The sequence below is a fragment of the Agelaius tricolor genome, unplaced genomic scaffold (genome assembly GCF_023055355.1).
Source record: "Agelaius tricolor isolate 1412-34295 unplaced genomic scaffold, bAgeTri1.0.p SCAF_6, whole genome shotgun sequence".
Lineage (NCBI taxonomy): Eukaryota > Metazoa > Chordata > Aves > Passeriformes > Icteridae > Agelaius > Agelaius tricolor.
This window is the reverse complement of record NW_027269266.1, coordinates 45133579-45277757: the sequence shown is the minus strand read 5'-3', so window position 1 is coordinate 45277757 and position 144179 is coordinate 45133579. Positions and strand designations below refer to the sequence as shown.

The 144179-nt window shown below is 41.7% G+C and overlaps 1 protein-coding gene across 1 annotated transcript; it reads left to right on the top strand.

Moving 5' to 3' along the window:
* The first annotated feature begins 91575 nt into the window (after window positions 1-91575).
* Window positions 91576-126196, top strand: TBX20 (T-box transcription factor 20). Its single transcript, XM_071429958.1, has 8 exons — window positions 91576-91702; window positions 93797-94031; window positions 95293-95457; window positions 100735-100843; window positions 106357-106515; window positions 109976-110052; window positions 121070-121179; window positions 125502-126196. Exons 1-8 carry the CDS (start codon window positions 91576-91578, stop codon window positions 125840-125842), a joined length of 1323 nt encoding a protein of 440 aa, XP_071286059.1. The 3' UTR covers window positions 125843-126196.
* Window positions 126197-144179: the final 17983 nt, after the last annotated feature.

Genomic DNA, 144179 nt, shown 5'->3' with positions numbered 1-144179 from the left:
GACTATTGAGTACAAAGCTGAGAACAACTTAAGTTTCATGAGGATGAATTTATACATTTTAATTTTTCTCTCTTAAAAATGCTTCAAACTTATTTTTGAAGAAAGTAGTCACTTTTTTTTTCTTTTTCCTTTTCTTTTTCAGTAAGAAAAAAAATGAAATCTCATGTCAATGTTATTTTTTATCTCAGAGTAGTTATTAGAATGGTCACTGTCACCAGAAGGGATGTGGGCATGCAGAGCAGTTGCCCCAGCTGCAGGGCTAGGATGTGCTTAGGGAAAGTTTTCTCTGATTGGGTCCCTGTTCCGCTGTGTACAAAGCACCTGGACTTTTTGGGAACTGGCACTCACCTACATGTGGGATAGTTTTATTTTGTACCTCTCTCATACACACTATAACTCTTTCATACGGAGTGGAAAGCAAATGTAGAAACTACTGAAACACAATCTCCTACATTGACCCACAATGTGGCGGTTTGGATTTAAATCCGTTAAATGTGCCCAAGTAACTTGATGAGTACCAACGAGCACTTTCTGTAAGACCCCTCTTGGACCCTGGGGGGATAAAGTCCTTGCCCACATTGCCTGGCTCTAGGTGGTTGGGGGATGGCCAGCCCTGACTCATTTGTTCACCTCTTGGTGTGTGTGTGTTCTTTGATATGTTCCCAGGGCACCACATCTGGGTTTCATTTGCTGTTTGCTTGGCCTGGTACTTTTATGTAATATCTGCCAGCCTTGTGCCAATGTCCCAGGTGTCATGGGACATGTCTGTTGGTTACCTGCACAGGGGCAATTGAGCTGGGCCACATCTGTCTCCTGAGTTTTGAAGATGACTGTCTTTAAATGTTGATGATTAGGGCTTGATTACCTCTTTTTCTTTCTCATCCTACTTCGTCTTGAGCAATGCAACAAAAAAATCGTTGTCTAAGTTATTTTCACTAGGATGTATGCATGCATAATATAAGCAAAGGGATGACACTTCATCTTTGTGGAAAAGTTTCTGTGGGCAGAATTGCAAATAAGTAAGAAAACAGCAAACTGGAAAGCATTTGTTATGCCATTTGTCCCAATTTGATTTAGAGTTGTAAATATGTAGGTTTTCTATATTAACTGCTGAAATTTTTTGTGTAAACATAGATGGGTGTGGGGGGAAAAACACAATCAAGATACTCATCTTGGTAACAGTTTCAACAGAAACTGTCTTAGAAGAACTGCTGAGACAGGATTCACGCTCATATCTGGGTTGAATCACCAGGATGTGAATATGTACACCTGGATGGGTGATACACTTGGATATGCTGTTAAGATCAGAGAGAACAGAAACCAAAGGAGAAGAAGGTTATTTGTTTATCACAGAAAAAGAAGCAAACATTTATGGGATGTCAGGTCAAATGCTGAACTAGCTTGATGATATGGTGGTAAGACTTCAGGGCAGAGATGGAGTTCCTCCAATTTTGTGCCTGCCGCGCCAACCCACATCTTGGTTCTCAGGTGATCTCAGTTTTAAAGGCTATGTCCACTTTAAGAATATTGCAGAGTGAGATATCTGTATTTGTTCTTTTGCTGCTCTACACTGAAGATCAAACCATCATAAGAGTCTGGTTTCCAGAATTGAGTTACTTTTGATAAAATTCTGGTATCCATAAGCAGGATCTTTTCCACTGTGCTCAGTGTGGAGAAGGTCAGATCTCCCTGTAGTACCTCTCTCTACATTTTCCTCAATGATAAGTCAGCTTGAGGGTTGACTCATAAATACCTGGCAGGGAGGAATGAAGAAGACAGAGACAGGCTCTTTCCACTGGTAGCCAGTGACAGGACCAGAGGCAATGGGCATCCATTGAAACACAGGAGGCTATGTCTGAACATCAGGAAACACTTTTTCACTATGAGGGTGACCAAGCACTGGCATGAATTGACCAGGGAGGTGGTAGAGTCTCCATCCTTGGATATAGTCAAAACCCAACCAGATACAATCTTAGCTTGCTCAAGGTAACCCTGCTTCAGCTGCAGGGGTAGACCTGAGTGATTCTGATTTTGAAAGAGCTCTATTATCACAGATTCTGGATATATTTGTCTCAAAAGTTTGGGAACATCCAGAAATCTCCAGAAATTCTTGAAAAAGAAGGTTCATTGTACCTTCTGAACTTGAGAGTGTTTTTGTAACATAAAAAGCTTTGCTGTGAAGCACTTATTTAGCCCTTTACTATGCACACACTTGTGGTCTGCAACTCTGAACCATGAAGAATGGTCATATGTTTCTGGGTCCTTATACAATAGCCGCAAACACCGATAGTTATTAATGGTCTAGAATGGCATACAGTAAAAACATGAAAAGTGAACCCAGAGGCAAGTCAACCATTAACTTCAGAAGCAGAAAAGCTTTTGAAGTTAGAAATTTGCTAGCTGTGGAAGCTTCATCAACTCCTTATTATTTACAGTTTGCTCTCCAAATGTAATGCTGCTAAAAGGACAGAACAGCTGGAAAGGGAGTGATTTTCTTGCCAGGTCCATGGACCTCTGATTACAAACACATGACTACATGACATACAAAAGTGACAGGGTTAGCAAGCATGTTATGCTGAAGGTATATTGCCAGTTGTATAGTTCTGTGGGATGAAAACACTTGCGAATATCTAGCACTACAGCAGAATTTAAAAAGTCAGTCTTTGAAGCTTATTTTGCACAGAAGGAAATAGCACATCACATTCTTCCTTGGTTTCCTAAATTTTTCTAATAGTGCAAATTAAAATAAATGCATGGGAGTCAGTGTGCATATGCACTCTGCGTGTGTGTAGACAAATACAGATATATATATGCGCACACCTGCACGTATATCTATTGAACCAGTACATGCAGGAGGCTAGTCATGCTCTCTCAACAGTGTACAGGGCTTGGCCCAAACTGTCCTGCCTGTACAAAAGAAATAGTTTAGAATATATCAAAGGAATAAAGAAATTAGACAAGCTGCCCATTAAGTGAAATCCCAGCAACTGTGGCAAGATTCATGCACTTCATTGCTAGGTAAGCTGCATTGCTTTTCAGAATGTTCAAAGTTAATATTCATGACTTAGTCATAATTTTTAACATATAAAATCAAAAGCCATATGACTTTGACTACATGGTTTTCCTGCATATCTTTCAAAACCAAGCAAATAATAACAACAAAACAGTAATTTGCTGTGTGATGCAGTAAGAAATACTGTGTTAGTGGTTTGTGTTGCATCAAGGTGTGCAGTGAGGTACACAGTGTCTGCTGTCCAGTTCCCACACTGCCATACCAGCAAAAACCACACAGAAGTGTGTGGTTATAAAGGCTGCACTGCAATATTTTTGCAACTGCTCTGCTGGACAGAATGATATGTATTTTTCAGTAATTTTATACGTCTCAAAGAATAACAGCCACTACAGATTTACACACACTCCATTAATTATAAATTTTGGATTTTGAAGGTAGATACGTTACTGCTTGGTTTTCACTCCAAATATTTTGCCATTCAGATACACTTCTCTTAAACATCATTATGTCATTTTCACTTTTATGTTACAGATTGATATTTGTAAGTTCAACTTTACTGGAGTTAAAGTTGGTGTTGAATTATAGACTAAATTGGAATCACATATGCCCAAAGTTATCTCCAATGCATAACACAGTTAATAAAACTATGTTAATGAATTTGGTGCTTAATTAAACAGTAATTTTAACAGCAGCATGAAGTTCCTTTTTAGGTGCAGTTTGGTCAAAGAACAAATGGCATCAGAGAAATTGCCTCTTCAGAGCATAAATAAATGTAGCAGAATCACAAGCCAATGGGAAAGAAAAAAGCCATCAAGAGTCTGTGAAATCAGATATGGAAAATCCTACTTTTATCTCCCCCCATTATTAGTCACTGCTCTCCATCTTTCTACCTTCCCTGCACATTCAGCAAGTGTCAGCTCAACATTAGCTGAAGGATTTTTCCACTTACATCTATTCTAGCAGACAGGGATGACGACAGCCTGTTATCTGTTCCCGCAGCTCCAAGGAGCCTCAGCCAGGGATCCTGTGGCGCTTGGGTTGATAGGAAATGCAGAGACAGTCTCTTGGTCTGCCTCAGAGCAGCTGCAGCCTAAATACATGTCACGTATCTCACTCCCCAGGCAGCTGCAGCAAATGGATCATGCCAGTGCTCACCCACCATCGGCACCAAGTAGTGCCCTCGGCAGTGGGGTGCCATGGGATGCAATGGGACACCTGCCCCAACAGACACTGATATCTCAGTCCTAAAGCAGCGCTGGTGGTACTCTGCTGCTGGTGCTACCTTTTAGCTAATGTTTGAGTTGAACTACCAAATAAGTTAGTCGGCTGATTTTAGCATCAGACGGGCCTGAGAAGAATCAAGGAAAAATTACCCATCCCATCTGTTATATCTAAACCTAGATGCATGTTGCTAATGGATACCTGTATTTCCTTACTGGTATCCATATTGGTATTTCAAGGAAAATAACCATCACCACAAGTTCTGCTGTTTGTTTGAGAGTTTTTTGAGTTCTAGTGGTGCTTTCTGAGTTATTCCCATTTTTGACTTCATGGTTTATATTGCCACATCCTCAAAAAATGTATACAATAAGCAAAACACCCTCCCCTTGGAAGCCATTTATTTTCCTTCCATATGCACATCCCCATGCTTACTTATATTAAATGTAAATAGAGTAGGTTGGGAGATAGACATGAGGGAGAATGTTGTGTTTTAAAGTCACTGGAGACAGAAAAGTTATGCTCCCTCTCTTTAGTAATAACAAAACAGTGCTTATAACTCTTATCGAGCCGTCTGTGCAACGTCTACATCCTTTCACTAATTTCAACAAACTGTCCCAAGGAGTGGGAAGATTAGCTGTAGGGTTGTTTACTCTTGGTGGAGTTATGGACATGTTCTCCATGAGTGAGAAAGAGAGGAGGAAAATAAAATCTTGTTTGGAGCTATCTATCTGATCTGTCCCAAGTTCTTTCAGTGGGAGAGCATAATGCCGAGGGATTTAGGGTTCAAGCAGATGCAGTGCTCTTCCTGATGGCATGTTCATATTCAGGGGCTTCACAGCCCTTCATTTCCTGCAGCCAGAAAAATGGCAGGATAAGGAATGTTATGGCAACTGAACAACCCCTTCTTTAAACATCCTACAAAAGCCCACAGTGTCCTGTATCAGGTGTGTGACAATTAGCGCCTGTAGTTAATGCATGGATATTAATTACATAATCTGCATTAACAGAAGAAATGGTCTGTTACTATCCTTTTCTTTTTTGCTTTTAGGCTCAAAAATTTACAATTTCCTGTCATTCATAAATACTGATTTAGACTTCAGAGCCTAGATGCCCTATGTGGGGTTTTCACCATGGGAGGAATAAAGGATATTGTATGTAAGCATTAGGAGTTAGTAGTTGATCTCTGTATATTTTGTTTGATATCTGAACCAAGAAACAGGAACGGAACATTTTTCAGGATTATCTTTAACTTAAATTAATGGGAGATAATATTCTTTGTGGGTTCTAATTTTCTCTGTGTCTCCCTCTGCTTTTATGTGTGTGTGAGCATGTGTACACATGCACAGATACAGCTTCTTTGGGTGATCTTTGCATGATTTGGGGGGGGCATTCTTTTACAATTGAAAGGGAGACTTTGAAACAAAATTGTATTTTGAATTGAAACAATTTAAAATAATTTTTATAAAATACATAATTCAGAAAATGTTTCAATATTTGGATCCATTTTTTTTCTGATCTTATTTGCTAAATTCTACAGGGTTTTATGGATAATTTTGGTCAATGTATGATTGCAAGTTTCAGTAATTCCATTCGTGTGAAAACTTTGCTAAGACTCACCATGGTTAAGGATGGTAGGGAATTAACAGCTGTCTTTTCCATGACCGATCTATAGACTAGGTAGTGAAGGTTAACTGAATTCAGCTTTCAGGTCACAGAGGAGATCACAGCAAAAAGATACTGTAGACTATGTACTGAGGGGGCAATGTTAAGAGTCAATCTCCAATTAGAAGCTACTAACAAAAAAATAAGAAAATGGCTCTTTTGCTGCTAAACCTGCTTGCATAGATTTTCCCCTACACACAGCTTAGTTTTCCAGTTCTACATTAGGTGCACTTCTGAGAAAATAAAACTCAGTGCAAACATAGCTACAGCCCCACCAACTGAGTTATGCCTGATTTTTGCCAATGAGCCTGACCCCATGGAAATTCCACCCATGCATGTGCACTTGTATAAGTGAGAGTAACTTTGGTATTCATGTCTGGAAGTTATAGCAGAAACCTCTGCATTTCTTAGTCTTTTCCCTCTCTGCATTTTGCCAGCAAACAGCAGTAGGGTAGAGGCCGGTGAGATAGGCTCCACATGGGATCCCATGGCTAGCAGATCTCACCAGGAATGAGGGCCCGAGGCAGGAGCTTCAGAAAGGTTAGGAGTTATTTTAATATTTTTTTTTCTTGTATTGCTGAGGGAGTTTGTCCCAGCCGTGTTTATCTGGTGTGGAAGAGGAAGCTTGCAGGCAGCATGATGCATGGGCGGCGAGTGCCGGCATGAGGTCATGGCGAAAGGGAACAGAGCCTGGCTGTGTCGCAGGAGCTGGGGAGGGAGCTGCCGTGCCGTGGGACGGCCACTTTATCAATTAGGTAATGTCTGGGGGAGATTGGGGGGGAATTTCATTACATTGTGTTGGGCCGCGCCGCTGATGTGTTACCAAACATCTGCAAGGGACCCTGCAGCTTCTTGGGCAGCACGGGCTCAAACTGAATCCTGCTGAGCTGAATCAGCCATGACTGAGAAGAGGGAAGGGGTGGGGAAGGGGAAGAGTGATAACTTAGCTCCAAAACAAACTCCAGGAAGGCTTTGCCCTTGATGGACTTCCCATTGAGGTCTGGGGGAGATGCTGATCTGTGCATTGTGTGATGGAGATGGTGGGATTAAATGTTCATGTGTGCTCAGCTATCCCAGCCTGTTGCACATAGCCTTGTTGAGCAGGCTTTGGAAAGCCTTTGTAAAATCTTGGGGATTTTTCCCCCCACTTTTACCCTTTGAGAAAGACCAAAAAGCCAAGAGAAACAACATGGAAACAGTGGTGCCAACCTTTCCTTTTATAATGAAAAGCTAGGGATTTGAAAGCAAACTTACTGCTAAGAGCCAGCTCAACATTCTGATATCTCAGAGCCACCATAAATAAATGACTAGTTCTCCAGGTACTCCCATCAGGAAGGTCTGTAAGCAGTCCTCCACTCACTCACAAGACATGCATCCCTCAGAGATGGTGCAGTCACGATGAGCTGCCCCACTGACAGAAAGTGTCAGGTGTCCACTCACTGAAGAGGGTGCCCTGTAGATATTTCTAGCTTTGAAATCACAGCTGATTTTTCTAACCCAGCCTCAGAGAAGCAGCAGAGGAGCAGAGCTTACCCCCCTGGTTCCCAATCCTGCTGAGCACTGCTAAACAGTGTTAAAAAATGCTTCACAAACATGTTCAAATCAATGTGTCGCTGCCCAAGAAGCTAGAAAATTGTTTAAGTTACATATTTTGTTTCTGCCAGCACAAGGAGGACACGTTTTCCCTCCTCCTGTGTGCCAGTGGGCGCCCAGGCAGCGCCTGGAGGCTATGAAGGGGCTGGTCCTGCACCTCTGAAATTCAGCATAAATCAGGATTAGTGCTGGGGAGCTGCGCCAGCAGAGAGCTGACACGAGAGGGAAATCAGGCCTCATGGAGCAGGCTCCCCAAGTGACATGTTTATTCCTGCCAAGCTCCCATCTTTTATCCCCTAAACAGAGCAGCCTGGTAAGCCCCTCTAAGTCTCTGGTATGCTAAACTGATATGGAAGCCTGCTCTCACTCTGCTGGAAGGCAATGTGGTGGAAAGGGACAAGGACTACATGTTTTGGCATTGCCAGCCAAGGCTTTCACTGCCCATTCAAGCACCCAGAAGTGCCCTGCCATGGGGTCAGCTTTTTTTCAGACCCCAGATGCTATCTGCAACCTGCTGATAGAGACAATGAAGGAGGGAAGGGCAATGGAAAACTGCTGATCAGGGGAAATGTGGCCCTCCTTGTCCCCCCCCCTCCCCTTCTCGCCTGGGAGCAATTGATTTAGGAGCTTTTCTTAAGTAAAAATTTCATCACGAAAGAGCTTTCTTCAGAGAGCAGCTGAGAAATTGTCTCTCCCCTCTCTCTCTTATTTATGTACATATATGTGTATGTTTCTGTTTAGGAAGAAGCACCTATCCTGACCCAGGTGGCAGGAACTCAAACTAAGGGGTTTATTTGCTATCCTTCCCCGGAAAACAATACACAGTTTTCAGGCTTAAGGTGTCACAGAAAATTACTAAAGTGCCTCTGTTGATATCTGAAAATTTCTCGTGATGGATTATAAGGAATAATAACCTTGACCTTTCCTCTGAGCCTAGAAGGAGTGTTTAGGAGACAGGGAGTAGGATTCCTAATGTTTTCAGTATTAGAATTTCAATAAAAATCAAGTAAATCCACAGGATAACAGCTACCTTTAAAATTCATGGTATTACTGAGAGAAGTTTTGCATTGCTTCTGAATCCATGCTCATCCTTCTAGACTTTAAACACAGGATAAAAGAGCTGTGTCCTGATTCTTGCTCTTGCGAGTGTACACCTGGGCAGGGCCATTCTGAAGGGCACAGATGTTCCACCAAGATATTGAGAGAGTCTACATCCTCTCCTATGGAGTGTTTCACATGGTCAAGGCCTCAATGCTCTGTGTTGCACCATGATAATTAAAATTATTTATGAAAATTCCTTAGGAAAAAAGTGACTCCTCTTTGAAAAAAAATCAGGTCAAACCTATAAGTGAGTCCAGGTCTGCAGAATGTGAAGGCATTCAAATTTTCTTCAGTAATTAGGGAGGTCTTGCCACACATAGAAAACTACCCACTGGGTCACTTCTGGAGACTTTCAATATTCAACATGGTAATAATGAGATACAGAGACCCCACCCTGAACTAGACATAGTAGAGCTTACAGGAGTTTTCATTAGAAAAATCCCCGTTTAGAAGATCTGCTGTTTTTTCTCTTCATCCCCACAGTAAAATGAAGAAAATTTAGACTGTGGTAAGATCTTCCTTCCCTTACTTTCTTGTGGATTTCCAGCGCTAGTTTAGGATGGAAGAGTAAAAAAAGCATGAAAACATTTTTCCCCATTTCATTTTATTTGTTCTTCTTCTTTTTTTTTCTTTGAAAGAAGTCTCAGGGTATTAATTCTGATTCACTGAAGAGAAAATGTTTTAACTGTTCAAAGAAGATGTTAAAAGTGGAAATGTTAGTTTCTTTGTTGAAACGTTGTGTGAGAACTTTATGTAATTATCTGCTTTTCTAGATTAAAAATAATAATAAAAGCAAAGACCTGCAGAAAGGCAAGAGCTTCTTTAATTAATACCATGGAACAACCATCTTTCAAAATACCAAGTAATTTCAGAGCTTTTGGAAGATGAACAGTTTAACTGAACAAAGAATGTTTCCTGAAAGAATTCATTGTTACTTAAAGCCAGATTTGTAAGGAAAGCATGCTACTGAGAATGGCTTAACTCCAAGATTTGTGTACAAAACACAGACAAAAAATGCACCACTTTGTCAGTAACTGCTGTTGTAAGAAAAAAACAGTAGTACCTAATTTATACAAATCATTCTGCCTTTGTAGATCATATAAATGTATTCTACTTTTTATGAGAGTTTAAAGGAAGATGAGAATTAAATATCTAACCTGTAGGTTTTCTAGAAATGAACTATTTAACAGCTCTTTACTAATGCCTGGAACTTAATACCAGAAGATATCTGGAACTATTGCAGAGCACCCCCAAATAACAGTCTGGGCTTTCCAAAAGCTTGGAGCCCTCATTTCCCTTGTGTAGCACAGAAATAGTGACAGTGGCTGTAGGGACACCCCTGCACAGCCCTTTTGCTGTAGCCTGCTGGGGTGAGCACATGCAGGTTTGGAGTGCACTTAGTCACTACTTACTTACTGTGTATTTATTTAAAATGATATTCTTTTGTAAACTTTCCTGGCAGTAAATTCATTATTTGAACTAATTGAGGAGATTAAACATAGAAGGACCATGATACAGCAGTTCACTAATGAAGAATCATGTTAGGGGAAGAGTCTGATCTTCTTTCATGATGAAGTATCAACTCTGTGGGATATCAGCTCCCAGAAAAAAAAAACCAAAAGGGACTGCAGGGCTGCTTACCCAACCAGATATTGACTGAGACCCCAGGGACCAAGAGGACCAAAAAGACACGTGTTAGAAGGAAGTAATAGCATTTGGGAATGGCAGTTCAGGAGATATCTCAGAAGAGATGGATGATGGTCTAAAAGTCTGCCTGAACACCATCCAGTAGTAGATGCATATATCTCTGGCATGGCCGCATGGGCAGGGAAAGGAATTTGTCAAGGTGAAAACTACTGATTGTTTTTTAAAAAAATTGTTCTCTTTCTTATCAAATTACAAATCAATATTAATATCTGGATTCAAATACCACATTCAAAATTTGAAATTAATGGGGGTTTGTAAAGTTGTAGAGAGAAAAGAAATCATAAAGCAGAGAAATTTGAGGATTTGTACATTTTTTCAAGAGATGGGCCAAGAATCCTGTGCTTCACAATAAATTTGGTTCTATTTTATACTTTCTTCTCTATAAACTTTGTCAGTAGACCAGAATTCTGTCCTCCTGGAACCTAGGTTTCCTGAAGAACATCTTTCAGTTGCAATACTCCCACTGCAAACTCTTATATTTGATCTTTCCTTGAAGACTAAAGGAACCATGTAGACTTCAGAAATACTGTTCACAATTATGAAGCTGAGTCACAGAAAGGTTTCCAGAACCTGGATCACAATTAGCTGTGCTCTGGGCCTAAGAACAGTTAATACAGACATCTCAGAAGAAATATTTCTTCATCTTATGGCACAATGCAATAATTCAGTACACAATTTGCATACACAGAAAGAAAGCAAGCAATACAGAAGCAGTTGATAAGCAATTACAAGGGAAGAGCTTAAACAAGCCCAAATTGCTCATCAAAAAACCCATCCCATCATTGCTTTCTTGACATGAGTGCTTCTTTGCCCAACCTGGTGCCGCTTATTAGGAAGCAAATAGAGATTCCTCTGTGTCTGAGGACAACAGCTGTGGGCTATAATATACCAAAATGCCACGTCAAACCTGTGTCCCACCTGACCCAGGAGAGGGAATATCTTCTCCAGGTGTTTGCATCAACAGCCATCACCTGTAGGAAACCTCCCATCCAAAGAGATGGAGAAGGCCTCCTCTGCACAAGTGTTGACCTGGAACAAAGCAAGGCTATGAGAAGCTTATGGTGAGTAGCCTTTGTCTTGGCCTTTGCTGAGAATAACTTTTGGTATTCTGTAGAGCTGGGTAGTGAGGTGTCCGTGATTTGCCGTGCACAAGGAATGGTTGTGGTGGGTTTATTTGCCCCTTTTGGGTATGAGCACCATGAGTGACAGCAGTATGTTTGTTTGCTGGGCTCCTGCTTGCCCAGGACACTGGTATATTGTGTACGTGCCTGGTGTGTGTTATCCTCCTGTGCTGTTACCAAAGCTGAATAGAAATGGTAACAACAGGGTGTTATTGTCCTTGGCCCAAACTTGGTGCAAGTGCTAATGGCCACCTAAAGTGTAGAAAAGTAATAAATGGTCCTTGAAATGTCACTTGCCTGCTACCCTCAGAGATGGGAAGTTCTCTTGTCTACAGCCCTTTCATTAGTGTGCTATTGAATACTTAGGTTAAGTTGGGCCTTTGTCAACCTTACTTCAGTCAAATTAAGTCTTCTTAATTTAAGTTATATTTTATACAGTGGAGGCCTGAAACTTCTGCTTGCAATCTGTGTGAAGCTTGCTGGTGGTAGGTAGGACAGCTGTGAAGTTAGTTATTTTCTCTGGTGGGGTTTTGATTTTTTAACCCTTAAATAAAGATAAATTTCAAGAAGAAGATAATATATTTCCCTTTTTCCAGAATTTCATTAAGTCCTTTGCCTTACTGACCATATCTGCCCCATGCCTTGAAATGCTTTTGCCTATTGGCTTGTGCGTGTGCGTGCACATATGCCTGCTGCAAATTTTTGTGTGTGCATATTTATATCTTGGTGGCTGTGTTGCCAAGGAGCTCTGAAAGAAAGCAGAGCTGAGATAACTTCTAATCCACCTTTCTGTGATAATGTGGCGCAAGTGAAAAAAGCCAGGGGTCTTTCTCTTCTCTAGGTTTGGTAGACTGGGGCCTTTAACAGGCACTTGGGACTTGGCTCTTTCTGTCTCAGGGTTAGTGCTTGGCAGGGGAGAAAGCAAATATCTGGGCAAATGGAAACTGTAGGCCTTTGCTCAAGGAAGACATAAAAACAGAATGGATGTTTCTGATTGGGCCTGGGCAGATGGCAACACTGTCCTGTTATCTGTGCCTTCTATCAGAGTGCTCTGTTTAGTTTTCCTTGTCCCTTTTGGAAAAGGGGTCACAGAGTTGGAGGTGTGTGAGTCCTGCCTGGGATGCTGTTGCTTTCCTGGTTAAGAAGAGGGATGGACATGAAATGATTGTACCATCCCTCAGCAGTTTTTCAGATGTGGAAATCCCTGTCCGTGTTTCCTGTTGCCCTGGAGGGTCTCTGGACTGTTTGCAGAGGCAGCAGGAATCCAAAACAGGCAATGACCTCCTGGTCCTTTCTTTCAGCACAGAATTTTGTTGCTTTTACTCAAAGCAGAGCCCCAACTTTCCCTATCTGGCAGAATGTCCAGGCTGTTGGACCATCCTATAGTTTTGTGATGATCATTTCTGCCTCTCAGAAAGTCTTCTTTCGAGTTGAGGCAGCTGTGCTCCAACTGCAATGCCTGGTGCTTATCCAATACCCTGCTAAAAACAGGTTTGATTTTGGAGTACACACTGTCTGAAGAAAGTGTTCTTCATAGCAGAATTCCTGACTTGACTCCTGCCTTTGTTACTTTTACATAATATAATATAATATGCTTCTTGGTAGCAGGGACTTGCAGAGCTGTTTTGCTGATATTACCCTTGTGCAGCAAATAGAAAGAGACAGTTTGACAGAGAATCTTTGGGGGATAGTTAATTTTTCATTTTGACAAGGGTTTCAATTAAGTGTGATACTCTTCTTCATCTTCTGGATATTAAAAATAATGGTCCAAATGTTCCCATGGTGTAACTGCATTAATGACCTCAAATAAGATGTAAACATATGCACCATCATTTGAAGTTTTGTCATCCATAGGCTTTTTAGGATGTTCAGTGCTTTTGCCTTTTTCATCTCCATTTGTTATCTGGCTTGGCTTTTCAGAGTCTTATTAGACTATAAAGATAGATCTATAATATGGAATGCACACTTGGCATCTAACTTGTAGTGTTGCTTATAGGAAGATATGTTCTGTAATTTAATGCTTTTGAATGGAGGGATGACAATAAAAAGGCAAGGCATCCATACTGGTCACTTTATTCTCAATAAAAATGTAACAAAAATAGCAAGCACAGGTGACAGTTTTGTCATACAAGCTTAGATTAAAAGGCATCAGTGACCCATTCTGCCACTTTCTGACATTAGGGTATTTCATTTTGCAGCCTTTCCTTTCCACTGCTATGACATTTGGGTTGTAATTTCCTACTCATGTAACATTTGCAATGTATTGAGAATAGTAAAATGGGATCATAGTTCTTGCAATAACTAAGTTCAAGATGTAACTTATAAGAGGTGAGAGCTCTGTTTTTGCTATTAGACTGCAAAGGGCATCCTCTGTGCGGACTCCAGGCTCCAGAAGGCCAGTGTGTCTTTCTTTTCACCTCCTGCTCCAAATTTGCTCTTCCCAGCTGCTGCTCTTCCTGCTGATGTGAACACATCTGCTTTTGTATCTCCTTTCCTATGTGCTTTCCTCATTCATCCGAGCTTCACCTTCTCATCTCCTTCCTCTTCTCTGTTTATTCACCCCTTTGCAGCTTTGTCAGGCTGCTCTCATTCTTCTCTGCCAGAACATTATCAAGGGAAGCAGAGGGCACAACACAGGCGGCTGCTGTCAGTTCTCCTGTCTGGCTCCACGGAGACCCCAGATAGACAGGAGAAAAGAATAATTGCAACAAGCATTTCACTTGGCCCTTTAGCCCTGGGATGTTCAGTGGAGACAGCCTAATCCAGTTGAATGCAAGAACTGAGGGAGGTTAAAGTAAGGGACCATCAGGGATCTTTGCAGACAAGCTAATATGTTCCAGCTGAATGTTTGTGAGCATTAATTTATTTTTGCAGAGGCTTTGAACATGGGCAGAGGCAGAAAGCACATTCTTGATGAGATGACAAGCTACTTCCCAAATGCTAAGTCTCCACTCTCAAGCACAGGAGACCACAGAGCTCTGCACATGGCAGAGAGATACCCCTTCACCAATTCTCCATCACAAATTATGGCTAGAGGAAGCCTTACCTGAGGCAAGTGAACTGAAATGTTTCAGGATGGCAAGTGAGTCAAGATTGCTAGCAAAGTTAGATTCCTGCTAAAAGGCAGCCTCTCCTGTTATTGCAACTCCTGTTATTGCTTATGGCAGAATAGGAGGAGATTTATTACCATTTTTGTTTTGATTCTCTCTGCTTCTTTGTGGTTTTGACAATAGCCCCTTCACTATCATATACACTCCTTGATTCTGCTGTTCTCCTTTTGAGATATCCCAAAACCAGTCCCATGTTTCACACCTTCAGACACTAAGGAAATGATGCAAGTGTTTTGTGCCCCTTCCCAAGACTATGGTGCTGCTTGCCTGAGCAATGTTGGGTTCCCTTTCTCCTGTGACTGATGCTGGGGACACCAGCAGCTCCTGCCCAGTTATCTCTGAGACCGTGCCTGTCCTGCTACTCTCAGCTGAGAGTGGTGGTGGTGACTTGATTCCCACCTTGCTGGTACTTCAGTCTGATACCCAAAATTGTCTCTTCATGATGCTCTGCCAGTTGATATGCTCATGGGATGAATGAATTTTTGTGGTGGATATTACAGGGTGATGAGAAAAGGTGGTGGTATGTGTCACTTGAGCTGAGTTTTTAGCTAACATTTCTGTTGCCTTGGAGGTAAAATAAGGGGCTAGAAGAATACTATCTTTCCACTCCAGAAGCCTCTCTCTGAAAAAATGTATCTTTCTGAGGGATTCCCATGGATAGCTAAAGTCATCATGATCTTTGTAGGGCTGTGAAACATATTGGTGCCACTCTACTATTCAAGTCAAGGATGCTGTGATGCTGCAGGGTCAGATCTGGAATCAGAGTTCTCCCTTAGCATCTTTTTCCAAATATGCTTGCTTTGCTCATGGTTTATGGGATGGATTCTAGACCACAAAAGCTTTCTAAATGGAAATCCCGAGTGTATGAATATCTCTTGCATTGCATTATGGGCCTTTTGTGCTGGTATCTTTTGTACTGGTGTTTTTGATTGGTGTCTAAGTCTGTTCTGTACCTGTTCATCAGATAATGCTTTTTCTTTAAATAATTTTCCTCAGGTTCTGACTTGAGTAGAAATAAATGTGTGCCAAGTCAGTAGGTGTTGTGAGAAGAAGAGCAGAGCCTGCAGAATTGCCATAGGTCCCTTGGCTTACTTCAGGCTCATGTTCTGGTGATACAAAAAATAAAGATTCACTTTGTGGGCAAGGTGTTCAAACCTTAGGAAAACCATAGTGAGAAAGTGGTCTGGGATTGTCATAACTGTATTATGAACCGAATCAAGAAAAACTGCATGCTTGAGGAGAGGGCTTTAATGTGAAGTGATACATGCCTTTACAAGAGTGATTATCAAGTCCATTCAAGAAGACAAAATGCTCAGATGTGGAAGAATGAAAAATGTAGTGTGCATGTGGCTATAGAAAATGTTTTTGTTGCAGCTGAGTAATTGTAACAGAGTATCATAAAGTAGAAAACAGAGAAAGTATTACATACTTTAGACCCAGAGGGGAGAACAGTGCAATATTTATTAGAGGCTTGACACTGGATCTATTTAGAGAAAAAAGAAAAGCTCTCCTTGGAATTTGACATCTGCCTGGTAGCTGGATCCATTCCTGCTTTAACAGCCCACACAGAGTGACACTCTGCAAACACAACATTGTCACCTGAACAATTCACTCAACAGCTCGCTATGCTGTCAATCACAGCAGACTCATTTCTCATTTAAAAAAAAAATTATACCCCCTCATTTTTTTTCTTTTGTCTCCAAGTCTTTGTTGATGTTGACAGCTCATCCTTTGGCCATCATTCATCCTGGCTACTGCAAACTTTGGAGAAAATAAAAACCCTGCTCCCCTAATCAGATTAGAGGGCCTGCAAATTGAATTCCACCCCTCTCAGTGTCCCCTCAGCTGGCTGTCATTAGGAGCAAAGGCTGGCCCTTGGCAGAGGTCCAAACACCAGCTAACTGAATTTGAGATGCTGGAGTCTTGACAGGCCAACGAAGGTAATTGAAGAGCTGTGGGGATCTTGTAAAATTTCAGCCAGTAGGGATTACACTGGGGGGATCTTTGGGACCCATCAGTAAAGAGGGACAGAGCACTGAAAAGCTGCTCTCTTCATTGTTAGACTGACACAGATAAATAGAGGAAAAATATTGAAATGCAAAAATGAAGTTTTCGACTTACTGACTTCTTTGCCCCCCTTCTCTGCCTCTGTCTTGACTGAATGCCCAAATCCAAGCACCATTGATTGGTTGTAGCTCAGAAATGTCCAGAGGCTTTAGCTGTTCTGTAAGCATGCTGAATTAGTAAATGCTGTGTTTGAATAATATTAGTTCTTTAAACATTAAGAACAGAAAAGCAAGACTACAAACTCATGCTTAGATTTATTTGCTGAAGCATCTTATCCTGTAGCCTATTAAGTCTTTGCTCCATATAACTTTGCCTTCCAGTTCAAGCTGTCTTGCTTCAGCTGAGACCAGCTATTTCACAGCATAACACCATGTCTTGGTCACTGATGTCTCGCCTACCATTAGAATTTGCTAAATGTCCCAAGGCAAGGGGAAGCTCTTTTTAGCCAGTGTTCCAGCACTTGTAAGTACTTATCTTGGCAAAAATGTTTTGGATTTTATCCACATGAAGAAAGGTTCTGATGGGGAAAACATTAATGTTCTGGTCTGTCAATACTTGTGGATTTGGGATGACTTTAGCACATTGTTGCACCAGAGGATAGGCACCACAGATCCCATATATACCAGAGACTGAAGTTAAGACTAATTTCAAAAGAGAATAGCTGCACCTAACTGGGCTCCTTGAAGTGCAGCATGCAGACCACGGAAGAGAAGAATTCCACTGTAAAAATGTCACGTCTTTTAAAAAAATCTGAACTCCTGCTGAAGCGTATAGGTGAATCTGTCCTAGGCACAAGTAGCACAAAATGTACAGATACCCTCCCTATCTATGCTCCTTCCCCTTTCAGAGAGGAGTAAGCTGATTCCAATGTTCTGTTGCCTTGATTTGTTTGGTATTACAGTTATTGGTATATTGATTGAATCCTTGATTAGAAACCCTCATGGTTTTTGAAAGTCACACTCTTCCCTCTGCACCATCCCTCAAGAGAAAGAAGTTTTGCAAAGGAAAACCACATTTCAAGGACTCCAGGGCTGACACACTCTCAGGACACTTCATCTGTTTCTCAACCCAAGCCCAGCTCTATGCCAGCTACACAATTTTAGCTGAGCTACTGGTGCATATTTGGTCTCTCACCATTTAGCATTGTTATCAGCTGCCTCAGCTTCCCATCCATCATTCAATGCACAGTTTAGGAAACCAGAATAACACAACATACATTACAGGCAGTCTTCAGCTTCTGTAGACTTTCATAGCCCTGGGGAAGCCAAAGGAACTATGCTCATTTAAAAACAAAAAATAAAATAGATTTCTAAGGTCTTGTTCTATTCATGCAATGTTATAAGTAGGACCAGAAGTGTAACCTGCTGCTGAAATTGTTGACCAAGGTCCAGCTGCCCCTAACTTCACCAGGATGTATCTCCTTCCAGTATTAAATGTTTGCTTTGGACTGGCTTAATATGATAATGAGGGATTTAAGAATTTTAGCTCTTCTGATCATTTATGTGGAGGACCACATGATGCCACATGATATTCCCAGTGTGTGTTTCCTTGGGTCTTCCTGTGATTTATAAGAATTTTTCATTGGTCTTCTGCTGCTGGCTTCTGCACAGCTGGGGCAAGTTCCTTGTGTACTGAATGGGATCTGCGCAAGGTAACAGGGTTAAACACACTGTAACATGTTCACCACCTGTGGGCTGATTTAGGGGTCACAGGGCAGCCATGGTTTTGGCTCTTCCCAACTTGTGAGTGCTTGACTCCATGACCTGCTTTTTATGTCTGTTCCTTTCTATTTTTCACTTTGGGATGTGGGGTAATCTTCTGTAGAGAGGAGATGAAAGGAGGAAAGAAAGATGCAGGCTTATCAGTTGGAGAAGGTAACTCTAAAAACAATTAGAAGTGTGAAGCGTGCTCTCTTTCAATAGGGAAAATGGCTGGAACATCTCCATCTATTGTAGGACATGTAGACTTTCTAGGGAAAAGAAAAGTTTTCTTGTTGAATTTTTATTTTATTTTAAATTTTGAATTCATTTTCTGTCCAAGTAATTAAAAACAAACTTCAGCTTGCTTTTTTGTTGTTTGGTTTTGGGAGTTTTTTTGGAGGGGGTGGGGGGAGTGGGAAGGGCAGGAATGGTGTGTATAACTGACTCTTTGCCATGGGTTTTGGGAGGAACATATTTAACATGGTAGGTGCAGAAGATATATGACCTTCTCAGTTACTAGAAACCAACAAGGTACATTTTGGGCAGCTTTTAGTGGCCAGAAGGGGCAGAGAAGTCTTCATAGCTTAATCATCTGCCACCAAGAATTGCCGGGTTACATGAAAGCTGAATTCTGCTGAAGATTTACAATACAGGTATAGAGGCTTCTAGATAGTCCCAGGAGCTCATTGATTCCTCTTCATTCTGATAGATCTGAAATCACTTCATGATGCTCACAAAGGCCTCAAAGTAAGTTCAGGTAATCTCTTCTGTGGAATAAGAGCCATGCCCTTAAATTTACTAAGTTTGAAAGCCTGAGATAAAGCATTACACTGAGTGCTTTTCAGTACTTAAATAAGAGTATTTGCTCCCAAAGAGCAACATGGAATAATATCCCAGAGCTTATCGCTGGACTTGAATGCATTGTATTCCAAAAACCAAAACACAGTTTTAAATCCTCCAGTACTCAGACTCCAGTGAGAGACTCCTGATAAACTAAATATGGGTAGAGGACCCTTTTGTCTTGTCCAGGCCAGACTGTGTGACTTCAGACTATCAAACTGATGACCTCCATGCTCCTGATAACACTGCCTTCTGTAGGTCATACTCTCCATCTAGATGAGCACATGTAAATTCATATTCCTTAGAATAAAATATTTCAGTGACTACTATGTTTTATGTAATAGGCTGCTATATAACTGTAAGGTGTTACTTGGGAAGATCAGCACTCACAGGATAGTGCAAAAGAGCACTTTTTCTTTTCCTAAATATCAATCTTTTTCTCTTCCAGCCTTCTCCATCTACCTACATTTCAGTCTGCAAAGAGCAAAAGCCCTTTGTATGATAGGAAACTCTATCCACCCAATCCATTACTACTAAAAAACCTTTGGAAACTCTTGGTCAGCAGTGGCCAAAGTTGAAAGGGGTGCACTCTATGTAAAGGAACTCAGAGGGTTATGGCTTGAGTGGAGTTGCAGTGCCCCTATGGAGCAGGGCTTCAGCTAAGCAGAATGGAAATGTGGTACCCAGCAGCTCCCTCTTCCTCCTGGACAATTGGCATTATGTACACACCAGCTGGTGTATATTCAGCTTGCTTCTTATCCTTGGCCTGGTTGTGATGTGTGAGATCTCTAGCTCAGGTGAGGTGCGTGCAGAGGGTGTGGGGATTTTTGTGCTTCTGACTCTGCTTGTGAAGTTTGTTATTGTCCTGCAGTGCTTCTTATTCTATAAGATGTACTTCAAAAGGAGACGTGGCAGAAATCTGCCATGAAGCCACTTCAGCGAAAGCCACCTTAAAGAAGAAAACAAAAGTCACTTCAAGGGCTGTCCTTGTTTTCTAACCTCTCTTTAAGTTTGCATCTTCTGCCTGCGTTTTTCATCTTCTAAAACTTGATGGGTATCTCCTCTTTACTACATTTCTAATAGGCAACCTCTCCAAAGTGGCCTTGTGTGTGTTGGCTGTACAGCTGAGAGTGAGGCCTCACTTTGTGTAATGGTTTAATTATAATGTCAATGTGGATTCATTAGCATGACAGCTGTCACTGTAAATGGGTGAGCAGGGGGGCTTTTGGACCCCCTGGGGTCGGGGTAATTGATGTAGTGAACAGAATACTGTATTCACTGAACAATGGGATGGGTTTCCATTCTGACCCGGGAAGGGCAATCAGTGTAAGCAGGGAATCGATAGCAGCTGAATTTTCATCCATGATCAGATTGATTCAAGCATGTTAACCTCCATGTGCAGATTATATTCTGCTGGAGCCTGGGTGACTCTAGCACACCCTGAAGCAGGACCAGCAAATGCTGATGCTTTCATTTTTAATATAAATCTTGAACAGACACAAGAGCAGCTGCAGTTTTGCTCCACCACTGATCAGAGGAAAAGGGGATCTGCCTGAACATCTGGAGGCAGTTCTTTATGTTTGTTTTGCCATTGCTTCCCCCATTCTTACTCTTCTTGACATTTATTCTGCAGTTTGTCTTCCTTTGCCAAGTATGCCTTTGGAAAATGAGCAATACTGTTCTATTAGCTAACAGTGCATCATTGCTCATTTTCCTTAAAGGAATTTGCCCCATGGAGTAGCACCATATTTGTGCTTCCTTTATGGGAGTCTTGGTGAAGGTTTATGATATTTGATATCTACTACAGGTTTATTTCTCTGCAGGTCCACCATAGATCTTCTGTTGTTATTTCTCCAAATGGAGTTTATCTCCTGCTGACAATTGCTTCCTGTAGTATTTTCTAATTTAATTTTTTTGTCTTTTCAATGTTACTTGTACATTTGACCAAACATGGAGACAAAATAAATATAGCTGGAAAGTGCAAAGGGTAAGAAAAATAAGGTGTTACGGTACAATTTGTAGGTGTCTTCTGTAATATTTGTAAGGTGACCTGACTGCTAAATTCATTCCTCTAAGCATTGAGCTAGGTAAAAATAAGTTGAAGCAAAGAAACAGAGTAAATTATACTTAAAGGTGGCAGTGATACCACTGTTCTGAGTCATCTTTTATTTCTTCCTTGACAAGGAAAAAAAGTGCTCATTATTTCTTTCATTGATGACAGAGAGAGGTGTAGAGAGACTTCCTTCTGTCTTACAAAATAAAAAAATCCATAATTCCCCATGAAAATAGAATATCCTTGTTTGAAATCATACTGAGTAATAAAAGTTAGCAGATGTGTGGCAAGACTTTTAAACTGCTGACAGCCTCTTTTGTCCTCTGCAGCCATGGTTCTTTCTGCAGCAGAGAAGCTGCATGCATTTTGGGGAAAAGCACACTTTAGTATGAGTGATTCATCACCATAGCTCTCTGCCTGCTCTGCTTATAGTCAAACTTGATTTTTGGTCTCCTAAGGCTGACCTTTCCACATAAAGCTGATGTTAGGAGAAGCCCGGCCTTTGCTGGACCCTGCCTCCTCCAGTGCGCTGGAGCTCAGGAGACTCAGATGTGTTTCAAGGCAGCTCAGGGGATGTGTCTGGAAATACAGAACACAGATGATGGGTGTAGGAGAACTGTCTGCAGGGAGAGAGGAAGTTTAGATACTTGGGGATTCAAATGGACAATTAACACCAGTACTGGGGAGATCTGGCTGAAGTAGAAACTCTGAGGCCAGCAAAGCAGAGTACAACGGGACTTTCTAACACTTAATGGACATGAAAATGCCCAATGAGATGGTCAGGAGAGTGTGTAGGCTGGGATGTGCTGAGTGACCACTGTGTCACAGGCTCTTCTCTAACTCTTAAGGTTACTGCAACTACCAAAATGCCCAAGGTCCTTGCTTTTGGAGAAACATCACTCAGCTCCCTTGGTGAGGATCACAGACTCCAGGAAATGCAAGGCTACAAAGCAGGAGGGAGAGATTTTGTTTCAGGGGCTTCTACAGAGCTCTTCCAGCAACTTGCTTCTGAACACATCTCAGAACAGGAATCACATGAGGAGTCAGTATACTTAAATAAACATTTTTTCCTCTCTAACACCCCAACATAATCCTAATTTTGTATCTCTGGCATTTTCGGGCTATCTTTTTTAGTTTCTGAGTTTGAAGAAGCTCAAATATTGCTGGATACTAAGACATATTGCCAGCCCTTTCTTTGCCATCGTTGTCACCATGGGTAGAGCTCTTTCTGCTCTGCAGGGAGTGATGGAGTTACGATTAGGAGATGTTGACATTTGGAGAGAGGACAGCACAATTCTTCCTCCCCATAGCCAACCAAATGAAGGTGGGATTGTTGAATACCAAACTTTCCCTTTCCACCTGTCACACTATTCCTGTTTAGCTGTACATCCAAGTGCAACTCTTTAAAACAGAAGAAAGGCCGAACAAATAATTTCTGTCCCAAAAAGGGATTCTTTGTTGCTCAACAAAAATCATCAAGAAAGGTCAAAAAACCCCAAAGCCTCACCTGCCTTGGGCTACTTAACCTTTGAGGGGAGGAGAGTGAAAATGGACTGTCTGAGATAACCAAGTATTGAAATGGGAATACTGCATCCGGAATGACTGTCTCAGTCCAGACCATCTGATAGGCTGCCCTGGTTCTGTGTTTTGGGGGTGTTTCACTGTGTGTCAACATTGTCTTTAGCTGCTTATTATGCTGGCTTTTAGGCATATGTAATGAGGGTAAATGCTATTTTTTTAGTTGGAAGTGTATCATTGGAAGCAGATTTCAGAAGAATGAAATTAATGGCCAATAAAATAGATACTTTCAGTAGCAAGCAAATAATGTGAGGGATTCAAAAGTTGAACCAAAACCTGGCAAACATGTTTTCCAAACACTGGGAAAAAGTGACACTGCAGTTAGTTTGCTTTAGAGTATGGGAAAGCACTGCAATAAATCCCTAAGCATGCAGAGGGGCTGGAGGTGGTTAGAATTAACCTACTGGTCAGGGGACAATTGTTTAAATTCTCTGTTAAAAGGAAGCGACTTCCATGATTAAAGTGGACTTGTATAATTCATCAAAAGGGCATTCTCTGTGCCTTTTCCACCAAAGGTAGCAACTTACTTGGATTTAACACTGTACATTGGAAGCTTGTGTTTAAGATAGATACAGTGGATATCAACTGTACCTGGTTCAAATTTTTTAAAAAAAATTATTAATATTGATAAAGGCTAGAGAAAGGAGAAAGTAGGGAGAGGGCACAATCATATTGACTCTGAGGAGGCTTGTGTATGCACACACACATGGTGTTGCCTCTGTTGGTTGCATAAGTGCTTTTAAAATAATGAAATTACTTCCATCAGAAGGAGGAGAGAGATTCTTGCATGATATGGCTTTTGGGGAGGAGGGAGGGGGGAGTAAGAAGGCTTGCTTTTGCGATTTAAAAATATCTATGGCTGTATTTATACCAGCCAGGGAAGTTGTGTTGCCAAGTCTTTTAAAGCTTACAGAGGAAACGCAACACAAAGCAAGAAAAATATCTGTTGAAGTACTTTAGAATGAGCTCCAGAGGGGAAAAAAAAAGAAAGAAAATTCCAAATGCTGCGTACTGTGTGGTCTTTAGAGGACTACTTTGAGGGAAGGGAGAAGAAAGGCTGTATAAAATACAAATGTACATACGTACGCCTCCTGGCAAACTGGCCTGACGGTTGTGACCAAAAACAAGAGGCTTTTGAACTTTTCATTTTATTTGTTTCTGAAAAGGAGGAAGAGGACTTACTGCAATAACCATCTTCCTAAGTTTCTATTCTGAATAGAGTCAGAATTAAAGAGAGTGTGTATAGCAGGAGGAGATGTTTCGTTTGGAGGAGGAAGGGAGAACCCTCCTGTGAAGAATTTCTGATTTGATTAGTGTTGGCTGAGGTAGGTACTAAGAAATCAGGGGACACGTGCAGTGGGTTTGGTGTGAAATGGCTCCGCCAGAGCCATCATATACGTAGAGGTCATAGAAGCAGCACAGACTTGCACTGGGGAGGGCATCAGCCTGGGAAATGGAGGGGTCCACACAGCCAGGTAAGGACCCATATGCTCTGTGTGACAGGGACTGTACACCATGACAGGGTACAGTCCTTCCAACAGCCCTTCTGCCTTTTCCTTCTCCACCAAACCATGATTCATAACCACTTTCATCTGCTATTTTTGGTACCAATCCAGGGAATAGTCTGGCTATGGCTGAGAAGTATTGTATTTCTCTGGGTACCCCTGACAGTAGTTGAACATTTTTGAGAACAACCACCCTCTCAACCAGGCAAGAACAACTGGGCAAGTGAAACTTCTGTGCTTCCTTACTAAAATATTTTTTCCTCCATGACAGAATAAGGCAGCATTTCTATATGACTAGATGTGGGTGCAAAGTATTTTGTAGTCCCCTGAGAAAGTGCAACAGAAAAATTATTTCTTTAATGACACATGCTTGTCTATGAATTTACACTTCAGAAAAGAAATAATATCATGGGAGTTTTTCCCTAGCTTATAACTGTTTATGGACTAGCACCTTTCCTCTCCTCCTCCCTAGCTGGCCATAAGAAATAGAGCCTGCCACAGCTGACAGCAAAAGCAGCTGCTGCATGTCTGCTCACATTTGGCTCTTGGTATCCAGAGTTCTGCCACGCTGCCAGTGTGTTAAAGAGTTTAATGTGAGCCTCAGAAGCGTGCCTAGGAAATCAGTCTCATCGACTGACCACCTCATTTCAACTGCTTCCCTGTTTGAGCACTAAGTGGAATGTATAGCTGTGATCCATTGTTTTCTTGACAGGAGCTGTAAATTCAATGTAGTACATGATTTTTTTACACATGAAGTATCTAGGAAAATTTGTTTCCATTGGTAATATGGCCCATTTATTTGCCTGTGAGAAACAGGCATATTAGGCAGAAATTCGAATTTAAAAAAAAGGATGTTATTCTTTGCACTACTGAACAGTGCAAAGAATAAACTGAATTTATTTTTTATTCAGATCTCTTCTGACAATGAGACTCTTATGTAAGGGCTTGATGCAACAACAAAATCTATGTAACATCACTATGTTGCAATCTCCCTGCTCAAGGATGATGGCATACACAAACACATGTAACCTCAGAGCTGACGCAGACTCTGTTAAAAATAAAGCTAAGACCTTCTTTCCTAAAGCCCTTCATTCTTCCTTAAGAGTGCTGTTTTCATTTCCCTCTTTCTCCTGTGACTGTTAGGCATTCTCCCTGAGATCCTGGGGACTGTCAAGAGAAACGATGACATGTCTTCTCTTGCAAGTAGACCAGAAGTCTGCAGTTGCAGAGTCAGAGCTAATTGCCTATCTTATCTCAAGTCGCTGCTCTCTAATTCAGGCTTTGGCAAACAACTACGAGTCCTGTTTTTTTCTGGAGCTACAGGTTAGTATTTAATGTATTACTTTTCTGGGACTTTGCCTATCAAGAATGAGAAAAAAACCTTTTGCCTGTTTTGATACCATCTGGGAAGGGACTCAAATCAAAATTTCATGTCCAGAGAGCCCAGAAGGTGAGAGGGTGAAGGACAGGGGACATTGTCTGTCACTGAGGTCCTATTTTTCCTGTAGCCGCCCCTGAAGGATGACAGGCCACGATTTATCAAATAGTAGATAAACTTCAAATCAAACAGAATTATGTCAAATTGACTTGAGAGGTTCACTTTGTCCTTGACCAGTGGTGATCATTTTAAAATGTGTTTATTGAAGCGAGATCCTTGCCAAGAAGGAGCCATAATACAAAGGAAAGTATTCCTTTGTCATTAACCAAATTTCCTTCATCACTATGTTATGAAAGAGGTTTCAGAGCAGTCCAGTATCAATACCTACCTATCCTCTATGACCCACAGGCCATCCCCCAAGGGTGACAGACAAATAGTATCTGTCTGCAGGGCAAAATACCACCTTATCTGAGACATTCAGGCAGTTTAGTTCAGTATTGCATTGTTTATACGCCACTGGATGAGCAAGTGTCTTTTAAACTTGCAAGAGAATTAAGTGTATCTTGCAAGGTCTCATTTTCAGGAATTCATGGCTATAAATTTAGATTTCTTGGTGTGGCCTCAGTCTGGCTGTTTAGGAAAAATGGTGTGATCATACACCTTTTTTGATAGCATCTACCTGAACCATAGAAGTTGGTATGAAACAATGGTTATTGGTAGATGCAATGGTTATCTACAAACCATTGCATGGGTTTGTAGATGACCATAACCAAGCTCATGGGCTGCAAGGCTAAATTTGACTCAATGCATCTTGTATCTGCATCTTACTCAGAAGAAACAATCTGTCTTCAGAAAAAGATGGAGAGAGGAACTGTTGGTGGAGGGTAGAAAAACTGCATACTAGGAGGTGATCACAGATATTTCCTGCTGCTGGTCCTAGATTATTTCCTTATGTAGTAGTTCAAAGATGCCATGGAAATGGTAAACTAGCATGAGCAGTCTGGTTAGTGTGATGAGCAAAATTTGCTTTGCACATTGGTAGAAAGAATCCTCTAACATTTCTGGGTGCTGAATCTCAGACATGTGCATCCATGCTGCTCTATTCAGCACGGTGTTACAGCAGCCTGCCCTGTCCTGCCTTGCAGGAGTCCAGTCCGTGCACCAGTCCATCTCTCATACATGCTGAAGTCAAATGATTCACTGAAGGATTTTACTGAGAGAGACATGTTGATATGAATCTGCTGTCTCCACATTATTACAGTCAGGCATGGTCATGAAGACTAGGAAATATTTTCTGTTGAAAGTGATCTTCATTGATCCCTAGGTGTAATATAACAGCCTGGTCCTTCAGGACTGACTAAAAGTTAAAGTACATGGCATGATATTTAACATCATGCTAATCTTTTTTTTGGGTTTGTTTTTTTTTGGTTTTTTGGTTTTTTTTTTTGTTTTTTTTTTGTTTGTTTGTTTGTTTTTTTTGTTTGTTTTTTTATTTTGGTCTTTTTTGTGGTAGTAGTTGCTGGATAATACTGCAATCAATACACTCCCTAAAAGAAACTCCACCACAGAATTACAGAATTAAAAATATCATGTTACAGAATTTGAATAGAGAATTTCTGCAATGCAGGTATACTTTTACATAAGCAGGGCTCCACCATTTGTTAGTGTATCACTGTAGGGCAAGAATGTTTCTGAAGTCTGTCTCCCACATGTCCCCAGTTAAACATGCTTTGGTTTGTGTTGTGAGGCAGTCCTGGAGGTCACAAACCTCATTCCTTCTGTGTGGAATGGAAGGGGAGGATGTGTGATCAATGTGCTCCAGCTAACGGGTTCTAAGCCTGGGGTAGCTGAGGGACCCCTTCAGCTGAGTGCAGTGTGAAGCTGCACTCTCTCCACCATTTTCTTAGCTCGGCAAAGCTCTACCCTCATACTGCAGCAGAACTGCTTGTGAGTGCATAACTTCCCTTCATTTTTCCTAAGATATTAACTTGTGGCACATGTTGCTTTCACTTGCTTCCTTTTTATTGCTTCAGTAGTTTCATGGATTATTGAAACTTGACTACCTCAATCTATGGGTTGTTTTTGGTTGGTTGGTTTAAGCTTTCAGTGGCTTCTGAGGTTTGGCTGTTTTGTCTCTACCGTACTTTTACCAGAAACTGGACATCATCTACAGCTTATTTTGGAAGCTGATCAATCTGCTGCTTCTGCCATATTCCAAATACCTCAATAGTTGCTTCTATATTGTAGTATGTGTTAATCAGTCAAGTCTGATCTCCCTGTCTAGCATGACACTTTTGTCTTTAGGTCTATCACGTGCCCCACTGTACGAAATTGCTCAAGGCAAAATCTCTGGTGAGACAAAGCCACAAAGTAACTTAATGGTACATAATCTGCTGATTTTTTTTTTTTTTTAATTAGTCCATATAGAAAAAGCAAGGCCTGGTGGCTCTTATGAAGAGCCTGGTTTTATAACACTAATACTACCCATTTTGTGGCTTCTGAACAATTCTGTACTGTGGTCTCAATTAAAAACTTCTTCTGTTTATAATGATGTGTAACACCAGATTTATTGCTGTCTTTGCACCATTATTTGAATGATTTGGATTCTGCCATGTTGCTGTCTAATTCAGCACTGGTATATGTATAATGGGTGGGATTTTCAGTAGGGACTGCTATTACTCTAAGCCTTTTCCTGTTGAAGCTTGTGCAGTCTTAAATCTGCTCTTAATAAAGTGGATGAGTCTCACTTCTGATGACGAGGAAAGAGTTTTACCAACAGTCATCACTTCCTCAAAATCTTTCTTGCTATAAGTATAGAGTCATCCTATTCTCAGCCCCAAATAAAATAGCCTTCTATGAAGTACTGACCTACTTCATAGCTACCACCTGTACGTGCTGTTGTGGTACAAATTATTAATACTTCATGTGTATGTAGTCCTAGTTGTTTTATTTCAAGCCAACAAGCCAAAATCTGTAATATTTGGCTTGAATGCTCTTTTACCAGTGCTGGAGTATGTGCAATATTTTACAAGCATGCTACTAATCAACTTGCCCTCTGATTTATATTTCATTATTGAGAGAGCTGCAACTGTTTAGATAATTCACAGGCAAGATACTGATGCTTTCTGTTAGTGAAATAAAAAAAACCAAAAACCAAAAAGTAAGATCTATCAGCATGTAATATGACCATAAAATTAAGCACAGCCACAGCATCCCAAACCAGGCCAGTTGAATCATTGCAAAAATGCATTTGAAACCAGGCTTTCGCTTCCAATTCTTGCAGTACATCAGGGAAACTTTCAACTGCTCCCTGGTAACAATAGCCTTGGCTCCTGACAAACTGGTGGGAGGGAGAAGAGGAAGCCTTTGCATTTTTAGTGTTGAGACAAAAGAAACATGACTTCTTGTAAATGGAATTAGCCTTGAACATCTTGAGGTGGATTTTGCCTGGACTCTCTTGCTGATATAGCCCACGATCCATACCACATGCTGCCATGTGACTGCTGTGCAAGGCACTTTCCACCATGACACCTCATTTTGTGTTTTATGATAGCACCTTACTAAGCTCAGAGAGGCAGCAACTTGTGCTGCCTGAAGCACAGCAGCAAATTTCTTGGCCTTCACAGTGAACCTAAGCTAATGGGTGCAATGGATGAGCCTGTCCCTGGTGCAGGAGGATTAGCACTTGTGGCTGCTCTGCTCAACCACTGATGACAGACGCCTGTCACTCAAATGCATGGCAGATAATGTGCCGGGGATGACATGTCTGTCTCTCTTCTGTCCCAGTAGCACCCTGGAGGCCAGATGTATGGTGTCTCCCAGCCCTCTCCAGTCTGGCATGGCTATGAGGAGAGGCTGCCACTGTGGGAAGCCCCACTGTGGGATCAGAGAACGGGGACATTTCCCTTCTCCTTCCAGGCCAAATTGTTTGGTCAGATAAAAACTGTTGCTCTTACTGTTAGGATCCTCAATTGATCTTGTTATCTTTACAATGACCTTGTTGGTCAGAAAACGCACTGTGCTTACAAAAGGACCTAAGCTAGTTCATATTTTGGAATACTAGTCTTGATCCAGCCCCTCACAGTTAAAGGAGTATTGATATTTTCAGGCCAAGACCTTGAGAAGTAAGATTTTAGTAGCAGAGTGATGCTAGCCATCCTCATTGCACTTTCCTTCTTCAAAAAAGCTCCAAACTCTCCAATTTTCTCTGGTTTTTTTATCAGACTATCTGAATGGTTCTTCATGGTCTCAAGCGTCATCTTACATATGCTAATACAGTAGTTATTCAAAGAATTTCACTGGTTGATTCATTAAAAATAAGGATTTTTTTGGATGGAGTATAGAAATGTACAAAAGGATGCTGAATGTGACTGAAAGTTGGCTGATGTTTGTTATGCTACATTAAACCTTTAAATAAGCTTCCATTGGAGAACATGGTACATGGGCCATGCATGGAATGAAGACCCTTCTTTTTGCAGCATGATGTCAAGGTGAGTGCACCATTTTAATGGCTTGTGTCAATCTTGACAACCACTTTTCAAATTCCTGCAAGTTAAATAATCAAGAATAGCTCCAAATGCACAATGATCTGAGGACAAATTATCTTAGAAATTGTGATCAAGAAATCTCAGAAAATATAATACAGTCAAGAGATGAGGAAAAGCTAATGCCCACCATATGCCACCTAAGCTGCCTGATGTAGTTTGAAGTGGAGATCCAGAAAAGTGCTTGACTTTGAATCTGAGTGTGGAGGGGCACCTGGGATCTAGCACTTTGTTATCCAGCTTGGCTGTGGGAGACAAAAACACAGGTTGAAGGTGGGTGCAAGGGTCATCAGGTCACAGCCTGCTGCTTCTCATGGTGGAGTCAGCTACTGTGCTGTGGGTGAGGTGCACTCCTCATGCAGCACAAGAAAAATTCAGGCAGCTCTAGCAACACAGGTCATAGTTCCAGGTACTGCACTTGCAACTAGCTGAGGTCTGCAGATTTTTAGCCCAAAACACATAGCTCCTTCCAGTGCTTGGCCCATTATGATCCTTCTGATTTTACCAGTCTCTGCAGTCCCTTAAGTGAATGTGCTTGTATTTTCTTTCCCTTTTCTCTCAGCTAAAAATTACTTCAAAATATTTTGGCACTTTCTCCTCTATGGTGAGAATTTGGCCGGGGTCTCTCTGGGAATAACTATCAGCCACTTGCAAAAGAGCCCAACCTCTCTGAGCCTGCCTGTGAGCCAAAGCTTTTATCAGGGAAAGTTTAATTCTCTGTAGCTCTGCCATGACTCTTTTTCTCTCTTGTTGCCTCTGCTGGGTTAGATGGTGTGATTTAGGACTGACACCTGGGAAGGTCAGGGTGAAGGCATCTTCCCTGAGGGAGGTGGGCAAGGGACAGCCTGGGTTTTCTTCCTCTTCACACGCTGAGAGAATGTGCTGGAGAAATACAGCTAGGAGTTTGAAAGGGGAGAGGGGTACCTTCACCTCTGTGCTCCCAGCTATTGAGGAGGATGTCTGCCACTCTGTTGGGGCTGTGTGGGCACCTGCCCCTTTTCCCCAGACTTCAGCTCCCCCCTCCCCAAAACTCATCTTCAAAGTCCTTTGTCCAGTTACACCGAGAAAGCCGTAAATCTGTACCCTAGTTTAGTGTGGCATGTACTCTGCCTCTAATCCAATTTCCCTTCTGTTTGTTCTCTGTACAGCCTCATTTGGCCTGACAGCTATTTAATAAACCTATTTGCTTTTCTTTGACATGAGGCAGAAGTGGTGGGTGTTGAAGAGCCATAAGGCCCTAGCGGACAATGAAACCCTTTCCCACTCAACACTCTTCCAGCTCAGCACAGATAAATTGTGTAGAACTGGGGAATTAACTCATCCTATCTTTAAAAAAAAATTAAAAAAATAAAAGGAAAGAAAAAGAAGAAGGCATTCACAGGCTGGTCCACAATCAATTCGAGTTCCTTTCTTACTCGTAAATGAGAATTCCTCTCTGTCAGTGCAGATCCACAAGGCTGTAAGATGTTTGAAGATGATTATTTATGCACCTTTGTCACCTATAAGAAAGCAAAAAATTCAGAAACGCTGGCATGTATTTAAAAAAATCCTGCCTAAGATATGAAGGAACAATATTAATCTGAGAAGTTGAGACAAACTAGCTTGGTAATTTACACACCACAGAGATGTTTTACAAAATGTCCAGCTTAGACATTTCCATTTGGTTTTCATGTATTGTTTCTGTGCTCAGCTTTCTCTATACACTCTCCCCTCAAACTAATGTTGACTTGCGAATATCTCTCAGGCAGACTCCTCAAAAAGGATTCACATCCTTTTATGGCTCAGGTGGAAGACACAAACTCTGCAGTGGTGAAGAGGGTAAAAGTCAATATTTAGATATATAGCTGCAGAAAGGAATGAGGAAGATTTTTCTTTTGATGAAATTAAAATAGAAAATAAACTTTACAAAAGTTTTAGCTTCCTAGTACTCTGCAAATTAAGAAAGAGGCTTTCTTGGTCTTTATCTCTTTTAATGATCTGGCATACATAAATATATGTGTAAAATTCAAATGCCAACTACCTACATTCCAGGGTAGTGGAAAAAAAACAAATGTGAACTTTGAGTCTGCTTTTCTTTTGAATCTGGACTATTGTGTAGACTTAACTGAACAACAGATTAAGCAAGTAGAATATTTCCTGCCAATTATTCCAGCTATTTAATACTGGGTAATTGTTTCTTAAGTGAGCTTCTGTATTGCTGCCTGTAGACTTTCCTTTTGGAGCAGAGCCTTACTGAATTAGATGGTGTATAGAGAAACAGTGAAAAGAGGTCTTTCCCAAAGAAGCAATACAGAACATCCAAAAGGAGCCAATCATTTGACAACCCAGCCTGAACCTGATCTGTGTTGTAGTCCCAAGCTTATTAGAAACATCAGGAAAGGATGGACTCAGTTATCCTCCTCCTAGTTTTGTTTCTTATATATTTCTGATAGAGGATAAGCAAATTAAATATCACTTCCCCATATCTCTTTCAACTAACAGAGTAGGTATTTTGATATTTTTTGATCTTTCCTTCAGAGCCACATTTTCTATGATACCATAGATATGTGTTCAAAGCAGCACCATTCTTCTTTGATAGCACTGGCCCCAAATCTTACTTTTAAAAACTATTCTCAGTCATAAGGATTTGAAAAGATATGTGAGAAGTATTCACTTACAAATACACAAATACAACTCCTCCAGTATAGCATTTTTCTTTGAAGTTCCTGTCTTGCTTCATTTTTGCTGCAAAGGAGGAAGGTCAGCACCAGCAGGAAGAGGTAGCTGCTGCTCCCTGATGTCATGTGGGAGCTATATCAGCTGTGGCAGCACCTATCCGCAGTGAAAGGCCAAGTGGCAAGCTGAAATATGTTAGAGAAAAGACTTGCTGGCAGATTGATGGAGAACGCTGACATATTTCTGTAAACCACAATACAAAGGGAGTTAATCAGGATCAGAAGGAGTGTCCGTCTTCTTGAGAAGTCATTTCCCACCTCAATTAGCTGGCAGTTTAGGCAAACACAGGCACTGGTTAGCCCCCATCAGTCTGAGTGATGCTTTCTTGAGCAGCTCTTGCACTCCTGCCTTCACTGAGTCTCTGTGACAATGCTGCTGGCCACTGGCAGACTTTGTCAGCAAGCCAATAAATCTTTATTGACAGCCTCAGTGTCACGTTTCGCTCAACTAATGCCCCCTCTTAAAACAGAGAGGAAGAGGAGGAAATATCTAGGCTCAGCATGCACAATGTCTATCAGAGGTCTGGCAGGGATTTAATTTCTTTGTTATAGCAATTGTCACGTTTTACAAGCCTGTGTATGTCTCTGGTGCTGGACTGCTCTCTTCTGGGATGTGTTTTTTCTCTCCCCCTGTTTGTATGCTTGTTTGGTGTTTCCTCTTCTGGAGTGACCAATGTCCTAATTCTGCAGTGTAGTCTATGTGAGCTCTTTGAAGAAAAGCAACTTCTTGTACAAAATGATGACAAAAAAATCCCCAAGTCTTGTGATCAAGAGAGAAAATGGAGCCTTCAGGCTTGTAAGTCTAAACAAAGGCAAGCAATAAACATGTGGTAGAAAGGGATGATTTCTTTTAACCTTTTTTACTGTAGTCTCTGATATTATCCAGAATAGGTTATAGCCCTTTTGTTTTTCACTCTCTGGATTTGGCAGACCTCTGCTCCCAAGCTGCAGTAATACGTTTTTTCCACTGTCTTTTGTCCAGTTTTTGGTGTCCATGGGCATAATGAAATTCTGTGAATTTTCCTTTCTGCCTGACGAACACCCTGTTATTGTTTTGGACCACACTGGAGGCTCTTTACAGTGAAAGCTCTCAGGAGTAGTATGTGATACACTGGCAAATTAAGTAGTCTCCAGGTCTAGTTTCCTAGTGTCCTACCTTGCAAAGAGTAAATTGAACTTTTTTTTTTCTTACTTTGGGTCACCCTTTGACATTCCAGATTTTAGAGAAAAATAATACTTTTCCTTTCTTGTCCATTCACAATGAGAATTCCTCTAACTGTGCTTGGTAAATATTCTGTGTGAATGCTGCTGGTGCATATAAAGATTGAACTGGGTGCAAGCAGCAGGCACTGAGACTCATCCACTGACTCATCCATGTAGAAAGGTTGTCTGAATGGCTCTCATCACCCAAGGTAAACAGAGCCCCAGGTCTAATTCAGGCAGCTATGGCAAGTAATTTATGCAACTACTTTTTTAAGTGATTCAGTCATCTAATTAGGAACTATAGAATGCGGTATGAACTCAGTCAAAAGCTTCCTTTTTCCTACACCCTGTATTTGGAGCTATTTTATTATCAGGAATAAGTCAGGACTTAGTAAAATCTCCCTAGTAGAAAATTAGTTTGTATGAAAATAAAAGTTTATTCTGGGGAAGGGGTTTACAGACCTGTTGCAGGAGAAGCAGGTGCTGATCTCTTATCTCTATGTCATTGGGAAATGCTGCACAAGGATAAATCCAGGTATTGCAAGGAACAAGTGTTTTGCTAATGGGGGTGTAGGAAAACCACTGCTATGGCATTAACAGTACATTTGTCTGTGTGACTTGGATGGCTCTGCAAGGGACGTCCTCGTGAATGTGTGTGGCTCCATTGAGTATCTGGAAATAAAGGGGCAAAAAAAAAAAAAAGAAAAAAATTTCTTCTCTCCTGCACATGGTGCTTCTTAGTTGCAGACCATAAAACAGGAATGCTGTCTTCTGGTGCTGGACCCTTCTGAATGATGGATTTATACTTCAGTGCTGAGCCTTCTTGGTAGCACCAAGGATGTTTTGTCCAGTGCTCCTGTGGCTGCTGACAGACAAAGGGGTCATGGAGGTGGTCTTGCAGTGAACAACTCAGCCATAGTGGTGCCTCATTAATTGCTGCTGCTAAATAGGATTGGGGGCCCAGTTTTCATGCTTGGCTCTTCTGTTCTTTGCACCAGAGTGGTCAGGAGCCACTGCATTGCAATTACTGGTGTCACCAAAATAAAAGTTTCCCTGAGGGAGAACCAAGCCTTGAGTTTATTTTTTGAGTGAATTCTTGATTGTTAGATCAGGGAATATTCTTCACCCCCAGTGCTGGGGTGGTACTTAGCAGATGGAGCATGTCCCTTCATCTGATCCTCCACCTGAAGGAAGACACCAAAACAACCCCAAACTATTTCTGCCTGCCTGGAAAAGCAGCTCCCTGCCAATGAGATTAAAATATCACTGGCACTAGACATTAGTCTAAAGCATATTTATTTTCTGACAGCAAAATATTCCCCTCTTGCCCTTTCTTATCTCTCAGCTTCTCCTTGTTCCAGCCTCAGTACCTTGTTACTCCTAGGAGCATGGCTGCCCCGACTGAGCCACCTCTGTGTCATCTCATCCTGCCTCTCCCCTCTTTTTGGCAGGCCTTGGCACTAATTAGGAGCGTTATAGCTTTGTGAAGGAGCAGTGAGGGACTGTGAGCCATCTGGCAAGGGTGCAGCTGCCAGGGCCCTGGTGAGTGCTCCCTGACACACCTGTGTGCATGAGAGAAGTCCTAGTTGAGTCTGGAGGCTGTGTGGAAATCACATGAAATTCCAAATAAGCCCCTTTTCTTCTCCTTTTGTGGGCTAGAGGGAGGTGATGAACTGTGGTTACCTCGTGCCTGGTGCTGCATGGACCAGAAGTGAACACATTTTGGGGACAGCCTCTGCACACGAACAGGACATAATTGTCACAATAGCTTGCAGGAGAATTTTGTCTGTGAGGTTTTTGATTTGTGCTAGCAAGAGATTGGAGATGTCGGTGCCTTCATGAAACAGAAAAGATGGCAGCACACAGACATCTTCACAATGCAGGCCTCAGACTCCAGAGAGAATTTGAGCTGGGAATGAAGCTTTTGAAATCCTTTTTTCCCCTTCAGCCATTTCCACTTTAACATGTTGACCCCAAAACACTGGCAGTGCTCGAAAGGGTTGGCACATCAGCGCTCAAACACAAGACTCTCTATTATTTCAAATTTATGCCTTAGAGGAGAAAAGATTCAGCTAAGCCTTTGAAGCATCACGTAGCGTTTTTCTCAAATCTCTTTCTTTTGTTGGGAGTGTCTTTGGAGGGAGGCAATAACAAAAAAGATTCACTTGGGTGTCTAGAGGGGCTGATGCAATGTTGCAGTTGTCAGATCTCCTCTATGCTGTAAAACTGCCCACTCAATGCATCACCCCAGTCCTTCAGAACCCCAGATTTACAGTGATTGTGCATGCTATGTCCTAACAGTGTTGTCCCAAGGGGAGTGTTTAACAAAAATTCATTCAATAACTTGAGATGGCTCTTGACATCATCAGAAGTTGAGGGTAAAATATTTTAACCTGCAAGTGTAAGTCTGCAATCCTGGAAAGCAGTGACCAGCGTAATACTTGGGTAAGCTTCTAACAATTGCAAGGAGGGGGTCAAACATTGAGAGCAAGTTTGAAAGATGAAGATACAACAATCTCAGACATCAGTTAAGCCCCCCCCCATGGAGCATCCTACTGTTATCTACCCCAAATGCTAACCTCCAACACCGCATATTTGCATTTCCCACTGTATCTGGAGAAGCATCCTGGAGAGCAAGGGATGAGGCTGCTCTGTCCTGGAGCTGCTTCCCAGTGAAGTGATGCCATCCTGCTCCGTCTGACCCTTATTTTGGTGTCTGACCCAAAAAGAGTCACTTGAAATGTGGCAAAAGGTGAATTCTGCAAGAGCCCCTTTCCTCCGAGAGGGTTGAAAAAGTTTTATCGCTTGGTTTAACCAAGGCTTTTGCTATCAGCTGGCAGAACTTGCAGCCTTTTCCTGCCTGGCAGTTGTAGACAGGGAATTGCTGATAGACTGTCTGAAATCTGTCTCTTGCTCTGAGTTGACTCCAGAGCTACCTTGTCTGGCACAGTTATAAGCTCTGGGAGATTTATATATTTAAAAAGGGGTGGGGGTGGGAAGAAAAAAGTCTGACCTAACCTCAGAGTCCTATGGGGCTGCAAGAGGAAGCAAACTGGAACCCATTTTCCTATTTCTTTCTTGGCCTTATCCAAGAACAGCCAGCCTATCTGTAAGTGGCAACTGTGGAAAATGTGCTCTGGCCACTTGGTGTGAAAGATAGGCAAGACTCCTAAAAAATCTTCTCCGCAGCTTATCACCTTTCTGCTGGCTCCACAGCAAACTAGTGGCCTGGTGCAGAAGGAAACTGGCTGTCTGTAAGGCTGGACAGGGCCTCATCAACAACTGATAAGCTCCCCTGTGAACATTCAGGCTCTTCAGGGTTTACTGTCTTTTCAAATACCACAGAAGCTCTAGCTGGGCAGATTCATACACATATACATGTACATCACTGCAGCTGGTATTTAACTTCATGCATCTGGTCTTCCCTTCACTCTTTTTGCTGTTTTGAGGATGCTGCTCCTGTATCATTTGGATGTAAGTGTAATAGGCCCATGCAGCAGGTTTTATAAAGTTGGGTAGAGGTATTTAAAGATAATTCTCCTACCAGTTCCCTGGTTGCAGGAAAAAGTGCAATTTTTCTCAGTGCAAAACTGTGAAAATTCATCTTACCACTAAAATAGTAGTAGGAATTGAAGAATTGAGGGAGTTCCCATTGTGTTTTTGGGAAAGAAAATGTCCACAAAAAATTTACATCTGAAAGTTGTTCAGGTGTGTGTTATTTTAAACTGGGCCAGGGAAAGTGTGACAAGCCATTGTTCATGTTTCATTTTCTGCTATGATTTCAGTAAAAACAGAGAAGTAGCAGTACAAAACACTCCCCTTCCATGGAACAAACCAGTTTGGAAAAAGCAGTTATACAGCCAGTTGACTAAAAGCAATTAAAATATGCTGCTACATGAAAGGAGCAGAGGGATGCAAGGAGACAATATAAAGGGATCCCACATGCTGAAATTCTGCTTTATATTTTGATGAGTAATTTTGTAAGAAAAGGCTTGATTTTGTCATGCAGAAGCTTGAAGTGAGGTAAAAAGCAGCTCTGTTGCTTGACAACACTTTAAATTCCCAGTCTTAGGAGTTATCACATTCAAACCAAGGTTCTCTTCACACAAAAGGCTGGCACAGACAGGGACACTTAGTGGACAAGTTTAAGTTGTGGTTGATATACATGAACCACAGCTCCTGTAGAAAACTGCAGCAAACTGGAGCAAGGTGGGCAAGATGGATGGATGTCTCTGGGGGAGTCTGCTGAAAGCACTTTGATTTGATTGCTTTAAAAGAGTTAATACACAATGGATCTAATATCACCAAAACCCAGAGCCTCAGGGTTTCTCTCTGCTGCTTGGCTAGGGAATTGTTTAGATGAATATAATTTATAAATCTGAATAGCTAACAATTAAACCAACTCAGTTCAATAAACAAGTAAACAAAGCCACAGTACAACACATCCGTTCCCCATAGGGCATTTTCAATGTTAGATTGCCATTGCAACTGCAAAGCGTCAGACCTCAGAAGCCTGATGCATTCGGATCCAGAAAATCCTAGCTGGGATAATCAGGTACATGACTTTGTACCAAAATAGGAGTATTTCTGTGCTTGAGAGACTATAAACACGATGTACGATTAGTTGTTTATGAGCAGAACAAAAACATGGAAAAGGGGAAGAGAAGATCATTAGGTGAGATGGAAACTCTCTTGGGCAAAGTTTAGTCTCAAAAACAACAGTGTTTGCATACAAGAATAACACTGTAAAGGAAAAGAACAAGGAATTGCTGGTTAAGTAAAGCATGTATTGATCCTCTCCTGGATTTTGGTTTTTGTTTAAGATCCACCAGCAAACGAGATTAAAATATAAATGGCAATGTATTTATTCAATAGGACATGTACTAAAGAAGCTGGAGGAAACACTGTAATCACTGGATAAAATGGGTCTGAATTCAATTTGCATTTTAGAGCAAAACTGCTGTTACTGCCCCCCAGAAACTCTTGCTATTAGAAAGGGTTTCCAGGTTTCCACTGTAACAGAATCTAACATGTTTATATATATATATGTATGTATATATGTATGGAATACATTCATGAGAAACTAGGAGATTTGAGAAGGAATAGGAAGCTTAAACTGAAGGGAATGGATGTGTCCATCTGTATTATGCACAAAAGGAATATAATGAATTTATATTACAAATTGGGTTAGTTGGTCTTAACAGGCGATCTTTTCAGACTTCTAGAAAGAGGTGGACTGTTTTGGCTGTATAAAGAAGTAGAATAACAGCTGTAGCTGTGTGAGCATATTGTGTTTTATAAATGTTGGGGTCTTTTTTACTTAACACAAGATCTCTAACTCTCTGGGTCTACAGGTATTCCTGTACTACATAAATGTAAAATATTGTCATACTGAAAATCTTTATTTTACCTGGGGCTTTATAGGTTTAATTCAGAAAAAGGCATAACTTCCTAGCATGCATTCATTCCTTCAGAAGACAAAATTATCATACAGTGACATCAGTGATGGGAAAAATACAAATTGAATGAGGGTAGAACAAGAAATGCCTTTTAATCCCATGTTAAATAATCACCACACATACATTTTCTAGCTGCCAGAGAATCAAAAATTGGTCCTTGTCTCCATGATTTCAATGGTGTATTTGTTTTCCTTGGTCACCACAAAAACTACCTGTTGTAATTACCTGGTGGTGGGAGCTTGGGTTCAGCCCCTTCACACTTACATTTAATCAGAGTCTCACCAGAAACCTCTGGGAAAACACTGGGAGAAAGACACAGTCTGTGTCTGAGGGTTGTAAAATTGGCTTGCTGTTGGAGTGCTCTGTAATGCAGAGTCTTGGATACTCACTGGCAAGCACCATTTCCTAAAAATGTGTGGTCCCTCCATCCTCTTGGGACATGGGAAAATCCCTCCTGACAAACCTGCCATGGTCTCAGTGCCTGCTGAGTGAGGGAGCTGCTCACCCTGCAATGCACACTATGCACACCATACACACCACATGGGTACATGGTCATGCTGTGGGGCACCACAGGAGGAAAAGGGGCTTGGATTTTCACTGCCATAGCTGTATGTCCCTCCCTCCAAGACTTACTCTGCTAGTTATTTTATGTGCATGGTCATGGGCAATTCTTCAGCAAGTGTTCTGCTGGTTTTAATGCTAGAGGAATTATCTGCTGTTTTTCAGGTCATCTTTTTCTCCCTGCTGTGAAAAGCTCCAGCTTTGCATCTCTTCTCATTTTTCTCCCATGCATTCCCTACCTGGTATCTCTGTGGCCTACTTCATATAGAACAATAAGGTAGGGAAGGCAATTTAGGCTGCCAGGCAGCTTTGAGATTGCTTGCTAATGCATCTGTTTAGAGCTTCTTCAGATGTAGGGAAGCATATTGCTATTCAATATAAGTACCAAGAGACACATCCGACTCACTCTCAGAGACAGTCCCATCAAATCAATTCCTGTGAAGATTTTTAGGGACAGTGAATTTTAAGAGCCAAGGCCCTTGGCTATGAATGTTTTGGATGAGCCTGGAAAGAAACATGAACTGTTGTGTTTGGTCCAGCTGCTGGGAGGAAAGCTGTCCCTCTAGTGATCCACTGCCCACAATGAGAGCAGGTCTCTCTAAACTAAAGAAGAAAGGAAGAAAAAGAAAAGTTCAGCATTGCAAGTTTCCCCTTCCATATTAATTTCCCCCCTAGTTGAGTAACAGCAAGGGGAGAAGCTGTGAATTTATCCTCAGGCTACCAAACTACTCCACTTCTCCCTTTGGACCAGTTACAACATTTATGAAGACTGGAGTTTTATAGAAGAAAACTGTCCTGCTTCCTTAATGACAGTGATCACTATGTCTGCTGCTTTTTAAGAAGACAATAACTTATTATGTTAAGCCTGTGGGATGTTTTTTTGGCTAGGAAGAGGTTGTACACCGCTGACATCTGACTGGTTTCTGCGGTGTCCTGCCTGGTGTCAGGAATGATGGGGATCTGCTGTTTCAGGGAGAAAAAGCACTGCTGAAAGCAGACAGATCTGTCAGCATAGAAACCCTCTAAAGCAGGGCTTTAACCAGAGTTAAAGAGTCCACTGAGAGTCCCACTGGTTTTAATCACACTCAGAAGACTTTATCTAATGTCCTTTGAAGCAGATGACTCTTCCTACTTAAATGAATTCATGCATAGTTATATTTGTGTGAGACTAACACAGGCCTACAGGATATAAAGTGAAGCAAAAGGTCACAGAGATCTCCATTACCCCTCAAATGCAGATGTACTAATAGGAATAAGTAACTGTAATATCTAAACTGGATTAGGAGCAGGGTCTATCCTTTCCTCTGTGACTGCACAGCCCCTTCCATGACGACTGCTGGCCTCAATGGACAGGTGTATGTGACAGTGCTCTGCTGGGGTGTCAGGACTGTAAGTAACAAGAACCAAGGGTCTGTTCTCCACTCTTCTTCCAGTGCCTCTCTGTTTTCCCACCAACCATGTCAGGAGAAATTCAAGGGCTTTGATTGCTGGGTGAAAAATCCATTTTCATTGTCAAGGGAATGTGGGATTATATGTGGGAGTCTTTAAGGTTTGATGCCACTGCTTCATTTCTCCAGACAAAATGTGGAATCCTTGAAGGAGCAGGACAAAATGTTGGAGGGATTCAGAGAAGCCAGGTGACCCTCAGCTTGCTGCCTCTTGGCAGATTTTTTCCCTGGGGTGCAGCAGGTCATTGCAGTATTTTGCTGTTGCTTGGCCCTGCTTTAGCATACTGTGTATGATTTTCTTATGTAGAATAATGCCAGTGAAAGATAATGGTTCATTTTTTAGTGTTTTACCATAGACAGCATCTGGCCGAAACCAGCCTGATAATGAGGGACAGTAGTTGGTTTTTTGGTATCATTGCTTTCAAGAATTTTGTGTGTTCACAGAGCTGGAGGGCATTATCTTAGGAGTACTACATCACAATCCTGGCTGAGCATGGGCAGATGACCCCCACTTTCTGGCCCAGCCCACCCCTTCATGGGGTGAAGGTATCTATTCTTCAAAGGGGGGGGTTGGGCTACCTGCAGCCAACCTGCACTGTAGTCATATACGGTGACTTGCTCCTCCCTTAAGTACCTATGGCTCCTGGAAAGAAGGTGCAGGGTAGGAATAGAACATCTGTGGAGATGCAGAGCAAGTCAGTGACCTCATGCACAGGGCAAGTGACCAAATGTACAGCATCCTTAGAGATTTACGAAAGTTCCACATTTTATTCCAGCTGCTGCCATTCTTCTGCTAGAGTCCTGTGAGAAGCTCAGCTGCTTCCTCCCTCTTCCCATCCTTCCTCTTTTTTTTTTTTTTGTTTTGCTCATTCAGAGCAAAAGGCAGGGACCAGAATAAACAAATCTTGACCTTACCAGTGCAAATGATAATAACAGAAATGATAGGTCAGGCCAGCTGACACCATAGGTGATTTAAAGTAAGTGTGAAGTTTTTGTATGTAGGAGTTGGACTGGGAGAGGCATCTGCCTTTGAGGACATGTCTTTTTAAAATACCTGATGCTAGAAGGAATGTGGTGTGCTCTGAAGGCAAATGCTTTGGCTGCTCTGAAACATTTTTATGAGGCCTGGGATAAATCAGCTCTGGAAAGTATGAGTTAGCAGTAATCAGAAGAGAGAGGGAGTTTTATCCAGGATGTGGGATTCACAGACTGCAGTCTTACTCATGCAGCAATAATGTGCCAAAGGAGATGTCTGTGGGTCCTACAGCAGTGGTGCTTTGCTCCCTCTGCAGAAGAAAGGCAGCATGTGGCCCTGGCATCATCAGGGTTTTGTGCTGGAGCTCCCTGTCCCTGGCAGCTGCCTGATTGAGGAGGAGGGCTCCTCTGGCTTTGGTTGAAGACTGTGAGGCTGATGCACTGGACTCACTTGGTTCATTCCTGGAAGAGTCAATGGGGGCAGTAGCAAAGGTCAGACTGTGAGGAGGAGTGAGGAGGAAGGAGGGACAGCAGGAGGAAAGGGGTGGTGGCAGTTGTCCAAATTCCAATTCTAAAATCAGCTGCATTCACAAATTGTTTTGTTCTTAGTATATTGTACAAATATTCAAAATTTAATGATGCTGTCTTGGCTCTGTTGGAATATTGAGTGCCAGGGCTGAAACGTTTGGGGTATACAAGGCACCTTGATTTATGTTTTTGAAGATGTATGGGTGCTGTCCAGCCAAGAAGAAACCACAGCCTCTTTGGGGCACCTTGTCCCTCCTGTGTCATGGAATACACATTGTTTGCACTGTTAGGAGGGCATGGCTGATGATGAGGGTGCTTTCTGCAGAGGGGAGAGACCTGTCTGGTGGTGTCTGCCTTGGCATCTATTATGCCTGATGTGCTAGATTTTACTGAGAGAGCAAAAGCTGCCTTTCTGGAGTAATGCAGGCCTTGATGCCTGGGACTGCAGTCTAGCTTACTGCCCATGCCACTCTCCCACTGCCCATGGAGGGTCCAGCAGGGACTGCTGGTCCTTGACCTTCCACTTCCTTGGGCTTCCTCCTTCTCCAAACTTCTCACAGAAGTTTGCTCTCCAAACTGGCAGTTCCTGGTGCCTGAAGTTTTAGTGGTCTGGGTTGTCTTGCCCTACAAAGCCCTGAAAGTTAGTGGGTTCAGAAATGTATGCACCTAGGAAATGTAAAAGAGCTCCAGCTGCATCCCTGGTACCCAGCTGAAGGCCCCCGCATGCATTTGTAGCCAGCCATGCTGAAATGCAGCCTGGACCTCTGAGAAACAGGGTGATCACGTACTTGGGGAGCTATCAGGGAAAGCAAGCTGTGACAATCATGTTTGGAAAACACTCCAGGATGAAAGACATGCTGCAGATTAGGTATCTAATCAATCTATGTTTCTACACTGAGTCCATCATCTCAGGGCCCATTTTTTACAAGCTAAAAGATCAATGCATGTTTCAGGTAAATCTCCAGCCTTTGCTATAACCCTATGGACTTTAATTTTATTTCCTTACTTGTTAGTGGCAAGCAAAGCCACATTAATTCTATGTACATGATGCTGAACCAGATTCCTGGTGAGATAAACCCCTGTGATTTCAGTGATCCTGGCCAGCTGAGGATTTGGTCTGCCATTTAGCAAGTTTTTATGTGAAAGTATTATTTGGAAACATCCTTTGATATTTCCCCTGGTGCTGAGCATATTACAAAGCAGGCGTTATCTGAAGATTACAATTGAAGTCAGGATTTTTGTGCAATGCTTACAGCTGTCTTGTTTCTTACACAGTATAAAATGCATATGTATCATTTTAGGTTTGGAGCAAATGTAGGCTTTATTGGAAAACATTGTCCATGCTGGAGGGGAAGCCACTGGGGACAAGGAGATTTCTGCTCATGTAACTATTTTGACATGTCAGAATTACAACTCTATCACTTTTGGCAAGCATGACTCTGACTGGAAGTGACTGGAAGTAGAACATGATAATTGTAAGGAAAAGGCCTGGAACCCAACAAAATACAGGCAGGGGTGACAGGCAGCCATATGGGGTAGAGAGGGATGGGGACATGGACACACTCGCTGCCAGCATGTAGGATTTTAGAGGAGGAAGACTTGATAAATTGGCTGTGGCTCCACCACTCAGGGCTGCCAGTGTCAGAATGAATGGCAAAATAAACATTTTGGCATGTGCATGTTGATCCCTGGCCGGGAAAAAGCCCACAGGGGATTTACATTTAGGTGAAGTTAATACAATTCTTTTGAACATACAAACTCTGGAGCACAAATAACATCTTCACTTATAAGCACAGTTGCATTTACTCAGTAGCCATCTCTTATGTAAAATGACAGAAGGATAAAGGTAAGTGACTGGTACTAGTCATGCAGCATCACCTTACTCCTTCCAAAGTCCTCTAGTTTGGTTCTTTTGGCTTTCAAATAACATGTTTTAAGATCTTTCTTGTTAAAGACCCATAAATTACTTAAGCAAGGTCACATGAATGTGGTTCTTTGCATGTTAAAGCGGTTGCAAAATAGGCATCTTCAGACCATAAATATGTGAGTTTAGGCTCATCTTGTCTGAATCTTAGACCACACAAGACCTAGGACATGCTGTAAAACTACCAATATTTACATTTTTAATAGACAGTCAGTAGCCACAAAGAGTAAGTGGGATAACTTAAACCAGTGAGACAAACATCAGGCTCAGTCAAAATAAAGAATTAATTCCTACAAGGCTCTGTTAGTGAAATATTCAAGGACAGGAACAGAATTTAAATCTGTTCTTAGATCAAAGCTGATGCCCTCCTCTTCTGGAATTGCAAACTTTATTGCTAAAAGAAGTTTTGGAAGGTATTTATGGCACTACCTTCTGCATGCCAGCATTATACATTGCTAACAAAGCGTATATGAGATGGACCAAACTTTGAAGGAGTTGTAAGTAAATGAGGAATTTTAATTGGATGTGGATTTTTCTTGTTTGATTCAGTGGCAATACATATGTAACCTGGCAGTTCGACATCTTTATCTGTGAGTTGAAGTAAAACCATAATCTGGAGATAAGGCAAAGACTACCTGAATGATAAAAGTCAGGATGACAAAGCAGTGATATATATATAAACTGGTCTGAATGACTTGGTAAGCATAGCCCTGTGAAACAAAGTAGTGCAGTTAAAATACCAGTTTGTATACCTTAGAACAAAAAAATACAGCCCTCATCTACAAGCAAGGAGGCTGTATTCTCAAAACCAAGAGGCTGTGCTGGCTGTGTTGGACCAGAAGGAAAGCAGAGGATTGCAGCACAATACTCCAGTTCTCTTTGCAATATTGCTTGCATGAATAAAGAGATTATTGAGCTCTGAGTTTGTCTGTGGCTGGAACTGGTGAGAATGATGCTGGAATACTGCAGTTTCAGCAAGTTCTGCTTGTGAGGTGTATACCCAGAGAGCACAGAAACAGCTATAAAACACAACCAAAGGTTGCAGAGAAATCCCTGAGATAAAGCTTCTTATGCATGTTTACCCTCCATAAATGTCCTCCAGAGAGGCATCTTCATTGGAAGAGAAGGCTGAACACCAAAGAGTTTTACAGTCCAGTGAAGCAAAACATAACCTGAATCCATAGCTGGAAGTTGAAGCTGGACAAATTAAGCTGAAAATAACACACATTTTTATTAGAGTGAGTCTAATCACTGGAATACTCTAGTGGGGTAGGGTGGATTCTCTGGCTCCTAAAGTCTTTACATCCAGACAGATGCCTTTCTGGGGATAGTCCTTAGCAAAACACGATTAATTGGACTCGATGCAAAGGTGACTTGATGAAATGTAATGGCCTGTGATATGTAGCAGGTCAGACTGGATAACAGAGTGGTTCCTCTGGCTTGGAGCATTACAAATCTATGAATACTTAAACTTTAGGAAATTATGACAGCAAGCTGTAATATTTTTCTCCGCCAAGATTTCTCCAAAGCTCCTAAATAAATCATTACATACAAAACTTGCTAACCAGCATTGATTTTTTTTTTTTTTGAGCTATGTTGGGGATTTTTTAGTCTTGTTTTTAGAAGAATGGTTTATAAGATTTTCTTTTTTAAGTTCAGTTAGGAGGCTCTAACACTAAAACCTTCCAACGATAGGGAGAATTACTTTGTTGTACCTGGAACTTCACCAAGCTGTGTAACTTCATTGTGTTTGGCTTTTCAAAACCTTTCCCATAGCAATTTGCACTTTCCATGCGCCCTGATACCAGCTTTAATGTCAACTCTACCATGCTGTTGGCTGCCCATCCCCTGTCACAAAATTTATACAAAATATAAAGTTTTGCTAAAGCAGGCTCATACAAGAACCCTTTTCTCATAACAGGGAGCTGTTAATCTACACACTTCTCACCACAGGAGCAGGGCTAAGGAATTGTCCTTCATGTGCTTTAGTTCCTCATTTGAAGGGGGTAGTTTTGCATTACCAGTAGAGCCTTCTCAGAAGCTGCTCTTTACACAGCCTCTCCTTGGAAGATTCTGTGGGGAAGAAGGGAGGCTGGGTATAACTTAAGAAGAAGGTATTTGAGTCCCTTGTTGAGGAAGCAAGTGCTTAACTTTAACCAGGTGCTGAAGTCCATCAATGCAAGATAAATAAATGATCTGTGGAAACATTGCAGCATATACTTAAACATAGCCCTATGCTGCCAGTTCTAATGAGTTACAGCTTCAGTCTACAGAAGCACTTGAGGAGCTGTGTCATCCAAAGTGCAGGAGAAGTCCCTTGAATTTAATGGGATGGTGTGTGTACTCAAAGCCATCCACCCCCTAAGTGTAGAACTGAAATTAAGTGCTCTGAAAAGCAAAAGGAAGCAAACTGGGAGGGTGTGGTGACCACACACCACTTAATTTGTTGATGTTTGTTAGTCACAGCAAATAGATCCACAGATCTTGGTAAGGATGGAATGATGTGAGGCCTTCAGGTGTGATTTTCTTTGGGGAAGATTGGGGGCATTTTTAGAGGAGGAAAAAAAAAGAAAACAAACTCAAATTTAAATACTTCCCAGCAGTTCGGGAGTAAACAAAAGCCTACATCTTAACCTGGTAGAAACTAAAAGGAGTTTGCCTGAGATATTGAATGATTTAACTGTAAGCAGGGGATGAGCTGTCTTCTAACTCCTTAGGCAATGGATTGATGGCTGTTTGGTTTGTTGCTAAAGAGGCAACTGTTGTTGATTCAATTCTTGTAATTCATCCCTTGTTTCTCTCCTCTCAACCCTATACTTAATGCAATTATTTAAAAAGAAAAAAAAGTAAGAGAAAGTTTAGCTTTGTTTTCTTTTTTTTTTTTTTTTTTCAGAGGTTATTACTCCTAACAGTGCCTTAACATAATCTCACAGCTGACTGAACACTACCCTCTGACCTTTCTTTCCTTGGGGACAAACTCAGGTTTAATTGACGTTGTGTCTGTGAGCTCTGCTGAGGAGAGATTAGCAGTGGCTTAGCTAATTAGTATTTAAATGTTCACTAATGTTCCAATGGATTTGTCAATTACAATCTTATTAAAAATTGAGGCAAAGATTTAAATTTTTTTAAAAAAAGCAGCAATGTCAGAGCTGATTCAATTTCTCCAGAGGATTAAAGAAAAAATCAAATCTGCTATTATGATCTTTTCAGTCATACTAGAATGCAAGGAAAATATTTTGAATTGTAAATGGCCCATGTGTTTCTCAGTGTGCAAATATATTCAATTCTTGTTGCTGGGTTGAAAATTTTGAGGATGCACAAGCTCTTATTAGGACAATTTGGAAATATTCACAGTGTATTTAGATGTATTGATGTTCTAGTCTCCCAACAAAGCCTTTGCAGTTTGAAATGCTAGAAGAAATTTCCAGACAAATTTAACACATGACATTAGGATAACTCCACTGGTAATACAGGATATCAATCTCTTCAGAGTTTCCCATTGTGTACATGATACACATTTCACCCAGTGCATTGAGTTTGATCCGTCACAGTTTTTAGCCAAAGAGTTTCAATTTCAAATTAAATCCATAGTTTATACAGTAAGTGATGAAGGCATCTTCTGGCTGTGGAAAATCTTTAACTGATCAAAACAGGGGCACCTTGTTATAAGCTGAAAGCTTTCTTCTGACATGGTGGATGGGAAAAGATAACATAATATAGCAACTTGCTTAGAACCAACCTTCTTTCAACCCCTTTCCACCAAAGTATTTCAGCACAAATATATTCGATTTGGATCAAAGTTTGAAATTTTGTGCCTTAAAGACAGTCTTTAAAGAGATTTCAGAAGCCATCTATATAACCTAAATATACTTGACTTGACTTTTTTTTTTTTGAAAGATGCTAAGGTATTACAACAACCCAGCAGGTTTGGTGCATTAGGAGTTTCAGCCATTTAGGGGTTACACACCTTCTGTAAAAGAAGCTAGTTTGTTTGGAAATGTAACTGAATGTAACTGCATTTGGGTACTCAGGAAATATAAGGAAATATTTTCATGCACATCAAATATTCAAGAATATTGGTGTGATGGGGAAGCCCAAAGTCATTGACCTTCCATGACAGCTCTAATTTGGACAGCAAGAATGTATAATTATGTTGGGGTGAAGTTTTTCCCCTCATGATTTAAAAACAAATCTATATTAGCACAAAATTACTTTGTTCCCTCTCTAATGAACAACTAAGAAAAGATGTTTTGGATTGAAGTAGTGAAAAGAGTGTTTCTAGGTTTACCTGAAAAAAAGTTACATTTCATTTTCCGATGCTTTATTTAAACTTAAGAAAACAAGGGGTAGTCCAAAGTTTCAGAACAACACACATACTTTTAGTGTTCTTTTTTCTAAAGCACTTAGAAACTAATATCAGTCCAGAATTGTTGTAATTTACCCAGCTGCTTTTCTTCTGGTATTTCTCCTTGATAAACTCTTTTTCTGGGAACCTGTGGTTTTTTTTTTTGGAAGAGGCTGTAAATTTGTAAGTGCCTACATGATTTCCAGTCATCCTTACCATCCCCAAGCCTGATGCCATGGTGCAGACACATCAACTCATTTGGGTCCTAAGGGTCAGTAGGTAGCTTTCCAATGAATCTCACTGGAGCTCTCATTAGAATAGAGGTGTTTTCACTGAATATATTAGGGGAAATTCTTGGACTACAGCAAAGGAAGTAGGAATAACATGAGCTCCTCTCCTCACATCTAAGCAACAGCATTATCTCTTTCCATCTCTTCTCCCACCCACCACCTTTTGGGTGTCCTCTCCCCCCACTCCTCTTATCCCTATCTCGTGGCTTCCTTCAGGAAGGGCAGCATGTGTCACCCTGGTTTTTTAAGATTTTCTAAGCCTTCTGATGTTGACATTCTTGTAGTGAACTTTCTCACACACTTTCTGTAAATAACTCATTGTTTTGCGTTCCTTTATGGAGGAGGAGAGAGTTGATAGACTGTTGGTTTGACCAGTGTCATTGGAGAGGTGTCACTGTCACCCTCCAATCTGCTGTCACTTTTAGAAAACTATAAATGCTGGAGTCAGAAAATAAACTTCCCTTTTTTTCTTCACCTTGAGAAGGGTGGTGAGCTTGTGTTCTTTCATGTCCTATAGTGACAAGCATGCTCAGGTCCAGGGGATGCATCAGCAGGGGTGTCAGCAGCACATGGTGGGTGCAGACCGGGGAGACCTAACCCTGCATTACTGAAACTCTCTGTGGTCCCTGACTGCAAAGATACTAGGCTCTGTCCTTCCTAAAACATCCCCCTGCAGCCCCAGAGCCATTAGTTACAGTTATCAGGGAAAGAGTTTTGGTGCTGAGTTTGAAATATTGGACTGGAGACATAGGGTGAGCAAATTCACCTCTGCATCCTACAGGGCTGTCTGGCATCAAAAGGTCCCAGCCCTTCTGCTGGAAAATGGATGTCTGAGGTAGTCCCGGGACATTGCCCTGCCTCCCCCAAGCCCTGATACTGTGGGTGTTAGAAAAAAGCCTTGATAGGGGGAAACATAAACAGATAAAGACATCTGGGGACTGTAGCCAACAACTGTATTCTGGCACCATGAGCCAAACTGCAGTCTTGACACTGTGAGGAAGATATTTGCTGGGGTCACTGCTCACCAGGAGGAACCAAGGGGACAAGAACCTCCTATCTCCACCAGCTGGTGGAGGATGGGAGCAGGGGTGAGGGGCAGTGTCAGCACTTAGCAGCCCAATCAGGTTTTGGGGAGGGAGGGGACACCAACACGAGGTGTCCTCTTTTGGGGAGGGAGAGGACACCAACTCTCCAATCAGAGTCATCAAAGGGACATGACCCATCCCCAAATTCCCATGCCACTTCCTGATACTGTGAGTGCCAGGGAAGAGAGCCCAAATCACTGCTGCCATATCCCCACAGTAACTGTGGGGGTGGTGGGATGTCACATTGCACCCAGAGCCTGCTGCTGGCAGGGGAGAGATGGCAGGATGGAGCAGGGGATCCTGACCCCCTGCCAGAAACCCATCTCAGCTTATCAAGGCACCCTATGGTATGGCAAATATGGTGTCAGTTGATGGGGAGAAACCATGTGTGGCCAAAATGGAAATAAATGGAAATAGAATAATTTGTAGCAAACTGACATCCCTTGAAAACGGGTTAGAAAGAAGAAACCAGACTTATTTTGATTTGTTACTCTTTTTGTAAATGCATTTGTTGACAGTAGCAGGGTATGTAATGTCTGTCTCTGCTTGATTGGCATATCTGTTTTGCTCATTGCTTTATGAAATAATGCATACTCATTGTAATTCCTTTTAGCATGACTTTTTTTTAAACTGAGAGGCCAAAATGGTGTTGCTGAAAATACAGGTTACAGCCATTTTTGTTAAAACTGTAATTTGAGGAAAATGAACAATGAAAGTAGTGTCCCAGTTGTTAAAAGCCAGACAGCTTTTTATTGTTTTGTCATCTTCATTCCCCAGAATATTTGTAATATAGGGAGAGTCAGCCCACTTCCTGGCTTTTTGCATAATGTAATGTGCTGCCTCCAAAGCTTTGTTGATAAGAGATGATTGGCCAGGCTTCATAACAGTCCTCTAAGAAATGGGTCACTGTATCCCAAGATTGGGCAGGAGGGGGATGACAGCTGCATGAGGCAGCTCATCTGCACTTACAGAAGAAATGCATAAAGCCAAATTTTTAACTGGTTCAAGGAATAAAACCAGTAAGTATCCATGTAACCTAAATCTGAGATAATAAAATACTGGATTCCAAAAAGAAAATACAGTAATACCTATTGAATTAAGTGCCCAATTGTGTGTAGTATTGATTTGCTAATTTAACTGACACATTTTTTAATGTCCTACCCAATCCTTTTTAACAGCTGAAAGTTTTGATGTTTTGGTCTACCGGGACATGATGTAAAAACGTATTGCCCAGGTCAATCTACTTCTGTCAGCTATCAGGTAACACATGCAATCAAAAAGTAAGCGTTGTCCTGGTCCATGGAATTAAAGGGAAAAGGTGGAAAGACAAAATATTCCTCCCTGCATTTCAGTGGAACACAATATATGTTTAATCAGCTTCTTTTAGATATAAAAGCAAGCACATTTCATTTTGTGAAGGCAAAGGGAAAGGAGAAAGCAGCTAAGCTAGTGAAAGGATAACTGACAAATAGGCATCATTTCTGAACAATTAAGAATTATAAATTACATTGAAGCAAACATGAAGTCACTTCTACTCACTGAAAGCCCAGCCTAAAGTACACTGAAGTTGTAAACTCCCCTTCAATGAAATTGGCTCTCAGCTGAAGCAGGCTTCCTACTTTAAATGAAAGTTATAAAATCATCCTGAAATAGAAACTTGACTGGGGATATTAGGGTGCACTGAAATGTGTGAGTGCCCCAGCAGTGGGCTCCCATGCATGGAAGGTGGGCAGCCCCATCCCTGCCACACAGCTGCCTGTGCACGTGTGCTCCAAGTGCAGGGTGCTGCATGGAAACGGCCTCGGAAACCGACTGCAACCAGATGGTGAGGGGATGAAAGCTCATAAAGGATGCCAGTATTTTAGATAATTTCACAGAGGGTTTCTGCTTGGCTGAAGGCACAAGGAAACTCTCTGGCTCGATGTTTTGCACAGCCAAGTGTTAAATCACTTTATATCAGAGCTGAACCTCAACCTCATCAGCGTTAATCTTCTTGATTGTTTAAGTCTTTGCTTTCTGTCAGAAAATCTGAAATCTGAGTGTCAATGATCAGCACATGAAGCCTTTCCGGCAGGGCCCCCCTGTTTCCACCTCTTTTCCCCTGCTGCTCAAGGGAGAGAGCATCCTCTCTGTTTCTTGCACTCACTGCTGACTGTGCAGCCAGCCTGAGCTGCAGGTATATCCTTCTAATACTCACCCCCAGCCAGGCTTTTTATTCAGGTACTCATTATTCACCTGTACAAAGTAATAGTGGCTGGGAAAATCACAGTCTTCCTTGTGTATTTGAATGTATTGGCTCTGAGAAACTGGTATCCTTGTTAAATGAGAACAGTGCTATGAGGAGAAATCAATCTTCAGTCACAAAAGGTCAAATGCAATTCCAGCTTCTATTTGTAAGTCACTGACACTATTTACCATTTCACCAAAGGCAAAATCCCATTCTTTCATGAATAAGACCTGGTTTGGGCTCCTAGGTGAATGTATACCCTTGGCATTGAGATATCCTCCCTAGACTGTGTAGTCACTGCTGCAACCATCCTAGGAGTTATACTGTGGGTGAAAGTCTCCTCCCTGTCCACCATGCACTGACTGGCTAATGCTTTACTCATCCTCAAGGCAATCCATGCAGGGCACCCAGTTTTCTTCCAGAGAGTGTAACCCATAGCAAACACCTGCCCATGTTGTAGGCCTTGCTTCCTAACAGCAGAGGAAAGGATATTCAATGAATTACAGACATGTTTTCTTCTCATGTCAGAATTCATGCCTTCTTGTCCATCAAACCTCTTAGCCAGCCCCTTTGTAACTTAAGCATGATGTCTGACTGGCCCCTCAGTCACAGGGTATTATTTCAGTTTTCTAATTGAATCACAAAACGATTTATCAAATTAATTAAGAATAACAAGAAAAAGGCAGGGTGATGCATGAACAGGCAAATTAATATGGACATTAGGAAGATTAATAGACATGTCTCAACTACTCATATCAACAAAACTTTGGTGGTGTAAACAGACCATTAGCAAATAAAAGCAGGATGCTAAAAAGGTTAAGGAGGGCAGCCTCTCAGAAATCAAATGAATGTTTAGAAGCAAGATTTTCCAACCTGGCCTGTGGAAAAGAAGCATCAACTCCCAGCACACAGCAAGAGTCTCGAGGGCCATTCTTGTGATGTGCAGATCACTGCATGAGATTCACTGAATGCAGAAATTCATCTCTGTGATCACTGTTCAGTGATGATCCTAGTTTGTACCACAGTCATTTCACTGGGTGCCTCAGTGAATAAGGCTGCCAGAAAACTTGCTCACACAGTGTACACACAGCATGTGCCATGGTGGACTCTTCCTTGCAGCTTGTCCCTTGGATCTGATAGAACCACAGCAGAGATTTTGCAGATCAGCTTCACCCAAATTTGGAAAGCATGCTTCTGGTTAAAGCTGGGCTGTCTCATGCAGAGGATAATGTTTGCACTGAATGTCAATGTGCATTTTGCTTTGGTCAGGATAATGCCTAGCCAGTGACCTTATTCAGCCCCAATTAGCTGATAACTGCCAGCCAGTCGCATTCCTTATTGTTAGGAGTGAAAAAGGCAATCATGGGAGAAAGGCAGTAATAATAGGAACAGCTAATTAGAGTGTGAGTGGTGCACAAGGCAAAAAAGGAGAAAGAGGGATGTGAGAGTTTCTAGATGGTCTGGCTGCCAGCTGAAAATGAAGTGAGGATCTGGAGTCCAGTTCATAAGCATAAGGCTCAGATCAAGGTTCAACTCCCTCTGCTTCTATAGCCTTCTCTCCCAAGCCCTTTGAGCACATTTATGTCTTGCAGCCCAGCACCCTTGCAGCTCTGCTCAGATAGGCACCATCCTGGTGACACCACAGACCGTGACACACAGGCGGCAGCTCTAGTCCCAAAAGGACAGTGGATGGGTGATTGCAGTGCCCTTCCTGACCCCACTGCTCCATGCCTGGAGAAGGCAGTGTAGAAGAAGCACTGGGTTGTTGCTGGCAGGTTGTTGCCAGCAACAACCCAGTGCTCTCACACCTGTTCCCTTTTCCCTGAGCACTGGTGGAATCCAAGGACCACAGGGAGATATGGAACTCAGGTGTTTTAGGGAGATAATAGGAAAGTGGCATGTTTTGTGGGAGTCCATTCTAGCACCTTCAAGAAATCACAGAATCATTTACATTGGAAAAAAACTTAAGATCACTGAGTCTAGCTGCTAACCTAGCACTGCCAAGATCACCACTAAACCATGTCTCTGTGTACCAGAGTTCTCTTGGGCACTTTGTGCCCACAGGATTTTAGTATCAGCAGCATTGATATTCATCAGATTGGAAAACCTTCTTTCTGAAACACACTTTTTGAGATACATTTCTCTAATTAATATAGGATCTGTAGAAGAGCAAATCATCATTTGTAGAACCCAAGGGAATTCTTCATATACTGCCAAGATTTCCAGATGAAGGGAAATATTTTCCTTTAATCCTATTGCCACATTCAGGCCTTATACTTCCTGTTCAGTCACTCCAATTCCAGTTTGTGATATGTCACTTGGGAGAAAAATGTATACTTACTCCAGCTTAATTGTGCCTACAAAAATACCTAATCACAGTAGAATAATCCTACTGAAACGATGAGATTACCAATATTTCCTTACCTACAGTCTTTTTTGTGTGTGCCAGTAGAAAAGTCATTATTATGGCATTTTTAGAAAGTATTTGTGGTGGAGTATACCCTGCCTTCACTAATCCTCCTAAAAATCGGGCAATTTCTATCAAAGTTGCTAGAGCTGACATGAACTTGCATCTAGGCTGCAAAATGAAATTTGACCCTCTACATCTATAGGAAATGTGGTTTTCCATGTGCTGTCTCAGGGGAACCATGTTTCCTGACTTGGATGGTGGGTATTCCAGGCAAAAAATATTGATTTGAGCAGGTACAAATCAGTGCATCATGAGAGGGTGGGGATGCAGCCTAGAAAGCCCTGATGGTTTAAATTGCAGGGAGGCAGGAAAGTTATGTAAGCCTGCAGAGGCTGTCATTGGAGGGGATCCCTGATTTTAGCAGAGAACTCGGGGCACTACTGTGAGACAGATACAATAAAGTGTAAGTCGTTAGGCAGGGAAGATAAAGCACCACTTAAGGGAACCACTGACAGATGGGAGTGTGGCTCTGCAGCTCCAAGCAGGGAGAGACCTGGGTGTTTGCCCCTTCTGCTGCTGAACCTCCTCACAATGCCTGGAGAATAAAAGCCTCATGGCATAATGGTGGTGGTGATGACAAGGGTAATAAGGCTCATGATAATAAGGACAAGCAGGGTTTCCATTTCCATTACCAGAGCAATCGATTGGAGCTTAAGGTTTTTTTCTGCCTTTTTTTTTTTTTCATCCAAAGCAAGTTCTGTAAGGGCCATGAGATAAAACCCTGAAAAAGGCCTTTAAAAGAGTCTTTGGGAACAGTGTGGAATTTTAAAATCTAATCTGTAATTTAAAGAATGAAAACTAATGTAATTGGTGTACTGTCCGTTTCCATTAGGAGCAGGATACTGCCAGCTTCTTTCTTTTCTGCTCAACGTAGGCTGGATTAAACATACAGGTGAACTTTTATTTTTTTTCCTTTGGAGTTCCACTCTCTAGGGCATCTGCAGAGTAACAGATGCAGCTTTTTGCCCATTATATAAACACACACACACATATTTTGCTCTCCATCATGGAGAGAAAAGCAGCTGGCCTTTAAAACAGAGGTAGTTTTAAAACTATAGTAATCTCAAAGCTGCCTACGTGCTTGAAAGTGGTGGCACCTTGCTGCTCACAAGAGATATAGGCTGCAGCACTGGGTGGCCCCTCGGCATAGAGGGGTGTGTGATGCCCCTGAATCCCCACCACACTCCTGTGCCAACACCTGCCACAACTGACCACTGCAAACAGATAAATCAGCCTGGGCTGATATGGAGTCCATACCAGCAAAGTGAGGTAGGGACTTCGAGGGGAAGAGGTGTTGCACAATGCCAGGGGCCATGGAAACACACAGGGGTTATCCTGGAGGGGCTGCTGGCAGGGAAGTTGGTGAGAAGCTGGTGTGAGATGAGGGTGGGGGAATAGCCTGGCTTCTGCTCAAGGTAAAACCACCTCTTTCCTCACCCAGGAGCTTGGAGCCAAGGCTGAAACTGAAGTGCTAAAGAAATAATCCTTGCCCAGAGCAGTTGGCTATGTTTCAGGATTGAAACTGTGAGTCAAAGATGTTTTTATGTCAAGACTTGCTTGAATCTCTCACTGTGGTCCTTTTATTTTAGTCTGTGGCTGCTAGGGATGCAGTTCAGATGGGTAATGATATTTGGGATCTTGAGGATGAACTTCACTTCTAAATCAAAATGTCTTTGTACTCTGCTGCCTGTTACTCACAGCTGTGAGATGCCCCAGAAGATGCTTGCATACATTGTGATGTTCTGAGTGTCACACAAAAAGCAGTTGTAAGCTGTATCCTGTGGGAGTTTGTTAATGATGCAGCTTTTCTCAAAAATATGACATACATGGCCATCAGTCAGGTGTCCATGCAGACAGCATTCTATCTGGAGGAGAAAATTAGCAACTATTACGTATTTTAACTCCTTCACACCATCAGCTTACCAGATTGTATCTGGAACAGTAAACCTCAAGCAGATGAAGCAAAAGAGAATGAGCAACTTATTTGCTAAGTAAGTATGAGATTTAAATAACTATCTTATTTTAAGGTCTGTAGTTCAAGCAGGACTGGGCAGGGGTAACATATATTTGGTAGCATGGGATTTTTCCAAGGCACTGAGGACAGAGAGTGCTTAGCACATAAGAAAGGCCAAGAGCAAAGAAGGGTACAGTAACAATCTTACACAGACAAATAGAAATTTTGTTCCAAAAAAAAAAATCTGACATGAAATTGGAACCTATTCAATAGTATAGTCATTCCTCCATCAGTTGGATGCCCCTAGAAATCTCAAGCTGCAGTGTTTTATTGAAACCACTTATGCACATCAACAATATGTTTTTCTGCAGCAGTCATTACGCTCCCACTTTTGCAACATGTTATTTTTTCCCCCTCTATGAAACTGTGACTTAATGCAAAGTAATGGCATGTCAAAGGCAAAGTTACAGCCCCCGTCTTGAATGCAATGCTGAGTCTCCTGTCATGCGTGGAATGTAATTACCATTAAGGCTGAAAAATGAGGGAGATGAACAGTAGTGGCAGTTTTTCTCAAGTTTACATAAACACTGGCTGCAAGAAGAGGGCAGGAACATTAAAATCAAAGAGCTCCTGTCACATCAGCGCTTTAAATCTCTAAGCGGCTCCTTGAAAATCATCTGGCCTCGGTGAACACAAACAACCGATAAAAGCTTCAGTTAAGGTCTGCTCTTATCTGCTAATTTCAGGGCAGTCTTGCCCTTTACCCACTGTCCCTAGGAAAGTAGCAGTTTTGGCACTTTCTCTCGGCTTGCTAAACTCTCTGCCGTGGCAATAATGTTAACTAGCTGGAAAAAAGGTAAAAATAGGGTTGAAGATGTTTGAAGAGGAAATCCCTGTGTCACTCACTGAGCAGCTGTAGGGAAACAGACTGTGTGCTTTGCCCATGCGTCCTTACAGTTAAAGCCTGGGTGATGGAGAGTACCACTCCTCTCATTCCTGGGTCTGGGTGTTATCTCCTGGCACAGGGCAAGCCCTAAGCCTGACCCAAAATCTCTCAGAAACATGGGCAGAATCTCTCTCCCACCCGTTCCCACTGAATCTGCAAGATTTGTCTCCTACTGGGAGTGCCAGGAAGCAGGAATGCCTTGGGAAGAAGGAGAAGGCAAAGGTGTTTCAAGTGGTTTCTCCCCACTCTAGCTGTGGGAGTAGTTCTTTCCCTGACTTGTGCTGAGTTAACAGCCAAAATACAAGCCCGCAGGTTTCAGGTTTCATTATGGACCTGAAGCTCTCATCAGGTTTGCCAGAGGATGTTTCAAAGGTAACTTGTCTGCACGAAACTGGGCAGATTTATTGTCTCTGTGGTTTTATTGAACGTTTTTGGCTTCTGTTTTCTCTTTTTGGTTTTTTTCATGTGAAACCCGATGGCTTAAGGCAGGATTTGTTTTGTGGCTTTGATGGATTGGAGTCTCCTCATCCTGCCGCTCTTAATGGAGCAGAGCTGTAAAGCACTTCAGGTTCAAAACATTCGGTGCTGGTAGGAAACGCAGGTTGCTTGTGTCTCTGTCTCCTGGGTTTTCTGTGTTGCCCTCCCTCTCCTTTCTCTGAGGCTGGCTCTGGGCATTGTGCTGGAGCCACTGGCAGGCAGCCACCCAAGCAAACAGCCTATGCCTTAGCATGACCCTTTTGCTCCCCTACTTGCCTTTGGCTTCTCCCCGTACCCAGCAAGGATGGGAGCCATGCCATGGAGATGCCCCTGTCAGTGTCTCATCATGCTGCAATGGAGAGGAAGAGAGAAGGAAGCAGGCAGGAAAAAGACAGGAAAAGGAACACTCAGCTGGCAGTCTGTGTGCCAGAACTCAATAATGTCTTCATGAAAGAAGGCAAAATGCTGGTCTTCTCCCTGGCAGTCTTTTCCTGCTGCCGTTGCAAGTCACCGGCTCTGGCGCTTCTGAGCTGTTATGAAAGTGGTCCTCTTGAGTCTAAATGGGCTCTTCTCATCTTCCAAACTGCAGACTGGGTGGAAATTGTAAACAGCTGAAAGTGGTTTACCTAACAGCAGCAGAGAAATTACAAGAAAAGCAAAGATAGGAAAGTCTAAGGCAATCCCACTTGTAGGTTTGGAGACTGGTACTGATTTGCCACAAAATAATCATGTGTTTTCAATAAATATCTTATTTTTCATTAAAACATTTCTTTTTGTGGCAAGCATTTTTCTTGGCAAAACCTTCTCCCCACCAGTGTCTTGTTCAGCATTTGTTTCTGAGCTGACAGAAATTTCAAGCTCCAGATATCTTGGGAAGAAAAGAGTGTTTCATGCCTCAAATTTTCCAGGTTGAAGGTTCCAGATGAAGCCAAACTTAAGATCTTATAATGTAGCTAAGTCTTGAAATCACAGAATCACAGAACTGATGAGATTGAAAAAACCTTTAAGATCATCAGGTCCAGGTGTGAACACCGCATTCCCCACCATGGTCAGCATTAAACAAATATTTCCATGCTCTTTGCAGAATTTGGATCTTCAGATGGGCTGGAGACTAATGCTTGCAGAAGTCATCTCCTCAAAGCACAGGCTGAGAGCTGTGGCTCATCCCTTATCATAAAAATACTTCTAAAGCTATAATTGCTGAATCTTATGGGATCTGTCCTATGGTACTCAACAGCTGCAAGCAGAGCATGTCTGAGGATGGTTGCCAGGCTGAGATAAGGACACTGAAGGAGCCCATGGTGGTAAAGCTGGTTGGTCCACAGCCAAGCCAGGACCTCTGGGCCAGGGGGTCAGGAATGTTGATATATGAGATTGAGCCCTGGAGACATAGCTCAGGCAGAGACTGGGGTGGAAGCCTGAGCTTCAATGTAGATCAGAAGGGAAATAGAGACCTGCAGAGACTTCTCATGGCCAGACCCCTAGGATGAAGAAATCCATCCAGGGTCCTGACACAGATGTGCTCACCCTTCAAAGTTGTGGACAGGTGTTTGCAGTCCTAAACCCTGGAGAGTACTCTCAGTACTATAAATCATTCTGGTATTAATGTTCCTCAGCAACAGGAATCAATATCAACAACTTCAATGTCCATTGCTCAGGCAGCAGAACTTCATCTAACCTTAACCCCAGTCAGGTGGGGGGAAATTAAATATTATCTTAATGACATAGCTGGAATAAATGTATAAATGTAAACACCACAGCACTCAAGTAGAGTTGAAAACACCCCAAGGGACAAGCATTCTTCCCTACAAGTGAGACAAAAATTGGATACTTCAGAAATGGTGAGAATGTTCTTGAGAGTACAATCCTTTTTGCAGTGTCACACGACTATGATGGACTTTTATCAAACCACTATGGTGATAAAAGCCCAGAATTGAGAAAATCAAATGGAAAAACTAAAAATGGGAGGAGGGTGTCACCAAAGTCTAGTGTGTAATGTGCCATGTATTAGTTTTTAATCAGTTTTATATGTGGCCACAGTAAAGAAATATGACAAGATTCCTCTGCTTATATGTCACATTCTAGCTGGTGGTCTTATTTATTCATGCTTTGATTTCTGAATAAAAGCACTGGGGGTGGACAAGAAGAGGTGGGAAAAGCAGAGAGAAAAAAGCAGAGACCATGCTGGAAAAAGAAAAACCCCTCTGAGTATTCATCCTTTACATAGTGCATTCTGCATTTCATTCCATGTGTGAAAACAAAATGCAGTTCTCCTGTTCCCCAAAGCACCACTGGACCAAATGGGTTTGATTCCTTTAAATACAATGGAGTAGGATCATTTGGGGTTTGGGTTTTTTTCTATTACACTGAATTTTCCACTTTGCTTGTACCCAGATTAATTTATGCCTCTATTTAGTCGTAGACAGTTTGTCCATTCAGATTTGTTCATTTTATAAATCTTTGAGCCTTGATCTGTTTTGATACATGTAGAGGGATATGGTTTAGCAGCTAGAGAAGGTTTTAGTTTAATTAACAACTATACAAAAAGTTTTGAACTTTCCTAGCACTAGAGCAGCAGCTCTTGGACCACTGTCTCCTGGTTTGTCCCACCAACCAGAGGGCAACATGTGCAGCAGGATGCATTTCACTGGCTAGCTGAGCAGAAAGGGATAAGCTCCAATCTAGGAGGAAATCATCATGCTGGGAATGACTTCTATGATCTTACAGATAGCAGATTAGACAATTTGCATGTAGTATTTCTGCAATTAGGGCCTGCAGCTTTGATCAGACACAGAGAATGGGTCCCAAAAGAAATTTTACGCTTTCATGTGTTTCTCTGAGTGAATTCTCTGCTGCCATGTTAGGCTTTTTCTGGCTAGCTTCTTGCAAAGGTTTGAGTGATGGAGCTTTATAGGTATGTATATTCAAAGGAGGCAATTTAGGAATTACTTCAACATGACTAAAAGGAAAATCTCCTAATGAAATTCTAGAGATGGTTGCATGTTCATTATTTTAATAAGCAGAGGTGGTACCATGTGGCTTGTCTGAACAAATTAACTTAAAAATTTGTACTTTTTTCCATTTATATTTGCTGGTCTGCTAAAGGATAATGTCTCTTCCTGTGAGGATTGTCAAATTAGTACAGTTCAGATACTGAATATCAAACCTTGGCAAAGGACTTTGTGTGGACTGAGAGAGAGAAAGGTTTGGAAATAGAGACAACAACACAACAGGTTGTTATACTTTTTAAAGGACAGATATTTTGAGGAACATTTTAAATTACTATCAAAATGAAACTGGTTTTTTTTTTCCCTATTTCCTTCATATTTGTTTATTTATTTATTAATCTGTATGACTTTTTAAAGAAAGGATGTCAAGGAATAGAGTGGTCTGTAATAGCACCTATAGATAAAACCACAGAACAGCCCTTTTGCTGCTCTGTGACCTTGCTTCAGCCCAGATTATTGTCCAGAATGTAAAATGCCATGTCACGTGCAAGAGATCACTTGTGGCACAGGGCACCCAGCTGCAGCGGGTTTTTTGGTTTTGTTTTTTTTTTTTTTATGTACCATTTTGATAATTATTGTTTTTCATTGGGGTATAACATTGCACATGTAAGTTACTTCACCGTTCACAAACAGCTGGAAGTTACCATTAAAAGGTCCAAGTACACATTATTTATAATTTGATCTAAGGGTCAGTTAAATATAAATTGTACAGAAACATAGAGAAGATTCCTTCTCTCCCTAAAAGCTGCTTGCACAAATACCTATATCTCCTCAGTTTTTTCTGGAGGTCATCCATAGCTCACCATTTGGAGACATGAAATAAGTGCAGCTCTTTAAGAAGAAATAAATAAAATCAGAATTTTTAATTTTTTTTGTTCCAGGGACAAGTGTCCTCAATTAACACTGACTGCTATTTAATTTCATTTAAAGTAGGTTGGTTTAAAATATGATTCTTATCTCGCCACTGCAGGATGGACTAAGTCTCTCTTTTAGAGCCACCCAGCAGTGGGGATTAAGGGAACTGGGTTACATTTCTTTCTACAGAAACCTGAGCTCCATTAGCAAAATATAGATTTGAGCAGATACAGACCCAGCATCTGGCCCTTTCGAAATAAGATAAAACTGTGAGGAGGAAATTAGAGAAGATCCAAAGCCCATTTAAATCAGTAGGGAGGCTCCATAACCTTCAGCAGATTTTGGATCCCACTCTCAGAGAACAGAAGTACTTGTTTACCATAAAGAAAGAAATTATGAGTTCATTAAGGCCTTGATTTTATTTTACTCTAAAATCTCTTATTTTTTTCTCTAACTGGCTCTCTGAAAATGGGCAGCAACCTATGCCATGGTGGAAGGGAGTATATAGTATCCCTTACTAAGAGGGCTCAAATACTACTCAAATTGTAATTAGGTGATGTGCTGGTTTATGTGCTGGTCTAGAGTTGGTAGAGTAATAAAATCAACTACTGTAATGTTTTGAAAATGTCTTTTCATAGTAACAGATACTGATGTGCAGTGCATTGGTCAGTTTGGTTTTGTGGGCTTCTTATTTCTCATATAGGTTGTTTTCCTTTCAAAAATCACTGATCCTATTGGTAGAGACTTTTTGTTAAAACACACACAAAAAAAAAAGCCCCAAAAAAGCATAGGGAGGCAAGAATGAGAAATACCTCTCTTACCCAGCCTTTCAAAAAGAATTTACTGAATTTACTGAAGTGAGAAGAACTGATGCTGAACTCGTTGCTAAGAAGGTGTAATATGTCATATTGCATTATATAAACTCATTGTTTGAGGTGATTACAAAATAGCTTCTTATCTCTGGGATTGTTTAATTCCTGAAACACAAGGCTTGAGGGCACAGCTACTAAATTAATGTTTGCTGGGCCATGGTCAGCCAGAAGAAATACCCAAGTCCCAGCACAACTATCATATGTGATGGCTTCACAACAGCCACCTAAGACACCAGAAAGATGTAAGGAGCACAGTCTCCATTTCTACCAAGATGTGGGGATTACTGGTAAGGGTTCCAGCAGGAAAAATTGTCACTACTGGTCTTAATCCAGATCACAGTTTGCTATTTGAGTAGTCCAGTTCCAGGTGTCAGTGAGGTTGTTTTCTCTGTTTTCTCAGTAGTGCAACTCAGGAGAGTTGCAGTACTGCTCCAGATAAGTGAGCACGGTGAAGTTCTCTGTCAGCACTCATAAATAGCATCTACATGGCACTTAAAATCAGTACCTAGCATGCCTCTGCCAGGTGTGGAGTACAACACCTGCATACAAAGACATGTTTCCTTGTGTAGGAGAGCATATCTGGGGTAAGGAACTTGTCAAATGCTCTCAGGTGTTTATGGTTTCATTCTAGATACCCTTAGGCAGGTGTTGGCCTTGCCACAACCAACTGGGAATGGCAGAGAAATTGTGATATGCCTATTTCTTGGTTAGCAAGCAAGTGGACTGATTTGCTTCTGTCTATCTGGAGGTCCTAGGGCTGAAAAACATCTGTATTTTCTGTGGGTTTAATGATGCCAAAGATGAAAGGGCCATGGAAAGCTACCGCTTTCTTGCTGGGACTTGTAGTGGTGAGTGGAGAGGAGATTTCTGAAATAATAGGGAAGGGGGTATCAATGTAGCACTAAAAATTCCATAAAATATATAACTTTTATGTGAGCAGTCATCTGCTTCTACATTCATGCTTCCTGTATGCAACTGAGAACTGTACCCACAGAGCACCTCCAAGGACAGCTGTACACAGGTAACTCTTCCTTGCTATGCCATTTTTTTCAAGTTGGTGCTATGCTGCTTCTCCCTTACTAAAATTGTCCTTTTTTGACCTGAGGTGCTTGCAAGCAGTGATGTTACAGCTTCTACAGCTGTGGTTAACAGGCTGTCTGGTGCTCCTGAGAAATACCTTTTAAAACTCAAGTTGATGCTGCATGTTTTAACATAGTTCTGTTTAACTAATGGGAGATTGAGTGTAGCATGGAGGTTTGGGAAAAAATTGTCATTATTGGAAAAAAAATCAATAAGAATTTTTGTTCTATTACAGTGATAAAATCATGCACTATATGAAATGTCTCTGCTTTCTAGTCAGGGTGTTGGTCTCCTCCAGCCTATTCATCTCCCATATTCCTTCTTTGCACATTTTTTAGGATAGGTTTTTGGGTGAAAGAAATGCTTCTGAGGATAGTCTTAAAAATACATTACTCTTGGGGTTTGATCTGATTTTCTTAGTTATTAAATCTTAGTATAAAATTCTAAAACACAAAACTACTATTAGGATTAAATATTTTTAAACCAGAATATTGAAAGAGGCAGTAACAAACACAAACTCTAGAATACTGAATTGATATACCATAGAATAACACTATGTCCCTAGTTTTAAAGATGATGTTTTTTCTTATAATCTCTTAATTACCTTTTTTCAAATATTTGCTAATTATTAATATAGCCAGGAGAACACTGCCAGCAGGCTTTCATGTTGAAAACAGAATCATGTTGAAACATAGGTGGGAATAAAGAAATGGAAAAAAATATATCGGTGAACAAGGGGTATAAAAGATTTTTATTTTCATTTCTAATTTCCAAAAGTGCTGCTACAGTGAACCAGACCAAAAGATCCATACAAGCCAATACTCTGTTAGTTGTTTTCCTACAAGCTGGCTGAGCAAAGAGAGAGGGATCCCTTTTCTGGCATATTTTTCTAGCTTAAAAATATTAGTGATATAAGGACCACTATTCTTCAATACACACTGAGGGATAGATTTATCCTCTACAGGTTTGCCTAATTCTTCTCGGAATCTCTTTTTATGCTCCTGACCTTCACAGCCTTCTGTGGCAATAAGTCCCAGAATTTAACCGTTTAAATGAAAAAGTACTTCCTTTCCTTTAGGATTGCTTTAGAGTTGTTTCATCAGCTACACCTTCAAGTGCTTTGTGAGAGGCAAATACCATCACCTCACTAGTTTTTGGTGTGATATCCACCATTTTTAGGAACAGTTACTCTTAAATATTGTTTAAAATTCCTACTTTACTAAAGAAAACGTTTCTAGATGCCTGTCTGATGAGTTATTTTGCAGTACTTAGTTTTAGCTGTCTTTATATGTGCTGAAAGTCAAATTGTAGCTACACCCTTCTTCCATTACAGTCTGTCTGGATTGTCCCCAATAATATTGTCATTGTTTCAGTCCTTTTTCAGTTGATGTTGTGCTCTTCTTCCTAACACATCCTTTGAAATTTATCTTTGTATTAATGTTTCACACTTGTGAAAAATTGTGTCAGGGAGATGGTGTCATTTCCCTTAGGACACTACTTTATAACCCTGAGAGGTCTGATTCAATAAGGCTGGAGGTTAAACTTTTGTAGATCATAGGAGCAAATGAACCACCTCCCAGAACTTCATTTTTGGGTGATGAGAAGGGGGGAAGAACTAATGAAGTTTAGGTTTTGCACTAATAAATGTGAAACACCTTAGCCTCAAAGTAAATTATTCTACTTTCCCTTATTGGGCCCCAAAATTAATAACATTGAAAGAACACCTATTTTTCTGTGAGGCAGTGACACATTCAGGGGGTATGTATGAGCTGTAGCTGAAATGAGGTTTTTTCAATAGCTCATTTGGACCAATGTTCATGTGGTACAGAGACTCAAATAATGCAGTGGTCCTGGGTTTTAAGGTGAGCAGTGACCCAAACTCTGCCTGTCTGAGCTCCCTTTGCTAGTCCTGCCCTAGGGCTCCCTCCAGCTGCTCCAGTGCCACCTCCAAAGCTGGGCATGGCCCAAGTTAACCCACAGCTGTTAGTTAGCACTGATCATGCTAAACCCCCTCTGTCAGCTCTTGCCAGCATGTGTGCTCCAGGGAGCCCCAGGGTGCACCTGGGGATCTGAGGCATGGCTTAGTGCTGGACTGGGCAGTGCTAGGCTAATGGTTGGACTCGAGCACCTCCGGTCTTTTCTAGCCTAAATTCTTCTTGGATCCTATGGAATAAGTGGTTTTGTACTTCCATGGGCTACTTAATCTTTTCCTACATGGAGATGTTCAGTAGGTCTTAAGGGCCTTAAGCATATCATAACAGGAAATGGGGGACTGGCTTTTCCAATGTCACAATAGTTTGTGTTAGTGAAAGGTGGGCACCAAAGGAAACAAAGAGAAATAAATAAAATAAATAAGACCCCTAAAGTACTCCAAAAATAAATTATTTTAATGGTACTCAGCACCATGTTCAGGATGAATTCATTGCTCCTTGATATGAAATGGTCAAATTTTATTAGATCCTTTCATTAAAAAAAATGTTAACTTGTCAAAAATCTTTGTAAAAATTCATATGCAAAGAGTCTGCTCCCTATTTTTACACCATTTTGAAAGGATTTAAACATAAGAAACAACTCACAATGCAGATTTCAGTTTGCAGTTATCGGGAGCGAGGAGTGTTTTTCATGAACATCGTGACTTTGGTTTTCTTGGAGTATTAGTTAAGGGAATGTTGTTTGTTTTGGGCTCCTTGGCAAACTGTTGTTTGGCTACAGCTGGAACAAATGCATCATCTCAGTTAGACTGGTAACTAATGACATGTTAGAATTTCTTGCCTATTGGAAAGAAACTTTCATATAAGACAGAGCACAACATGAAAGCTATCCAAAACTGCTTAGAAAATTCTGACAGACCTATCCTATGGCCAGGAGAGGTTAGAAAGGCTAGGACACTTCCAGCTTGTTAGAAAGGGAGCATCCTGATAATCCAGTGCAAGAAAAAATTAGGTGGAGTTCTGTGTCCTGGACTCCTAATGAGTCTGTTTAGCTAAAGATAATTCTGTCTTCTGATTTAGCATGAGAGGCTGGGTGATGGGAACATAATCTTCTACTTCTCAGTCCTCCTGTCCTAGAGTTCAAGTACCCCTGTGCTTCCAAGTTCTTTGACACTTTTCCAGCATATCACTCCCATTCTTCAAGCTCCTTCCCCATTCATCCCCAAACTGTTCCCTCACAGAGTATTCTGCTCTTTCTCCTACAGACTATGACATTTCACCACCATCTACCCCAAAGTCCCCCCTTTCCTCCCCTTATCCATTCCATATTGGGGCAACCTTTGAATAAAACTGTTGGTAGCACAACATTTGGTGAGCTCTCCCAGGCTCTCCCTCTGTCTACTACAGCAATTATAGCAGATGAACTAGGTTTTCAAATACTCACTCCCAGCTGTCTACAATGAGAGCTGTTAGATGTTGAAATAGTCATATAAACCTAGCCCAAATAGGACCCTATTGTAATGAACAAAGGAAAATGGTGTGAATTTCCTCCTAAGAGACACGAGATTGTGAGTTTGGGTGTGCGTACTCATGAACATCTGGTAAAATGCTATTTGGTGATGAAAGCTTCCTTCACATGCTCAAGTCCTGACAATATCACATGCTGTTTAGTCTAAACTTTTATTTCAGGAAGTGCTACACTTTTGCTGTCAGTGACCTTGTACATCAGTCAGAGGGCATGCCACACACACTGTGATTTCCACTCTGAATGGGGAGGCTGAGGTTGAAAATTGCAGGTTGGAAACCCTACCACCCCAATACTCAGTCCCCATTGTTGCAGCTAAGCTTGTTATTGTGGAATAATTATTGTTATGTCGACAAACCAAGCACTGGGCCGGTGACCCCTGCCATATCAAGGGTGCTGTTTTCATGAGACTCATTTCAAAAGACATTTACTAGTGACCTTGAACTGCAGCAAAGATACCCTGCTGTTCTTTTGTGATTTGGATGGCCTACATGGCACAGGCATGACGCTGAAATAGATTCCTTCCACAACAGTCTCTAGAAATCCTTGATTGTTGGTTGTGTTCTGATGTAGCCCTAATGATGGGACCTAAACTGTTATCAGAGCTGTGTTATCATTTTGCTTTATGCCCCTTTGCCTTATTTAATTTTCTGTATGTGAAAGAGAAGGGGGTGGGGGGAGGAAATATTGTGCCATCTGTACTCTGGTGTTGTTGTTATAAGTGTTATCTGGAACTCTGGTATGTGGAGAGTTTTCATTACAGATGTAGGAACTCTAGGACAGGAGGACAGCACCTCTGTCTTTTTGCATTTGTGTCTCTGATGGCTTGATGCAACAGGGGATTTTAGAACTGTGGCTCTGCCCAAGTTATCTGTATTACTCAATCCGTGTTGAAACATTATCCAAACATGCAGGAATAGGATGCAAGTAACCAGTTCTTTCAGAGATGGGAAGGAGATTACTGCTGACTCCTCTGACTGCATCAGAAGCCTAAGAGAAATGGTTATTTTTTTATTTTAAAGGAAAAGTTGAAGGGTCAAAACGTAACACCTGATCCAAGGTTTTGTAATGGCTACCTATGACAGGATTTGGAATAAAGACTTAGATCTGAATGCAAACTTAATGTAGGACAGTGCCTTCTAGCATTCTTCAGGTCCCCTCTTTACTTAGAAAGCAATTAATGAGGACATGTAGGGACAGATGTCATGGCTAAACAGGGGAGCCCAATGCTTAGGTTTTCAAAGACTTTGTGCTCAGAGGGAATAGGTACTCCAGGTGTGACACTTTGTGACTTCTCTTCCACATGTTTTCTTTTTAAAAACAGATTTCCAATACGTATTGCTAATACACCTATTGATAAAGTTATGCAGGAAAATTTCCTGCAAGTCTGTGCTGATGTGAATGTGGAGAAAGGTTTTGAGGAAATAGTCTTCTTCTACATAGACAAAGTCTAGACCACAGAAGGTTGAAAAGCGATCTTTTAAATGAAAATAGGGCCTACTGCAGAGGCACTCGGTGACAGGGAAGCTGTTTTGCTGCTGAAGTGCTAAAATAGAGAACCTGTGCTTTCAAAGTATGAAACCAAGGATGTTTTGTTATTCCACGAGGCACAAATGAAAGATGCTGGAGGTGAATTTTCCCCTGCTCTACCCCTTTTATTCCAGAGCAGACAAACATCCACAGTGGAGCTAGAGAAAGTAGCAGGAGAAAGATTGTATAGTCTGTTATATGGCAGCTCTTAATATATATGCTTATAGAAAGTTTGAAAAAGTCTGCTTTCAACTTGAACTCCTAGAAATTGCAAGATTGAGGTGACAATTTTCTCTTGAGGGATTACAAGAAAGCAGCAGTGGAGTGGTCTTATTCAGACTGGTAGTCTATTAAAACAGCAGTGCAAAGTTCATTTCAACTGATCTAAAGGAGTATTAAGAAAGGTGTAGTGGGGGGGGGGGGTATTCATTGATTTTTGGTTTGTTTTTTTTTTAAATATACATTAGCTCCTACCTATGTCAGAGATTTAAGATTGGGTTGGATCTATGGCAGTGCTTTGCTTCTCTGGACTCTCCTTTTGCTAGCTTCTCTCACCTGCTTGTGGAGTGCTGTCTCTCACTTGCTTGGACAGTCTCACTGAAAAAGGAAGCATATCCTAAGCAGAATTTTTTTAAATTGTCAGATCTTGAAAAAAAAAATTGAAAATCACATTACAAGTGAAATCCCTTGGAATTTAGTAGTGACTTTTAAGAGAAATCTGTTGTTTTGCATTCTGTACTGATTAATACATGTTCTTAGCATATCTCAAAGACATTTCAAAGGCTGGAAATTCATAGATCTTCAATAACTGCATAGTTCTTGTCCAGTCTGTTGAACTTCTGAAGAATTAATTTATTTGGAGGTTGAAATGTTCTATCTGTATGTCTCCCACTAGCTTCTGCTTCCATGCACTAAGGTGGACAGGAACATATCTGCACTGTGCCTAAAAATAGGCTTTCTGGTTGTCCAAATTCTACTGAGCAGAAGATTAAAAACTGGAAGATATATAGGCATGTGCATATGTACCTGTGTAGAATATATTTAGTTGAAGGATGCTGGATGAAAGGAGCAGAGCAGTTGATGATTGCTACTTTATCCAACAGAGTTCAAAAAGAGATCACTGGTAGAGGTTATTGCTTGGGGCTTCTTTTCTTCTTGCTGTTAATTGGGTCATGATCACTGTTTACCTCCAAGATATGTTGAAGTCTTCCTGAGACCATCATGTCTGAAATCAGATCAAGAGAGTCCTCACTTGGCTGAAAACTTCTGTTTCCCTTGGATTTCTATGCTCAGAGGGGAAGAAAGTCTTTTAAAGCTGCACAATGCCCACTTTTTCAAGTCAGACTCTGAGGAGGCTCGTAGACATACAGTGATTTCCAAGCAGTCTTCCCTCAAAATTAGAAAGCTGTGCCTTTCCACTCCTGAACCATTTTAGTAAAATTAAAAGCATCCAAAAGAACAGGGGAAAAACCCAACCAACAAAATGGAAATCTTCCTTTCCTCTTTTGCGGAGTTGTCATGCCTTGATTGTAAATTAGAATTTTAGGACTTTAATGGGGAATGGAGCATTTGGCTGCCTCATTTCATCCTAAATCAGAAATAGCATAATAGAGCGGTTATTTTGCAAAGAAAAGAACAAGAACTACTGCCCAGAAAACTGCCAGGTTTCTCCTGTCTTTGCAGCCAAGCCCTTGGGCCCCTTTCATCTCAGCCCCTGCTATAATTGTAACACCTGCTCTGGAGTTACAGAGAGCTGAGCCGATAAAGGTGGTGGTTTGCAGACCTGAGCGTAGTGGAGCGCCTGAGCTTTTTGGAAGGCCCTGCTTTCCCTGGCCCAAATCCAATACACCACTTAGACATCTGCTTAACTTTAAGCATGTGAGTATCCCCTTTGAAGTCCTATGTATATTGTTTTGCTGGACTGAGGTCAATGAGCTCAGTACCTTGCAGGATTGAGCTCCTGAATGTCAGATTTGATTAAATGCTCCCCTTTTCTTCCCCCCTCCTCCTCTCCTACCATGAAAGCCTGACCAGAGCTAAAACAGCCTCAACAAAAATAAAAAAAGAAAAGAAAAGAAAATATAAAAGAAAAGGAAGGCAGCTGTTGGGAAGTGAGCCTGCCTCAGCTGTGGTAGCTTGGTTTTAAACTGTTGCAGATCTAACCAGAATAAAAGCAGAGCAAAAAATTCGATTGGAGGTCTGGTTAAAAATTAAACCATCTACACTTTCCTGAGGGAGCTGGAGAATCTCAGCTAGAAGTGACAGTGATCATGATCGTGCTGCCTTTTTCTCCTTAAACTCTTGGTGCTCTTGCTTCACAGGTACAACTGTCTGTTTTATCTAAGTGCCCCCTGTTAATTGTCATCCTGTTTCTGGTTTTTTTCCGTGTGGCTCCAAAACGCACTCTCCACAAGTGGAAAGGACCGTGCTCTCTCTCCCCCAGTCTGTTCCTTGTCAATTCGCATCAGTTTAAGGTCAGGAAAGCTAACGGGGAACAAGGCACTGCAGCATTTGAACTCAACCTTGCCTTCCCAAGGAACAAACTGACAATTAGTACAGGGATCAGCATCAAAAAAGAGCAACCCAGCGTGAAGCCTGTCTAATTAGTCATATGAACGGAGGGCTTCCCCTCCACTTCCTCAGGAACACATGCCTGTCAGATCTGATACAAAGAGACTTCTCTCCCTAACATAATACTGAAATTAGGTTGAGAACAGGTAGCCCTGCTTGTTTAAGCAACAGGAGGTTTAGCTGGGGGATCGATTTGCACGCCCGTATCCCCAGTTTCAGCGTGCTTACGACCATGTGGTTTGCAAGTGAATGCAGGATGTTTCCTTCCTTGCAAAACACAGGGGAAAAAAGAAAGAAAGAGTTGATCATGTTGCTAATCTTCTCGATTTAATAACACTTCTTGTTTAGATGAAAAATGAGCAAGGGGAAAAATTAGACATGAAAGCTGAATGACAGTCTCCTAATCTCAGAGAATTGTGCTGGTTAAGAGACTCCATGTGTCTGACTTTTTTTTTCTTTATGAACCAAGCATGCCCTGATCCCCTACAATATGAAAAACAAAATAAGTATAACTTTAAATTTTGATTACTGCTAATTTTGCTGTAGGATTTGGATAGTGGATAAAAGCTTGAAATTAAGATCCTGTTGCATTCAGTCTCTGATGAAGGTGGTAACCAAAGCTCATGCAGACTAACAGCTTGTCTAGACAGAGACACAAAGAAAAGGAACAAGGTAAATTAACCAGAAGTGTATTTTCTATGATTAGTTTAAATTCCCAAGTCAAACTCCTAACTCAGAGTCAAAAACTCCTTCATCTTACTCTGTGATTCTGTTGAATTTACTTTGTAAATGAAGAAAATTAGATTAAATAAAACCGCTTTTACCATGTCCTGAATCTTTTCTGATGTGGGCTGCAGAATGTATGTGGCATGCTAGCAATTCTGAATTTTCATTTTGTTCTTGAACATAAGGTATGTTTTATAGTGCTTTGGCTTATTTCTGAAAGGAGAAGGGAATAAGCTACTTGGACATATAGAACTTTTGCATCAAGAAACATCTGCATAGGTGCTACATGCACAGAATAAGGAAAGAAGACACACATCTCCATCACTGCCCCAGTTTAGTCAGTGCATCTGCTGTGTTTTTATGATGGTGATGTGTTACAACAAGTTCCTCAGCAGTGGTTTCCATACAGACCATAGCCTAGACTGAGCTTGCTTCTCTCTCTCTCTTTCCTTTCTCCAAAGTGCTTTATGGCTCAGTTTCACTGATACATCTGTCCTTTCAGACAAACTCTCTGCTCCTTCTGTAGGGGCTGCCAAACAGCCATCAGAGAAGCTTTGCTCCCACAAGGTACATAAGGCTGCCTGTTTCTGACAGGGGGCTGACAGCTGCATGTCCAGGTTTGGATTCCTGGCATGGCAGGAGAACACCAGTACCAGTCCAGGCATCTGTATTCACGTTGCTCCTTTGTTTATATACCAAAAAAGGAACACAGATGTTTTTTATTTCATATAATGCTGCCCTGTGTCTTGGGAGACGTGCATACACATCCTACCATGCCATTTACATTCTGGTACTTCAGGGGACAAAGCTGGAACAGTTTATGTAGTTCTTCCTGTCTTATCTATCATGATCATACACTTATTTGCAAAGAACTTCAGCTGTCCCACTGAAAAGTGTGAAAGAAGGTATTTTCATCATTAGTTATTGTTCTTAATGCAGAAGCATGGGCAACCCTAGCTTGTGGGCTCATGAGGAGCACCACTGTGCCCAAGCAGAAATGCCCAGGACCTGGCTCTGTGATTCAGTTCTTTGTTTCCCCATGCACCAGGGTGTGTATGTGTGTGTGTCGATTCCTCTGATACACTGATTCAAAAGTAATGCCACATGCCTGCCAGGGAAGCTGCATCTCCCCAGTATTCAAAAAGTGCTCTCTGCTTTGTTCATGCAGATGTTCCACATATTCATTAACTGAAATCAGATATTGTTGCTTTTAGAAGCTTGTATTTGAATAGACACTTGGTGGCACACTTTCTCTGGACAGTGCTGTGGGAATATGTAGCTCTTTTGCTAGAGACCCTTTTTGTTATCTTTCCTTGTCCTTGGCATGGTGTGTTCATACAGGCTGCCAGCCTTGTCCTCTGACTTTTGCAGCTTACCTCGAGAGGATGAGCAGGTGCTTTTACAAAACAAACAAACAAACCTTTTCCCCACAGATCCCTTTCCAGTTCCCCAGAAAGAGAAGAATATTGACAGACAGAGTTTTCTGCAAGTGTTAATAACCACCTATGTGGTTCCAGCTCAGCTGAATTTCACTGTAGTCTGTGAGTGGTGGAAACACAAAGTCCTGCTCTCATGGATTTCCTGGGCATTCCTTCCTGCTCCTGCATTGCTGCTTTCTAGAGGCTACAGTACTCTTCAGTATTTGCATATACTCAACAAAACAGCAGTGTTTGCTTTAGCTAGTCTTAGAGACATATTTCTGTCATACTCACACGTAAGGAGGAATCTCACTGTATCAAAAAGAAAAAGTATTTGTACAAGTAGTAAAAAGATAAGTGCTTTTTGATCTTTCCTCATAAAAATATTTGTGGCTCATAAATAGTGTTTACCCTGCTGCCCATCTCATATGAGTACTTGCCTAATACTGTTGCTCAGCCATAAAGCTGACCTTTGCTTCCAGCAGAGTTCAGTGGTGTGAGCTGGCTAATACAGGTGTCATCTCTCTGTGAATAAGCATTACTGGATCATGAAAATAAGAATTGTGTGTACATTGCCCTGAAATTTTAGTTTTACATGATGCACTGTTGCCTTCCTGTGCTTGGTGAAACATTGGTTGAAATGTGGAAAAAGTATAGGCAGTACCCAATGTCTTTTAAACTTACAGCTCCGATCATCTTTCCTTTGGGCTGCTTCTACTTCAGGGATGCAATGGACTGCACAGAGCTGGGGGTGATGAACCAGCAGTAAAGGACTCTGGCAAAATCCACTGCCATTAGAGCACAAATGTGGAGAAATGGCCATATTGTAAAGTGTTTCATATGTTTACCCATGGACAAGAACTGAAGGAGAACGGAAAGAACAGAGGGACAGTAGTATGTTGCATATCAAAGATGTCTGTCACATGATGAATGGGTAACTAGTTCCCTGGTGTTTTATCTGCAGTTCCCCCAGCCCTGCAAATAGTACTTTAATTAACAGGGTAGTTGTCCAAAGCAGTCTTTGCTTATCTGCTCACTCTCCTTACTCGGTGTATTACAGCATTTACTGCTCTGCAAAGCTCTGAAGACTTCTGTGAGGAGGAAAAGAAACAGCAGATTTGGTTCCCAAATGCTCTAAAGCTCAATTTAAAACCAGAGATTCCCATCACTCACATGGGAAGGTTTCAGATCATATAATAGTGTCTTTTTCATCCTTTAAAGCTCTGGTTCAGGTCTGTTAGCCATTTCAGCAGTGTCCCTCTGAGGGAGCATTAGCAATTCTGCTGCTGCTGACTCACAAAAGGCTCCACTTCCTTGACACATCACAGTGACTGCAAAGAAAGCCCTTCTCCATGTGAGCCATGCAGCAGCCCAGCCTGGTTCTTGTTATGTTCCTCTCCATCCCACTGTACTTCTGCATAGATGCAGTACCCACCCAACTGGGGTCACGTCTGCTGCTAACAATCTGCCGACATATTAGATAATTTATATGGGTTTCTTCACTGCTGCCAAGGGCAAAATATTCCCACATATACCGGGTTTTGTTATCTTTTTTTTTTTTTTTTTTTTTAACCAGATGTGGGTCAAACTGCAAAAGCAGGGAAAGTTCCTGAAGTATTGTGTGTTTAACACTGCCTGGTCTGCTCCCCAGAAGTGTGGGAGATGAAACAATGGGGAAGGAACAGTCAGGATTTTCCGCCTTGGCATGTCTGATGGGTCTTTCACTTCTTTGCTTCTTGCTATACTCACCTGATGTGGATGCTGTACAATTTACTGTCACTTCTCTTTTGATTGAGGGAGGTCTAATCTAATGATTCACCTGCAGGACCTTTACCTTCAAGATTGAACACATGGACAGTTTGCAAGATGTCTTAATGTCTCTCACAAAGTTTTTGACCCCAAAGCACTGTCTTTGTTTATGGAACACAAAACAGATATGGGTCATTGTTGTGATATTACCATGAGGGAGCTATGTTTGTTTCCTATTTCTCAAAGCCGTTCTCCTTAAGGAAAAAAGACTGAAACAATTCTGCCCATCCCACCCCTTCTCCAACAAACCTTCTGAACTACTTGGGTAATTTCAATTCAATTTGGAAACAAGGACAGGATGTCAACAAATTTCAATATCTACTTGTTTTGTGACTATAGACAGACTGATATATGAGGCCAGAATTCTCTTTGTTCTTCCATTCACGGAAGAATTACAGCACGGCTTGATTCTCTTAGTAGAAAATTATTGACATAGCAAACTTTATCACAAGACATACATAAATTCATGGGTGACCAGCCTTCATAGGTTCTACTGCTTTCTACTACTAATCAAAACTCTTCTTTATGTCCCCTCCAATACATGCAATGGAGAAACTGTACCTAAATTTGCACATACTGCTGCTCCACCACATCCCAGAGGAATAGCCTGGTTCCCAGCAAACAGAGCATTGGGTAGATGTACCAGCAATCTTGCTCCTTGAGCCTCAGCAACTGATCTGGTTTCCCAACACATGGAGTTTTGCAAGTTCTGATATGTTCTTCCTTGCTTTGATGGCACAGGTTTCATTTGTTATAAGCTCCTGTTAATAAAAGCAAACCAACCAACAAAAACCCAAGCCAACCAAGCAAAAAAAAACCAAAAAACCGTAAATTCAAATGACACCAGAGAAGGCAAAATTAACTTTAGTTGTTTTGTGTGCGCTACTATCTCATATCTAATAGTTTATACCTTTTCCAGTCCCTAGCATGTGGATGACTAAATGAGCTTGTTAGGAGCTTTACTGTAAGCTGTCAAAAAGGACCTCACCTAGACATGTCTTAAGCTATTTGGTATCAGTGGGGCACATGAATATCAAATCTGCTGAACAGATAGTAAATCTGTTTTCTGTCTTTCTTCTTAAGAAAGGAACCCAGCTTTTGTAAAATCTGGGTTCCATATGCAGAGCCAGACTATGAAGTCTTTCCTTTCACAGGAAAAGACTGCAACAGTGTCCTCAAAGTCTCATCAGCTCTGTTATGCCTCTCATGTCCCTTCCTTCCCCCCCAGGAGATTCAAAGTACCAGTGCTTTGGTCAGGCATGCTTTTTCTTTACTAGAGACAGATGGTGCTAAGTAGGTTTCACATCCCCACTACCTGTTAATAAAGAATCACATTGAAGGACCAAGGTGAAGAGCCTAGCAAGGAACTGCAGCTTCTGGTGTCAGTTGTATGAGTCAACAAAGATGATGTGAACAGGTTATAAACAGCCTATTAATATAATTCACTTGTAGTTTGGCTACAAAAGTTTGTTACAATCCTTCCCCCCTGATTTATGGCTTTGAGGGGAGGTTATTTTAAGATATCAAGAACTAAGTTCAGGAATATGGTTAACTGATGAAATTACCCTGTCTTTGCTAGATGGTGCATGGCATGTTTCCTGTGGATACCTGGGCCAAGTTCACCAGCAACTGTGTGTTAGCAAAGATCCATCTAAATAGTAGCTTAAGAAAGTGTAACAGTGACACACCACAGGAGGAACACTGCAGAATGATCTCTGTTTATTAACTCCTCTGGGTCTGGGACTGAATCTGACGACGTTTCAGCTTTATATCAACATTTATGTGCTCTGAAAAAGAGCTGGCACTTCACAGCAGAAACTGCTTTTCTTTAAAATAATAATAAAAAAAATCTAAAGTAAAATGAGAACCAAAGTGAGTTACAGATGTCAAGGACTGTAGGCTGCCAGTGATGACATGAGATAGCATTCAGATGACTTAGGCAGTGCGTGAATAAACTGAAAATTCTTTTGTTGAAAAAAAGACAGGAAAAAGAAAAGATGGTTTTCACTTCCTCTCTTTCTCTAGTGCACAACCTTCCTTCTCTACCTCTGAGCTCATGGATCTCTCCCTTACATGTTTCAGATGCACTCAAAAGTTGGTTCTTTTGGGTTCTTGCTTTTCTATGAAAGCCCTCTCATTTCCATCACAGTTGGTTCTCTGGATTTCAACATGGTGCATCTTGAAGAATGCACATTTGTGTTACTAGAACAAAACCAGGATAAGTGACACGGATACATTTGAGATCCCACTCTGTGCTAAGTGGCTGCATCTCCAGTCCCACCATTGCTACCATCTACACCACCACTGGTGGGAAAAGTGCATGCTCCTCCTTCCACCATTACCACCATGGAAAGTACAACAGACACAAATTTTAAGGCAAAAGAGCAAGGTCCAGAAATAGATAATAAATAACAAGGTTAAAATGTTATTCAAAACTGTATATACTCAATTTTTAGTGGAGAAGACCAGCAAAGTAATGGTGACCATTGTGTTGTGCTTGTGACTGGTCTGCACCCATTCAGTTCTCCAGTGTTCAGGTCACACATTAGAAAAGGATCAGTCACTGTAGATTAGCAGATGTCATCCATTTTAGTGACAGCAGAACTAAGTAATACTCCTTTTTCTGCAGCAGTCAGTAGTATCTCTAAAGACATTTCCAAATTCAATTGCTGATGGGTTAATTCCTCTTCTCTTATATCATGCTGCAGACTGGACAGCTGCCTCAGCTGGTGTCTGAATCCTCAACAAAGAAGAGGTCAGCAAAACTATTTTTCAACATTTAGCAGAAATCTACTGAAACTGTCAATTTTAGAAAGCTGATGGCAAGTTGTTTGACAGATGCCAAGTGGTAAGAGCCCAAATATACTATTGGGAATGTTTATTTGTGGGCATAATCTCCCCTGTCAAACTGAAGAAAAGGAAACCGTGTAGGTTTCAGATATTAAGTGACAGATTTCATGTAGTCTTTCTTTCACTGGAAACGTGAGTGCATGTTAAACATAGAAGTGCTCTTCCCAATCCCTAGGAACGCATCAGTGCAAAAGGCACACAACCCCTTGAAACTGAACTGAGGAAGTAAAGGGTTTAAGTATTGGTTGTTTTGCTAGCAAAAATATTTTAAAACCTCGCTGAAAACTGACCTAATTGAATATGATTGTGTCATTAACTGTTGTGGGTAGGAAGGTCAAGTTTAAAAATAGGCTGTATTTTCTTTGTGGAAGCTCAGAGAGAGGATACAAATCAAGGTGCCTTCCCAAGTGCCTTGTTTTATAGGTAATACTGACACCATCTCTCTAGGTGGTGGTTTTAATCAGCAGACTCTGATGCCTTTTCTGCAGCAGGTTGGTATAACTCCACTTGGGTTTGGGCAAAGCAAAGGAGGAATGCAGAGAGTTGCAGTTCTGGGCTAGAGTCTAAGACTAGTTAATTCTGACCTTGGGTTCTTGTTACCACATAGTACTGATCAAGGTCAGTTGTGGCATTGCCAAGGAAGGGTGGAGGCATCACCTGAGGTACAAAGCTGTCATTACAGCTGTAAAAGTTTAGCTGTGCTTAAGCCACTCTTTCTTCTTAGCATTTCCATCCCTGGAACTTAGCACTACATTTTTTCTCTCTCACTCTTAAAACTTTGGTCTTAGGTTTTTTTCCAGCACCAAATATCCGATATGTCTATATGTCTGTTTATTTTGCCAGAGTTAACCTTGGGTTTCCCTTTTTGACATAAAACACCTGTTATAAAGCACTCACTAAATTATTTCCCAACTTTCCCCCTCTTATCCCTCCTATAGCCTTACTGTACACCATTATCTTTCTTTTATGATGCCAGCCTCGGTTTTACGATCTGCTTAGTAAATCCACATAATTTATTTTAGTAGTATAAAGGGAATTTTCTCTTCAATTCTCATTTATTCTAGGCCTTGTTAGGGGATCCATGCTAATCACAGTTAATAGTTTTAGTATTTTGCGCACTCTGTAATGGTGAATATCACTTTCCACATCATCACTTACATCCAAGTGTTTCAAACCTGAGAGACAAAGTTTGTCTTGGCACTGGCACCCAAAGCATTCCTGGTTTTAGAAAGAAAAAAATATCAAAATTCTTGTACTGTACTTTGGTTGCTGTCTTTGAAGTTGAAACATGCAGGTTCTGTATTCCATACCTGCTCAAGAGTTTCAGTAACAGAAAGAGGGATGTGAACTCAGGTGTATGAAAAGGGGTGCTGCCATAGACTTTTAGAGACAACCCATTCATTTCAGCTTCTGCAAAACCTAAGCTCTTGATCAAATCCTTAATTTGCCAAAAAGTGACAATGGAAAATATATTCCTTAACTTGAAATATACTATTTTAACCTGTTTAGAACAATAATTTCCACTATTGGAAAAATGTTTCAGTTAATGGGTTTTTTTCATAAAAAAAAACATCAGTTTTTTTATTTGAATTTTTTTTCCTTTGAAATCCATGTACAGATGAAATTAAAGTCTATGACTTCAGGCTGGTTTTCATCACAAAAATATCTCTTAAAGAGAAAAAGACAAAATGTTTAACCTTAAATTTAAGAGAAGACCATGGAGGCAAAATAAGTTTCCCCCAGTCCTCAGCAGTGGTTATGCACAAGGAGGCTAATCAACCTCCAGTGTAACACAGAGCTGCCTTGGCTACTAATCATCAACTCTGTTGCGGCAGGATTTGGGTACACTGGGTAACTATGGACAGAGAGAAAGGCCAATTCCTGGTCCAAAGTCCTTGCAGTATCCTAGCAGGCAGAATCAGGGCAGTGGTGAATGGTGGAGGAGTGAGCTGTCTTTTTCCACTGATGGTCACCTTGCACAAGAGGAATCTCTCCTGCCCAGCAGTCACTGGTGGGGTTCCCTAAGGCCCAGTATTGGGGCCAGTTGTGTTTAATATCCCTATTGATGATCTGGACAAGGGGTTGAGTCCACCCTCAGTAAGTTTGAAGTGGGGCAGGAGAGCTGATCTGCTGCAGGGTAGGAAGGTTCTGCAGAGGGGACCGCAACAGACTGGATCAGTGGGCTGAGGCTCAGTAATGCAAAGTGCTGGCTCCTGTGCTTGGTTCACAACAAAAACCCATGCAGCACTACAAACCTGGGGAGGAGCAGAAGAAAGCTGCCCAGCAGAAAAGGAACTGGGGGTGCTGGTCAACAGCCAGCAAAGGGCCCAGTTATCCTGGCTTGCATAAAAAAAGTGTGACCATCAGGACCAGAGAAGTGATTTTTCTCTCTGTACTCACCACTGGTGAGGCCACAACTTGAGTATTGTGTCCAGTTCTGGGGCCCTCACTACAAGAAAAACATTGTCATGCTGGAGCATTTCCAGAGAAAGGCAACAAAGATGGTGCAGATTCTACAGAGAGTAAATCATGTGAGACAAGTGGAGGCTCAGGGGTGACTTTATCACTCTCTCCAGCTGCCTGACAGGAGGTTGTATCAAGGTCTCTCTTCTCCCAGGCAGCCAGTCACAGGACAAGAGGACAAAGAGTCAAGCTGCACCAGAAGTTCAATTTGGGCATTGGGAGGAATTTTTTTCATGGAAGGGGTTGTCAAGCATTGGAATGGACTGCAAGGTAGTGGAGTCACCATCCCTGAAAGTGTTTAAGAAATGACTGGAAATGGGACATAGTGCTATGGTTTAGGTGACAAGGTGGTGATCAGTCAAGGCTGGACTTGATGATTTTGGAGGTCTTTTCCAACCTAAATGATTCTATTTTCTTTTCTTTTTTTTAAGCTTCCCATTTATGTCCGTAATGCTGGGACAAAAGAGGACTGGAATGCAAATGTAGTTCAGTCCTGATCTAACCAAAGATCATCTAACTAAAAGCCCAGGAAACCTGATTTTTCTGCTATGGAAAAAAAGAAGATGCATGATAGATAATAAATGTTGTCTCTTTTTTGTTGGAAAGGAGCTGTTCTCACACTTTTAAAATTCCCTTTGTTTTTATCCCTGAGATATCCAATGTACATGACTTATACCCATAAATATGAACTGTATCTATGATTGTATTTCTTCAGCACAAGCAGCAAAGTATTATCTGATCAGTTGTTTCATTTGTGTTTCATAGTAACAGCAGAAAAAATTCTGTCAAATTTTGTTAACCTTTTCTGTATCTTGGAAAACCCAGCCCAACCTGGTACCCTGCAAGAATGCTTGAGGTTAACACATGACTTACTCTTGTCTAACTATATTTTAGACTGCCAGATTTGAGCACTACAAGACCATAAAGGTTCTCCATTAGCAAAAACTACACACTCACTTATATTTAATATAAACTGTTACAATCTCATGTCTGTCATAAGGCAATATTAATTTCTATGTCCTCCAGAAGCCTAATTAATTTGTATTTTCATTACTGCACTTATTATTGGTGAAGGTATTAAGATCAACCATGCATACTGTACTATGGTCAACAATAAGTTAAGTTCTAAAACCAGCCAAAAATTCCTGGTAAGGTTGAATTGAAATATTGGTTCAAGCTCTTCTCTGATCCTCTGATCCATTCTAAATGAACTGTTAACTTTAAAGGGGCCATAATTTCACCTCTGATCACCTGAAAGCTGATGGCAACCTACTTGGCTTGTAGCCACTTTTCATAGTGCAAATTCCAGGTTGATTGGTTTCCTCACTTTGATATGACTAATGGAAGCAAGCTGGCTTCTCCTGCAAACCCGTGCAGGCAGGCCAGGAAGTGCTTACCTCGTAGGGTTGTCTTCACACTGCTGAAATGAAAACCCCCTCGGTGTCAGCCTTCCAGCAAAGTGTATGCTGGGAGTTACACAAACTTGTGAACTGCTTTCCCCCAGTGTTATTTACGACCACATTATTTCAAATAAGCTTAGTTTTGCTCTGTGAGCTTAGTTGTTGCCAGATAAATCAGTGGTATGTTATGGGTACTGAAATATGTTATTCAAGCCCTAATCCCAAATGCTTTCAAAACTGCAGGCTTAAAAAAAAAAAAAAATCTTTTTTATGCCAGAACACCCCCAGTTCTGTTCCCCATACTGTTAAAATAAGCAAAAGCAATGCCTTTCACCATGCCACAGTGTGGGAATGCTTCTCCCTCCATCCTTACCGTGTGGATATAAGCCAGAAATATCTGGTGTTTGCGGTGCCTGGTGGGTCCAGCAGCAGCATCCTCTCTTCACCCGCTGGGTTTCTGTGATCATGGCTGTGAGACTTCAGGCAGCAGAAGGCTGCTGGAGCAGCCCTTCAGTGACAGCAGTGCTGCTCCCAGACCTTATCACACGCTCTGTTACAAGCTCTGCATGAGCTGGGAGAGCTGTAAACCACAGCTCTTCTTCTCACTTTGCAAGCTCACTAGGCCAGAAACGAAACCTCCTTTTTCTATGTTCACCTTACTCCTCCTTGTTTTCTATCTTTTAATTTTCTTTTTCTTTTCCTTTATTCTTTTATAACTACCTTTTTTTATTTACACCTACCAGGAGAGGTGGACAAAAATTACAGATACATCACTGAGCAAAAATGGAAAAAGCACCACTACTGAAGTTTTGGGAAGTGGCTGATAGCCTTCTTTTAATGCTTTCTACCTCTGGCCTTCAAAGCAAAATCCATTTTCTTTACCCGTTGTCTTAGGGCGTATTCTACTGTTCTATGTTCACAGAGGGAAAATATGCAGAGATCAGCAGTTTCAAAGGCAGTCTCTAATTTTAGGTCCTTAGCTTTGGATATTTTGGGACAGAATTTCGGACACAACAAAAAAATTGCAAGGAACTATAAATCTAGATGAAGTAAGTAACACCCAAGACATCTCGAACTGGAGACCTCAAACCAGACTCTTCTATTAAAAAAAAAAAAAAAAGAAGAAAAAGTTTTAACATTTACCAGAAATTTTTTTCTTAGTTGTTGAGGTTTCTATTCTTCCCAGCACTTCCCACTATTCCTATTTTCATATTGCCATTACAGGCAACTCTGAAACTCTCTTACCAATCCAAGGGTTGCAAAAGTCAAGAGAAAAATTTGCCCTTTCTCATAAATGTGCACATGATCATCTTTAGGGCTGTGTAAAGTCTGGTGATTTTTTTAACCAAAAAATGCTCCTTGAGACTTCTTTTACTTAGCTAAAATTGTTCTAAATACTTCTAAATTGCCAACTTATTGGTTATTAGTATTCCTTAAACAGGCAATTTTCAACATACAGCAAATAAATTAGCTATTTAAATCTCACTTGCTTAATAAAGCTCAAAAGTTTTGATTCATTACTTTTTAATGGAAATTAAATATGAAATGAGGAAAAACACAAAAAGCCTGAAAGAAAATGAAAAAAAAAATCACTTAAAATATCTTTCACTGATACAAGAAAAAGAGAAGAAATAAATATTGTCTCAGGAGCTTGAGGAACATTTTCCAAGCTGTTCAACTGCACAATCAAGTCACACGCTAGCCAGAGATTTACTTTAACCAACAAACAGTGTGAGTGACAGCTTTCCTGAAGACTGCAAGCCCAAAATTTCAGGTGCATCACTGTACCTGATCAAAGGAGAGTGAGCCATCACGTCCTTGCAGCCTGCCAGGAACTGCATCTTGACTTCCATCATCAAGGTGAAAGTCAAGAAGAAGCTCCATCCTATCTCAAGGACAGACAAATAGGCAGACATACATATGCCTGTCAGGATATCTCAACTCCAGTGAGACTTCAAAAGTCAGGAACTAGAAAAGATTTTTCCAATGCTCCAGCAAACTGCTTCCATATCACTGTCATGAATTTTTTATGTCTTTAAAATGAGCACTGAAATAAAGAAGTTTTGTTTTCCACTAAAGTTTTGGTCCAAAGCAGTGGTTTCAGCTTACAGTAAATCTTGTGCTGTGGCAGACCATGGGTTTCTTGTATTGTTTCATGGAAGGCAACTAAGAAAAGCACCACTGGGCAAGTTTAAGTGTATGGTAGTGCAGATGTATGTATGTGTATAGAAAAGTGTACACACAAGCACATTTTGTTCATCTTGAGTAACATTCCCATCTGCTAAGTAAACAAGTCACATTTTATGATTTATAAAATTTTGAAGTGTTCTGAAATGCTTTGTGAGTGAAGAAATTAATAATAGTTTTTGTGTAAAGAAACCAGACAAACAGATTCTGTTCCAAGCCATTGAAATGTAGTTCTCTCCAACGAAAAAGTTGGACAGACAATTCTATGTTCTCTGTTGTCTTTCTTAAGACCTGTGAAGGAGCTTTTCTAAACTTATCTTTCCTCTCTAACATGCCAGCCTTTCTGCTTAATTCTGCCAGTTAATTAATATTTCCTCTAACTCTGCAAAACAGGTGGAAGGGCTCCTAAGGACTTTGATCTGAAATTGAGCATAAAATGGTTGTATAAAAATAGAGCATTAAAGATGTGGCTTTTCATCACACTTCTGACTATTGATTTAAGCCCCAAAGTCCAAAGCTGGTGCTTGGTCCCTTCAAGGCTGGTGTGCATTGCATAGGTCCTGGCAGTTCTGGCTGTTTGGGGGGGATGACTCGTTTTGCTTTAGTTTTAAATTAAGTGATGTTGGGAAAGACGAGCAAGACAAACTTGTGTGTTAATTATTTATGTGTGTATACCTTTAAAAAACCACAAAGGCTCATGATTTTTTGTAGGTGTGACATGAAAGGAGGGAGAGGTTGATGAATGGATAAATAGAGTCAGGAAGGCCCTGCTGCCTCTGCCCAGCCCAGCCTTGCCCTCCACCGCCCTCCGGTCCAGGACAGACTCTTCTGGGGCAGGGTGTGCTGCTGGCCGGCCGCCGTGGAGCATCGTCTCCCGGGGCTGCAAGAGCCTGTCCCCGCCGCGGGGAGGGAGGCTCACAGTCCCCACGCCCCCGGGACGGGCACGGCACCGGCGGATGCGAACCCACTCACCCCATGACAAAGATTTTGCAATATTGGAATTAAATGATCACATGCGAAGTCGTGCATTGCTTGGTGGTACTTAAAATTAACGCTCCTACAGAGCGTTAGGAGTTCAAGCTCTTAGGAAAATTTCGTCAGTTTTCAGTGACAGTTTTAAACCGAAAAAAATGATCTGTGGAGTACCCAAACTAAGAATTTTTTTTAGTAAAAATGTCATCGCTGTCATTAAATATAAACTTTAGGTTTATACGGAAAATAGTGTATTTTCTGCACGTGAAGGGACATTAAAATCTAAATGTGTCCAGCTGATGCGACGATATGTGAGAACTAGATGATCTTCCAAGCTATGCTCTACACAAACCACGCTCTACACACACGGCATGGCACGTTGGAATAGGTGCCTCTGGATGCGCTTATCCTGGCGCCTCTGCAGCGGCTGTGCGTGCGCTCGTCAGCTTGTACCACACACAGATTTGCCACACGGCTCTGGGTCGGGAAGGATGTCTTTAATGATCCTCCTGGCTGCGAGACCTTCTGCGTGTGCATCTGTCCGTGCGTCCGTGTGTCTGTGTTGAGTTGCGCCCGGCTGTTCGCGCTCTCCGCGGACAAAGACATCTCCCGTTCAGGAGCGCGGCAGCCCGCAAAGTGTGAATAATTTTCAGCGAGGAGTTACACTAAATGGGAAAGCTTTTAGCACATTATCCGCTGGCAATTGGACTATAATCTAATTGTCAGCCCTCGGGTCTTAATAGAGCCTTTCTCTTTCCACCATTGGATTTGCATCTGGGAGATGCCTAATAGGTTTAAAATGCCTCGCATTTTGCTCCGATAAGCCACCTTCTCGCTGTAGGTGACATTGAGATGTTTTTGTTGTGAAATTGGATCTCAGGTACCCGGGCTTCTGCCTTGCTGGCGCGGCTCTTTCCGCGGAGGGGAGAGCATGGAGCGGCGGCAGGGGAGCGATGTTCCCGCGGCAGCAGGAGCGCTGGGAGCGGGGGCTGCTCCCAAAGCGGGGAGCGCAAAGAGAGGGGGAATCCGGCGGACAGAGCAATAGAATTACGTGCAGCGGAGGACAAAAAAATCTCTTGAAAGCAGGCTGACAATCTCATGAGGTTGCAGGGGAGCAGAGCCAGAGCCGGCTAGCGCTTTGTAAAGTAGCGGTGCTCTCGCAGGGCACGAACGGGCGAGCCGGAGACCCTGCCCGAGCGAATAAACACCATTCTTTATGCTGGATAAACTGTTTTTATCTGCAGGGGTGAAAAATAAGAAAGAGCAAAAGATTTTAACTCTTCCCTACCGAGGCAGGAGTAAACTCAATGCCAAAGCAGCGCCGTAGGTTACCTTGGAGAGGGGCTGCGGGCTGGAGGGTCAGACACACGCCCGGGCAGCAGCGCTCGGCGTGGGACGGCGGCAGGGAGGGTCTCGGCAGCGGCACCCTGCACCCGTAGGCTCCTAATTAAAGGGAAACGCGCTCCTTGCCCGCCGCACAGGCTACGGATCCGGAGGGGAGACGGGGAAGTAACGGAGGAGGAGGGATGGAGGCAAATGCCAGGTTATCCCAAGGGACAGCCGTGAGAAGAGTGGGTATCAGCTCGGCTCGGTGCCGGGTCTGTTTTCGGGGCGCAGCCCCGCACAGATTTGTCTCTGCCGCGTGAAGTGTGCGGCGTGGGGGCTTTTGCGGGAACAAAAAAAGAGTAAAAGGGCAACGGCCCCTCATCACTACGCGAAAGAGTTGTTTAAAACCTGAGCGTGGTTCCCCGCCCGGTGTGCGCCCCTCTCCGCACACCCCGCCCGCCCGCGGGCCTGCGCGGCCGCGCAGCGCCGGAGCTCTTGTCACACGGGCGAAGGAGCACCTGAAACCATCCCTCTGGACCCTAGGCTGCTCGGCGGGCTTCTGCGGGTTTTCTGTCCCTCGTGTGTCGTTCCCGTCGTGATTTTGTGTAGGTGAGGAAAGGGCCGGGAAGAAGCGGTGCTCATGGGTTTTCACGGGATCGTGCTTTCTCCTTGGTTCGTCAGGGATCAAAGAGGGGTTTCGGAGGCGGGCTGCAAGCTCCCTGTTTGAAACCTGACGGCGAAACTGAGACCAAATCCTGATTAAAGCTGGGAACCGAACGAACGAGATGAGGTGTGCAGCGATTACCGCACTCTGCTTTTTGCTGGTGCACAAGAGAGTAAGGAGCTTTTTGGGCAAAGGAAAATGGGAAAAAAGAAAAAAAGTATTTTGAAAGAATAATGAAGCCTAATGAATGTCTCTGCCACAGCAGGCTGACACCAGCGACAAACACATGGATTTGCTAGATTAAAAACAAATCTGCAGTGTAGATTGCGTGTCCTTCATATACGGGTAAACAATAACGAAGGATTTAATTGAAACGGGTTCAAGCGAGGCAACCTCCCTGCTGGGGAGCAGCAGGGTTGGTAACTCTGCTCTCGGGAGGGGGTCGGTACAGTGGTGACAGCCGCTCTGTGCCTGGGCGCGGCGGGGACTGGCAGCTCCGGTTCGCATCCCCTGGGAAGAGCGCGCGGACATTTCTAAATACATCCACTTGGTTGGGAAAGCAGAGAGGCATCAAGAGCTTTGGGGTAGTAGTGTATTCCCCTGCCACCCCCTGGTCTCTGGAAGCCGGCCCTGGCCGGAGAGGGCCGTGGGCAGGGACGGCAAAGCAGCCCAGGGAAGCCGAGCTCGGGTTGCCTGATCCCTGTGTCTCCCCACTTCGGCCCCGGCGGGGGAGGGAGCCGTAGCGAGGATTAGACGGCCGGAGTTGAGACCCATTCCCTGCCCACGGGGAAGGAGGGGGTGCTCTGGGCGTCTAGACAAGGCTCATTTCCTTATCGGAGGCGGAGCGAGGGAAAAATACCTTTAAAAAATACAGATTCTCGCCGGATAGAGCGAAAAATTGCATGGCGTAACCAAGCAAAAGAAAAGCCATCCCGTGGATGGATCCGTTTAAAATAAAATAAAACGAAGTTCCTGCTTTCTTTCCACCCCGGTATTTTAACTCCAAGGTACGAGCAGAGATCTACAAGCCCCAAAGCCAGTTCCTCTCCCCGGGGGAAACCTCCTACCCGGAGGTGACCGGCAGCCCCGTCCCAGCTCCACGGCCGCACCGCGGCCTCGGCTGCCCCTCGCCCTCCGCTCCGCGCCCGGGTGCGCCGTGCCCCGCTCAGCGCGCAGCGCTTCCCCCGCCGCGGCCGCGTCCTCTTCCCCCGGGCCAAGGCAATGATCGGCCGCCCCCCGGGACTGGAAATCCCGCGGCCAGGGAGAGCAGAAATCGGTCCGGAGCTGCCTCAGCTGCCGAGGCGGTGTTTCTCAGACGGACGCACAGAAATACCCACAGGGACCCACCGTCCGTCTCCCCTCAGCCCCGATGGACCGGGGCAGCCCCTGCTAGGGACAGGTATGTTACGACCTCACTGCTGAAGGACGGAAATAAGCAAGGGAAAAGGAGAGGTGGTTTTGGAGGTTTAGGTTGTTTGGGTTTTTTTTTTTGGGTTTTGGTTTTTTGGGTTTTTTTTTATTTTTGGGGGGCTTTTTTGGTAGGATCTGCGCTGTTACTTTGACAGGTTTTATTATCCTTGCTTGCGCGGTGCGTACAGTAGGTAGGAAACCAAAGGAGACTTAGGGATCCCTGTTACCACCAGAGGAAAGGTGAAGAGGAAAACTTCCCGGCTGCTTGTACCCTCCTTTCCCTCCTTTGTCTGTCTTTTCGGGCAGGCCGGACCCTGCTTTCCAGGTAGGGCCAAGGGAGCGCAGGGCCGGGAGCTCGGCACCCCCGTCCCGCCGCCCCTCGCACGCCCGGAGGGGTCCCAGGAGCGGGGCTGTCGCGCAGGGAAAACGGACCCGTATTTGGCGGGATGTCCCTCGGGATACAGTGGTAAAGTGTTGAGGGGACTTTTTGTTTGGTTTTTGTTTGTTTGTTTGTTCTTGGTTTTTTTAAGATTGGTGTCGGCAGAACCTCTCGTCTCTGTTTGCCTGTGTCAAGCAAGAGGCGATGCTTGCTGAGCTGACCCTCCCGGCTCGCCGGCCGCGGGGCTGGCTGGGCTCTCCCCTTTCGCCCCTCTCCTCCCACTAATGTCTGAGGCGAGACCCCAGACCGCTGTGGGCCACGCCGAAATCCTCTGCCAGACGCTTTAGCTCTTCTAAATAGGCACGTCCCGTTTGCGATAGATATTCTATCTGTTAGCAAATCCAGGTATCAAAAGGGCAAACTGCAGTTGGTTCTCGCTGATCTCAAAGCGATAAAGCACTGTTTCGTCCTCCCCACTCCACTGGCCGGGCAGGGTGACCCAAATAATTCTTTCTCCATAATAATTAATTAAGTGTAGTAGGAACGGGATTGACACCGGGTATGTGTGTGGCTCTTGGCACCAGCCTGCGTAATTAAGAGTGCTTGGATTCTGTTCTAGATTTAGAAGGTGGAACTTCATTGATAAAGTTGCACGTCCTCTTGTGAGTCGTTCTAGCGAGTAAATATCTTCAGTGATATTTTTATTTAAAGGAATTTTATTTAAACGCACCGCTTTTCTTTATTTAATTTATTCATGAGAGTATGCTTACATTTTACGTGTGAAAGAGCACTGAGAAACTTACTTAAATCACCGCTTTGGAATAAGCTACTCGTTGGTACCATCACCCCGTCCCGACTTTCTCTGTCTTATGTGCCTGATCAGTGTCACCTATTTCGGCGCAGCCGATGAAACGGATTTGAAGAAAACTGTGCGATCAGCGGCCCACGCACTGGTTGGGGTGGGAAGGGAATGCTGCAAGGGTCTCACCTGGAGTCGGTGGGGGCGAGTACATCTCAACGGGGTGACAATATTTGGGATCCGGTGCAGCGAAACCAAGGGTACGATCAGCCTTAAGGAACATTCTGTCCCAACAGAAAGCACACAACGACGAAACGTCTGCTTTGAAAGCTGCGGTCTTTTAATATTTGAATGCAAAAGAGAAAGCTGACACTCACACACGCGCACCAGAAAAATTCACAATTACATTTCATCCTTTCAAGCGCCCCTGCGCCGTGTCGTGCCTCGGCGAAGCGAATAGCCTAGGGACGCTCCCGGGAGCATCCCTGGCCGCGCGGCCTGGCCCCTCCTTCCCGCGCCCGGGGCTCGGAGGAGCGGATGGCGCTCCCCGAACCGCAGCCGGGGCCCCGGCGGGGAGCGGCGTTGGGGTGCCCAAAAGGGGAGCGGCTGCGGGGAGCTGTCCCGAGGGCCGGCCGCCCCCTCCCCACCCTGCGGGCGGGCAGAGCCCTCCCCTCCTCTCCCTCCCTCCCCTCCCTCCGTCTGTCCGTCCGTCCCTCCTCCTCCTGCTGCTGCTGCTGCTGCTGCTCCTGCTGCTGCTGCTGCCCGCCTCCGCCCCCTCCCCCGCGGCCGGGCCGGGCCGGGCCGGGGCCCTTGACGTGTCCCGGCGCCGATTGGCCGCCGGCCGATAGGATCTCCGCGGCCCCGCGTTAAGGCGGGGGAGCGCTCGGCGCCGGGAGCAGAGCGCTCCCGGTATCCCGGCTCCGCCACCCCCGGCCGGTCGTGCCCTGCCCCCCGCCCCGTCCGGGCAGCGCCGCAGCGAGCCGCGTCCCCGCGCAGTGGCCATGGAGTACACGCCGCCCCCCAAGCCGCAGCTCTCCTCCCGGGCCAACGCCTTCTCCATCGCCGCGCTCATGTCGAGCGGCAGCTCCAAGGACAAGGAGTCCCCCGAGAGCACCATCAAGCCTCTGGGTGAGTGGGGACCGGGGTGACCGCCGGTGTCCGTGGGGTCCGTCCGTCTGTCCTGACCGCCCTGGCTTACCTTTCTCAGCGCTCCGGCAGCCGGGCCGGGCAGCGGCGTGTCCCCCCTGCCCGAAGGTTTCCTCTGCAGAGGGGAAAGCAGCACCACCTAAGCGCGAAAGTTGAGTGCCCTCATCACCCACGGTCTTTTTTAGGCTGTTTATAGCATAAAGAGTTTCCTAAATTCCTCTAGTTTCAGTTATGCCTCTTATTTATCCAGCTTCGCCATTTGCAGAATAATGCCACACTCTAAGGTAGTTCAATTTCTCTTCGCTGACATGAAATGAATCTCTTAAATAGATATTGCAAATCCACCCTGGTTCTGAAGTCAAATTAGAGACTCTCCGTTGTGGTGCCTAGGCTTACAAGGGGTAGTAAAACTTGCGCGTAGAACTGAAAATCCCTTCACTCCACAGCTCCTCGATGTAGGCTCATATAGGCTGTTTTGCTCTACATAGACCGGGAGGAGTTTTTGTAAGCTTTTGAGATTTTCGGGTAAGCGATTTCGCTTTATTCGGTTGCCTCGATTCAGAATCCTGAATGCTTTTAAAAAACATGAACATCTTCCCCTCCTCCCCCCCCCCCCCCCCCCAGCCCTCCAAGTTTCTGCGGTTTGTCATCCTTGCGTGTATCCAGGAGTTCGCAGAAAACTACAAAATATGTGTTAAGCTTTCAGGGCGCCAATGAACAGGATTACACTCAATCTTAAAAGAATTTAGAAAAGGCAGCTCCTCAGCGTCTGCTGCACCTAATCAACTGTCTCAAAAGATTTCACATAGTCTAGGGATTCATTGAGAACTTCAGTTTTAAGTCGAGGCGCTAATGTAGGCCGGGAACGTTGTAGTATTCCCGGTCGGCGTATTTACATGGGTTTGTGTTAAACTTTGTGTTAGTGGGGTTGGTTTGGTTTTTTGGTTTTGTTTTGAATTTTTCCTGAAAATGCTTATTTAATTTAACTTTTCAAAAATTTTTAACCCCTTCCCTCATGTCGCTCATCTAAAAATAGAAGGGAAACGACTGCCTGTGACTCGGTTTTTATTAACTGGAGCTTTAGGCAAAACCTTTCCCTGGAGGGGCAGGGAGCGTTCGTGCTCCTTTCGTTCTTTGGCGCCGGGCGGCGGATCCGCCGCCGCATCCCGGTGCCGCACCGCGGGGCCGGGCAGAGCCCTCGCAGCTCTGCTCCCTCCCGGCCTCGCCTCCGGCGGAAACTCCCAAGGGAGCTGCTGAAGCGCCCGAAGCCTCCCGGGGCTTGCGGGGGTGGGAGGCAACGCCAGGCGCGGCGGGCGGCCCGCGTCGGCAGCAGCTTCTGCACCCGCGTAGGTTGCGCGGCCGCACGCAGCTCCTCCGGAGCCTGTTTCTCCAAACGAGTGGCTCAGTGTCAGCTAACCGGCTGGGAGAAAGGCAGAGCCAACTTTCCGGGGGAGTGAGCCCGTGCCCGCTGTTTAATTGGTATTTGGGGCTCGCTTCCCCGCGAAGGAAGCGCGGAGCCTGCGCGGCCGCGCTCGGGCTCCTTCTGCTTTGCGCTCTCTGCCAGCGGCGCAATCCGGGAGCAGCGTCCCGTGCCCCCCAGCGTGACCCTGGCCCTCAGCAGCCCCTCGGCGCTCAACGCTCCCGTTTTAATGAGAATTAGTGACCTTTCCGTGGAACCCCTCGGTTAGCGGGGGGGCAGCGCGCAGGGCCGGCTCTGCCCTGCCGTGCCCCGCGGAGCGGATCGCGGATCGCGGATCGCGGCCGGGCGGCGGCGGGGCCGGGGCCGTGCTGCTCCCGCCGCCCCCCGGGCGTCCCTCCCGGTGCGCCTCTGCGAGCGGCGCCGCTGCGGGCTCTTCCCGGAGCTCATCTCCCAAAATCAACACCGCCTCCCTCAAATGATGAGCGGACGCCTAAGGAATCGGCCGGGGGCAGTTGAACGATAAATACCTTTCATATATATAATATATATATATATTTAAATATCTTGTCTCGGTGGTCCTATTGTCCTGGCTGAATCCCCTTTCTCTCTCTGTCTCTTTTTCTGTCTGTGTCTCTCTTTTTCTTCAAACCCTGCAGAACAATTCGTTGAGAAATCCTCCTGCGCCCAGCCTTTGAGTGATTTATCCAGCCTGGACCCTCACGGGGATTTTAGCAGTAGCCCTTCTTCCCTGTGCACCGAGCCCCTCATCCCCACCACCCCCATCATCCCCAGCGAGGAGATGGCCAAAATCTCCTGCAGCCTGGAGACCAAAGAGCTCTGGGACAAGTTTCATGAACTGGGTACCGAGATGATCATCACCAAATCCGGGAGGTAAGACTGGGCAGCCCAGGGTTTCCCTCCGCGCATCTTTCGAAAAGCGGCTTTGGACAGGGGGAATAAAGGGCAAAGTTACCGAAACCCTGAAGGTTTTTTTGTATCGGGAGAGCAGCACGGCTGGGTTAAGGGGATGAGGGTGAAGCCCCATATTTGCCGCAGCCCCTCGGCGGGCCCCGCTGGGGCAGAGGGAGAAGCGGCCGGGGCCGGAGCGAGATGCGGTGCGCTGCGGCGGGGCCGGCTGAAATCCATCCGGGGCGTCCTGGCGGCGGGGAAGAAGAGTTGTTTCCGTAATAATCAGGTTTGTGACTAAAGTTCTGCGGTGATTTTGAGGCGCTGGGTTGGTACAGACCGAGGGAAACGCGGGGTCGTGGGGAAGTGATCCTGTCAGAGCTTGCTTTGGTTTGTTCTTTTCTCTCGGTTGCAAAAATGCGCAAAAGAATTTCAGGTTTTCTTCTTACCTCAAACTATGTCTTCTTCAGTAGCGCTTGTGGGGTTTGGGTCAGTCAAACGCAGTCCGGAGGAGCCAAATGTTTTTAGGAGTTTTAAATCCCCAAAGTTACTTTTTATTAACGTAGTTGCCTAAAGATTTTTTTTTTCCTAACTGATAAGCTCTATCGCTATATGTTTTTATTTTTTAAAATTAGGTGTAAAACATGCAATATGAAGTTCACTATTTTAAACTGTCAAAATTATTTAACTTTATTTCTGGTCTACAGGATAACCTTACAGTTAAGTACAGATAAACAGTAAAGAAAAGAAATGTTTTAGTTTTGAAAATTCCGTTCAAAAATATTGTGAGCAGGCTTAAGAAAACACTCACATAAAATATGTGAGAATAACAACGGAAATAGTTTTGGAATATTTCCCTTGCAGTAATATGGATCCCGCAAAATATAAATAATTAAAGAAAATCCAAGTTCTTAAGTATCTATGTACCTTAGCTAAAACTGTTTTCTGAAATCGTTGTGTGCTTTTAACTAACAGGCAAATAGTATATTTCTCCTTTCCTAATTCACTTTTTACCATGTTTTTCTTTTTGCTCCCCAAATATAATTTCGATTTCAAGCTGCTTTTTGTCTCCTTATTAGAGAGACACAAGATTTAACTCCCGTCATGTGGAAGCGAAATCAATACATGCTTTAAGTTTTTTTGTGGGGGATTTAAATATAATTATTACTTTTAGCAGCTTTTCAGATGCTCTCAAATTTCTGTTCTCTGCCTAAATATTTATTTTCTGATTTGCCTTGTTTTTTAGGAGAATGTTTCCTACAATCAGGGTTTCCTTCTCGGGAGTGGATCCTGAGGCCAAGTATATTGTGTTAATGGATATAGTTCCTGTGGACAATAAAAGATATAGATATGCCTACCACAGGTCTTCCTGGTTAGTGGCTGGAAAAGCTGACCCTCCTCTCCCTGCAAGGTTTGTAGATTTTATTGCTGGTCTTTTATTTCTCTTTACTATTTTTTTTTCTTTTTTTCCCCCTTCACAAAATATCTTGTATTAATCTTTCCATTCTGTTTGCAAACAGTGCTCTGAGATTTTTAAGTCCGTGTTCAACAAAGCTGGTTACAAAACTCTGATTACAATTTTTGTGTTGCAAAATCTGGTTTCAAATCTCTGCTTGAGATTTGATTTATACTGAGTATTCCAAGATATGCAGAATTTGGTTAAGAGTTCTTTTACACATACCGGGGTTTAATTTTTTTTAAATTTAAGTTTGTCATGATTCAGATAAGAAAACTTAAAAATAAAATGTCCCTTGGTTTTACCCCCCCCCAATATTTGACCTCATAATTTAAAGCAATCCAGGCACCACCAGCCAAGCCAAAAGAGGAATAAATTGCAGCTCATTGCTGTTTATGCTTGAAATTATATTATTTCTGTAACATTCCCAGCATTTGCTAACCAACGATTTTATTCTTGATTTTAATCATCTGTTAGGCAGCAGGCAAAGTACAGATCAGTTCCTCAGTTACTTTTCTTTTTGTTAAAAGATCATGACATATTCTGAGACATCAGGAAAAAACCCCTCTAAAATAAATTCCCTTTTCTCTACAGAAACAAATGCTTTAGAAATTTAATTTCTAAAATAAATCCATTAATGTAATTAATGACTGATTCCTTTAAGCACTGGGCAACTGAGGCTGCAGCGCTGGGCTGTACAGTGGGAGGGCACTTCAGGGGAGACCCACACTTCATCGAATTCAGCCCAGCACTTCTGTACCTACTTCAGTCCCCAAGGCCAGTGAGCCTGCAGCACATGTCGAAGGGCTTTGCTGAGTCAGAGCCGGAGATATGGAATAACGCGGATGAAGCCTCTCTGGCTTCAAAGAAACTTTTTGTGGAGGGCTCCCCGCAGGAGCACAGATCTGCTCCAGGTGGCTTAGCCTGGGGTTAAGAACTTGCTTATTACAGAGGCAGAAATTATAAGTGAAACACAAGAAATGGAAACAATTTTTTTTTTGGTGTGCGAGTATAGGCACCAAATTCTGCGCGATTTCCTTATATAAATAGTTGAACTGAAATCTTGGTGACTGGTGATCTCTGGAAGGCTGTTCAGGGGAGTAAACAAACAAAAAGCGCAAGCAGAGAAGCTGTGATTAAAGACAGCAACCTAGGAGTTATGTCTGCTTTGTTTTCATGGCCAAAAACTCCTTCTTGCAGTGTGGTTAACGTCTGAGGGCTTCATTTGACGTATTGTAATGGGCACTGATCAAAACCCAAAGAAAACACACAGATCCTGCTCCAGCATCAAAAGAAGAAATAACAGAAGAACAGAAATAATTTTAAGGCACTGTTTTCCCCCCTTCTTATTTTTCTGTTCATGCCCCTTTTGGGATACCTTTAAATAGTTTTCTAATTCACACACTCTCTGGCATAGACTTGTTCAACAAGGAAATATTGGAATGTAAGACAAGAGACTGGAATAATTAGCAATTGCCCTACTGAGTATTGGATAAAGCCTTCTTGAAGCTTAACAGTTATTTTTATTGTACTGCAGTAACTTTTGGGAGTCCTCAGCAGATCAGTGCCCCTATGTGGAAATCTGTGCTGTTCCATTTTCAGGATGCTTTGCCCCCATGTGTGAATGTACACCTTTCCTGCTTCATTTTCAGGATGCTTAGTTAAATAGACTTGATCAGAGCAGGCAGAGACAGCTTTTTCTTTGTGTAGACAGCACTTACTTATACATTTATGCACTTTGTCCTCCTTATACTTCTCTTTGGTGAGAAAAAGGATGTGAAGAGGTTCAATGTGCCAGTGTTTGCATTACCAGTGCTTCTTCTAGAGTGTTAATGCATCTTTTCAGGTGGGAGGCCTCAGTCTTGCTTGAAAAGATTAAAAGTAGTTCTCCCATCTTGAAACGAGTTTGGTCTTGCTTCAGTAACAAAACCCTTAACGAAGTTATGATTTCTTGTCCTCCAAAAGCAGGGTTTTATCTCTGCCTGCTTGAGGAGTGTCAGTGAGAGGTGTGTATGTGTGTGTGTGTTTTAGTGTCTGGGAACTGGTAACAAGGTACTTACTCCCCACACACATCTCTGCCTGCATCTGCCCAGGCACAGTGACATCAGGGGAATAATTCAGGAGTTGCATTGTGCCTGGGTGTAAGACTTTGCAGGATTGAACCAGTTTGATGGTTTTACTCTTTCCATTATACAAATAACTTTCAACACTATGACAGTTTTGTAGGGTTTTTTTGGGTTTCTGGGTTTTTTTCAAATTAATAAGTATTCTGTGATTCTGTTTGAAAGATTAGCCCTTCAGGGAACTTTCTATTAAAACCAGTTTTATCCTTGTCTTCCTGCTGTCAATGTTGAAGACAAGTTTATGTTGCAATGAACAAGTTTATGTTGCAACGAGCACTTAAACAAAAATACTTTTCAGAAAGTCTTTTATAAATCTTCTAAAGTGGTATCTGGGGATAGAGTTCCTATGTGATATTTTGTATTTGTCTTCCACATTGTTAAGACTGTGTGAAACATCAGTTCAATAAGTTTCCGCATGTACCTTTATTTGATCTTCTTCCTTTTTTGCCTCATTTCTTTCACTCAAAAGTTTATCACTATATATTTTTTTTAAACTGTTTTTGTCTACAATAATTTGTTTAATGAACCTAGTGTTTACAGACTTACAGAAAACTCTAGGCAGGAAACCTTTAAAAGGTATTATATTTTGAGAATTATTTGAGATGTTACAGTAAATGAAAGTAGCATGCACAGGGACCAGACCATCTGTTAAAGTAAATAGAGGGAGTGCAGTGTTGCATTCCAAAATACACAAGAAAGAAGCAGTACCCAAACCTTGTGTATATCATGAATCATTATATACTGCAGAGCAAATTCACACCCAAATATGGCTCCTAAACCCTTTGTGAATCGAAGCGAGGAGCCCCTCACATCTGGCTGGCCTTAGGCAGCAGATCCCAGGCAAACTTCTGGGAGAGCCTCGTGTGCCGCCCTGGAATGTGCACATTTATCTCACTGGCCTGTTTGCTCGGGCACACTCGTGGTCTTGCCAACAACTTCTGCTTCAGAAATTGCTAAATTGCTGTGTCAAGGGTTCAACCCTCTTCCCTGAGGTGTGCAAGCTCTGACTGCGGGAGAAGTGTGGGAAATAGGTGTAGCTCACCAGGTGGAACCCTGTGTTGCAGTGGGATTGTTGGGGTGTAGCAAATGGGCGAAGAAAAGGAAGGTCTATGATTGTATAATTGATATTCTGGTGCCTATCCTTTAGTGACTTTCCTGTTAGCACTCTGTTTACAGGCCCTTGGTAGTTTTAAAGCAGTGCCAAGCATTAACCATGATGGTGTAAAACAATTGTGCTCAGCTTTTCAGCACAGGGAGGTCTTTACTCATTCCCTGCACATATTTGAAATACTTTGGCTTCTTGGTCCCAATTAGCCAAACCTTGCTGAGTCTGACACTCTGTGATCGCAGTAAACACTATTAGCTAGTATCCAGACACTCAAAATTAGGAGGCGGGCTCAATAAAAAACCAAAAAAAAACAAAACAAAAAAACCAAACAAAACAAAAAAATCCCCCCCCCAAAAAAAACAACAAAAAAAACCAAACAAAAAAAAAAAAAACCCATCACAACTCTGGCTGAAAATTTGCAGGGCATGTTCAACATTCTTTTTGTTTTGCCTTCCCTAATTCATGGCTCTAAATATTGAAATTTTTGCACAGTTTTTTAGAGGAAGGCAAAGTTAGTTTTCATCAGAGCTAAGATTCTTTTGACATAACATGATTCCAGGTCTTGGGATTTCAGATACATCATTTTTCATGAGCTTTGCAGTGCAATCAGCAGAGTCAATAGCAGTGAGGATGCCTGCATGCTAGGAATATTTTATTGTGACAGGAATCCTGGCTCAGCATCCCTCCCATGGACATAGCTAGAGCAGCCAAGCTGTGCTTTGGATCAATGTAAGGAAAACATCCTGCTCATCTGATGCAAGCTGTGCTGGTAAAACTTTAGTTTCACTGTGTCTTGGGGATTCTGCTGGCAAAAACAGAATACAGGATCAAATCTCCTTCTTTGAGCAACAGGGCTGCTCTCCCCAGCGTCTTTGGTATGGGCATTCCTTGATTAGGGATCAGCGTGCTCTATTGGAGAGTTCTGCCCCACCGCTTAGTGGTTTTTCCATTCTAAAATCGTAGCTCAACAACAAGAACAAATGTTTATCTTCCTAACCTGGCAGCTCGGTCCTGCCCCACCCACCTAATGGAAGAAAGTAATTTGTGAGGCCAAAGACATCACCCAAAATGAGAGCCAGGCTCTGAGAGAGTGATAACCAATTACAGGCAGTAGCAAAACAGGGCTGGTTTGCACTAGCTGAAGGTTTAGTCCAGCTCTTAATTTGCCATCACAAAAGAACAGCTGAGTTAATAATTTTCAGCAATACATTATTCCTATAAAATCATTGCTCTTAAACAGCACGGCACTTGTAATTAGTGTACTCATAATGTGTATATATCATTGTATCTGCATGTCTTCTTGCTTCCTTTTCTTCTGCTTAATTTCCCAAGTGTAGGACTGTTAATAGCAGAGCTGCAACTAATTTTTCATGTCAGACCACTGTGCTGGACTGCAGCCTTCAACCTCTTATAAACAGACGTCACCACAGCAAATGTGTGATCGAGTGCAGGTTAAAATCATTATCACGGCTTAATGTTACATATAAAGAAAAATGCATTTTTATCTGCATTCCCCCATTATCTCTGTAATGACACCATGTTTTTTCTCTTGGAGTTGTAGTCATTGTTATTTTAAGTGCTTGTTAGTACAGCTGTGGGGAAAGACATGATCAATTTTTCATTTGGGAAAAGACACAACAGGGAATGTTAATGTCTCCATTTTAGATAGTGGGATAAAATAATAGTTATGGTTAAGGAGCAGTCTAGTACTCAGACACAGGATTCTCAATTATGTTCCAGTGAATTAAATAAGTCATCTGCTTTACTGTCCTTCATGAATAGCATTATTTCAGGGATTCATTAATTTGGGGGAGATGGTGTCATGTTTTAGCAGCCGATCTGTATTACCCTAAGTTCTCAGGAAGTCTATGCTCAGGGAACCACTGCATATCCCAAAAGCAAAATGATGTGTGCATTTTAACTTCATACAGAGGTAGTGCCCACACACAAGCCCAGAGGTGAGATTTTATTTTGAGCAGGCATTTTCTCTGTGTTTTTTAGGTTGTACGTGCACCCTGACTCCCCGTTCACTGGAGAGCAACTGCTGAAGCAGATGGTGTCCTTTGAAAAAGTCAAACTCACCAACAACGAGCTAGATCAGCATGGCCATGTGAGTAGCTCTATGGGTGGGAAAGGGAAAAGAAATCACCAAGGAACTGCTTGCTTGTGCCACAGGGCTAAATGGGAGAGAGGCTGCCATGGGAAAAGGCTGCCACGGCCCCCATGTTGCACCTCTTTTAGCCAGCCCTTCATACCACGGGGTAGAAGATGTTGTGTGAAGCTTGAATGTGTTTGGTTTGACATGTTTAAGGGTCCTTTTGAGTTACTTTGTTGTTGAGGAACAGGCAACTTTCAAAGTCAGGATTTTCTGTAATTTCATAAGGTGGAGCCTGATTCAATGGTTGAAATCATGCTCCTACTTCCATCAGAAAAAAAACCCATCCATCAGGGACAAGTTCAGGGTGGAGCTGAACATCAGAGCAAGGGATAGAAGGAAGGTAGAAGAGCCTTTTGTTGTGCTTCTGCTTTCATTTTGCTGCGACTTGGCAGTATGCTCTGCCACGTGCCATGGCCAGCCAACCCACGAGCTTTTATATGTGTGCTTGGAAGCTCCCTACAGGTCACTTCAGGCCACTTCTCAGGGTTGGGTCTGTCAATAAGAGCTCTTTTGCTTCCAGACCCATCACAGTATGGGCTCAGAGTCAGAAGAAAATACTGACCTGAGACCAAAACAGGGTCTATAGAATTATAAAACATAAGCGTGCCTCAATTGCCCTTGAAATAACTGTGGGCTAACTGCAAATCAAGGTGCCACAGGGTGGGCTTGGGCCTCTGAAGGAGACAGGTCCCAGCTCTGATTGATGCCAGTTTGTTTTCCCTGAGGCTGGAAGATGGTGAATAGGATTCAGAGCTGCTTGCCACAGGTCCTTGCTATGCTCCATCAGTGGGGACAACTTCTGTATTATCTGAGTGCCTAGTGGTAGGTGGTAGGAATAGGTATTGTCTGTCCTGTTCTCTCTGTGAAAGTGCCTGTAAAGTGCAGGAACAACTAGATAGTGCTCCCAAATTGCAAAGAAAGAGCTAAAATTGTTGCCTCTGGGCTTGGTGGTTCTCTCAAGGAAGGCAGAAGGAGGAAGGGGATGGATTTGGAAGAATTGTCAACTGAGAACAGGGCAGTTCAGTTTAGAAGAACAAGCATAAATGCAGTGTTAGTAAATGAGGTGTTGGGAAGAGAGAAATTATGTTGAATTCTAAAACATGTTCAGGGATAACTAATTCATTCAGCTGAATAATTGCTGAATGCAATGTATCAGAAATCCCTTCCCTAGTGTGGTATTTATTGCCTGGACTCTGAGAGACAGTGGCCATTTGTCTTAGCTGCATTCTGTGCAAATGTTTCTCATCCAAAAGAGGATTTTCACTCATTTCAAGAACTGAGAATTGAATCACAGCCATGACCGTTTAAAATACATCCTGGAAATAACAGCATCAAAAACAGCTGAAACCCCAAACAAATAAACAAAAGAAAGCCCAGATAGATGCCTCTGTGTTGTTCTTTTGCAGAGATCCATCTGTGGGTATATTGTTCTTGAACCAGTCCCCACCGTTGTTCCCTTCAGGACTAGTGGAGAATGGTTTTGCTTTTTTCCTCTCTTTTATTTCATAATCTGTAGAAGGGCAAAGCTGAAGATTTGTGGGGTCTATCACCGAGTGATGATAGAGCAGTATACGTGAGCACTTAAAAAGAAGCATTTTTCATCATAACAGGGGCCATGTGTGCCTCTAATAAAGGGCTCGCAGCAGTATATTGCAAGCTAGTTAGGAGAGCTGCACTTCCCAGAAGCCCAGAGGAGTAGGAAGAAGAAGTGGGTCTGAGGAGCTGTCGGGAACAGAGACATGTGGCAGAGCAAGAAGATGTAATCGTCTCAAATACAGGCAGCAGGAGAAAATGATCCCTAGTGTTTGAGACGCAGCCTTCCCATTCATTTCCGGAGAAGCAGAGCTTGATCCCATTCTTTACACAAAGGCTCTGGACAGCCAACGACAATGGAAAGTTTTGTGTGCTTAGCTAAGGATAAGCCCTGAAGGCTTGATCCTGTGTTGATTTGAGTGTCAGGTGTTACCCTTTCACAGAGCACTGTCTTTTTAATATTTTGTGGGGCTTTATGTTCCAAATTGGGATGTCAGGTTTTTTGTGCTGCCTTACTGAAGCTATGCAAATGCCATCATTGGATGATCAGTGGAATTAAGGAAGAAATCAGTTCTCTTGAGCCTTTAAGGAGGGCTCCCTCTACTATGGCTCAAGGCATTTCCAAACTCTTGTGTATGAAGAGGAGAGGAGAATTGAAACCTCCTGAAATCTCACACTTCCGTTTGAAAGAGCCAGTCTTCACTTTTTAATTATGTTTGATAAGGCATGTTGGCTCCTGAGGAAGTTTGGATGACCCAAAAGACGCTTTTAAATACTAGTTACAGGTAGGGAAAATGGATCCAGCCTGATTCCAGTTTGTTCTAGTTGTTTGCTTTCTTCACCGTCCAGAAGACAGTTTTGGGTGTTAAGGTAATTGTGGTTTATTTGTAGGGTGGTTCCCTTCCTGAAAAGGAAGAAGTAGAGAAGAGAGGCATTTGTTTGTTCTAGCATATGTTTGTTTTCTCTTATTCCGAGACTTTGGGGTTGGCAAGCGTTTCTGATTGTCTACCTTCAGCAGCATGTGTAACCCCAGAGTTGTGCACATATTCTCCTCAAGCCTCAGGCAGAAGTCTTATCTCTGTGTGCATGGCATACAGCTCACTGCATGGGAACACTTTCAGATTATCCTTACCAGAGGAAGGAAATGGCTTCTATCTCTAGATTTTTACAGCCAAGCAAGAAATTGCCATTTTTCTGACTGTGAAATATTTATGAGTGTGACATTTCCCCCCCACCCATTATTTTAGTGATACTTTTCACACAGAGTGCTTTCTTTAGGACTTTTCATTGCCCTTCATTGGAGTGCTATCATTTCTGGTTTATGGTGAGGTGAGCCATGAGTGTATACATTATTGTAATAATGTACTTGGCATTATTTTTGGCATTTACTCAAACACATGAATCTATGCAAAAGCAAACTCAAAGCTGTGAACATGTTTAATAAATAACTGTGAAAACTGAAAAGGGGTCATGGAATAGCCACAAGGATTTATGCCCACGTTTTTTTAGTCAACCAGGCACAAGTTAGGAACCTTAGTGCTTTCAGAAAGAAAACTTTACATGGTAATGCTATTATTTGGTGAATATGGAAGTGGCACTCACAGCACAGTTCCTGAATTCAAAACCACCTCGAAATTTTGCAGCTGGCATCCAGATTGCCTCTGGTGGCTGGTCTGTAGCCAGTGGGAGCCACATGCCTACAAACCTGCCTTGCCTTACAGCAATCAGGATCCTGTAAGGAGGTATCCTGGTCATCTCCCCTGATTCAGGCTGTCAGCACAAAGGTGGATGGGGTGGCTGAGGGCCTGTGGCTGCCAGCAAGTGTGTGCAGGGGGGCAGCCAGGAATATATAGGCACCTGAGGTACCTCTTGGGACATGCCAGCAGGATTGTCACTGAGCTGGCATAAGGGATTTTCTGATAGCTACACCATGCAGGAGGGGACTGCTTGGACTTTGAGGCTGCTCTTGGAGTCTGCTCTGTGAGGAACACCCTTTGGATCTCACTCCTTTGGGCTGTCTCTATATGGTCCTAACACAGATATTAAGGAGTGCCTTTGTGTGTCACCAGCAGCTTCTGTGGGGGTGGAGGTGGGCAACTACACATACAGACCCTCACATGAAGGAAATGGTGACATTTTCCTTGGTCATGGGTGTTTTGTGACCTCCTGGCTGCATTCAGTACTTGTTTTGTACATGAATGACCAGACTTGCCTCTGGTGGGAACGAGAAATGTAGAGTACCATTGCAAGGGAAGTTATCCATGTGCATTCTATTTTATGGAAAACTTTCATGAAGGATTACATGGTCTTGTTTGAGAAATGTAGTTCATTTATCACAATTTGCATTCAGAGAGGAGTGAAAGGAAAGGGCATGTGTAGGAGCTGCTCTCAACTTTTTCCTCCTTCTGCCTGACTGCTGCTCAGATGTAATGCCTTGGTGTGGATATCGTGGCCATGAAAGGCAATGGAAAGCACCAAGGTCTGTGGGCCGACCCCTCAGTAAGCTCATCACCATCCACACACCCTGCTGTAAAATGTCTTTTCCATCTGCTTAGAGCACTCCAACTAACTAGGATGACAAGACAAAAATTTTACAAAGAGAGGGAATAGTGCTAAGGAGGCAAGGTCCATGGCCACTGTGTGTGTTCCTATACAAAATGGTGAAGTGCTTTGAAAAAGGACCTGAGCTGGTTAAAGCAAACATGCAACACTTTTAGGATGATGGTTCACTGTCATTGCAATGTCTTTCTTGTTGCTCTGTGCCTCTCCCCAAGTCCGAGAGTGAGTCTTCCAATATTTGGCCCCAAAGGAGCAGCAAAGAAAAACACTGATGGAAATTGTAGCCATGATAGAACTGTCTCTAAGCTCTCCACTCCAATGCAATGTGCAACCTTTCTCATTGACTTAGCATGAAATACTGCACTGCTCCTGCTATGTTTCAGCTGAAGTTAACGCTTCCTGAGGAATGCACATTAGCTATTCCAGATGTAGGGAGCTGACTGTAATGTCGTTATGGCCCCTGCAAAATAGAACCACCCACACCATTGCCAATTTTGTCTTGTGACTGTGATTATATCCAAAAGAAGGGCTGGTGTGAGCTGAGCTCTGTATTTAATTCTTATATTGTAATACTGTGGTTAGAGACCGCCAAACAGGCCTCCAGCCAGTGGTAACTAAAGCAAGGGGGACTCTTGGTTTGACGCCAGTGAACGTTGAAATTGGTTGGTTGGTACCTTGGGTTTAGAATTGTTTTGGGAGCTCGTAAACAATTATTAATGAGGATAGAATAGCAAAACCCAGTCATTTGGGGGTTCCGTACTGGTTTCCCTCCTTGCTCTCATTTTTGGTAGTCTGCGGTGACGAGCACCCCCGAAGGAGTTTGTTTTAAAGGTTTGCCACAGTGAAAGGCTACGTGGAGTTTTACTTTTGGTCAGATGGTTTGTGCTGCTGCTGGTAGGCTTTTGGATGGGTCTAATTTTTTCCATAATTTTTTTTCTGAGGGATTTGTGGCTGTTTTCATTCTGCACATGTGCATTTTTGCAAGTGGGGGCTCTTGGCCATTAGCTTTCAGGAGTTACATAGTCACACCTGCCAACCAGGGCACACTCTGGCAGTGACTAATTCTGTATGCAAAACACCTCACCTGTAGGAACAGGTATTTATGCCTCAAGAAATGCATGCTCACCAGTGGCGTAGGAGTGAGAGGATACTAGCTTCTGGGATGCCTGCTTTTCCACCTTCATTTCCTGGAACTGCTCAAAGGAGCTGGAGAATTTGCTCTGAAAATCAGCCCCTGGCTGGGTAGATTTCAGGTTCTTCCCCTGTAGTGTTAATTAGATCTTTCCCTCCCCCCCTCCCCCCATGGTTTTATAGCCTTTAAGGGCCCTGTCAACCTTCCTCTCAGGACAGTGCTCTGTCATTCTGCCTTGCAGATCATTCTGAACTCCATGCACAAGTACCAGCCAAGGGTGCACATCATTAAGAAGAAGGATCACACAGCTTCTTTGCTAAATCTGAAATCAGAAGAGTTCAGAACATTCATCTTTCCAGAGACAGTTTTTACTGCTGTTACTGCCTACCAGAATCAATTGGTGAGTAGAGTTGCTAATTTCCACAGATGTAACTAGATCCCACCCTGCTAAAAACTCTCTTCTGCCCAATCTAAACTAGGAAAATTTCTGCTATAAGCTACCTTTCCATGCCAATCTTATTCATATTCATGAGTAATTCCTGAAGATACAGTAGTAGTACAGACTTCAAAGAGCAGTAAGAATTATTCATGAGAGTAAAAATGGCAAGTAGGAAGCTTTCTTTTGTCTTCCCCTCTGTCTATACAAAGCTGCTTGCATATAAACATTTAGTCATTTTCTAATTATAGCTCATTAAAGAACTGTTCTTATTTACAGTGATCTTTCATGTCACAAGCTATGAGCTGAGAGAGATTCTGGTTTGCACATGATGATTTCATGGGCTTAAAAAGTTGACTAATTAAGCTGTAAAGCTCAAGCGTAGGGAAAATCACTCAGAGATATGCTTTTCAGAGGCTGCCCAAATTACATCCAGATGTTTGAATTTCAATTTGCATGCCAGTGAATAATATATACAAAATGGAGGAGATCATAACAATGGATTGCTAATGAGTAATTTTAGGAAGTCTATAAACAATCAGAGAACAGAGGCTCTGTTTGATGGTGGATAGGACTTTAATATTTAAGTCAATGGAAGTACGTTGTTGCCTTCAGTGTGATTCAGAGCATGCTTTAAGGACTTACTGACTATGGTACTTCAAAAAAACCCACTTATTTTGCTCCTTAATTCCCTCAAGTTAAGAAAAATATAGGCACTGCCCAATTTGTGGGCAGGCAGCATCAGATGTATGTAATGTACCTGCTGGATTATTTAAAGAAGAAGGCATTTCCTAATATGAAGCAAAAGCAATTTTGAAATGCTATGAATAAAATGAAACTAATGCATAGGGTGCCAAGGAAGCTCTGAAGATAATATTAGTAATATTAAGTCAGTCCTCATGACAGACCCTACATCCTGCTTTAAGGCTTTAATAATGTATTGATTTAGACTTAGATTTGTATCTGAATGCTGTAGAAAACATACTCAGCACCTGGCAATCTCAAGAAAATAATGTTTGGACAGGCAGTTAGATTTTTCCATGTAACTTTCTTTAGAAACCAGCAAAATAGTAACAGGCACAAAACCAGCTAAACCCAGAATTTATTTCTGTAGGATGGATTTTTGTCTACCGACAATATTTACACTAGAGATGTTTCTAAACTAAAAGCACATACATTGAGTCCTGGAAAATTTCTCAATGGAACATCTCCGGAACCCCTGGAGGTTGATGTTGTCATTTTATTTATGACTAATGAAAATGGAGCCTTTTTTCATTTTTGCCATTTCTTTCAGAACTGTTTTAAGGAGGGATTGATTACATTTCTGGAGGTTATTAGATAAAAGCTAAATACATTACACTTTCAACAAACTATCTCATAATTTAAGATTTAAAGGGCATGCATTTATTTAAACAGTCAAACCACTGCCACAGAGTTGAATTGTAGGTCAGATTTCATTTTAAAATGCTTTCTAGCAGATGTTCTCTGATTGTTTGTGAGACAGTCTCTCAGGAAAAATATGGCCATAAATGATTGTGAGTCTCATCTGGCTTTGGTGGATACAAAAAGTTTCTTCTGTGATGTCATACCAAAACTTTAATATCAGGAAGATGGAAGTTTGATTGGTGAAAATACGCTCAAGAGATGAATAGACATCCTTATTGTTCTGTAATGCAGTTGGCTTGGTGTGTCAGTGATCTCAGTCAATGGAACTAGTTAGAGCTTGTCTTTTTTCAAGGTGGTTTTCAAAATGCTGCCATAAAAACCTTCACTGGATGCGAGGCACTAACTTGCCACTCTGCAACATCACCATTAGCTGAGGGTTTATGGATGTCTTGGAAGTAGAATGAGCCTATAACTAATTTTCTGAGCTGTTTCAAGGTCCTTGTGACAAGGCTTCAAGATTGTTTCCACCAGCTGTATATAAGTGATGAGACAACCTCAAACTCTCCACCAACGCTCAGGTCTATGGTGTTCGACCACTGACAGACCCTTAATTAGAAATTCAGAATTTCCCTTTGTCAGAATGTCCCTTCCTCTCTGTGTTTTCCTCAGAAGACCTCTTTCTCAGAATTAAAAGTTGTTTCTAGTTGTCCTCTTTATTTTTTAGCATTTTATATAAATATATATTTGTCCTCCTTATTATTTTGTTTTTATTTTGGGGGAGAAGCCACCCCATTTTGAAATATATTTGTTTGATGAGAGTGTTTCATTGTTAGAGGATTTGGAAAAGATCCCATTTCTTTTTTTCTGAGTCTTGAGGCCCAGTTATTAAAAATGAGGTTGTAGCCTCTTTGATACAGTTTTTTTTTGAAGGAAGTCAGGCTGACAAAGCCCCATAATATGAAGTATTGAGAGCTGTTGATTTTCATGAGCTTAAGCTAGAGCTGGTGGCATTCACTGCCCTGCAGGACGGGTCCTGTGTTTTCTCTCATAAAGCTCTAACTCCCACTTAAAATTTTATTTTTAGCTCTTGGAAGAAGTATGGCTGGAAAATCCAAATATTACAATGATGTCTCAGGTTTTATTCACTAAATCTAAATTGGTTGGATAGATTGAAAATTTCACAAGAACAATGGTGCATTTTTTTCCTGGTCCTCGAAAAAACATATTGAAAGCCACCACCATATGCCTGAAAAGTTTCACCACAAAGGGGAGCTCAGATGTTTTGGGGCAGGAGGGATTCCTGGTCAATGGGTTGCTCACTCAAAATGGAAAGGCTGACTGAATGAGTGGTCAGGTTTATAGCTACTTTTGAAGAAGGGAGGAAAGTTTTTATTCATGATCTGTGGTTTTTCGAGATAAAATAGTGATAGTTTCAGTGGGGTTACTCCTTCAATCCAAGCTCTGTCACTTTTAATCTGAGCTCTCCCCACATTTTTCCTTCCCTTCCTCAGCTTCTTTTCATACAAAACCAGTCAAACTGGCCCTATGTGGTGACTGGTAGGCCTGCCTGAGAAGATTTCCCTGGAAATTAAGTATTTTTTAACACCACCAGTAAAAAAAAAGGTGGTGGTGAAGTGAAACTGTGGCATCAGGTTGCTGGGGCTTGTGTTGGTTGATGAGCAGCTCCACCAAGTATGCTCAGCTGTTAGCAGGGTGATTTGTGCTGCCTGTAGAAAAGACAACCTGATTGATGCTGGTGAAGTATTTGGAAGCTGTAATGCTGTCCATGGGTGGGTTCCTCCTGCTCCAGGCAGCAGGAAGGCTGAGCCTGCCATGCCCTTTGGTCTTCCCCCTGCCACATGTGCAGTGCAGCCTGGTTTGCCTCCTCCTCAGCTCTGCAATGTCTCAGGAGCAGCACACACGGGGCACGCGGATGAAATGGGCAGTGAAGCCACAGGGGATGGATTGGCCAACACTTTGTACACTGCAGTACCCTGACACTGTATTCGTGTAACGTTGCTCTTTTTTGTGTTCCCAGATAACCAAGTTGAAAATTGACAGCAACCCTTTTGCTAAAGGATTCCGTGACTCTTCCAGACTCACTGATATCGAGAGGTAATGGGGACTTTCTGTTTACGTTCCATGCAGATAAGATAAAGAGAAGAGAGAGTTTGTAGGAAAAGCATCCTTTCAACTCCTGAGAACCTGTGCATTTTAATGTTATCTTGCTGCATATAGTAAGACTCCTCCACATCCTTTAAAAATACTTATAAACTTTATGAAGAAAGAGCTGTTTTGAGTTTTGACATCTGTTCCAGTTGGGGCCAATATATTTGTCTTCCTCAGGGGGCTTCTTGAAGGGGGAAGAGGGTCAGTTTTACAACTTCAGAATGAAAAGCTTTTCTTTCTTATCATGCCATTTAATCCTATTGAGAGCTGTGAATTGGGTCAATAGGAAACAAGGGCAGTGGTCCTGTGAAAAACATCTTTACAGCTCCCCACTGCTCAACATAGTGGAAAAGAGAGAGGGGAGACCCCAAAATTCACTTCAGCAGTCCCAGACACCAAATGGGCAATTACTGCCATCAGGAAGACTCCCATAACTCCCACTCTGACAACAAAGATGCCATTTTTGTTTCACCAAAGTTGTATTACAAGCTGCACCAGGGGAAAGCTTTATCTGGAAACTGTTCTGTGTGTGTACAGCTCATTACAAGCAACTGCTGCCATAGGGACAGAAGCATTAACCCACAGCTGAGTTAGGAAATAAACTTCAATCTCTTGGTAGTTTTCCAGCACGTCACATTTTTATGGTGTCGTGTCAAATAACTTGGCAAATGAAGCAAATTAAGCTGCTTGTGTCCTTTAAGCTGGAAGAGAACTCAATGGAGATGGATATAGCACATCCAATTTTTCCTATGAGCACACAATCATGAAAGAAAGTTTGGAGAGGCCAAAACCCTCCAGGCTCCTATGTGGAGATATCCAGATGTATCTGTGAATCATTTTTCACAGGTGCATGCAGGGGACAAACTGCTCAGTGAAGTCATAGCCACAGAGCTAGAGAAAGTCTTTACAGCAGTTCAAAAGTACATCCATCTAAGCAGGCCCATGGATGGAAAATAGTGGTATCATTTACACCTTAGTAGAGACTGGATCATAAGTGATCTGTCAAGTAAATGGGTAAAAGAACAGTGATTTGTGGAAAGATAGCTTGTAGGCTGCAGTGCACACTTGCAAAGTTGTTGAAAATTGTTTTTTAAGTGAAAGCCTTCATTGAAAATGAAAACAAACAAGGCACATTTAATAAAATAGCATGGCCTGCTGTATTGAGAGAATACTCAGGTAAACAAGATCCAAGCTCAGGTTAGTATGCAATAAATAGTAAAGGAAGGACCCGTCAGAAGAGGTTTCCTTGTTTTACAGACAAGAGACATCTAACGACACAGCTTTGCAAGGGTGGAAAGAGTCTGAACAGATAAGCTGGGAGGAAAACTTAGTTACCTCTGTGCAGATGAACTGACTATCGTGGTGCTGGATATGAAGGGAATTTTTCCAGAGGACATCTTATTATAACAGCACATGGCATGGAGTCAGAAATGCTGAGCATAAGCTGCAGTGCCCTTTTGTTTATTGATAAGTGTAAGAATAGAGCCTGAGACAGGCAGCCAAGCCCAGGCACAAATGTTGCCACAAAAGATAAGGCAGACAAATGTGAAGCCTACAATAAATACAAGAAACAGACTGTGAAAACTATTAAACTTACATTAAAACTCTGGATTTGAGAGCCCAGGTTTGGGTGAGGTCTGATTTTTGACTTAAATTACAAAGCTTAGCCCTGATTACTACTACAATATTATTTAAAAATTCAAAACCTGCTGCACAACACATCAAGTCATGAGATAACAAAAGTGTAACAGGCAAGTGGGCTGGTAAGAGAGTGTTTGAGAATTGCCTAAGTCAAACAAATGGTGCAGAAATATTAAGGGGTTTATTCAGTTCTGCCACTAAAATACTCAGGCGCATGAAGATATCATTCTCTAAGTTCCCACTGGTTCTCTAGATTTTCTTAGCACCAGAAAAATCACTTAAAGAAATCCAAAACAAAGCAAAGGAAATAGCAAAATAAATGACAATAGGAAGAAAGGCAACAGAAAGAATTTCTTATTTGATGTCCATTGCAACATTAATTGCAAATAGGTGAATCTTGAATAGGACAGCATGACTCTTGCTCAGTCTAATTGGAAACTATAAGATCACTGCTGGAGAAAAAGACTTATTTTCCAGGGAAAAGACTGTGAAGGCCAAAACACACTTGCACAGCTCTTGAAAATTGACTAGTTCTCTAGAAGCTGTGAAAATAATTCCCTGCACTTCTCCCTCAGCAGGCATGCACTCAGCACATGTGTGTGTGTAATCTACAGTGTGGCATGGTGATCCTAATGGCCTCCCGTAAAGCATCCCATGATGTTGGGGCCAAGAGAGCACTCATTTATCCTGAGTTCTAGCTTTTCCAAATGACCTAAGTAGTGTGAAAGCACACAGAGCTTTGTATTTCATTTCCAAGTATTTAAGCCTGCTTTTTCCTAAACAGCCTTTGGGGAGGGAAACAAATCAGATCAATTGATCTTTAGAGACCCAAAGAAATTAAATTAGTCTGGAGTCAGTTACTGCACTAAACCATCCAGTAATTGGATTGCTTCTTGTAACTGATTGAAAACAGCCTCTATCTGTAACAATATAGGGAGCTTTTCTTTATAGTAGATCTGAGAGAAAAACACATCTTTTTATGACATGATGACAGAAATTGCACTTTTTTAGCCTAATTGAATATGATTTTATAAATATGTGACTTTAACGATTTCAGGCTTCCCATTCTAGATTTACGATCCTTATGTAAGAAATTCAAGCTGCAAATGCCTCTAGGATTAAATCTGTTGGCATTGTATGTGTTGGAGCTGAAATAATATATATAAAAGTAGTGAAATTTACACAGCAGTAGAGGAGATAGGCAACAGCAATGTTTTTGAAATGCCCTGTGTTTTCTTTTGTTCCTATCATAGAATGGTTTCCTTGTACTCATAGCTATATGTAAGTCTTTTAACTATCAAAAGAAATCTTTTGGTGAGTTTGGTATATACTGAACTTTTTGTAGGATACAAGGTTCCCATCACAATCAACCCTTTCCCTATATTACTTGTGATCTATTTATAGCAATGTGGCAGACTTTATCTGGGGCTACTGGGATTTAGATAAGTTTCTGACTCACCTTTTGATCTTTTTACGTGGTATTTACATCTCCTCTACTATAAAACGGCTCCCACTGGGTTGTGAATGAAAAAATTGAACATTTAGCAGCAATTACCAGAATGTGGAGCTTAGCATACTGTGGCGCTGACTATGGGATGCCAAATTGAGTAATGAGGCATTTCTGCTAAAGAAAAAACTGTCACAGGCATAAAGGATGCAGAGGCAGAGCCCAACAGATTAATTTTTTTTCATTTGAGTCTGAATTATCTTTTGAGTTGTTGTGAAGAATTAGCCTGTTAAAAATAAATAGATAAATAAAACCATCATACCATTCAAAAAGTCCAGTGAAAAAGGTGATAATTTCAAGAGCAGGAGCCAAGTATATGATAGGCAAGTTCAGGGTGTGGAATTTTGATATTTAAGGAGAGAGTTAAATGAGTATACCCATCTGCACAAGTCCAATAATTCTTCTGGGATACTTCAAGAGGAAATATGGAAAAGTATGGTTGCATGCCCAAGTAATTTTAGGTAGAGAAGGGAAGGATGGGGGGTGGGGAAGTTAGAGAGCAACATCCCAACTGGATTTGCATGGTAATAAAATTCCAGACTTTCCCCTGAGGAGCTTCATCTCTGAGATGTGGAAATACATCACACTGGCTTCCAAGGCTGTAAGCAAAGTTCATGCTAATGCCTGGGTAGGGGCACTTCCCTGCTGCAGGATCAGTCAAAGCCACACGCTCAGTGATGGGCTGAGCGCAGCCATCCTCTCTCCCAGCCCTTCCCTGCTCGCCCCACTGAGCTGCCTTCTTCCCCATTCCTGTTGTCTGTTGCTGGTCTGGAAGAAGAACTTCCCAGACTCTTGAAAGCCTCCTGCCAACAGCCAGAAACACATACAGGCTCTATGACCTACCTCCACACCCATGGTTAAGTAGGGCTTTGTCACAGCTCTCCAATAAGTCAAACTGCCAGCTGATCCTTTATTCTCAGCCAGCTGTGAGTCTGTGAATGTCATCAACCAGCCATGAGATATCATCTCTGATGTTTGGGTTCAGACAAGAAAAGAAGTCCTGAATTTAGGGAGAAATGCCAAGGACTCTGGCATAAACACCTGGTACCTAGTGCCAGTATTCCAGATGCCAGTATTCCAGCAGCCTTCAGCTGCTGCTCCAGATAGGTGGGTGGATTGTCTCTATTTTCTGCATCATCCCTTCCAGAACACTGCAGCTGGCTTGGATGCCTTAGCAAATCTTGAAACACTACCTGCCTATTTAAACACCTGAATTATTCCCTTCAAATCTGGTTCATCTGACTCTGTTTGTTGTTAGCCAGGCAACTGTTCCTTTTCACCCAGCAGAAAGCCCCCCTGTGCCACTTAAATCCTCTTTAGTTCCCAAGTTTTTGAACACTCATACTCTGGCTCATTTTCCACTTGGGTTTTCTGTTATCTATCTCCTTACTTATGCAAAATGGTATAAAAATATTGTTCTGGTTGTTTCCCCTCATTTCATGCAGATGTAGTGTGGGCATAACAGGTGGGGATGGTGTCAAGTCAGATTTATGGTTTCCACCCCAGAGAAATTTTTCCAGAGACTTCCCCCTACAATTTCATAGGACTTCTCTGTACTCACCTCTCATCATTTGGTTACAGTCAGAAAGAAATGGTTGCTCCACTGGGTGAAGTGGAGCTCCACGGGGCTGGCTATGTAAGATAGTTTTCTCATTTTTATTTGCAATTGAGAGAAGTGGTGTGAGTGTATTGATAACTTCATGCCCCTTCATAAATGTCATTACTTTTCCCATGCCATGGTTTCAGCTAGTCTTTGTCACATCCATGCATATTTCAGCTCACCTACAAGTGCTGGATTTTTACTGAGAGGGTGACAGTAAACATTGTGGAGCTACACTTGTTCTTCTACAATCATCAAACCCTACATTTTTCCTAATTTAAGACTCATTTCCCTTCTTTCCTGTATAAATTCTTGCAGTAATGCATCCATCCAACACTTGCCCAGCAGTTTTGACTCTGTGTGCAAGGGTTTTGCAGCTCTGGATGAGTTTTTGGGCCACTTCACATGAGCTACTGTAGCCTGTAGGCCTTTTTTTGTCCCTGGTTGGCTCCGTTCTAACCTAAGCAGTGGAACAGAACTACTTTGTTGTGCTCAAGGATTTGGTCCATGCCATGAACCATCCACAACCTGAACTATGTTCCTGTGGTCAGCCTCCGTCTACCAGTAAGAGCAAGTATATGTAGAAAATTAATACCCCTGTATGTTTGTGCATATGTAAAGTAGCAAATAAAAGCCAGAGGGACATAAAGGCTGAGTGATATCTGAACAGTGGTTCTGACAGCATAAATTGTTCACCTGTAGCTGCTGTTACAGAAATCTACTTGCTCTTCCTGCTATGTTGTTTTGGTTTTTCAGGAGGTGAGTGGTTTTTGTCGGTTTTTTGGGGGGAGTTTTATTCTTTGGTTGGGTTATTTTGTTGGGGTTTTTTTGTGTGGGTTTTTTTTTTTTTTTTTAGAGACTTGTTTTTAGCACTTGTGTCTTGGACAAATAAGTCATCTTTTCCCTTAAAAAAAAGTCCTATTACAGTGTGACTTCCGACAAGTTTATTTTTGTGCCTTCTCAGCCCATTTATTCCATCTGTCTTCACCTCACCTCACTTCTGACATCTTCTGTTATCTGGGCTTTCTTCCAAACATACTAACTGGCAGCTACAAAAAAAAAAAGGAAACCTTTGAAATGCAGAACTAAAGAAGTCATTCAGGCTGCAAACTGATAATTCATACACTTTATATCCTGTTCTGTTCTGTATTTTTCTTTTTGTTGGAATGGTCAAGCAAAACACAATTGTCAGTTTTACTATTTTACTATTTTCCTCCTTTTTTTTTAATTTATTTTTTTTAATTGACATTGCCTTTCCTTTCAAAGAACAAGGAAAAAAAAGTAGAAAAAAGCAAACCCCATGACACCAGGAACAGGGAGCAGATTCTGGGAATATCCTTACCTTTCTGCATACCTAGCCCTTGGATAGCAAGGGGTAAAAAAAAAGAAGTTAATAATAAGAGGCTTCTCAGCTCTGCTCTGGATTTTTTACCTCTTGTAGTCATTCCTGAAACATTAGTTGTGCAGAAGACAAAAATTCTGAGTGCCTGGCTCAGCCACTTGCTCTTTCTCACCACAGCTTGACTTTAATATGTTGTCTTCAAAGAAGATTGATCCTGGCTCCCACTGGAAGGGATGGCTGCCCCTTACACCAAACTTCACCCTCTTTGTAGCCATGGTATAGATCTGAGATAGATACTGGATGCCCTGGTATCCAGCAAGCTACTTCTGAATCAGCTTTCTTGACACCTTCACCAACACTAAATATATTGTCTTAAGCATTTTTGTCCCAAAGGGAGAAGGTAGGCTTCCCATCTCCATCTCCTTTCTGCCAAATTCAGAATCAGGGTTGTGGTGATCACCAGGCTGCTGTGCATGAACAGCTGAAGTAGAGTCATAGCAAAAGGAGCAGAAAAAATTACATCAGAGATGCCTGCTCCCACCTCCAAAGAAGCTCTGTTCTTTCATCTTGATTTAAAGATCCTGTTCAGGGTAATCTGGGACTTTATCATCTCCTGAGAGAATTTCTGTAATCTGGGTTGACAGCAAAGGAAAGTGAGCACCCTCACACAGAGCCTCAGCTACTTACCAAGCCAACTCTCTTCTCTGCCCTCTCCTAGCTCAAATCCATGGCAAATCTTGGGTTTGGTCTGTAAAGTGTTAGTGAATCATTTGTCAGTAACATCAGGATTTTTCCCATCTTTTGGTCCTTCGAGGCTACTCTGTACATCCAGGGCACTGGTCATGCACCATACAGGGCACTGTTAGCTAAACAAGGCCAAAGACTCAGCTTGGAACTCTGTGACACAAAGCAGTCGTAACCAGAAGTTTCGTTTTAGAATCAGTAGCCAGCAGAGGCAAGAGTGAAGAGTTTAATCAAGAGGTTAGAACCTGCAGAATAGCAAGATGTTCCCTGTGCACCCTAAACCCTTTCTAATTGATGAATTCTTTCAGCCTTTCACATGCCTTGATTTCAGGTTCAAATTTTGCTGTTTTATTTCTTGGACAAAGGAGACAAGTGCTTCATTCATAATAAGGTTTATTGACAGGGCTGGGCTCAAAGTGTGGTTCTGTTGGAATGCAGATTATTGGGATCAGCCAGAGCTCCTTTTCCTATTACCTCTCTTCACATTTGTTCTTCCTCAGCATCTTCTCTGTGGGTGTGCTTGCCAATATGAGCTTAGTTTTCTCCTTTCCATTTGGCTCATGGATCCTTTTCCTCAAGCAGCTCAGTCCCTAACTTGCTCTTCTCCAGCCTGTCATCTCCTACTATTATCCAGTTGTACACCTTGCAGAACTTAATCATAGTAATATATTGTGTGTATGGGCATGCTTTTCCCTCCTCTGTGTATTGCCAAGATATCTGTGAGTTGAAGAACAGCATGGAAGACTGAACTTGTTGGTAGACCACACAAAAACATTTGACAGAAAGAAGACATCTTTCCTTTATTCAATTGGCAGCTTGTGATCTCTCTCAGAACAAGGTTTAATGCTAATTTATTGCTAATAGAAGAAACTGTGGAGTTCTTAGATGCATTAAAAATTGTTAGGTCCCAGTATAAGATAACAAGTCTCTGATCTCAAACAAAGAAACAGGACAGAAGTTGAGTATTGAGTTACTGGAAGTCACTTTGTTCCTCAGATAACATGTTTACTGTGGAACAATGCTGAAAAATTAGCAAAGACAGCTTTAAAAAACCCTCCACCATATTCTTCACTTGCTATTTTTTGAAATTAAGCATAGAATCATAAAGAAGCAAATATTAATTTATGATTCAGTAATTTATAAAATTATTTCCATAAATCCTTGAAACCACATTGAAATATCTGATGTTGCATACAAAACTAAAAAGCCAGAGGTAATAATGTATTTCCCTTTTAGTAGTGTTTGTGTAATATTATGGGATTTGAAAAAAATGTATTTTATTAATCCACTCTCCAGAGCACCATATTTGGGATAACCTAAAGGGTTCATACTTCCATAAGGAGAATTTTCAGAAATATTTTGAGATTTAAGTCCTTTTGTACCCTATAAGAAGGAATCTGTATTCCAGATTGCCAGCTTTGCTCCTGCATTTTGAACTAGATTTCACAGGCACTTAAGTCTTGTTGTTAAAGTTTTGCTTCCTCCTACGTCTCCGTGCTGGAGTCAAGTCCTGAGGCACCTCTGTCTTTAAAGGGTGGAGTAGGTTAGTCTCCTCTTTCCAACCTATGTGGGAAAATCCAAATATTTTTATAGGTTAAATGAATTGCTACGGCTCTCTTCTTTATCCAGACTCCAAGTGGTGTTCTCTGAGGATGGAATATTGCAGCATGGTGCAGAGGGCACCACACCCTTTTCCTTTGAAACACAAGGGGAAGGAAAGACTACTGCTCTTGTTTTCCTAAGTAGAAGAAACAGTGCTTGGAGGATAACTCAGAGATATGCCTTTTGAGTGGAGAAAACACACCGCTTCTTTTTTTTTCTCCTGTTTCCTTTTGCACACTTAGGTGCACTCAGCCTTTTGCATTTTATAAGTCTGTTTGGAGGTTTATATGTGTTGTATGTGGAAAGAAGAGGAGCCACCTGGAGACTGTGGGGGCAGGTGCCTAAATTCTGGTGTGAATCTCAGTGCTTTGCACTCAGGATGAGAGTCACAGCCTCAACCTCTAAAATGAAAATTCAGTAGGTGTTTTGTGATTATAGCATAAACAACCAACGTGGTTAGTCAAGATAAGCTCATACAGTTTTGAATATTAAATCTCAGCTGCACAAGAGGACTGTGAGATTAGTTGCTTTCCCTGATCCAAGTTTCCACATTCCCTCTGCCATAAAAACCTTTGCCTCTTGTGCCGATGAATGAGATTAATCTTCCAAAACCTTTTGCATACTATCTGCAACACTACATCATAAAATAAATAAATAAACCTACCACATAGTTCCCTGGTTTCAAACTTTGCAGATTCAGGGTTCACTAAGAAGTCATCTCTCTTTTTCCTTTAAAAGAAGACAACCATATAGAATAATAGAGTTCTCTGTCTAGCATACAAACCCATCTGGAAAGAATTTAGTCTGCAATAATTGTGGGCATTTGATTTAGCTTTAAATCCCTGTAGGTAATTCAAATGTAAATTTATTGGGGTGAGTTTATCCCCAAGCTGCCATTGGATCCAATGTTTTAGAGGTGAAATTGGCCCACTGTGCTAAAACTACAGCCTGCATTGTTTCTGTTGCATCAGGATATTATTATGTGCTGTAATATCTGCTGTTATAAGCAGACCCTTACTAGAAATAAAGTCAACAGAGACAATACAGACAATCACCTGTATTAAATTTATTTTTCAGACCTTGATGGACTAGTAATTCCTAGATTCTGAATATGTTTATATACCAGTATCTAAATCATTCAGACAACACCGGTCTAATTTGTTATTCTGTTATGCTGTACTCATATGAAATAGCCCTTTTGGTCAAGTAAAACTCTATGCATTTCACATTCTGCTTCAGAAGAAAGTCTAATGTTTCAAGAGGCATTCAGCACATAATGTAAACAATGCCATCTGTCTTTTTCTTTGGAAAATCTTCTTCAAGATAGCCCTGATATGCCTACTGTTTTCAATCACTTAAAAGGCAGTAATCCAATTATATCATCCTCTATGTAGGAACTGCCATTGCTTTCAGTCCATTTCCAATCCTGACACAAGTAAATCACTTTGATAAGATCCTCTTTTTATTTATTTTTTTCTGTGGAGACTAGCATAAGTAATGATGCCAGTGATAGACCAAGGACAAAATGACCATAATGGACTTTCTGTAGGAAAGGAAAACATGTGCCACTGTGATTTATCATGTTACTCGAAAAATATTTTTCCTTGGAATTTCTGAAACAGGAGCACTCTCTAAGCAAAGGGCATTAGCAAGTATGAATGGACAAATGGTAAATTCAGACAAAACATTCATCAAGTAGCAAATTTAAACAACTATTGCTACTTAGATTTCTTAAACAGGAACAGAAGGTCAAAGTCATTTTGGAAATGTGCCCAGGTCATTTTCATCTTTGGTATAATGCCACCTACTTACATGGAAATGCGCTTGGTATGTGTAAGGTTGGATCTTCCTTACAAACTACTAAGGCTTATCGTGCAGATACGCCTTCCTTCTATTTAAAAATGGTTTGGGTGACTTCAGTGATTTGTGCTACCAGCAAGGCAGGGGCCTGGCAGACACGTCTAACCTCCCAGAATAGACGTGGCACGAGATCAGTAGTATCTGCAGACTTCCTGCTACAAACTGCCCTCCACTGTGATGCTGAGAGCATAGTCAGAGCTGAGTTGTCTCTGGACACACCTATCTTTGCCCCTGCTTTCAGGAAAAGGGGAAAGCAGAAAATGAGGTGGTCATGTGTGATGCAAAAGCTTGTTTGAAAGGAGCTGGACCACAGGTGTCTCTTTGAACCCAGACTCATCACTCAGCACAAATAACTGCAGAGTTTGCATTTTCAAATTTATGAAGAGTGCTGGTCTGATAGTCACTGTCTGAGACCACATCCAGGAAGCACAGTAGGAAGTTCACTCTGCTGAAGAAACTGGTAAGTGGTGATCTGCAATATGAAAAAAATGCAGGCCAAATCTGGCTTTTCCAATGTCATGCTATGAGGTAAGTCTTTTGTTAAGTAACTTTGGAGAGCCTGTGTGAGAAAGCTCTGATCTGGACAGAAAAAGGCATTGTATTTACCTGAACAAAACAGTTTGCTGTTTGGGATGGTATTGATACATTAGGTTGTTTCCTTTTACAGGGAAAGTGTGGAGAGTCTTATCCAAAAGCATTCCTATGCTCGATCCCCGATTCGGACCTATGGAGGAGAAGATGATCTTGGAGATGACAGCCAGGCAACACAAAGCAGAGGTAGGAAACTGTGTTCATGATGTAAACTGGGGTGACTCAGTTATGCTTGAGAAAAGCAGGACCACGGGCAGTACCGTGGTACTCTAAAGCATTTCTCTGGTGTGTCTCTCTGCCATGCAGTCATATAATGAACTTTTGCCTCTTTGGGACATCTGATGTGCCCACAGCACTGGTGTGGGTGGTTCAATTCAGGAGGCCATTCTAGAGACAACCATATAATCCTTGCCATCAGGAGAGAATTAGTTCTGCTTCCTCTTCAAGATATCTGCAAACCAGAAAACTTCATTACTGAGAACTACTTCATTGCTGAGAACAAGTTAACACTCTCCATCTCTTGGCAGAACTTACTAGCTGGGCTCCACACCACTTGTAAAGCACCATGTTGATGTGCCACTTGCTGCCCCTCCAGCCTCCTGTGAACAGAGGACTTAGTCCTAACCATCTTCAACCCACTTGTGGTTAACCCGCTTTGCTTACTCAGGAAGAAAATTTGGTAGCTCCCTGAAAAATTGATGTTTAATTGTTATCTGTTAGTCTCTTAAAGGTGCTGTTCCTGCTGAAGCAATTAGCCCTAAATGCTTTATCAAACACCTTGTCTGCATTAGCAGTAGCAAAAGTAGTAACAAGACAGACTTGATTTTTGTGAGGATACTTACTGGAGAAATTGCATCTGTCACAATTAACCACTGGAAATAGATCTCAAACCTTTCCTGTAGGATTGCTGACTGGCAAAAACTTGTCTTGCATTATAGTTTGCACGTTGACTTTGTGACCTGCCTGATATGCCACAGCCACTTGAGGTAAAGCAGTTCTATCTGTCTTCCGACTGGCAGTGCCCTTGTCTTGTCCTCTAACTTCATACAGTGCTGCTAAGATAACAGCATTCTTTCTGGTCATGAGCTCTGTGGACTTGTGCAGGGAAAACACACTTATTTTTAACCATGACTTGCTCTTCAGCAAAATGTGATTAGGTGGGCTTGTTTTTACACATCTATTCTAAGAGCAGGTCCTTAGCTTATGGAGTTTCTCAAGCAAGTTCACCTGCTATGATGCCATCCTTTCGCACAGTTCTGGGGAATTACCTTGCTTCATGTCACCTTAGATCCTAGGCCAGCTGTTGTTGAAGACAGTATTAAATTTTCCATTGCTGGAAGTGCTCAGAGCAAAGCACCTTCTCTTCAAGAATTAAATTTCTCCCTAGTATGATGTCCTCCCTTGGGAGTGACAAAATGAATCAGGTGAACCTCAGTATGAGAGCTGGCCATTAAATCTCTTCAGAAGAGAGTCCTTAGAAAGGTGTCATGGGGGATATTCTACTTTATGACAATTAATTTTCTGTGTAATAAAAGGGTACAGTTCTGCATTTGCTCGCAATATGGCAAATGAGTAAGTGAGGAAAATTGTGAATCATGGCAAAGAACTTTTTTCTAATCTGGGAGCCATATGCTACATGGACGTGAGTGTTCTGGGCAACCAGAGACATGCACAGAAGGTAAATCTTACTGCTTTTACACATGAGCAACTGGTACTGCCTTTGCTCTCTCTTTAGGTCTAGTGTCCTTAAATAAGGAAAACTCCTCCAAGATACAAGGAGAGAAACAATGTTCTTATTGGAATTCCGTAGATATTTTCATTTCTGCCAATGAATTTTAAAATTACCTTGCATGCAAAACTGATGGATGTTCCCCCACAAAAATAAGAGTTGAGAGCCAAGTACATATGCATTGCTGGGTGGTGTGTGTTATAAGCTCTTTGAGACCTTGATTGCCTCAGAAGTACTAATTCCCTTGGTGGTGGCAAAAGTGGTATGTGGAGTACTAAGCTGCAATTAGAGACCAAATCAGCTGGAGCAGGAAAGGATGCTTGAGGAAGTTCCTTGTGAAAATCATTGGACTAAATCATCCAGTTAGTGTTGGAAGGGACTGTTAAAGGTCATGTAGTGCAGCCCCCCTTCAGTGAGTAGGGACATCTTCAACTAGATCAGGAGCCCCATCCAACTTGACCTTGCATATTTCACGGAATGGGACATCCAGCCCCTTTCTGGGCAGCCTGTGTTTCACCAACCGGTGTTTCACCACCCTCACAGTAAAAAATTTCTTTCCTATATCTAGTCTAAATCTATCCACTTTTACTTTAAAGCCCTTTCTTGTGACAGATCATGGTAAAAGATTTGTTCCCAGCTTTCTCATAGGCCTGCTTTAAGCACTGACAGGCTGCAATTAGGTGTCCCAAAAGTCTGCTCTTCTCAAGACTTCACAAGCCCAATTCTCTAAGCCTCTCCTTACAGGAGAAATGTTCCAGCCCTACAATCATTTCACAGTCATTCATAAGAAAGAATCACATACCTTATTCTGCATAAAACAAATAATTAAATATCAGTGATAGACTTGGTAATTACCTAGGCACCCTCCCAGAGCATTCTCTGCTCAGCAAATTTCAGCCATCCAAAGATGGAAGCAGCTAACCTACCGTACAAGATGTCTAATTCCAAAGGAACTAACTAATAGGAAATATATAAATTCAATGGAAACTCTTTAATGCATAATTTCTCTGTGCCTACATCCACAGACATCCACAGGATTCATAGTAGCCACCTGGAAAGAGAGACAAATGAAAACCTTCTGGGCAAATCCACATTTGCACCCTGCTTTCCCTGTAGTGCAGCAATGCTCAGATACCCTCTGATTTGTCAAGGGTTTTGCTGTGGTCTGTGAGTAATGTGTCATATTTAGAGTTTGGCTCTGGATCCTAATTTCCCAGCAGTTAGGATTTGATTCAGCGATAGGACCAGGATTTGGTTCAAGTTTATCTCCACTGCTAATTTGGCACAATTTATTTTTCCTGTTACTGGGCTGTTTTACTTGTTTCCTTAAGCAGAGGAAAAATAATTCATGGCTTGAGGATATATCCCGTAAGAGATTTATGATTTTTTTTTTAAAACCCCAACAATATACACTTTTTATTTCTGTTGTTTTTTGCTTATAGCTTGGTTTGAGTATGTGGCTATGATTGGTTACTTTACTGAATCCCAGTAAGTTTTCCTTGATGGATAAATGTCTTCATATGTTTTCATTCTAGAGTTTGGATGAACCTCTCTTCTTGAATTAGATTTATGAAACTAGCACCTGTTACAAAATTTGTTGTCTCAGAATGTTTTGCAATACTGAATAGAAATTATATTTTATCAAATCCTCTTTCCGATGAATTTATTTTCTAAAGTAAGAAAGCTGGTCAAGTAAGAAAATACATAAGAGACAAGAGGTAAATTATAATTTAAAGAGCAATACAATGAGTTTATTTATAGCATTTTGTTGTAGTTCCCATTTCTAGAAATCAGACATATGATGATGACCAGATGCATATAGGAACTACAGAGATGAAGGACAACACAGTCATCAGATTATTTGAAAATGACCATGTGTAGTTATCCAAACGAATTATTGTTTCTCCAAAATTTTACTGTCAACATATGTAATTAGTTCTAATTTTAAGAAATAATTTTTCTTTTTTTTTTAATGATTCTTCAACCTTCAGGAAACGGAAAGTATTTTAAAGAGTTGGCAGATTTGTGGAAATAGGTTTTGAAACTTTTCAAATTAAAGTCCAAACCCAACACAAAATGACAAACACAACACTAACATTTGATCAAAAGTAGATAATTACCTTCAGAGCAAGTTCTGCACCTCTTACTATGAATTAGCACTGGTGCTCTTTATTAGAGTACTATACACAGTGGGAAAAACAACAAATACTTTGACATTTATGTTTTTAGGATTTCTTGCTCTATATTCTGGAAAGAATCAGGTTGACTGGAAAGATGTAGTAATGACAGGTTTTACTGGGTTTTAAAAAAAGGGAAAACGTGTAGAGCCAATTACATTTTTCTGCATTTTTGCCACACTGAAATTTTGGGAAAAAACACCAAAACAACAGTTCTACTAAGGATCTGATGTAAAAATCTACAAGAACTTCTTCAAAACAGGGATGTAATACAGTGAACTTCCCTGTGAGAGGAGATATTTCAGTTTAGCACAGCATTACAAGGTGCTTCAGTGTTTAATATCTAAAATGTTCAATGTGCAAAGCTGATTTTACTGTTGAAACCACTGCAACCAGCTTCTGAAAATGGAAATTTGTCTAAGACGTAGTGATAAAGGACAGCAACCAGCAAATAACATTTTAAAGACTGAAGTATATGGGAAGTATTTCCAATGACAATTGGTCATTGAAACCTGGCTTGCTGTGAAGGACTCATTTCCTCCATTTCACTACTTTACCAGCTTTGTGTGCCAATGTTAGGTATTCTTTCTCTTTGCTTGCAGGGTCAGCCTTCACAACATCTGATAACCTGTCCCTCAGTTCCTGGGTTTCCTCTTCAACCAGTTTCCCAGGATTTCAGCATCCACAGTCTTTGAGTGCCCTGGGTACCAGCACTGCATCCATAGCTACACCCATTCCTCACCCGATCCAAGGATCTCTGCCTCCCTACAGCCGCCTGGGAATGCCTCTTACACCCTCTGCTATAGCCAGCTCCATGCAAGGTAGCGGCCCCACTTTCCCATCCTTCCACATGCCAAGGTACCACCATTATTTTCAGCAGGGTCCTTATGCAGCTATCCAAGGACTGCGTCACTCTTCAGCAGTGATGACACCGTTTGTATGAGTGACGTGCGGCAAGAGGAATGCGAGATTTTAAATGTGCAAGTTTGCTATGACAAAGTACAAGGGACCTTCCTGAAAGGCCTGTGGCAGGAGTGCTGAACTCATGACAAACCAGCTAAGAAAATGCATTGTGGATACAGATTCCTCTCTTGAGGGATCACAAGAAGAGAGCACGCAGCTTGGAGCTGCTCACAGATCTATGTGTAACACAGCCAAAATGGACCCCAAAGTCCCCAGGATCTTTGGTCACCTGCAGCTTGTTCCAAAGGTGCATTATACATAGTGGAAAGAGATTATCTTTAAGCAGCAGTGTACAAACTAATTGGTCTAAAGGTCTTTTTTCATATGCTAGATGAATTCTAGAAAAGGCAATACTCTTACTCATCTTCATCTCTTCTTGTGACTGATGAGCATCTAAACAGAATAATGTATTGCTATAACTTTGAGCATGTTTTAGGCTATCTCAGCATACATTTGCTGAAAACAGGACAAAGTGGAGAAGACCACTGTCCTTTTTAAGACTGGCATATATTCACCAAAACCAGTATTTCTTAGTTGCTACTATAATCACAAAGAGAACGTTATTAGTAAGTCTTTCTTTCTTTGTTTCTTTCACAAAACACTTATCGGTTCCAAAAAAAGAACTGTGTTACAGGACTGTAGTAGTAATAATGTATTCTGTCCTTCAGTCTAAAAGGAAGTTTGTCCTATATCCAAGGAGGAACAATTTAACTGTCAGTTAAGATATAATGAAGAAAAATTGTGATTTATAAAAATCTGTTACTTAAACTTAGAAACCCAAGATTTCCAATTTTAAAGCAGTGCTTGTTGCTGTTGTGTGTACCACTGAAGACCTGTTTCCAGCTGCACATGTGTACCAAGTTACCCCAATTTCAGGTTAGATCAGTCTATAGACTCTCTGGATCAAACTATAATTAATGGACTGGTATGAGTGGCATTGAAGTATCTTTCCACTTGTTCTGATTTTTTTGGTTTTGGTCATGGCTGTTATTATACAAGGCATCACCTTGGCCAGGAAAATGAGGGTTGAACTACCAGTTTTTTCATGTCCCACTAGAATGGTGGAGTTACCTTGGGAAAATATCAGTACAGAACTTCACATGAAAGTTTTTTTAAATTCACGTCTGACTTTTTTTCAGTTAGTATTTGGAGCTCTCGTTCAAAGTACTGTCCCCTTTTTCTAGTACGTTGTGTCTGATGCCATGGAGGAGCTATAGAGGCATAAGAAAATAATGACCTTGTCTGCAGAGAGCTAGCAGGAATCCTTTGCACTACTGGAGAGTACCAGCGTGATGTTGGTTTTCTGTGTGGCAAGAGCTGGGATTCCAACTGTAAATAATAAGTTGACACAGAGTTTCTGTGTGAGTTGCATCCAAGCTATAGATGATAATACATCCACTGACAAAAGAGAACTAGCATATATAATTTCATATATTACAGATCTCTGTAGAGCTGGAACACAAAAGAGATTTATTGTCCTCTGCTTTTCACCATTCTGTATTGGTGTTATATGGTAAAAAGCAGAGTGCAGTACACTGAATCACCTCCTCCCATCTCTGCAAAGTGCAAGGCAAGGCATATGCATTCCACAGAAAAAGACCACCATTATGTATTTTCTAGTAGCTAGATTGCATTTTCTAGAATGCAAAATCTTCTCAAGCAGGCCATTTCAATCACCTTTCCAACCAAGTTAGCTGCAATATCACCGTAATTCCCCATTAATCGCTGTTGGACCTGCTGATGAAAACTGACCTGGGCCAATTTGCTACTCCTGTGCTCTGTATGTAAATAAAAATGAAAATTTATTTACAATTCAGACGTGCTAGAAGGAGTTCCATAAATTAATATAACAGGCCAAGCTCCGCAGTATTTAAATGACTCGGAATCAGACACTGAATTTGTCTTAGTGTACCCAACTATTAGATTTTGCTGTAGGTTATCAGATTCACAGGGAAAGTGCATGTTGCAAGACTGTGCCTACTTAGACCAGGTTTTGAGGTAAACCCCCTATTTTTCAGGAAATTAGGTGATACTGACCCTACAAGAATGTAATTCTTCAAGTTAACATGACTCTACAGAAACATAAGAAGAGGTTTGGAAGAAAGTTTTCACTTGTTTGACTTCTGTTAGAACACCCTAGGATGACGTGCACTAAAGCCTGTGGGGAAATTCTGTTTCTTTTATCTGGTTCCTTCTGCGGCTTCATTAACTTATCTGGAGTTCAGGGGATACAGTTAGGTTCAGAACTCAAGCCAGCAGTTTTACTGCTGATACTTCCATCAGGAAAGGGTCAAGTGACTAGGCAACTTTTATATGACTCCAGAAACAAGTTTGAGACACGTGGGCTGATTTAGACATGGTCAACATGTGACATAAAGTCTGTTCATACATCACCTTCCTTCATTAACCAAATTCACAAAAACAAACTGCACAATCTTTTCAGCCCTGTCCCAGTCCCTGCTCTGAGAACACCAATATTTGGCATGCAGAAATGCCCCTTATACTGTCTCAGAGAAAATTCTCCAGGCTCTTTCTGGAGAATGAAACCAGATTTTGAAAACTTCATTTACAAAAAAAATATTAAATGAAAGAAAAGGGCTTTCCACTACAAATGAAATGTGATTCATATCTGAAATAACATGGTAGTAGGCTGTCTTGATATAAAAGCATGATAAAGCCAACACCTCTTCCAAATTCTCTCTGATGAATTTTGTATTACAGATGATGCAAATTATCTGTCAAAATCCACAGCTTGATTTTTCCAGTCAAACCAAGTCTCTCCCAGTGGGCTCATCCCTCCTTGTGCTTCTCTCTGATGGTTTAATTCCTTTGCAACAGAAACCCATTGGGTTGCCCACTAATGCGGAATCACAGGCAGGTCACAAGCAAGGGAATGAAGGCAGCTTGTGACAGATTTCCCCAGGAATGAGATCAATAGGTATGTCCATAGTGAGGAATGTCCATTCCTTACTTCCTCTTCTTTTTCCTCACAGTCCTACCTACAAAACCTGTTGCAGAGATTTGAGGTTATAGGGATGAAGTTCACAGAGGCCACAGGATGTCCAGTGAAGAGGTCTTGCCACCTCACAATGTTTCTGCTCCATGTCCCTCTCACCTTCCTGTAGGCCTGGGGAAGCATGGGAGTGATTCCAGGAATGAAATTTCTACCCAACTGAAGTCAAATGGAAATTTATTGACTGTAATGGGGGCAGGACTTCATTCCACATTGTCATCTAAAAATAAAGTCTCGCAGTAGGAACAGTGACTTAAATGACAGCAACAATATAGAAACAGGAAAGATTAAAACCCAAAACAAATCAGCTTTAGCACTGACCTCACAACTGGAAGAAAATGAATGCAAATTTGTAATTAATTGGTTAAAGAGTGAAATCACTTTTGCTAAAAAAAAATTAATTATCTCCACCACTTTGACAATAGCCCAGTAATTTATTTAAGGAATTGCTGTACTGCTGTCAAAATTGCATCACTTTCAGGACAGAACATCTGTTGTTGGTAGATGGGCTAGGAATGCCAAAAATATAATCTAAAATTTATTTTCCAAATACAATTCACGTTTTATATCCCATGAGAAGTGCTCTTCACCTTTATGAGCTTTTTTCTTGGCTCAGAAAAATGGAGCTGGTTTATGTTGTTTGATTTTGTTTGGGTTTTTTATATTTTTGGAGGGGAGAGTTGTTTGCCTTTTTCTAAGCAGAGTGGAGAGAACATGCCTGAATATGCTTTTCAAAGAGAATGATAAGATTTTACTTGGAAGTGTTCCAAGTATTTTTGTGTTTTTCCTGTATTACCGTTTTATCCATAGATTGTCAACACCCTCCAGTCTTTAATCCAGCAAAAGTATATTAACAAAACTGATTTGGATGTATTTGTCTGAATATTTTTTCTTCTACTTTTGGAGCCCTGAGAATCTAAACATAAACCCTTCCATTTTTAATTTATCTCTTTGGTTTGCAGCATTGCTTTGTATGGCCTGAGGCACTGTCAAAGACAGCAAATCAATGCCACTGGGTTTCAGTCATACTCTTCTGGGTCTAAACTGAATAACAAGCATAGACCAAGTAGATAAAGGGAGAGTTCCCAATGGAAATGCTTCTTCATGAGTCTAGGGACGGTAAGTGGTATGCTAACATGCTTGGTACCACAACCTTCAGAATGCAATTGCAGAATTTGTCACAGAAAGTTTTACCCATGGAGGCCGGGACACTGCATCGACATGTACACGTGTAAGACGTTGCCATTTCCAACATCCAGCAAATACTAACCGAAAAGGAACCTTTTTTAACTAAAAAGCATTTGGGCTGGCAACTTGATTATATAGTACACACTCTTTATATGTGCGTACTATACAGAAACAGATATATCAATGAAAATTTTTGCAAAAACTTGGGATAATTTCCAAAAATGTAAGTCAATATAAATTGTGGTAATTTACTCCTAGATAAGGGTAAAAGCAACAGTGAGATGAGTGTAACACTTATGGCTTCTTGTCTCAAGGAAGCTGTGGCCACAGGGCATATACTCATCATCTGCAGGGGGATAACACTCACTGCAAAATTAATTTTGGTTTTAGTGAGATTTTATTCTCACAATTCTTTACAGAGCATTTCTGCTGCAGGAGATGTGGTTTCTTTACTAACCACCTACTTACTGGCCAGAGGATTTATGTATTACTCTGTAATTAAATGTCCTTGCATATAATCTCTAGATTATCAGATGACAACTTCTTTTTCTTTATTTTATCTTTTTAAGAGAAAACTAAGCAGTGAATTAAATAAGCTCTGAAATAACTTTTTATGATACTTTAAGGACAGAAAATACAGTTTGCTGTATTTTACCTTTAGCACATGTAAACAATCTTTTTAATTGTACCTTCAGAAACATGAGGAAAAAATTGGTTTAAAAATAAGGAAGGTAAAAGAACTGGATGTAGCCTCTTTAACAGAATGTACCACAGTTCTTCTGTTTGCTGTGTTGACTTTGTTGTTTATATTGCATTGCGTGAGCACATTCACCATGTACCGAAGTGTGTGTTTGTGTGTATGGGGTGGGGGTAGAGGGAAATCTTTTTATGGAAAAAAAAAAAGTTGTGAACATAAACTATGAAGCAACATCTAATGAAAAATTTCTTTTTAAGTGCAATATATTTATTTCTGCTAGAAATATAATATCAACATTATGTAATATTTGAAGCATTAAATGTTATTTGTAAACAGCTTAAAATTATATATATATCACAAAAACTGTACAGAAGTGCAAATGTGTGGATATTCAGTTTCTTTCATTAAAATATTGGGTGTTTTGATATATCATTCTTATTTAGCCAAATCTTTCTGCTTCTGTTTTTTTTTCCTCTAACCAAGTTGCTGAGGGCAGTGGAACCAGTCACAGATGTTTCTGAGAGTACACAAAATTTATTAGGGCTGCTCATCTACAAAAGGTGGTCTAAGTTTTGGATTCATATGGAGTGATAGTAGTACTGTAGTTAAATACAATTGTAGCTTGCTTGGAGTTACACAAATTATTTCTTTTTCAAAATTCTTTGCGATTTTATTCATAAAAACTCCTGGGTTTGCCAGCAGAACTCAAATAAATGGCTGAAATATGGGATTCTCAGATAGAGATAGTATCTCCCCAAGACAGTAAATACAGACCTAGGAAACACAGTATAAGAAGAGAGTGGAATTAGCTCTGTTAAGTCAGGAGAAGTGAAGAATGTAAAGAAGGAAGGAGTAAATTCCTCTCCATAAATGCTTCAGGCTTTTTATTGAAAATGATTTTATTTCAATTTTAATAGCATATATTAAAGCAAGAGAGAGTTACCTGAGACTCTATCTAAGGTATTCAAAGAGGAAAGATAGTGACACACAGTACAGGATTAGCTAGAGAGTATAAGGAGCAATACCTATCATTCAAGGTCTTTTAGAACAGGTTGAACATGCACTACTCAAGAATGATGTGATTAAAACTAATCTTGCCTTAGGACAATCAAATGATCTCTTGAGATTCTTCCAAGCTTCCTACAAGAGGTATCTCTTAAAGCAGCTTCTGACAAAATCCTCATGTTGCTCTAAAAGTTTTTTGTTATGCACCCATAGTTTATCTTGTTCCCAAACTGAGATCAGCTGCTGGGTGTTTTGCAACTAGGTCACAAGATCCCTGGTTTGCAAAGAGGCTCAGTGGGATGGAAGAGCTGTGAGGTTCCAGGGAACAACAGCAGCAGCATCGTCTTGGTTTGCGAATGTAAGCAAGGGGATAACAGCCTCAGGTAATTCAAATCTACCTTGAACTATGCTAAATTGCAACCAAGCATTAATGCAGCTCATTAACGTTTGGAATATATGAAAATTAGGATAGATTGCTGAGTTGGTAACTCTGTATGATGCCTTTTGTCTCTGCATTGTATTTTTATGGCATCTTGGTAGCAAAACACCTGCATTCTCTCATGGATATTCAATGCTGTGAAAGTCTTTTGCTTAACCTCAGGCTAAGGGGGCTTTCTTGATTACAAGTAACACCAACCACGTGCACTGGCACTCTCCTGGATCGGAACTACTGGCTGCACACCAGTTCAAGACATGGTTATGCCAATGGTCCCATTGAAATCAGCAGCCTTGCTTATGTAAAATTTAATCAGTGCTCAAGCTCTGCAACAGCAAAACTCCTCATGCTTTGCAGAATCAAGGCCTTTGGGAACAAGCTGTCTGTGCAACAAACACCTCTATAATTGGAGCTTTTATTTGCTATTTTCCAAAGAGAAACTGGGGGATTAAACAAAAATGAAGGTTCTGAACTGTCTCCCAGTAGGATTACTTTGAAGAGACTGATGAGTAGTCATGATGACTGTAGGCTGCCTTGTGTATCACATTTAGAAAACAGATTTATATCCAAATTATCTACCTTGGAGATAAGCAGTGCAGAAAACAAATTATTTGGAGAATGCTATTTTCTAAACTTCCTGTGCAGGAGCACAATGAATCCATGATTTAATGGTATACTTGAACTACAGAGCAATAAACAATATTTCGAATCATGACCATTTCAAATACACATAAAATATTTAGATTACTCACCAACAGTTCACTATATAAAAACTAACAATAATCACTAATAATAACTCTAAAAATTAAACTGACAGCGGTCTAATGCTCAAGATCTTTATAAAAGTTACTCATTGATGTCAGGGTTGGTCAGTGAGGCTCTAGGGACCTTTGCAGGCAGTGTAGAAGTTGGTCCTTGTTCTCCAGAGTAATAACCAGAGGAACCAAGAAATCTATGGGGGTGCCTATCAGAAAAGTTGGACAGAGAGGTTTTTTGAAGAGTAGGATAATAATTTCTCTCAATGCAGAGAGTATTGGATATACCACGACTGTAGCATTTTTAGCTCTGTTAATATAAAACATAATTTGACAGCCAGACACATCAAAATCCTGTATTTTTAAGGCTTTTTAGGATGAAAAATAGGTCTATTGAAGAAACTGCATTGAATAACTAATTTGATAAATTAAAATTAAGCAACCATTCTCAAGCAACAATTTTTGCCTCTTGCTTGACTTTGAATTGTTTTTTATTTTTATTTTTATTATTGACTTTATTTGGTTTTTTATTGTGAAGCCTACCAGAAATATATGCAGTAATTTTGAGTGGTTTTAAGGTGTTGTGTCCTAGAGAATCTCCTGGGTTTGAGTGATGTTTTCACAAACTCCATGAGCGCCTCTTTCAAAGGTTTGTGTTCTCCTGTGTTTGGGGAAGGGTAGTTGCAGAAATGGTTGTGAAGTGATTGGCTGCCCTTCAGATATGCAGGGGGCACTCAGCTAGCTCTTTGCCTGTTTAAATCACCAGCAATTGCAGAATAGCTCAAAGAGTAAGATGAATTAAAAAAGGGGAAAATGCTTGCAGCTGAATCTGTAATTGATGACATTTGGAACAAATAATCCCCCCAAAGGTGGATGTGATAACAGTTCCTTGAACAGCTGTGGCTCTACTCTATTTAGACGCTTAACTTTGGTCAGCTGTTCTGAGAGAGCCAGAGAAGAAACAAAGTATATACCAAAAAACCTGCGTCAGAAGTCACCAATTCCATTTAATTCCTTTCACATCACTTAAGACACCTTAAGACACAGGTAAAAAGCACAAAAATCATTCTAGACTTTGTCACCTCAAATGAGAATGATTTCTGTGCTTTTTACCTGTGTCTGTGTCTTAAGGCATCTTAAATGATATGAAAGGAATTAGATGGAATTGGTGAAGTTCATGCTGTTGTTACTTCTAGTCTGCACCGTCTTCCAGTCAGCTTCTAGGGACAATGCATACATATTAAGTAAAGATACTAAAGCATTTAGGTATTTGGTGTCATCAGAAACAACCGTCTCTTTGAGTTCTCACAGAGGTGGAGTAAATTGTGATGCTTAAAGTGGCAGTCTGTGCTTCACAGGGGTTACTGGTATTGGACTGCTTTCAATCAGGGTTTTTTCTGTTGAAAATCCCACCTGATTTTCTGAAACAAGGACTCTGTGATCTTCACTGGTCTTCACTCTGGTGTAAAAGTCGAGTGTGGGAGAGCAGTTTCTGTTTCTCTTAAAAGACATGGTTGATACATTATCACAAATCTATTATTATTTCTTCCTGTGCTCTCTCATGGATTGATCCCAAGGCAGCCAAAGGAGGAATTACTTTTTATCTTGATGCAAATTGTTGGCTGTAAGATTTGCATTGATAATGTCTAAACATGTACCAAGGGCTTTGGAGTGGCAGGCTTCAATTACCTTCCCTCTGAATGTCATAGCTTTCTGACTTGAGACACCAGTCATACAACTCATCTCCAATGATATTACAAATAAGTTAGTAGTACTCAGGGGATTTATCAGACTGACTTTATTTAATTTCTCAATTTTCAGTTAACATAGTCACCTCAAACAGTGCATTTCCGGAGAATGATTAGATTATTTCAGATGGTTAAGGACCTTGGCCTTCCTTGCTGCTTCATTTTACAATGCACTAGGAATTTTGTACATTTTTGACTGAACATATAAAAGTCTAACACTTGTGCCCCCATCGTTTCCTTTACAAGGCTTTAAATACCTCTGAGTTGTTCTTAAATGAATTAGTGTGTGTTGTAGAGCCTATCTAGCACTTAAGACAACTTGGCATGGTTTCCAGCAGTTCTGGATAGACAACTACTTGTGTTTTCAGTCACAGAAAATGTCTTCTTTCCTATATAGCTGATGAGGGCAAGGACTAACAAGGAATATTATAGGCTGAGATTTCAAAGCCATTACCAAGGTAGATGCACAGCTCACACTCATTTTAGCAAGACTTGTGTTTCTGAGTCCTGTACAGAAAGTCTTTTCTATAGTGTTTGTTATTTTAAAAGGTTTATGTTTTTTTTCAGAGACCAGCCTAAACATTTTAACATTTGTTCCTGAATTATTTTAAAGCCTCTTTTGCTCCATGCCATAATATCATGCCTTTGTTCTTCTGTTCTTTCAACCTTGGCCAAACTGTTAGAGAACACATGGATACTTCCTTTCCATTTGCTAATTCAATAATAAGAGAACTCATGTGAGCTGAAGAGGTTAATTTACTTTTTTCTTTGTGGAGTTTTGGATGTGGTTGTTTTGCTTTGGGTTTTTTTTTTGTTGTTTTTTTGGTTTTTTGTGGGTCTTATTCTTCAGAGTTTAGTTCTATTGTGCTTTGCTTATAGAAGAATAGCCTATATATTTATCTCAAAGGCCGAGTTGCCATCATTAAAATATACCCAAAACCAAATTTTGCTGTCCAAAATTTAAGGAATGGGCTTGAGCTGTCAAGAAAAAATCAGAATGTAAAATGACACAGAGAAGCACCAGATCAGCATGCTTTTACCACTGCCAGGAACTCCCACCCTGCTGCCATTCTGCATGCAAAATTTCCCCAAGAGCAAAAGCAAAATGTTTTCCTCCTCAGGGCTATGGTATAGGCAGCAAAGCAGGCATCAGGTTTGGGACTGGTTTGTCCCCACCTTGCCCACAAACACATAAACAACACAGAGTATTTGATGCTGAGGAAGCACCTTGTCAGCTTGTGCCGGGAGCTGCTCAAGGCTGTGGATCCCCTGAGTTATCTGAGCCCAGAACCCAAGATCTGCAGTGTACAAGTCTCTCTTTCACACACATAGAAATGTATGGCTTAGAATATTTTTAACACTTGTATTGTTCTGGAAATGTGAATCCACAGTGCAGCTGCAATGAGATGGACATTTTCACCAGAAGGGACACACTGGAAAATCCAGAAAGACATAAATAGCAACAGTCCGGATGCAACAGCAGAAATAAATTGGAAGCTGATCATAAGATCCAAGTGGGTATTTAGAGTTAGTGTAAATAGAAATACCAAATTAAGGAAATAACATGTAATTTTGAGATGAATTGCCCTATGTGCCAAGCACAAAACTTTGCACTGACTATGCAGAGCATGATAACACGAGAATAGGGCAGACATTTTAAAACCTAAAATCACATGAGAAATTGCAAACCACAAAAAAGAATACTAAAAGTCACACGTGCAATGTGACCATAAACAAAACTGCAGTATGGTTAAAGACAACTCTAGCTCAGAAAGAAGGATTCCATAACATGGAACCTGAAGGAAAACCAGATCATACATCCAAATTTCAGCTATACCAGATTCTAACTGCAAAAAATTTTAAAAAGCACCAGTGTGAGCATGCCTAAACACAGAAAATATGAATGCTTATTCTAATTTTTGTGTTAGAATACACTGGTAATTCCCTGTTTACTGCTTTGGTTCTGGAGTATGTCCACATAAAATAAGTTGCTCAACTGTAGCTTAAACCAGTTATCCAAACACACAAAGACAACAAATGGGACGGCAATAATGGATTTCTTCTTTATCTGGGATTCATGGCAAGTGCTGAACATGCATCCAGATGGAGAAATTATTTAGAGAAGACGAAAAAGATCCCAGAAAAGGAAACAGACAACTGTGTATCATCTTCATTTAACTAACAAAAGCCATAAGAATTAATAAGTGCACCAATCGGTTGGAATAAAATTGAGAAAGGAAAGAGAGGTCTGCAAAATTTCCCCCACCATTGAATATGACATATATAATTTCACAATGAACAATGACTTCATTTTTGTTTCTCTCCACACTTCACTGATGTTGAATTAACCAATGCCTTAAAATAGATTTCTCCATGTGAAATCACTTTGAAAAGTAGCTTTTGAATTAAATGTTTCAAGCTAGTGAGGAAATCACAAGTTAAAAAAAAACAAAACGCAAGCCTTTGCAAAAATGTTACGTGATGGTCTGCACTTTTGCTAATAAAGAGAACCATGATTCCTAAACATGAAGAAGTTCAGGCATAAACCTGATTCTGTAGGTACTGTGGATCTCTGTGATGGAAAGCATCACAGCAGGGAGCTTGTTTATTTAACACAAGTGTGGTTTCAGCTGTTTTAACTGGATTTCCTTATTTGTATATAAAAGACATTGTAAACTAGTTGTTCTTCTTGCTCCACCCACATGTATTGAATACCCACAGTAAGAGCTATCAGGTATAAGAGTACTTTTAAATTTTAATATGGGATGGCTATTCCCCATAATCTAATTTTAAGACTAAAACATTTCAATTCAGCATTAGGGAAACCAACCTTTTCCACTTCAAGGCATCCTCTGATTTTTCTTTGGTAATTTTACTATGAATTTTGTGTTGTTTCACCTTGTGTTGCTATTAAAAGTATGGACATGAGAAACAGAATTTCATGAGAACCCCACCTTTCATTAAAAAGAAAAAAGGTGGGAAGAAACCAAGGTGGAATAAATGTTTCAAAATTCAGGATACTAATAAATAAACCACCTTATAATTCTTATTTGGACACACTTTTCTTTTTTTTTAATATTTGGGACTGGAAACAGAATAATTTTTGCTGCTGCTGCTATGTCAGAAAATACATTTATTTCTAATCTAATTTATTCCGGTTACATAACCAAAATAAACAGTAAGGGCAAAGTGACTTTTCACTGTCACCCTTTAGGACTCTAAAAAAAAAAAGGGCTTGTGGATGGTTTTTGGTTGGCTGATGAACTGGAAAAATAGGGGGAAATGAATTCAGAATCAAATGAAAATGCAAAAATCAAATTTGGAAGAGTATGAAGGGCTGATTTAAATGAAGAACAAGAAGACCCACGCATTTTGGGAAAATGTACAATGCTGTATTCACGGAAAATATTTGACTGTGTCCTCAAGTTAATCACGACTCCTTGTAAAGTTACTGATTTAGATCAGTTTCAACTGAAATACTAAAACACTTTACCACCTATCAAATAACTTTTTATTTTCAACTTCTGATATAGTTTCCTTTTTTTATTTCCAGCTGAAAATCATTTGGTCTGAATTAGAAACTCATTTCCGCTTCCAGGAACCAGACCTTTCTTTTGACAAACGCGCTTATCACTGAACTTCTTGGCCATGTGGGGTCCTAAGACACGTGACTATTTCATCTACTGTATTATTCACTGCCACTCCATCACAGCTTTTATTATTAGATGAAATAATAATAATAATAATAATAATAATAATAATAATAATAATAATAATAATAATAATAATAATAGGAGGGCAGTTACCTTCACTATTTCTTGACAAGCATCATTGAGTTTCTCGCGCGTGCCCTAACACTTAGCCTGCTCTGAAGGTACGCAGACACAGGAACTTTTCTGTTTGTTGGTTCCTCATTGGAAGCTAATGGCCTTTGGGTTGCACACCTGCGATGCAGGGAGCGCCCGGCCGAGCAGCGCGGAGGGAGCGCAGCCGCGCGTCCCGCGGGCGCCCTGTGCCCTCTGCCGGCGGCACCTCCGGGGGAAGGCGGGCGGGAGAGCAAACAGCCAGAGGGAAAAAACAGAGAGGTAAGAAAAAGAGGGATTTGTGTACGCGGTATTTTCCGTGCGCCCCGCGGGCCACCTCTGGTATTGCCTAAATTCCCGCTGCCCACCCCTTCCCTGACCTCCATCCCCTGTGACACAGCGGGAACTCAGCTCTCTGCCCAGGAACCTCTTCTGCCACTGCTGCACAATTTCACTGGAATGCCTCGGACGTTCTTCAGGCAGCGATATCCCCTTGTTTTTTTCCCCCTGTACACAATAAGTAACACAGTCTGCCTCGGCTATGTTTTCCCAGATTTTCCACCAGATCCTCAGGTGCAAAATTGACATGGTGAGTGAAAGCGTGCTGGCCTGCTGCACCTATCTATTTATGTTTCTTAAGTTGATTAGGTTTGTTTTTATCTCAGTAGCTTTGTTTGTTTGTTTTCTACTTACTGGTTGGCTGGCATCCAGGCAAGACATAAATGTCTCTTTGGATTATGAATGGTAAGATATAAATTTTTTTACTCTCCTATTTTGAGTAAATATTACTGTTGTCTGCAATAATTGAACCTGAACCAGAGGAAAGAATTAGCTTGTATCCACATGTACTACTTCTAATTTCCTCCAAGTAGACAAAACAATTATTTTGCTCTGTATCTTAACAAAGAAGTAATCTTTAAATACTTCTGGAACATGCACTCAACACCATACCAGGCAGAAAATACACAGCCTGATTTTCATTTACACAAAAGGCAGTTTACAAAGCTCAGGAAGCCTTGCAAGGATTAAAGCAGATGTCTGCACCCACTTAGAGCTTTCTTCCCGCACCAGAGTTTATGTAACTGAATAGCTGCTGAGGACTTGCTGCTGCTGAACCGGGTAATCGTGCCACACCTAACACCTTACTCAGGGCAAAACTATGCAGATTGCATGTTTGAATAAAGAAGCATATATTTTCTTTTGTGGCAATCATTTTCATACATTTGCAGCCCTTCAGTCTCAGAAAGCCATGCTGACGGTCTCAGCATTTTGTCCCCTTTTGCCTCCATTGATCGTGTTTGTCTGAACTGTCATTAATACAGAAGTCACCAAATTACAAAGCCACACCCCACCATTTTAAAGTGTAGCATTGAATTAAGTTGAGACTGGCTATATAGTAAAAAATCATTTCATATAATTAGAAAAATTCATACATCCAAGCATCTTTTTCTGTAGGAAACTGAGTAAAAACCATGAGCATAAGGTCTTATTTTCCTTCTTAATCTTCATGATTTTGGATTTTGGATTTTGAATTCAAGTGGACACAATGAAAGAAATGCAATCACACACTGGAAAGGATGAATACAGTCTCTGCAAAAGGATCAGGTCGTCTCAGGTGAACTCCCTTGTGAAATGGGAATAATTCTCTTTTAATGGAAATGCTGAAGTCCAAAGCACGTGTCTGCCATAGCCCTGGCATCTCTAAGGAGCAAAGACATATGACTGGTCTTGAGTTTGAACTTCCAAGCCATATTTGGAGAGCTTTTTTAGAAACAGGAGAGCTAAACCCCAGAAAAAAAAAAAATTCCAACTCCATTAGCGCTAAAATTACAGGGACTTTAAGACACAGATAGGACAACTCCAAAGAGAAGAACAGGGATAGGACAGTAACCTGACAGTGTTTATTAAGGACCTTACAACAGAAGTGTAAGAAAAACTTGAAGGTGCAGTTGTGATCTTTCCTTTTGCAAGGTGGATGTGAACATCTTTGCCTTCTTTGGCTTTCCTTTCCTTTTCTTCGTGCATAAGGAGTGCAGCTGCTCTTCTCTGAACTTTAACAAGGGCAAATGCCAAAATCTGTACCCACGACAGGGCAACTCTAGTTGTGGCCACAGGGAATGAGAGGCTGCAGAGCAGTGCTGTGGAAAGGGACCTGTGAGTCTTGGCTGACAGCAAGCTGAGCACGAGTCAGCAGTGCCCTGACAGCCAGGAGGGCCAACCCTGGCCTGGGGGCATCAGGGACAGCATCTCCAGCCAAGCAAGGGACTCACTTGAGTTCTGGGCGCAGTTTTGGGCACCGTAATATAAAAAAGACATGAAGCGGTTAGACAGCATCCAAAGCAGAGCAATGAAGATGGTGAAAGGCCTTGAGGGGAAGCCATGTGGGAAGTGGCTGAGGTCACTTGGTCTGTTCAGCCTGGAGAAGACTGAGGGGAGACCTCACTGCAGCCTGCAACTTCCTTGTGAGGGAAAGAGGAGTGACAGACATGCATCTCCTCACTCTCATAATCACGGACAGGACTTGAGGAAACATCATGAAGTTGAGTCAGGTGAGATTTAGATTGGATATCACAAAAAGGCTGTTCCCCCAGAGGGAAGTTGGGCACTGGAACAGGCTCCTCAGGGAAGTGGTCACAGCACTAAGCTTTGTCTGATTTCGAGAAGTGTTTGGACAATGCTCTCAGGCACATGGGGTGATTCTCAGAGCATCCTGTGCAGGGCCAGAAGTTGGACTCGATGATCCTGATGGGGCCCTTCCAACACAGCATTTTCTATCATTCTATGATTCTAATTGAGGTAGTAGTGACAATGAGGAGCAAGGACCAAAAACAGGCTCTTCACTAGACCTTTGGGACTTACTTGTGGAAATCCTGAGTAGGAAGAAACCTCAAGTGAGTTCAAAAGAAGACAGCAGCAAAAATCCATCACAGAAGAGACAGACCCACTCTTGAATGAGGGCAAGAGACTGGATAGGATGCCATGAGAAAGCAACATTTATTGTATCCTGGGGTAGAGAAGGTACATACAAGGATGCCTTCTCAATCTCTTGAATTACATGAGAAATTTACCCATGGCTGACTGGTTTTTACCTGTCCTTGGGAGTGTGATGTTTCGTGGTGTCTGACCTACTATAAGCAGCAGGTCAGGGGATGCAGGTTCCAGAGCCAAGGTTCACTTCAGTACTTAGATTTTTTTTTCTACCTGTAGAACTCCTTTAAAAACATATGAAACACTGAAAAGCACAGAATCTTTGTTGGAGTTAGGCCTCTGTTGCACTTGCAAGGTTGCACTTAAGGTTATTTTCTAATATGACTTTTCTTTCCTTCTTTGTCCCCTGACTTTTCATTTTCTTCCTCCTTTATTACCTTCTCCTCTTCATTCTCATTCTGCTTACACATCCCCTATTCTCAATGCTACTAATCAATTATTGTCACAGCTCTCTTCCTTCCTTGTTATCACCTCATTTTAGACCATCCACTGTACTTACAAAGTACATCTGTAGCAGACCTAGTAGTGAAACCTGTGTGCCTCTTTAAGACCTGGGCGAGTTTTCAACTGCAAACTCAGTGTTACTTCTTCCTTCTTTTCTTCTTCTGCTCTCCCACCTTGAAAGAAAGGCCTAAGCAAATATTACAGGTTTGTCCCTGCTCTTCTGCTTCCAGAGTTCTTTCTCTTTTCTTGTTTGGTTTTTTTTTCTTCTTTTTCAGATAGTGGCAAAGTTTGAAGCTGTTGCCCATGTAGTTTACTATTGAAGACTGATATTCTCCAAGTTACATAGAGCCTTTGTGATAAACAACATGGCATCTCAGGGTGAAAGTAGCATTTTCTTCAGTATATTAGGAGCTGGTTGGTCTCCAGCTCAAAGCTGGGTCAGGGGATACTTGGAATTAATGTTTTTCATAAATATTCACTGAGGGATTAGCCAGTATATAATAATAATAGGTAGGGCAGGAAGGAGTCTTCAGAGATCATCTCCTTGACTCAAGCCAAGATCAGTTTATAATTAAACCACCTCTGGAAGATGTTTATCTTTTTTGTTTTTAAAAGGCCCCTTTTAAAAGGCAACTCCACGGGTCCTTTAAAGATTCTGCTGCTTAACTATTCTTTCTTTAGAAATTGGCCCCAATATCTAACCTGACCCAGACTGAAATTTTAGCCCTTCATTCCTTATCCAGTGCTTCTGTCACTTCTTGTAGCAACCTTTTGCCTATTTGAAAACTGATATTACATTCCCTCTGATTACTCTTCTCCAGGCTACTTTTTACATCTTTCTTGTGTAGAATTCAAGGGTATTTTCTGCTGTGTGTATATGCATGGTGGAGGGGGAAATCTGCTTTGCAACTACCATGGCTGATGTAAAATAAGAATGAGAGCAAGGGATAAAGGAGATTAGGAAAAGTCCCTGTCTTTCAGTGGGTCTACACTACTGAAGTGCAATGTTTACTATCAGACACATTCCTTTAGCTGAGATCTCCCCAGTACTAACTGAAGTTAATAGATGACTGCAAAGTAAGACTGTCATAACCCATTTTGTATTCTTTCTTCTGCAGTTTTTCCAACAATGCTGGCAATAAGGCTTATAATGACAGCTGAAATGTGGAGGTTCCATGCTGCCTGTAAAATGGAGTTCCACATATGGTGTGCTAACACAAAACTACTCTAAACCTGGTTCAGGCAGTTTGTGAGTTGTTAGTGGGCATTGAATCTTTTTCTGTTTGAAAGGCAGATAGAATTTTTCCAAGTACCACCTCAACAGATCAGAAAGTCTTCTCTAAAGAGAAAATACTTTGTAAAACTTTATCATGTTTTTCTGACAGTTATTCTGCATTTTGCTCTTTGACATCCTTTTCTCCTTCCACTAAGTGGCAATTTTAAAAGCATCCTTCTTCCCATGAAGTATTTCTTCAGCAAAACCCAGGGTTACTAGTGGGCCGTAGTTTCCTTGCAGTGCAACCCTGGGACTCATTCTGAAACAACAGCTCTACTCAATGAAATTCTCTGTGACTTTTTGACATGACAGCTGCATGGAAGAAAAGGCTAAAGACAGGTCTATCTTGTGAAATATGCCTTCCATGCCCAGCAGTGCAGGGTCTTTAGTATTCTATAGATGCTTTTTATATATACATGCATGCAAACACTACACTTGTATGTGCACACTTGAAAGTGCATTGTTTAGTGAATTCTCCTCATTTTGCTGTGGGGCTAGCAGGAGAAAATGAATGCCAACCTACATTCAGGCTTCAGTCCATCATCAACATATACCTTGACATATATCATCAATGGAATCTCTCTGGAAGAGAAATCCTCTGAACTCATGCCACGGGGAGCCATGCTACAAGATCCCTTACTGGGAAACAAGTTGTAGCATGTTGAGGAACTGGAGTAGTTGCACCTGCCTTGTGAAACAGTAAGTCAGCTGCTGCTGTCTGAGCATAATAAGTTATTCTGTCAAACTAGAAAGAAATTGAGAATATGAAACAGTGTATTTTAGGAGTTTTTCCCCTGCACTCACATAATCTCTTCAGTGCTGACAGCTGCATGCTTCTTGAGAAATGGGTGAGGCTAGAGATTTTTCTTGCCTATAGATACTTCTTTTGAATTGTTTTTGGTAACATCAAAATGGTAGGGATGGAATGGGCAGAGCAGTCCATGCCTTGTGTAAATGTAAATGG

Bases quoted from the DNA above. Each gene is read 5' to 3' on its own strand.
- TBX20 (XM_071429958.1), top strand. From the start codon at position 91,576: ATGGAGTACACGCCGCCCCCCAAGCCGCAGCTCTCCTCCCGGGCCAAC. The intron at 91,703-93,796 runs GTGAGTGGGGAC...CAAACCCTGCAG, and splicing joins GAGCACCATCAAGCCTCTGG to AACAATTCGTTGAGAAATCC. The intron at 106,516-109,975 runs GTGAGTAGAGTT...TTGTGTTCCCAG, and splicing joins CTGCCTACCAGAATCAATTG to ATAACCAAGTTGAAAATTGA.